The sequence below is a fragment of the Scyliorhinus torazame genome, chromosome 16, assembly GCF_047496885.1.
Source record: "Scyliorhinus torazame isolate Kashiwa2021f chromosome 16, sScyTor2.1, whole genome shotgun sequence".
Taxonomy (NCBI): domain Eukaryota; kingdom Metazoa; phylum Chordata; class Chondrichthyes; order Carcharhiniformes; family Scyliorhinidae; genus Scyliorhinus; species Scyliorhinus torazame.
This window is the reverse complement of record NC_092722.1, coordinates 57,034,486-57,178,664: the sequence shown is the minus strand read 5'-3', so window position 1 is coordinate 57,178,664 and position 144,179 is coordinate 57,034,486. Positions and strand designations below refer to the sequence as shown.

Here is a 144,179-nt window from a genome sequence, read left to right as displayed (position 1 = left end):
TAAGATAAAGATGCATGGCATTAAGGGGAAAGTAGTAGCATGGATAGAGGATTGGTTAATTAATAGAAAGCAAAGAGTGGGGATTAATGGGGGTTTCTCTGGTTGGCAATCAGTAGCTAGTGGTGTCCCTCAGGGATCAGTGTTGGGCCCACAACTGTTCACAATTTACATAGATGATTTGGAGTTGGGGACTAAGGGCAATGTGTCCAAGTTTGCAGACGACACTAAGATAGGTGGTAAAGCAAAAAGTGCAGAGGATACTGGAAGTCTGCAGAGGGATTTGGATAGGCTAAGTGAATGGGCTAGGGTCTGGCAGATGGAATACAATGTTGACAAATGTGAGGTTATCCATTTTGGTAGGAATAACAGCAAAAGAGATTATTATTTAAATGATAAAATATTAAAACATGCTGCTGTGCAGAGAGACCTGGGTGTGCTAGTGCATGAGTCGCAAAAAGTTGGTTTACAGGTGCAACAGGTGATTAAGAAGGCAAATGGAATGTTGTCCTTCATTGCTAGAGGGATGGAGTTTAAGACTAGGGAGGTTATGCTGCAATTGTATAAGGTGTTAGTGAGGCCACACCTGGAGTATTGTGTTCAGTTTTGGTCTCCTTACTTGAGAAAGGACGTACTGGCACTGGAGGGTGTGCAGAGGAGATTCACTAGGTTAATCCCAGAGCTGAAGGGGTTGGATTACGAGGAGAGGTTGAGTAGACTGGGACTGTACTCGTTCGAATTTAGAAGGATGAGGGGGGATCTTATAGAAACATATAAAATTATGAAGGGAATAGATAGGATAGATGCGGGCAGGTTGTTTCCACTGGCAGGCGAAAGCAGAACTAGGGGGCATAGCCTCAAAATAAGGGGAAGTAGATTTAGGACTGAGTTTAGGAGGAACTTCTTCACCCAAAGGGTTGTGAATCTATGGAATTCCTTGCCCAGTGAAGCAGTAGAGGCTCCTTCATTAAATGTTTTTAAGGTAAAGATCGATCGTTTTTTGAAGAATAAAGGGATTAAGGGTTATGGTGTTCGGGCCGGAAAGTGGAGCTGAGTCCACAAAAGATCAGCCATGATCTCATTGAATGGTGGAGGAGGCTCCAGGGGCCAGATGGCCTACTCCTGCTTCTAGTTCTTATGTTCTTATGTTCTTAAAGTTCCCACTTTTAATTTTAGGAAGCGGTCCTACGCAATCAATTAAGACCCTTGTAAAAGGTTCCTCAAATGCTGGAATGGGTATTAAGCGCGCTGGTTTTATCACTGCTTGAGGTTTCCCTATCACTTGATATATGTGACATGATCGACAAAATTTAACGACACCTTTATGTAGTCCATGCCAATAAAATAGTTTTTGTATTTTAGCTTGAGTTTTCCTTACTCCCAAATGACCTCCTATTGGTACCTGATATGCTACTCGCAACATTTCCTTTCTCTACCCTACCAGCAACGCCACTTGATGAACTTCTGCCCACTTTTCATCCACCTGCATATGTAAAGGTCTCCATCTTTCTGTTGTAACGCCGACAATTTTCTTGAACTAAAAATATCCGCCTCATCCTCCACCTGTTCTTGTTCTTTTCCAACCATCTGATCAAAAGTCTTTTTTGATAATTCAACTTCAACTTTATCTTTGCTCTTTGATTTCTCCACTTGTCTTAACCTGTGACTTTGTGACCTGGGGCGGGATTCTCCAGTATCCGGTGGGCAGGCCGTACTGCCAAAGAGTGGCGTGAACCACTCCAGCATCGGGCCGCCCAGAAGGTGTGGAATCCGCCACACCTTCGGGGCTAGGCCGGCGCTGGAGTGATTGGCGCCGCGCCAACCGGTGCTGAAGGGCCTCCGCCGGCCGGCGTGAGTTGGCGCATGCGCAGGTGCGCCAGCATGTTCCCAGAAATGCTGGCGTGAATCCTGCGCATGCGCAAGGGGTTTCTTCTCACCGCCGGCCATGGCGGAGCTTTACACAGGCCGGCGCGGAGGGAAATAGTGCCCCCGCAGCACAGGCCCACCCACAGATCGGTGGGCCCTGATCGCGGGCCAGGCCAACGTGGCCCCCCCTCCAGGGCTGAATCCCCCCGCGCCCCCCCGAGGACTCCGCAGGCCGCACTCAGAGCCAGGTCCGGCTGGTAAAGACCTTGTGTAATTCACGCTGGTGGGACTGGACGAAAACGGGCAGCCGCTCGGCCCATCGGGGACTGGGGAATCGCCAGGGGCTGCCACTGCCAATGGCTCCCGACCGGTATGGCGCGATCCCCGTTCCTGCCAAAAAAACAGCGCCAGAGAATTCGGTAGCCAGCGTCGTAGCGGGATTCACGCCGCCGCCCCCCCCCCCCCCCCCCCCCCCCCGGCGATCGGGTCGGAGAATCCTGCCCCTTGTCACTACACAATCAGGAAAAATCCCAGGTTATTCGTCCTTCAACAATTCAGTTGTTTGATTTTCCACTGGCTTATTACCCTGAACTCCACATATTATCACCTTTTCTGGCAATATTCCTCCTAAACTACATAAGTCCTCACCTCTTACCATCAAAGATTGACTAGCTCCCGTATCTCTTAAAATCCTGACTTCTTTACCGACTCCTCCTGGTACACATGAGTAAACTTTACCCCCACGAGTAAATCCTTTGAAGAGATCTGGCACCTTCTTATCAATCACCTCTTGATCAGGCTGTACATTCTTTTGCACCTCCTTCACTTCAATTGGGCTTTCCTTTGACACTTTAACAAACCCCACTGTCTTATCCTGTTTTCCACATCAGCCTTCCCAGTGCTTTTCTTCAAGCCCCAACACTGTGACTTTACATGGCCCAGTTATTACAGTAAAAACATCTGAAACTTTTCATTTCTCTTCCACCCTCCTGGATTTTAAAAAAATTCTGAGGTACACTCTCCTTATTACCTCCCATCAGATCACCTTTACCTTTACTACTTGAGTATTTCTCTTTTCCCCAGTTTCTATCTCTCAGAGGCTGAAACTGATGTTGGAAACTAAACTTTGATTTGTGAACTAATTCATAATCATCTGCCATTTTTGCTGCTAATCTCGCAGTTTTAACCCTCTGTTCTTCCACATGAGTTCTCACTAAGCCAGGAATTGAATTTTTAAACTCCTCCAAAATTATCGTTCCACTAAGAGCTTGATACGTTTGGTCTATTTTCAAAGCCCTTATCCACCTATCAAAAATACTCTGTTTGATCCTTTCAAACTCTATGTATGTTTCACCAGGTTCCTTCCTTAAATTTCTAAACCTTTGTCGGTAAGCTTCAGTCACTAGTTCATATGCACCTAAAATTGATTTTTTTCACCTCCTCATACGTCCCAAATACCTCTCTGATAGTGATGCAAACACTTCACTAGATTTACCTACAAACTTTGCTTGAATCAGTAATACCCACATGTCCTGTGGCCATTTCATTTGTTTAGCCATCTTCTCAAATGAAAAGAAAAAGGCTTATACACCCTTCTCATCAAACCTTGGTAATGCTTGGGCATATTTAAATAGATCCCCACCAAACCTTCGACTATGACGCTCTTACTCTTTCTCACTATTCTCATCACTATCCTCAGACTGTTAGTTTCTCTTTACTCCTATCAATTTTAACTGACGTTCATGTTTCATGGCCAGTTTCTGAAGTTCAAAATCTCTCTATTTTTCTTTTTCCACTCCCTCTTTTCCTTTTCCCTGGTCTGTACCTCCCTTTCTCTTGCTTTTTGTCCTGCTAGGGCTATTCATTCTTTTTCCCTTTCCTCTGTCTCCTTTTCCTTTTGTTCTGCTCAGGCTATTCTTTCTTTTTCCTTCATTTCGAATTCAAGCTCCTTTAATTCTTTTTCATGCTCAAGCTGCTTTATCCTTAATGAATTCTTGCCATTTCCAGAGATTCTGACTGTGCCTCAGGCAATTTTAAATGCTCAGCTACCACCGCAATTACCTCTTCTTTTCGTACTTTGTCAGGCAATGTTAACTGTAATGTTGTTGCCAAATCCAAAAGCTTTTTATTAGTCTCCATTTGTAAGGTACTGCGCGTGACTTTCTCCACCCCCAAAAACATTTGAGCCTTTGAAAGAGCCATTGTGCACAACACACACCCTATTTAAACTTGAATACAACGCCTGAAAAGCAAACACAAATGTGTTCACCCCTCACTGTCTATAACTTCACTTAGCCAACCACAATCACGAAAGATAGACTTTTATCCCTCAAGCCCCCAATTTTGTTATGGGCCAGGGCTTAGAAATTCCAACAATATTATGAAGTCCACCTGACCTACAACCTTTATGTTGAATTTGGCTAGGGTGAGCACAAGAGCCTTCCCTTCAGGTGTGATTCAACAGTCTTCCCAGACACTTTAATCAAAATAAGCTTTATTCTAAGAACTTACTAAACATATATAGGTCAACACACAGCTAGAATTTTTATAAATTACAAACATAAAGACACCCCACAGCTACAGTAATCTATGTATAACACTTAATGAATTCCCCCTTAACTGTTCCAATTCCAAAGCAAAATCCCTTAAACCAAAAAACCCTTTTCAAGGGCACGGCCCAGCACTCGCATTCTCACTTGAATAAGACTGGCTTTCCCTGAGATTCTGACCCCATCAAACCAGCAGCTTTAAACCCTTCCAGATTTTATCTAAGTAATGGTCTTGGGGAAGCAATGGCTCACCTTTCATTTTCTTTCCTTGAGGCGAGTATTGATAACTCCTACATGGTGCACAAACTTTCCTTGCATCCAGCACTAGTTCAGCTCCTGGCAACCTGGAACTGACAATGAATGACATCAGGGCATTGGCTGAAGCACTACTCAATCTGCTAAGTGACTCAGTCCATTTAAATGTTATCTGTCCATTATCCGGCAAAACTTTGTATCATTCAGAAGTGTAAACATTTTTCTTACCTTTGCCGAAGTCATTCATAAATGCTACCAGATCTGGGCTGGTTTAGCACAGGGTTGAATCGCTGGCTTTGAAAGCAGACCAAGGTAGGCCAGCAGCACGGTTCAATTCCCGTACCAACCTCCCTGAACAGGCGCCGGAATGTGGCGATTAGGGGCTTTTCACAGTAACTTCATTTGAAGCCTACTTGCGACAATAAGCGATTTTCATTTCATTTTTCATTTTCATGTGATGTTGCTCAGAGTTACTGCAAGCTCTGTGAAGGATTGTGATGATGTGGAGATGCCGGCGTTGGACTGGGGTGAGCACAGTAAGACGTCTTACAACACCAGGTTAAAGTCCAACAGGTTTGTTTCAAATCACCAGCTTTCGGAGCACTGCTCCTTCCTCAGGTGAACTCATAGTGCGACCTCAACCGGGACCTTGGATTCATGTCACATTACATTTCCCCCCCACCTGGGCTTGCGAAATCCTACCAACTGTCCTGGCTTGAGACAATTCACACCTCTTTAACCTGGGGTTACCCCTCTCTCTGGCTCTGTAAAGACTTGATTGCCTGCAAATGCTTCCATTCAAAGTATCGTCTTGCATCTTTGACTTTGTCTATATAAATGTTTCTGGAAACTACCTCTCCATTCACCTGAGGAAGGAGCAGTGCTCCGAAAGCTAGTGATTTGAAACAAACCTGTTGGACTTTAACCTGGTGTTGTAAGAATTCTTACAAGGATTGTGATATTTAATGGTTAACCTGGTCCATGTGACAATTCCAAGTGTAAGTGCTTGTCAATGTCAGGCTCCATGACTTGTTAAAATATTTTAACGTTTTGCCAATATTTAAGATTCTGGAGAGCAATGAATGCAGAAGATATATAAATTTACAAAATATATTACAAGTTTTGCGAATAACATGTATATCCTTTAAGAATCACACATACGCTTCCTATCACACATTAGCTGGCACACTTTAACGTATTCTTTGGTTGACAGTGAAAACCACCACTAAAGATCTGCTAATATATTATATACACATATAGCACATGTCCTGTAGTGTTCAGCAGTTTGTTTCATCGGTCTGATGATGCTAGTCTGGTAACTGTTCCTCGTACTAAAGCCTATGAGTGGAGCTAGTAAGTTAAGTACTGTCATCAAAGAGAAAATGCTGGAAAATCTCAGCATGTCTGGCAGCATCTGTAGGGAGAGAAAAGAGCTAACGTTTCGAGTCCAGATGACCCTTTGTCAAAGCTGCGTCATCACATGGGGAATGTTCCAGAATGCATATGGGCTCCTAGCTGTGAGCATATGTGTGTTGAAACTCATGTCAATTCTGAGATATTTTAAAGTTCTGTAAATATGTTGTTTGGATTTAGAACTAGAATAATCTCTGCGTTGCTCAGACATAAACAGCAACTTGGTGAAAATATATCAAACATTGTGTGAACAGGGATGGTTGAAAAAACTTTTAACTTTACCAGCTTCAGAACTATTTCTTTCATTGCCTGGAGATCCTGCCATATGCAGGAAGCAATGAATTTCAGAGTTCAAGACCTACCTGTTTATTGCATGGAAGGATAGTCCGGATATAGCAGCAGTCTACAAGAAAGCAATACTTGTATATTGTGCTAGAGCAGAAGGCCAGCGAATATTCAAGCAGCTCTCAGAAGATACGTCTAAGTTTGGTATGGCAGTAAGTGGTCTTGGGAAATACTTCAGGTCAATGAAAAGTGTGATGATAAAAAATAGACATTTTGTCAGAGATGCCAGGGAAATAGTGAACCCCTGAAACCAATATATCACATTGTTGTGGCAATTGGCTTCTACATGCAAATTTGGTATGCTAACCAATGAACTAATTTGTCACTAATTAATTAAAAAGACTTCAATTCTATGAATTGGGGAATACCTCCTCATGAAGGATGATGATTTAACATTGGAAAAACCACAACCGTGGCAGTCAAAATTGAATCTGCCATGTTAGAATCCAAGAGATTACACATGAATGTATCTTAGACACAGGGTTGCAGACAGACACAGTTTGTCCAACCAGCACAAGTGCATGGATTACAGAGAAGATCCTAGCAATCACATTATCATGTACCCCATCACAGTCAGATACCTTCAAAACGATGCCCAAATTGTGGAAATGTCTAGCCTGAGGGAAAAAGTGCAATCTTGCTAAGTTATGTAGGTCATCGAAGAAAGTACTACATGTATAAACCGTTACATTGGATCACTGGTGGGGCATCCTCTGATTTATTTGCCCTGCCATCACCTCAGTGCTTCAATAATCCAGGCACCATGTTTAAGGGCTGTCACTGCACACAGCACACTTCAGGACAGAGCAGGCTATTGGGAAATCATGACTGTCAAACCTAGGAAGAATATAGCCCTGAAGTTCTCACTGGACACAGTGGAGGCCTGCTGTGATGTTCCGTTCCCACCCTCTGGATAAAGACCCCCATCCAAGGTGACCAATTCAGCATGGGGGTACATGACAACGGTAACCAGTGTAAACCCCCTGCAGAAGTGGACAGCCATCCAGTGCCATCACAGGATGAATGATTTCCTCCGTTCTGCCAGGCTATGTTATTCTTCTCATCACTCACAATTCACACACTTATAAATCCATCACACATCTACAGGGATCTCACTCAATGCCAGATGGAGGGGAACCACCACTCGTCCTCCCACACACATCTTCATCTCCCCTGCGAATCCTGTCTTTATCACCTTCACCGTCCCACTCACCATCCACACATGCCAGGCGTCTTTGTCATCTGCCCTGGCACGCACTCTGCTTACACTCTGTCCATCTGTCTTCATGCAGGACAAACTGGCTCACAACAAAAGGAAGAGACCCCAGACCAGTGGAGGGGTGCCACAGATCAAAGTCCTCAACTGGCCGACGAGAATGTGGACTGCTCGTGTGCTGATGGTGAGATCGGCGGTGCTCAGCCGACTGAGGATCCAGCACTGCAACGTCCATCAGGTGAAGTATGCCATGAATGATGTCTCCTGTTTCTCAGGTCCCTGTCATACACTAATTTTTTTCTTTTAATTCATTATTCATGAATGGCATGGTGGCACAGTGGTTAGCACTGCTGCCTCACAACGGCAGGAACCTGGGTTCAATTCCGGCTTGGATCACTATCTGTGTGGAGTTTGTACGTTGTCCCCATGTCTGCGTGGGTTTCCTCCAGTTGCTCCGGTTTCCTCCCACAGTCCAAAGATGTGCAGATTAGGTGGATTGGCCATGCAAAATTGACCCTTGGTGTCCAGGGATGTGCAGCTTAGGTTATTGGGTTACGGGAATGGGCGGGAAGTGGGTATGGTAGAGTGCTCATTCAAAGGGTTGATGCAGACTCGATGGGCCAAATGGCCTTCTTCTGCACTGTAGGGATTCTATGATTCTTCTATGAGATGACAAACCTCTTGACTTGGTCATGCCTCAGTTACTGAGCTCCAAAGGCATGGTTGGGAAAATCAGGAAGGGATGTCAGCCGTACACAGATTGCAAATCTCGATGAAGGAGTCCATCTGTCTTCAGACTAACGTGGTAGCGGTGACATGCCAATGCACTGAAGTCAACACTGTTGCCATGGTGGCTGCCGTGGAGACCTTGGTCCAAGACATTTGTCCTGCACTGATGCGGGAACTGCAGTCAATGCCAGAGGCACTTGCTGACATCCATCAGTATCAATACCAGAGGGGGGTGGGCTTCTCGAGCAAGCTCCATTTGTCCCTCTCTCTCACGGAGGCAGTCAGGGCACCCCGGCACCTGTAGGGAGAAGGAGCAGCTGGTGTACACCCCGGGTCCATCCACCTATGTGTTCTGCGATTCCAATATCATCTTCCTGTGACCACTTCAGCTCCAGTTCCACAAGCTGAGGACGATGGAATGCCACACAGCAGGACCCTGAACGTAGGCCAGAGCCCCCCAGGTCTCGGCGCTCCAGAGGATGTCCACCAAGGTCATCACAGACAACGGGGCATAGCAGTCAACAGGTTACCTCCACCGCTGCTGTGGATGTTGGGGCTGCACCAAGATGTAACAACAGAGTACGGAAGGTCAAGAAATTGTAGTTGCACAACATGGGCACAGGTGTTAATCACTTTTACATGATGTTGACTACTGTAAATAAACTCCCGCTAATTTTACCCTTTCCATGGCTCCTTGTTATGATGAGCAGTATTCCTGTCATTCTGCAGTGAAAACTTGATTCCTGCAGAAGATAAAAGCAGCGTTGTCAGTCCTGGGTCTCCTCCCTGTACTTTGTTCAACTTTCTCAGCACATTGATGGCATTCTTTCACAGTGATGGAACACACCAGTCATGCCTGTATTCCAGAATGTACTGGGGTGCCATCACTGAATTCAGACGCTCTCCCTGTGTGCTCTCTGCACCTTTGAGGTGCGGGTGGCCCTCCATCTTCTGTCTCCAGTGACACTGTGGTCTTCAAGGGGTTAGCTCGCAAAGGATGCCATAGGAGCAGGAGTTAAACTTTCGCAAAACATCACCACGATGAATTTGATCATTGAGAGCAGATGAGCTGCCATCAGCCAGACAGGAGTCAGATATTCACATAAGTTCTATGAGGATCTATGGACTGTCCCTACTGTATATCATCGTCATCCTTTTGGAATGTAGGAACTATGGGCATCCGCTGCATCTCCATGACAGTGGCTTTATCACAGAGAGTATCTGTGCTTCCATCTGTCAGATGTGAGTCCAGTGCTCACGGGTGCCTTGTGAAGATTATGGGGTGTCCTCATTACCCTCCATGAATCTAGTGCATCCCAGGTGCATCTGCCTCATCTGGACATCACTACTGCCTCATAGATGATATCCTCTCCCTCAAGGATCTCCACTACCTCATCCCATTGATATCCTCATAAGAAGAGATGTGGCACATCCCCTTCTACTCCTCAGCAGTTCCTCCCCCAGTTGTAGTGTCAGGTTGTGTGTGGCGCAGCAGGCGATGGTGATGCGTGGAACCCTCTTTGGATTGTATTGCAGGTGTCCACCAGAATGGTTCAGGCACTGGAACGTCATCTTCAGCATTCATGTGGCTTCCTCCACTAAAGTGCAAGTTGCAGCATGAACCGCGTTGTAATTTGTCTCTGCTGCACTCTGTGGCCTCTGCATAGGCATCATCGGCCACATCATCAGTGGGTGGCCCTTGACCCCAAAGAGCCAACCCTTCAGCTTCTGACCACTCTGAAATACATAAGGGGCTGAATTCTCAACTGTTGGGATTCCCCGTTTTGCTGGCAGGCCAGGGATTTCCCATCGGCGCGGGGCTACCCCACAATGGGAAACCCCATTGTCCAGCCAGCAAAATGGAGAATCCCGACGGCGTGCCACACCAGAAATCTGGAAGGAGAAACCCACCCAAGGTATCGGAGAGCGGCACAGAATGTAGGAGTTGTGCATACTCCCTGGCAATCGAGCACAACCCTGCAGGATGCATTTGATATGGTTCCAGACCAGCTGAACATTCAGCGAGTGGAAGTCCTTGTGGTTTACATTGTTGACAGCTTGATGCCATAGCCCCCTTAGTGCTATGTAGGTGCAGTCGATGGCACCCTGCACCTGTGGAAAATCAGAGATCTGCGTAAATCCCAGTGCTCTTGTGTCTGTGACCCCCTGGATGCACTTGTGTTTAGAGGCTTGCAAGATGCTGCAGAGGTCACCTGTGGAGCCCTGGAAGGAGCCACTGGTGTAAAAATTGAGCAGCGTTGTAACTTTCAACAACACTGGGAGTGGATCCCCTCCAAGTCCCTATGGCAGCAAATTCTGCAGAAGGTGGCAGATATGACCAACCAGTTCCCTGGACATGTGCAAGCTTTGGAAACACTGGTTCTCGGTTATCTGCTGAAATTACATCTGCTGAAGGTCATTTGTGGGGTTCATCCTCTGCGTGTGGAGGAGGAGGCCCGATCACCCTTTGCTCTTGATGGTTCTGCCCCTGCCTTCGACAAGACCAGAATCACTGTTGAATTTTTCTTCTTCTTCTCTTGCCTAAATGCCCCATCTTCATGACGGTCTCCTCCATGCACTATCAAAGAGAGACACTTCACGGTCAGCATTTGTCTGCTAAGGATCACTCCATGTCTATTCATCGTCTGCAGCTGCCTTTCAAAGCCCATTGACTCATTTCCTGGCTACAACATTGATGCCCAGTTCTTAGTTTGCATGATGATTGAGCAAAACCCCACACCGCCCCTGCTCCACACCACATTACCAAGTGGTGACAGCTTTGGCCACTCGACTATATCCTGAGCTCTCATCTCAGGTGTATTGTCCTAACTTTCACTCCAAGGCCATACGCCCACTTATCAATAGGCAATTCAACGTAGCACAAATGATTATGAGTGCTATCCTCAGGCAATGTGCCATGGTCACCTTTTTAAGGGGTTATTCCAGCTTGCCCAGTCGGAAATGGTACTGCCACACCATAGCAGTCATTGAATTTGGAAGTCAGTACACCAAAGGTTAAAGACAGAGCAGCAATCATTGGCACTCTCACACATTATTGCTGCATGAGTGGACACAATTGCGTGACTGAACCACACCCTCTAGAGTTTAGAAGAATGAGGGGAGATCAAATTGAGGTATATAAGATGATAAAAGGTATTGACAAAGTAGACGTGGAGCGAATGCTTCCTCTTGTGGGGCATTCTGGAACAAGAGGTCATAGTCTCAGGGTAAGGGGTAGCAAATTTAAAACCGAGATGAGGAGAAACTACTTCTCCCAAAGGGTCGTGAGTCTGTGGAATTCGCTACACCAAAGTACAGTGGCTGCTGGGACAGTGAGTAAATTTAAGCAGGAGTTAGACAGATTTTGAATTAGTAATGGGTTGAAGGGTTACGGAGAATGGGTAGGACAGTGGAGATGAGACAATGATGAGATCAGCCATGATCATATGGAATGGTGGAGCAGGCCCGAGAGGCTAAATTGCCTACTCCTACTCCTAGTTCTTATGTTATCAGACATAAATATTCTGCCTACTTCCACCTTCCAGCTCGTGGTCTGTAGCCGTGTAGGATAAATCTGGTGTTCTTGATTAATATGGGGATTTATTGATTAATAAGGTGACCAGGGTTATGGGGAGAAGGCAGGAGAATGGGGATGATCGAATGGCGGAGCTGACTTAATGGGCGGAATGACCTAATTCTGCTCCTATATATTATGGTTTTATGGACTGGTCGGACTCCAAACATATCAATTGAGCTCAAGCTAAATGGTCTGAGCTGCAACAGAGCACTGATCCTTCACATGTTTTTCCGTTTGCCTTGCTCTCGTCTTCATCGCACCTCCATATGCACCTCCCCTCCTGTAATTTTGCAAAACCTTCAGTCCATGCTGACTCCATCATTTCCCACCCCTTTCCCCCACTGCACTGAAGCCCCTGCCCTGGGCTTCCCTTCCTTTCCCTTCTAGCTCTTTTGCCATTCACTGGCTTGTTCCCCAGCTTCCCTTCCCTCTCTTCGGCCCTTCACTGAAGCCCCTGCCCCAAGCTTCCCTTCCCTCTCTTCAGCCCTTCAATGAAGCCGGTGCCTTGACACCACAAGATAGCCAGGAGAAAACTGCTGTGCAGACTTGTCTGTGATCTTCTCCCCTCCCCACTGAAGTCGCGGAGTTGCTCCAGCTTGGCTGCACCATCGGAGTTCGGTTCACCAGGTGCACACCTTTTGGATCCAGTTGTATGTTGCACCATTCGGACATCACCGCCAAGGTATGATTCTAGTGTATCGGCACAATATTATGCAAATGTTTAATGACGTTCCTCATGTTGGATGGTGGGAAACGCCTGCCGCAACTTTTGGAGGCGGGGGTGGATCACAGCCTGTGTTTACCACATCCCGACCCCACACCTGCCGTGGCACTGAAGCCCAGGACCAGGGATACCCTTTCCTTTCCACTCTTAAGCCTTTTAATTAGGCCCATACGTGGTTTGCCACGCTTTGCGGTTTACTTAGATGATATGTTAGTCACAGAACAAGAATATTTGCAGAACCTCGAGGTGGTGTTGAAGCGGTTTTCCAAATATGGGGCCCGCCTGCACCGTGCAAAGTGCGTGTTTCACGTAAAAGAAGTGGTGTATTTGGAATATCGGGTGGCCAGAGACGGCCTGCACCCAGTCGCCGACAAGGTATATGCAATGAAAATGGCTCCCACTCCACGAGAAGCCACGGAACTACACTCTTTTCTTGGACTAGTAAATATTTATGGCCGATTTATTCTGAATTTGGCTACCGTCCTCCTCCCCTCTCCTCTTGTTCTTGAAGAAGTGCCAGCCTTGGGCTTGGGACAAGGCCAGGATGCGGCATTTATAAAGGTGAAACGGCGGCTGTCTTCTTCAGGGATGTCGACACATTTTGACTCTTTGAAACCGTTGTGCGCCACATGCAATGCTTCACTGTGTGGCACTGGGGCAGTTCTGTCCTATTGAATGGATGATGGCTGTGACCGTCTGATCGCGTTTGCCTTCTGTATGCTGGTTGCGGCAGAGAGAAAGTATGCCCAGATTGAAAAAGAAGGTCTGGCGGTTGTGCTCGGTGTAAAGGTATCAATACATCTATGGCCTCCATTTCTGTATCATCACTGATCGCTAGACCTCTTCGCAAAGATAAGATGAACCCACCGATAGCATCTGCGAGGATTCTGTTATTAGCTGCTTACAAATACTCTTTCAAGCATCACCCAGGGACCCAGGTTGCACATGCCAATGAAAAGAACTGTCTTCCCCTGCAGATCGAGTCTGTGAACCCTGCTATGGCGGCCAAAGTGATTGCTGTCCTGAATTTCATGGACTCCTTGCCCGTCACTGCTTGTGTGTTCGTGACTGGACACAAACCAACCTCTACTTGCCAAGGTACGTCATCTGTTGCTATACGGTGGGCAGCATTGCCAGCTACCAGGGGAGTTGAAGGCTTTCTCCTCAAAATTGTCTGAGCTGACTGTGGAGGATAGCAACCTCCTGGGGGACACCAGGGTTTTTGTCCTGCAGAAGGGACAGGCTGTTGTATTGAAGGTCCTTCACAACGGACATCCCGGAGTATTCAAAATGAAGATGCTGGTGGGAAACTACGTCTGGTGGCCAGGTTTGGATCATGGACTTTGAGATGTTGGCCCAGCAGTGCTCTATCTGCCAAGAGATCCAGACGTTCCCCACTCCTATACCTTTGGGAGTGGCCAGGGTGCCCTTGGGCCCTGGTACATGCTGATTCCGTCAGTCCCTTCTTGGGTTTGATGTTTCTCATCCTGGTGGACAGCCACTCAAAGTAGTTGGAGGTCCACAAGATGGTGCATCTCACTTCCCAGAATACCATCGAGCAATTGGGCATTTTTTTTCCCACCAACGGACTCTCTGAGATACTCTTAACCGATAACAGGACCATTTTCACGAGTGAGGAGTTTGCTGCCTTTGTGAAAAGCGAAGGGATCCGCCACTTCCGCACCACACCCTACCATCCGGCATCAAATGGTTTGGCAGAGAGGCTATGCAGACGGTTCAACGGGGGCTCAAGAAACATGTCCAACTCAATGGACACAGTAACTGGGGCAGCGAGGCATGCAGTAACTGAGGTAGCCCGCTGAGATGTTAACTGCCACAGGCTTCATATATGACTGAGTTTGATTCGACTGGGCATCAGCGCAAAAGTGGACCGTAACCAAGATTTGCAAGGGCGTTGCCAGTTTGGCGTCAATCTCTTTGCCGCTTCGCACCTGACGACGAGGTGTTCGTTCATAACTTCAACAATGGTGCTCGCTGATTCTCTGGGATTGTCGTCCGTCAAACGGAACCAGTCTCTTACCAAAATTGGGTCCGGGTGCAATTAAAGCACCCGAATTCACTCACAGAGGTTGCTCCCTCATGAAATTCCTTGAAAGCCTGTCCTGCACCCTCTGGCTCCATTGCCGAACCAGCCTGCTGTGATGTCTCCAGTCCCTCACGATGCCAACATGCCCGACATTGTGTCTTCCAACTGCAAAATGGAGACACAGACCTTGAAGGTCTTGGATATCGACACCGCTGTTGAGCCACCTCCTGATGATCATTCGACACGTCGTTCCTGCCGCAGACGGTGTTCACCAGAGAGGTATACGCTGACTGATCCGGCACATCAGCTCTATGCTGTGATATTGGAGACGGACACTTTAGGAACTTTCAAGCGGTTATTGGATAGGCACATGGAGCACACCAGAATGACAGGGAGTGGGATAGCTTGATCTTGGTTTCGGACAAAGCTCAGCACAAGGGCCGAGGGCCGATGGGCCTATTCTGTGCTATACTGTTCTATGATGACTTCTCGGATCCGAAGAGGCCCTTCCTTCTCTGCCTGCTCCTTCTTCTCCGCCTCATTGCTTGTCGAGGGTGTCTTCTGACTTTGGAGCGGAGGAATGTAATATCCTACACAGAACCTATGGGGTGGGAATGCTTGTCTTCCCCATGCTCCTTGCTGAATACGAGTTCCCCACTAGGGGCAGAGTATCTCAATTACCCAATGTATATAAGGTCGTCCAGTAAGGCACCGACCAGAGAGAAATCCGGTGCTAACCATTGTGCCACCGTGCTGCCCTCTATCTTTGATCTCTAACAATCAACCCACCCAGGCTTACTGTCAGGCAGACTTTAGAATAGGCCACATGACCCCCTTCATTTACCCTAAATTTAAAGCTACAGTCCTAAAATATAATAATCTTATAAACCTCATAATTGTGACAAAGTTCACATCAGATTCAATAATTTACTGGGATGATGGCTCTTGTCACTCAGCTTTTGCTTTAACTGGCCCCCTGTCAGGGTAGAATTTTTGTATCTGCGAGTTTCCCTGCCTACTGCCTTCGAGCTAATATTGGAGTGTCTTTGCACTTGTTCAATGTAATATCATTGATACGTTCATTTTTGCAATTCCCAGCATCCCTTTTGGTTGCAAAAATCTTGCTAATTAATTTTCAAAGCATCCCAGTGCTCTCTTGAGGCAAAAGTACAGCATCTGGATCCAAGTCTGGCATCTTGCCTTTGTCAAAATTGCTTGGCTAGATCATGGTTTGTTTGTTGAGGCAGTTTTGCCTGTCACCTTTCAAGTTTAACAGCTGTTGTTTATAATGCCTGAGTCTGTGATTGCGCTGAAGTGGATCATTTCCAAATACTGAACTGATTATTTATTGCAATTTTAATCTATCTTGATTTACTGTCAATCTACCTGAATGCTGTTAAAAAAACTCTTCTTCAGCATTGTTACCGTTGGTTTACTCACAGATTGTTTTTAAAAAATGTATACCAAGCATGTATCAAAAAAGGTTACAACAAATAAACACCCGGGGAACATACTTCCCAGCAATCAACTATACAGTGTATGTGTGGTGGTATGCATTAGGGGTAATACGGTACACCATGAATGCCGAGGAGCTATTCGAGGACAGATGCTGGGTCTCCATTGGATCTGCCGCCTACTGGGCTCCACCCAGATAGGCGGGGTATAAGAACCTGGGTTAATCCCCGCAGCTGCATTCTGTGACTGAGCTGCTGGGGAACAAGTCTGAACAAGTCTGCTCAATAAAGCCTCGATTGAAGTTCTTTACGTCTCGCCTCGTGCGTGAGCGATGGTGCTACAATTTATTGAGCAGACTTAAAAAGGAATATGGAGCTCCGGATCGCCCTGGAGTGCCTGCGAATCGGCCCCCAAGCAGCTAACGCAACATCGGCGTTTAAGCACTGGCTGGCGTGCTTTGAGGGATACCTCTGAATGGCACCCGGCAGACCAACAGAAGACCAGAAGATGCAGGTCCAGCATTCCAGGGTGAGTCCCGAAATCTACTCACTCATCGAGGGTGCGGAAGAATTCCCAGCGGCGATCAACTTGCTGAAGGAGATCTACATTAGGCCCGTCAACCAGGTCTACGCACGCTACCAGCTCGCGACGAAACGACAAATCCCCGGGGAATCGCTAGACGAATTCTTCAATGCTCTAATGATCCTGGGATGAAACTGCAACTGCCCAGCGGTTACGGCGAACGAACATACGGACCTCCTGATCAGAGACGCTTACGTAACAGGTTTGGCATCGTCGCAAATTCACCAGAGACTTTTAGAGAAAACTCTCTTGGACTCACAGAGGTACGGGCCCTTGCAGCCTCCCTCGATTTGGCCTCCCAAAACGCCTGCGCCTATGCCCCCGACCGCGCTGCAGCCCCTTGGGTTCCGTGGACACCCGCCATGACCGACCCCCTGGCACCACCCACCCCTCCGCAAGCGTGCGCAGCCAGAATCCCAGACCACCCGGGGGGGGCCCCGCTGCTATTTTTGCAGGCAGGCAAAACACCCCCGCCAGCGCTGCCCGGCCCGCTCGGCCACCTGCAAAAGTTGCAGTAAAAAGGGGCACTATGCAGCGGTGTGCCAGTCCCGTGGGGTCGCCGCTATCTCCGGGGAACAAACGGGACCACGGACTCAACCCCTCCAGCGACCCACGGGTGGCCAACGGGCGCCGCCATTTTGGGCCCCGGACACCACGAGTGGGGGACGGGCGCCGCCATCTTACTACCCACGGGCCGCGTGCGATCCATGGGAGCAGCCATTTTGTCCACCCCGGCCACGTGCGACCCATGGGAGCGGCCATTTTGTCCACCCCCGACCGCGTGTGATCCATGGACGCCGCCATCTTGGCTGACAGGCAAGGACCCCAGCGTGAATGGCTCCACACTGCCTGAAGACAACAATCTGATGCACCAACCACGTTTAGCATCGGTGACCCTCGACCAGTCGCGGCCCCGGACGCTCCAGACGACAACGACAAAGGTGCTGGTGAACAGGCACGAGACGCTGTGTTTGATCGACTCGGGGAGCACGGAGAGTTTTATTCACCCGGACACGGTAAGACACTGTTCCCTTGTAATTCGGCCAAGCACCCAAAAAGTTTTCCTGGCGGCGGGGTCCCACTCTGTTGCAATCAAAGGGTTCTGCATCGCAAACCTAACGGTGCAGGGTAGAGAGTTCAAAAATTACCGGCTGTCTGTCCTTCCCCACCTCTGCGCTCCCACCCTCCTGGGGTTGGACTTCCAATGCAACCTCCAGAGCTTAACATTCAATTTGGCGGCCCTATACCCCCACTATCTGCGGCCTCGCGACACTCAAGGTCGAAGGTCCTTGTTTGCGAACCTCATCCTGGTTTGCAAACCCGTCGCCACTAGGAGCAGACGGTACAGCACCCAGGACCGGACGTTTATCAGGTCCAAAGTCCAGCGGCTGCTGAAGGAAGGCATAATCCAGGCCAGCAATAGTCCCTGGAGAGCCCAGGTGGTAGTAGTGAAGACAGGGGAGAAGCAAAGGATGGTCGTAGACTACAGTCAGACCATCAACAGGTACACGCAGCTAGATGCGTACCCTCTTCCCCGCATATCCGACATGGTCAATCGGATTGCACAGTACAAGGTCTTCTCCACCATGGACCTTAAGTCCGCCTACCACCAGCTCCCCATTCGCCCCGGTGACCGCAAGTACACTGCCTTCGAAGCATACGGGCGGCTATACCACTTCTTAAGGGTTCCATTCGGCGTCACGAACGGAGTCTTGGTCTTCCAACGGGAGATGGACCGAATGGTCAACCAGCACAGTTTACGGGCCATGTTCCCGTACCTCGACAACGTCACCATCTGCGGCCACGACCAGCAGGACCACGACGCCAACCTCCGCAAATTCTTCCAGACCACTAACGCCCTCAACCTCACCTACAACGAGGAAAACTGCGTGTTTAGCACCGACTGTCTAGCCATCCTTGGCTACGTAGTGCGTAATGGAGTGATAGGCCCCGACCCCGAACGCAAGCGCCCCCTCATGGAGTTCCCTCTCCCCCACTGTGTTAAAGCCCTGAAACGCTGCCTGGGCTTCTTTTCTTATTACGCCCAGTGGGTTCCTCAATACGCAGACAAGGCCCGCCCACTAATCCAGTCCACTACTTTTCCCCTGTCGACAGAGGCCCGCCAGGCCTTCAGCCGCATCAAAGCGGATATCGCAAAGGCCACGATGCGCGCCATCGACGAGTCCCTCCCCTTCCAAGTCGAGAGCGACGCATCCGACGTAGCTCTGGCGGCCACGCTCAACCAAGCGGGCAGACCCGTGGCTTTTTTCTCTCGGACCCTCCATTCTTCAGAAATTCGCCACTCCTCAGTAGAAAAGGAGGCCCAAGCCATAGTGGAAGCTGTGCGACATTGGAGGCATTACCTGGCCGGTAGGAGATTCACTCTCCTCACTGACCAACGGTCGGTAGCCTTCATGTCCGATAATGCACAGCGGGGCAAGATAAAAAACGACAAGATCCTGCGGTGGAGGATCGAACTCTCCACCTACAATTATGAGATCTTGTATCGTCCCGGAAAGCTGAACGAGCCGTCCGATGCCCTATTTCGCGGCACTTGTGCCAACGCACAAGTGGACCATCTCCAAGCCCTCCACGAGGACCTCTGCCACCCGGGGGTCACTCGTTTCTACCATTTCATAAAGGCCCGCAACCTCCCGTACTCCGTCGAGGAGGTCCGTACAGTCACCAGGAACGGCCAAATCTGCGCAGAATGCAAACCGCATTTTTTCAGGCCAGATAGAGCGCATCTGATAAAGGCTTCCCGTCCCTTTGAACGCCTCAGTTTGGACTTCAAAGGCCCCCTCCCCTCCACCGATCGCAACACGTACTTTCTTAACGTCGTTGACGAATACTCCCGTTTCCCCTTCGCCATCCCCTGCCCCGACATGACCGCGGCCACGGTCATTAAAGCCCTATGCACCATCTTTACACTGTTCGGTTTCCCCGCCTACATCCATAGCGATAGGGGGTCCTCCTTCATGAGTGACGAGCTGCGTCAATTCCTGCTCAGTAAGGGCATAGCCTCGAGCAGGACGACCAGCTACAACCCCCGGGGGAACGGGCAGGTAGAGAGGGAGAATGGAACGGTCTGGAAGACCGTCCTACTGGCCCTACGGTCTAGGAGTCTCCCAACTTCCCGCTGGCAGGAAGTACTCCCGGATGCCCTTCATTCTATCCGGTCCCTGCTGTGCACCACCACGAACCAAATGCCGCACGAGCGCCTCCTTGTCTTCCCTAGGAGGTCCGCTTCTGGAACGTCACTTCCGACCTGGCTGGCAGCCCCAGGACCCATTCTGCTCCGGAAACATGTGCAGGCGCACAAATCAGACCCACTGGTGGAGAAGGTACATCTACTCCACGCAAACCCGCAGTACGCCTACGTGGCGTACCCAGACGGCCAACAGGACACGGTCTCTCTGCGGGACCTGGCGCCCGCGGGAGCTCCCCACACCCCCCAACACCAATCACCTCCCACTCACTCCCGCCGGTGCACCCCACAGCCACCCACTTCCCAGGGGGATTGGTTCTCCTCCCAGGCTGGTTCAGGAGTAAGGAAACAGAAGGGGACAGCGCGATGCTCCCAGAGTCAACCGGACACGAGCCAGCACCACCACCACCACCCGGGCTGAGACGATCGGAAAGGGCGACCAGAGCACCATCTTGACTCATCGAATCGACTTAAGATGTATATAATTCAGTGGCCCAGTAAAGCGGCATTGTTGTAAATAGTTAACGCTGCTAATCGGATAAAATGTGAATAATTCAGTGGCCCAGTAAAAGCGGCATGATTGTATATAGTTCAATGGTTAAGGCACCGACCCTGTAAACCCCTACCACCATACCACCCACCACCCCGCCGGGGTCTTTTTTAACAAGGGGAGAATGTGGTGGTATTAGGGGTAATACGGTACACCATGAATGCCGAGGAGCTATTGGAGGACAGATGCTGGGTCCCGATTGGATCTGCCGCCTACTGGGCTCCACCCAGATAGGCGGGGTATAAGAACCTGGGTTAATCCCCGCAGCTGCATTCTGTGACTGAGCTGCTGGGGAACAAGTCTGAACAAGTCTGCTCAATAAAGCCTCGATTGAAGTTCTTTACGTCTCGCCTCGTGCGTGATCGATGGTGCTACAGTGTGCAAATTTGTTCCCCTTTTTCACCCCCCCCCCAAACCCCGCCAAACAGCTCCTCAAACACAGCCACAAACATCCCCCACCTTTTCTCAAACCCCTCTGCAGAGCCCATTAACTCATACTTTATCTTCCCCAACCACAGGATATTGTATAGGTCACCCAACAAAGCCGCGACTCCTGGTGGCGATGCCGACCGCCACCCCAGTAAAATTTGCCACCGTGCAATCAGAGAAGTGAAGGCCATGACATCGGCCTTCCTCCTCTCCATGAGCTCTGACTTCTCTGAAACCCCAAATATCGCCACCAAAGAGTCCGGGTCCAGCTCCTCCTCCACTATCCTGGCTAAGGCCACGAACACTCCCGCCCAGAAACTTCCCAATTTTTCACAACCCCAAAACATGTGCGCGTGATTTGCACCCCCCCGCCCACATCTCTCACACTCATCTGCTACTCCCTGGAAGAACCCACTCATTCTCGCCCGAACCATATGCACCCTGTGCACCACCTTAAACTGTATCAGGCTCATCCTTGCACAAGAGGAGGCCCAATTTACCCTACACAGTGTTTCACTGCATACTCCCCAATTGATCTCCCCTCCCATTTCTCCTTGATCTTCACCACCCTGTCACTTCCCTGCTCCCCCAGCCACTTGTATATATCCCCAATTTGTCCCTCCCCTTCCATATCCGGAAGCAGCAGTTGCTCCAGCAGGGTGTATCCGGACAACCTAGGGAACCCTCTCCAGACTTTTGCGTAAAGTCCCTAACTTGCAACTACTTCTACTCACTTCCCCATGGCAGCTCTACCCTCTCCCAAAGCTCCTCCAGACTGGCGAACCCTTCCTCCAAATACAGATCCCTCACCTTGACCAGCTCACCATAAAGAAATGAATTGTGGAGTACACCTTGTACACGGGCGAGAAGAAGGAGTACTCCCTCTCCCCCGGGTTCCTAAGCCACTGGGCAGCACGGTAGCACAGTGGATAGTATTGTTGCTTCACAGCTCCAGGGTCCCAGGTTCGATTCCCGGCTTGGGTCACTGTCTGTGTTGAGTCTGCATGTTCTCCATGTGTCTGCATGGGTTTACTCCGGGTGCTCCGGTTTCCTCCCACAAGTCCCGAAAGATGTGCTGTTAGGTGAATTGGACATTCTTAATTCTCCCTCTGTGTACCTGAACAGGCGCCGGAATGTGGCGACTAGGGGCTTTTCACGGTAACTTCATTGCAGTGTTAATGTAGGCCAACTTGTGACAATAAATATTATTATTAAACCTCCACAGGTCCACCATTTCCATCCTTTCCATAAACCTTCCTAGCTCCTTCGCCTTCCTCGACCTTCCCATTGACTTGGAGCTCAACCTCATCACCCTTGACTTCAGTACGCAATTAAAATCCCCTCTCATGATCAACTGATGCGTGTCCAGGTCTGGAATAGCTTCCAACAACCCCTTCACAAACCCCACATTGTCCCAATTCGGTGCATAAACATTCGCTAGCACCACCGTTGTCCCCTCCAACACTCCGCTCACTATCACGTATCTCCTCCCTTGATCCCGCACTTCTTTGGCCCCTACAAACCCCGCCTTTTTACTGAACAGGATGCCACCCCCTGCGGATTTGAATCAAAGCCAGAGTGAAATACCTGACCCACCCATCCCTTTCTCAACCTAACCTGATCCTCACCCGGAGATGTGTCTCCCGCAGAAAGACCATCAATTGCCCCCTTACAAATTTATTACCCCTTATCGAACAATCGCAACAACAGAATCGCCCCACCCGAGAAGAAACCCCCCCCTCCACCCTCCAGCCCCCACACTATCCGCATCTTCCGAACTCCGCTGTTCCAACTTCTCCGTCTCCCATCAACGTTCAGTTCTCCCCCAGTTTCTGGTCTCTATTAAAATAATTGGCTTCCTCTGGGGTTTTAAATTGTACTCCCAGCCCTCAAACATCACCCACAGTTTTGCCGGCTGCAGCACCCCAAGCTTGATCTGCCTTCGGTAAAGAACCGCTTTGGCCCTGTTGAACCCGGTACGCCTTTTTGACAGCTCCACTCCAACGTCCTGGTATATCTTGACCCTGTTCCCCTTCCATTCACAGTTCTGCTACTCCCTGACCCACCGCAAGATCGTCTCCTTCTCCACAAACTTGTGGAGCCTCAAAATCACCGCCCGCGGCCACTCCCCAGCTCTCGGCTTCTGTGTTAGGGACCGGTGCGCTCCATCCACCTGTAGGGCCTTGTCCAGCACCCCCTCTTCCACCAGCCCGCCAGCATCCTCGAGATGTACCTCGTAGCACTTGTGCCTCCCACACCATCAAGTAAGCCAACGATAGGCAGGTTCTGCCTTCTAGATCTATTCTCCTGTTCCTCTACATTTGCCCTTAGCGACTTGCAAAGTCCCCCAGGAGCCCCACCTCCGCCTCCAATGCTACCACCTGATCACTGTGATTGGACATCACCGTCTCCATCTCACTGATCTGCTACCACTGTGTCTCCAAGCATTTCCCAACTCTCTCCATCGAGCCTTTCAAGGGTGCTACTGCTCCTTTGATGACCTTTGATAGATCATCCTGTATCACCTTTCGTTGTTGGCGGAACTCCTCTCTGATGAACGCTATCAACTGCTCCACCTGGGGTTTTCCAGCTTGCGACACCCTCCCCCTCCGCCATCTTTCCAATTGTTGCTGCGGCACAGGTCTCTTCCAATTCCTTGGCCAGGTTTTTAACCTTCTTCTGCCGGGCCTGATAAACAGCAGACATGCCACCCCCGGGGGGTGGAGGTGGGGGGGGGGGGGTATCTTCTCCTCCACACCTTCAGCTACACTTTCCTGTCAAAATTCCCCCGGTTTGGGGCAGCATGGTGGCACAGTGGATTAGCCCTGATGCCTCACGGCGCCGAGGTCCCAGGTTCGATCCTGGCTCTGAGTCTCTGTCTGTGTGGATTTTGCACATTTTCCCCGTGTTTGTGTGGGTTTCACCCCCACAACCCAAAGATGTGTAGGGTAGGTGAACTGGCCACACTAAATTGCCCCTTAATTGGAAAAAAATGAATTGGGTACTCAAAATTTGTGGGAAAAAAAAATTCCCCCGTTTTCGAGTAAAAAGAACTCAAATCAACACCTTCGGGCCAGAGCTGCCCTCATTCCATGGCCACCACCAGAAGTTGGAACTGTCCTGAATCTAACCCATATAGCACGATAGTATGCCACACAATACAATGGAATATATCCTTAGTGTGAAGATGGGACTTTGTTTCCATTAGGACTGTGCAGTGGTCACTTCTACCAATATTGTGTTGGACAAATGCATCTGCGCCAGGTAGATTGGTACAGGCAAGTTCAAGTGGGCTTTTCCCTCTTGTTGGTTATATCACTACGTGCCACAGACCCGGTCTGACAGATATGTCCTGGTCAGTAGTGTGCTCTTAATGATGGACATTGAAGACCCACCCGGAGTATATTCTGTGCTCTTGCTACTCTCAGTGCTTCTTCCAGATGGTATGCGATGGAATAGTACTGATTCATCAGCTGGTGGAGGATAGTAGATGGTAATCAGCAGGAGGTTTTACTGCCTATGTTTAACCTGATGCCATAAGACTTCATGGGGCCAGGAATCAATATTGAAGATTCCCAGGGACATTCCCACCCAACAGTATGCCTTGTCACTACCAGGACATAGCAGTGATGGAGGTGTCTGAGACATTGGCGGTAAGATGTGAGGTATAATGTTTATAAGACCTATTCTCAGAATTTATTTATTTTTTACTTACAATTGTTTGGTTCCTGGGGGAAAAAAAAAATTGGTTGGTCTGAAGATTCCCAGAGCCACACTTTTTGATTCCGGTCAATGCATTTTAATTACAGATCACCCATGATTTAATTGAATGATAGGACAGACTTGAGGGGCTTAACGGCCTGATCACTTGGTGGTCCTAAAACATACAGGTCATCCAAACCATATTTACTGTACGAGTAGAGATTTTGACTTACAGGGAAATCAAGGTTCTGGACACTACAAAAGTTGAAGGAGAGTTGAAATAAATGGAGATGGGGTGATTATGTGAGGTAAAGTCAGAGTTTTAAAGAATGTCATCTGTGAGGAAGGCAATTCAGCGAGAGGTTAACCCCCCCCCCCCCCCCCCAATTTTGAGGCATTTGGAAAGAATGAGTGAGAAGAGAGTGCGGGGTGATTTAATTGGAGGAAGTGGGGGTTGGAGGCAAAAGAGGACAAAAGTAAGTATGTTACTTAAAAAAGAGATACGGTCGTTTGCAATGGTGAGTTGGCGTAAAGAAGCAGTGTAGAACATTGTGAATGCAGAATATAAGGTAGCAACTACTTAAAAAGTAAAAATCCTTAAATTGTTGAAATTGGAAGACTAAGTACGGAACACATTCTTTTGAATGGAGCAGTGCCAAGTAAGCCTTTAAGAGAATTCTGGTAATGTTAGCTTGTTGCTGACAGACATTCCACAGAGTGGGCGAATTGTTACTTTTGTTTTTATAATGTTTGGAGTAACAATTCTCAGCAACGGGATGATCAAGTATCCTAGAACAGAAAACGAAACTTTATGCACCATGTCAGGGGTTGAAGCCAGGATCCAGCAGCTGTGAAGGGAGACGCCTCCTTAGCACTTCCACACTCCCCCCTCCTCCCACCTTTCGCTTGGATCTGCACGTTGGGAGCTGTGGGAATAACATTGGCACAACAGAGAACCATTTCCGGCACGGTACACACGCCTCTGTGAGCACTGGTGTCAACAGACACTTAGAGGGAGAGGAGGACCAGGTGAGGCTTTGCCCGTGGAAACCAATCCGGTGCTGGCATCGGGCTGCCCGTCCCCCGAAATCCTCTGGAGACCGGCGCTCATCCTCACACATCATCACCAATCCCCCGGAACCCAAACTTGCTCCAAGTTTAAGCCCGGGCTTTCCCGCACCATCACTGGACGCAGTGTCCCTTGGGCGCAGTGTCTGCCGCGATGGCCAAGAGCCGCTCTCCAGACAAAAAATCCAGAAGCAGGACCAAGTTCGTGGAGGTATGTACTGGCCAGTCACACCAGCGCCTACCTTAGCCTGAGCGGTGCACTTCAGCCGCTTTGTGTTGTTCCATGGTCGCGGTGCATCAGGCTAGTCAGCGCGGCAATGCAATAAGAAATATCGGCATGGATGTTCCACATTTTCATGTTTAATCTGCAACATGCTGTATTTTAACATGCAGGCAGCGACTACATTCGCTGCGAACTTGCAAAATGCATTTTTAAAAAACCTATATCTCCTGCTTAATAATTGCGGCGCCCGGGGGCAGGGGGGGGGGGGGGGGGTGCATACATTAGCCAAAGCAGGGAGGTGAGATTCCCCTCTTGCATTTCGGGTGGGGTTTGGGTGGATTTGTCAGTCTTTCTCTGGCGCATTATGTTTTTTTTCTCCCCTTGATCGTTTCTTTAAGTCGCGATATGTCATGAATGTTTCATGTCTTACAACATACCCTCCCCATTGCACGTTACTCACATCCTGCGGCTGAAAGGGATAGGCATGAACAGTTTTCCAGCTCTGAGCATCCAAAAGAATGACGTGTCCGTCATGGAAAACTATCAAGCTACCAAGAAAAATAGCGGATTGCTACTGGAAACTGTTCGGAAGGCTCTTTAAGACTAATCACATTTCCAGAGTCCAGTGCCCAGTTTGTTCTTGATGCCATGGGGACGGACACTGTACTCACTATTAGAGATGGGTTTCTTAATCCGTTTTATTAGTTCCTCTCCCCATCACACCAAATGGATTAGAATTGGACATTGGTTAACCTTTGACTCCATCTGGAATAAATAAAATCAGCATTTGCCAGCACAGGAGGCCATTCTCCCATTGCATTTAAATCTGCTATCCCATAAAGAGCCTCTATTCCCCCCCTCCCCGATTTTTTCCTATAGCCTTTTAAATTTTAATTATTGAATATTTATGCACTCCCTTTTTTAAAAGCTATTATGGAATCTGACGGGACAATCCGTATTGGCTAAAAGAATGATCTCTCATGATGTTGTTGGTCTTAAATTTATGCCCTCCAATCACCAATTTGTCAACTGTATTCTGAAATAACTTTTCAAAACCTTCCTCAATTTGGGCATCTCCATCAGATCACCAGCTTCTCAAGGGTGTCCTTGTAAATAATTGGCTGCATTGGTCAGAGATAAATAGGTTGAAAATTAGGATGCAATTCTCTTCCCGATCCGTGATGTATTATATCCTTCCCCACCTTCAAATGCTTCTTCAAAAACAAACCACCTTTATCTTCAGCGACTTCCTTTAACATTCTCCAGTTCCTGTTCCACACAAAGATAAACCCTATACACAGGCAATTAGTGACACCTCCAGTACCCTGCAATGGTTATAACACCCATTGTGTCTGTGCTTGCCCCCCCCCCTCCTCCCCCCACACACACACCTTTCCTTTGTAGACCTATAATTTGTTTTCCCCTTCAGGGGAAGCTATGATTGGATCTGCCTCTCGCACACTCTCAAGCAGTGCATTCCAAATCTTAACCACTCACTGCATTTAAAAAAATGTCTTCCGGTTTCTGTTGGTCCCTTTGCCATTCACCTTCAGTAAGTATCCTCTGGTTCTTGACTCTATTTACACTCCCAATGATTTTCACCACCTCTATTAAATCTCCTCTTAGTCTTCTCTTCAATGATGTGGAGACGCCAGCGTTGGACTGGGGTGGGCACAGCAAGAAGTCTTACAACATCAGGTTAAAGTCCAACAGGTTTCTTTGGAATCACTAGCTTTTGGAGCGTGGCTCCTTTACTCACTTGAGGAAAGAGCAGTGCTCCGAAAGCTAGTGATTCCAAAGAAACCTGTTGGACTTTAACCTGGTGTTGTAAGACTTCTTACTCTTCTCTTCAAGGCGAGGAACCCCAGCTTCTCCAACCTATCCATTTTCTTGCATCTTTCTCTGTTCTCCTTATCATCCTCCTCCTCATTCCTGATGAGTCTTCATTTGATCAAAATTAGAACGCTTCAACCCTCTAAGTTTGCTACACCTAGGAGACCAGTAACAGCTGCCCCCTGATTAGTTCATTAATGCTCAATCCTTAAGAGAAGATTTTCCCTATCCTTTAAGCTTAGGAAGAGCAGAATTTGAATCAGCTTTGTAGACAAGCCTGCGGTGAGGAAATAAACTGGGAAAGTCTTTGCAATCCACATCAAAGGGGCAGTATTCGATCCACAGACTTTGTCTTGGATACCCCTGTATTACAGCCACTAACCTTCCTTTCGGGAAATGTTACTTAGGTTCAATTCCAGATCTGTGCTGATCTTGGCCAGAACACCAGGAGGATTGATAAAACTGATCTCAGTGCCCTTGGGCCTCGAGGTCAATGATCAGTCAGGATTTCTCTTCCTAATTAGAAGGTCGTGGTTTTTCACACTGGAAGAAGGCTTGCAGTAGAGTTCCCAGAGGTTGGTGTTATGACCCCTTCTCTTTCTGAACCATATTAATGACATAAACTTTGGTGTACATGACACAATGTCAACATTTGTGGACACAGCTTGGGGGTGTGGTAAACGCTGAGAAGGATAGTGTTAAACTTCAAAAGGACATGGGCAGGTTGACAGAATGGACAGACAAGTGGCAGATGAAATTTAATGCAGAGAATTATGCAGTAATTCATTTTGGCAGGAAGAGTGCAGAGAGGCAACATAAAATAAAGAGTGAAACTCTAAGGAGAGTGCATGAGCAGTGGGACTTGGGGGTATATGTGTACATTGAAGGTGACAGGGCAGGTTGACAGTGCGGTTATTAAGTGTTACGGAATCCTGGGCATTATAAGCAGTGGTGTAACGTACAAGATGAAGGAAGTTATGGTAAACTTATATAAAGCATCGGCTTGGTCTCAATTGGAATATTGGGTCTAGTCTTGGACATCACTTTTTCGGAAGGATGTGAAGGTATTAGAGAGGATACGGAAAAGGTTCATGAGAATGGTTCCAGGAATGTGAGCATAAGTTATGTGGGTAGATTGGAGAAGCTGAGGTCGTTCCCCTTCCAGAAGAGAAGGTTGAGGGGATATTTGATACAGGTGTCCAAAATCATGAGGGGACATGAACAGTGTAGATAGGTAGAAACTGTTCCCATTGGTGGAATGATCAAGAATGAGAGGTCACAGATTTAAAGTAATTGGCAAAATAAAGGGGCTGGTTTAGCACAGTGGGCTAAACAGCTGGCTTGTAATGCAGAATAAGGCCCACAGCGCTGGTTCAATTCCCGTACCAGCCTCCCCGAACATGCGCCGGAATGAGGCGCCGGAACGGGCAGCACGGTAGCATTGTGGTTGGGCAGCACGGTAGCATTGTGGTTAGCACAATTGCTTCACAGCTCCAGGGTCCCAGGTTCAATTCCCGGCTTGGGTCACTGTCGGTGCGGAGTCTGCACGTTCTCCCCGTGTGTGCGTGGGTTTCCTCCGGGTGCTCCAGTTTCCTCCCACAGTCCAAAGATGTGCGGGTTAGGTGGATTGGCCATGATAAATTGTCTTTAGTGTCCAAAATTGCCCTTAGTGTTGGGTGGGGTTACTGGATAATGGGAATAAGGTGGAGGTGAAGGCTTGGGTAGGGTGCTCTTTCCAAGAGCCGGTGCAGACTCGATGGGCCAAATGGCCTCCTTCTGCACTGTAAATTCTATGATACTCTATGACTAGGGGCTTTTCACAATCACTCCATTTGAAGCCTACTTGTGACAATAATCGATTTTAATTTTAATTTAATTTCATTTCATTTTTCAAGCAATGCCGAAATGAAAAAAAACATCCTGGAATGCACTGCCTGGGAGTGTGGTGGAGGCAGGTTCAATCATGGCTTTCAAAAGGAAATGGATCATTATCTGAAAAGGGAAAATTTGCAGGGCGACAGTGATTAAATGAGCACTGGGGGAATTGCTCTTGCAGAGAGCCAGTATGGACATAACGGGCCGAATGGTCTCCTGTGCTGTAAACATCCCTTGTTTCCATGTTAATTGTGGTGCTGTGACTTCAGTTAGGGAGTATGGACATATGGTGAGAACAGGGCCAGCCCAGATTGTGATAGCCTATGGCCAAACAACCTGCTGATAATCACTGGGCTCACCCACAAACAAATGGTCAGTTCAGCAAAGTGTGGAGGTTGGATGGTATATGCATATCTGTACCCCAACGTGAGCCCATGCCTTCAGGAAGAAAGGAAATTAGTTCTTATATCATTATTTATGTAACTCACGAAGGAGTCTACGCCGAGTGGTTAGATGAAACAAAGTTTTATTACGATAAATTATTATTTACATCAACATGGAAGTTCCCTGCTGGGTCACTTCCCATTGGTACCCAAACTGGCCGACTTTATACAAGAGATAATTATACACGGTTTAGAGTTTCCCGCCCTCTTAACGGGGGAGCTGGTATTCGGTGAGGTTAACGGGGATTCTAATTGTTGCCGCCCGTAAGCCCTGTGCTGGTTATGACAACTATATTTGACTTTTTCTCCTAGTCTCTTGTATCAGTATTTCAATGGACTGAAAAAGTTACTGAGGGAAAAACATGACCTGTCTTTTATTTTTCCATCTGAATATTGAAATGGACAATCAGATGAATGAAATCTGACTCAATGAAACTGAACAACAATTCAGTATTTATAGGAATAATCTCTGCAGACTTTTTAAGTCGGGGGGACGACGACCATAATTTGGCTACTTTATGAGGAAGGTACGTTTGATCATGTTTTGTTTAAGTCTGGTAACTTGCAGTATGTTAATAATAAAAAGTGTTCACATTTCCAACCAACATTTTTTCTGATTTTGACATTTGATATGAAGAAGAATAACTCAGATAGCCTCTATTTAATGATTCACATGCATGTAATCCATTGCTCTGCCATGAAACAAGAAAACACCCTGCATCCTTGGCTGAGGTGCATTTAGGTCGGTTGAGATGTTCCAACTTTTATGAAGGGGCATCTGGGGACATGTCAGATTTATCCTAAGGGTAATATAATGAGAAAGACATTTGGAGTACCAGTGCACTTGAATAATAGGATGTGGGATTGTGTCTGTGATTCCAAGGTGGTGAACTCCTAATTTCAGTTGGCTTGCTGAACAGAGGTAAGAATAGCGGTTTAACTGTTTCTCCTTAGAAGGGTGAATGAGCCATGCCTTTCCTCAATACTTTGGCTAAGCAATTGGTTACACAGCAAAATTATCAGACAGCTGGGAATGTGCATCTGAGGAATTATGAGGCAAAACTGAACCTAATCTAAAAAATAATCACTGATCACTGGATCCACTTAGGGTTTTGGGAACAAATGTTAAGTAGTATTTCAAGGCTATGTTGTGAAAGCTGTGATTTATCTGTGGAATTATTCCCACAGTATGTAGGTTCCTTTACAGTGGAGGATCAAGATCTTGATGAGAAGACATGGCGGATCCATCAACAGCTTCATATTCTGAAGGTAAATGTTGTATCTAAGATTCATTGCTTCTCAGAAGCAGGATTGTCTTAATACTCATTTGCTGACGCATTAACAGGTGGACAAGTCCTAATAACTTAACCATGGAAGCAGGATAAAGTTCAAACTAGGAAAGGGAAAAGTTAAGACTGATGCTAGGATGTTCTCCTGCCTCACAGCGCCAGGGACCTGGGTTCAATTTCAGCCTTGGGTGACGATGTGGAGTTTGCACATTCTCCCCGTGTCTGTGTGAGTTTCCTCCGGGTGCTCTGGTTTCCTCCCACAGTCCAAAGATATGTGGGTTCGGTGGATTGGCCATGCTAAATTGGCCCGTAGTGTCCAAAAGGTTAGATGGGGTTAAAGGGATAGGACACGGGAGTGTGCTTAGGTAGGGTACTCTTTCAGAGGGTTGGTGCAGACCTGATGGGCCAAATGGCCCCTTTCTGCACCGTAGGGATTCTATGATAAAGAGTGAACGACATATATGCTACGGTTACAATGTTGCAGGGTTAAAAACTTCCAAAGTCATTTAATTAGCAGAATCCTGTGATTGGAGAGGGGCATAAGAAATGGTAGATCCTTTATGGATGGATGATCTTGAATTAATTGGTTAAATAGTCTTAAATAGTGAAATATGGAAAGCTAAGGGTGAAACCGCAGCTGGACTTATTCTGCTGCAATGGAGGGCTGCTGCTTCTTCGTTAGTTCTCTGCCTGAAAGCAGGTTCAAACCACAGCGCTGTAACCTCCACTACATGAGAGCAAGGAGACAGGTCCCAAATCCACCCCAGTCAGAAAAAGGATTGAACTCATGCTGTTGACCGAATATGATCAACACTGGCTGTCCAGCGAACTAAGCTAACTGCACCCCAACCGCCCCCCGGTCCCCCGGCAAGGAGTCCCTTTGGCAACATGCACTTTTATATGCATGTTGTAGTCCATCGCATTGCTTACCAGGAGTCTCTCCACTCTTACCAACTGTCATCGGCATATGTTGGAAGCATTTAAAGATTATTACTTGACCTGTTTGGCCATGTTGTGAACAAACCTGAGGGAAAATCTGGGAAACCTGAAATGAAGGGAAATCAGAAAACAACTAGCAATAATATAGATTCAATTGAAAAACATACTGCTGTGAGACAAATTTGACACATCTGGAGCTGGCAGAGGTAGTTAAACAAAGATCCATAGAAACCTATGCCCAGAACTTGGTACGCAAAATGAATAATAAATGTAACTTTTAATTAAAGACTATATGGAGACCAGTTCCAAGTGCTGGAAACCTTGAATTATCATAATATTAATTTCATCACGCGTTTAAGTTGCAGCATTTTCTTTCTAATCTACAAAATGGAATGAGTTGGGCCAAACAAATTTTCTCCGTCCACGATAGAATTGAATCAGAAAAGGTCATTTTAATTTTCTTTTGACCAGCTCAAGAAGTGGCAGTAGGAAACAATAAACATTTACTTTATTTAAAATTATATTGTAAAGGAAGTAACACATTTAAAAAAAATTGAAGTAATCATTTCCATGAATCTGGATTTTTCTATTCAGTTATGGTCTGTGGGTTTAATCACTGCAACGGAAACCATAGTTATGCTGCTGGAAAATATGCACATTTTGCCTCTTCTGTTTTGAGTATCTGCTGATTTCATTGTGGCCAAGTTTCCCAGTAAAATGATTCCAGGTGCCATGCTTGCTTTACAAAGTAGTGATCTCATGATCCAACAGGAATAACACTGATAATTTACTACTCTAGATAATGCAACTCAAAATGTTTGCTGTTGAAATTCTCCTTCATACTTCAAAGAATAATCAATCTATTTTTCAGTAGAATTTCAATCTGTTTCAATTTTTCACAGCCATTTGTGTTGTATCTCAGCTCTTCTGACATGTGCTTTATTTTCTCCTAGAACTTTCCTCGAAAAATGGCAGTAATACTGAAATTCTCATCACAAGGAATAAAGATGTATAATGAAAATAAAGAGGTATAGTGAATAGAACCATTTCTAATTGACTATGCCCTCATTCACCTTGTTCATGACTTGAAAGTTTGAAGTTATAATGGCCACTGAAATCAAATATAATGAATTACTTCATTTCAGGAATAGTATTTGATATCTTACTCTGTTAATGACAGTCTTAATAACTTTGAACATTTATCTTCTTTCCTCTTCCTCAGTCCATTTCTCCATCCTTCCCTCAATTTTCTGGCCTTCTCTCCTGAAAGCAGTAACTCATGTTGGGGTTTGGTTATACAAGTGATCATCTTATAAACAGCAAGCTTTCCAAAGAAGTAAGGTCGATATGGTCAGCTGTAGACAATGAAAATGTCTGGCAGTGATGAATGTTGACATGTATTAGAGACTGGAGCTAAAGGTTTCAGCACATTCAAGCCATGGGACATGTACTACCAATTATTGTCTCTGCCTCATTAGCTATGCCTTTCTATGACAGCACTGTACTTGTGATTTCAGTAATTACTTATGGCCTCTTGGTCCATAACCTCCTGATTCCCTTGTGTCGCATTTGAGGGTACCCAATGATGCGCTGGGGAATCCCTCTACTAAGTTCCCACACGAGAGATTACCCGGCAATTGTCCAGAAGGACTAACTTCCACTGCACAATTGCGCTGGGCTGAGACCAATCCAACAGACGTGATTTAAATTGCTAAGTTGGGACGGGTCTGCCAGTTTAACGCAGATAGTTACCCTGAAGGGAAAAAAAGCACTTTTTAAAAGAAATTTAGTGTACCCAATTCATTTTTTCCAATTAAGGGGCAATTTAGCGTGGTCAATCCACCTACCCTGCACATCTTTGGGTTGTGGGGGTGAAACCTACGCAAACACGGGGAGAATGTGCAAACTCCACACGGACAGTGACCCAGAGCCGGGATCGAACCTGGGACCTCGGCGCCGTGAGGTTGCAGGGCTAACCCCACTGGGCCACCGTGCTGCCCCTCATTTCTCATTCTCAGTTACAAATCACACACCAAACCCGTCAGCCTTCCACAATCAGTTTACTTGTCTTCAAGCACCTTAGCCCTTACTCTCTGAAGTGTTTTCCTTTTATCCCTCTTCCGTTCCACTTCTCACACTACCTTTAAAAGTGCTCTCAAAACCTATCTTTATAATCATGCTTTCAATCATCTCTACTAATTCTTCTATTACAGCGCAATGTCGATTTTCCCATGAATCGCCTCAGGATGTTTACTTTGTTAATAATGGCACTGTTCTGCAAACACAGTAAATTACTATTTTCTCCAACTGTTGCTTTTGTATCTGATCATCTTGATAAGCGAAATGTCATAAGATGAAACTTCATGTGTTACTGTTAACCTGTGTGGGTCATTGATTTAAAAACAAACCCTGGTTTCCTTGGTTGTGGAGTCATGCCATTGTTATTCATTTTGATAATCAAATCTAATTGCTCCGAGTTCAATGGACCAAGTCAACCTCAGCCAAATTAACTGAATATCTGCAGAATTTGCCTTGTTAAATTTCTGCAATGATGTTGTACAAGTTAGATAAGCATTGAACTTGAATGAATGTCTTGTGTTGACTATAACAATTAAACTGATGATATGTTGATGCTTTTCTAGTCTTAACAACAGGATTGTAATTATGTGTAATTAACAAAACAGGTTAACTCTGAGTGGCAAAGGTTCTTCGGAATTACACGGTTTTCTTGGCGTAACACGGTTGGGTGGAGTAGTAATTGGGTGGGAAGCCATTGTGCTATCTCCCTGCAGCCGATCGCTATTTTTATTTCTGCAAATACTTCCATTATCATGTTTTAGGACAATGTTTAGTTTTAAACTACAGCGTATTCATGCAAAAAGGTACGGAAGAAAGGAATATAAAATAATAATGTTAATGATAATGGTTTCGGAGCTATTTTCCTGAAGACTGTAAAAGAAAAGCAAATTGTTCGCTTATCCTAGTAATCACTAAACCTCTCATATCTATTTCTCTAGGAAAGACTCTTGGTCCAGCAGGAATTGTTTGACATAGGTTCTGAAAGCTGAGATAAAACATGCACGGGCGGCACTGTGTAGAGTTTTCACATTCTCCCGGTGTCTGCATGAGTTTCACCCCCCACAACCCAAAGGTGTGCAGTGTCGGTGGATTGGCCACGTTAAATTGCCCCTTAATTGGAAAAAAAGAATTGGGTACTCTAATTTTTGGAAAGAAATGCACAAGAAGTGTTACATTTTAAACGGGGCAATTACCAAACTCACAAAGTTAGAATGCATTGGTGTCATTAGAAATTATTTTATTTACGCAGGGTGACCCAATGATGTGGCTACAATATAGTTGTGGCAGGGTAACAGGGAGAGATTTAAAATTTAATTCCTCCCACCCAAGAGGGCGTTTTAGAGAGATATCCACTACTGTAGAGAACTAGCTATTCCGAAGCAAAGATTTCCCTTCCATTCCTCAATCAGGCTTGCTCACATTAATGGGAATCCTGCCAAATGTATATCAATGGGGTTGACCATGTATAACTTGAGGTGTCAGCAAGATATTTTTTGGGTAGAAGCAAGTCCCATCCTGCCACACCCAAGCCATCTCGTGGGCGAATCTTGGCCTCCATATATCCCTAAATTTGAAATGATGTGTAAATGAAGCTGGGGAAGGTGGGGAAAGGACAATAATTAGAATAATAGGTTAGAAAAATGTCTTGTGGGCAGCACGGTGGAGCAGTGGTCAGCACTACTGCCACACAGCACCTAGGTCCCAGGTTCGATCCCGGCTATGGGTCACTGTCCGTGTGGGGTTTGCACATTCTCCCCATGTTTGTGTGGGTATCGCCCCCACAACCAAAAGATGTGCAGGGCAGGTGGATTGGTCTCACTAAATTGCCCCTTAATTGGAAAAAATGAATTGGGTACTCTAAATTTAAAAAAAAAGAAAAATGTCTTGTCACATTTGGGGTATTCATTTACCAATCATTTTTGTGGCCATTCGTTGAGCTACTGCTAATCAATGTTGACGTGGGGTGTATTCTAAACAGCTTGATATTATAAACATCTTTCGCGCAGAATCGTAGGATAAATTCAACCAGTTTTGGCCATCCTATTTTATTTCCCCTGGGTTCACAGCATAAAATGTATGAAATGTAAAATTCAGGCTGTGCAATTAGCAGTGCTTTTCTTGAGGTTCAGAAACCTAGGGCGCGATCTGATGGAAAGGTTTCTAAGTTTTGTTGGTGGCGGGTTTTTCTTGGAGCTTCCCGCTGGCTCTGTCAGCGAGTTCCCCACCGCGATCGCTTTTTCAGACCCTGGGGAGTTTCTCCCTGGTCAAGCCCACACTTTGAATTATTTTCATCACTGCAGAGTTGAACTCGTCGGCCAGACCGGCTCCTCAGAGATTGGGCCACCGTTTTGAAAGGGTGCCCTGATCCATGAGAGTGCTTGTGAGTTCCCCACACCCTCACCCATGGGCAATATCACTCCTCACAGACATGGGCATTAACTCACCCCCCCATCCCCACTATGACACCCCACTATGAGGTCGCTCTGGGCTTCCCCCTTTTCAGACCTTCCCAAGCCCCCTTTCGGCTCCCCCCCCCCCCATTCTATGACCCCCATCCCTCACCCTTTCCCCAACCTTCCAGAGGCCGCTTTATATCCGCCCTGCATCCCCCACCCTTCATAGCCCCCTCCACCTTTTTTTCATGAGCATGAATCCCCCAGGCCCTGACCCTTGCAAGTGCCACCCTGGCACTGCCCCCTGACAATGCTCCTGCTGACTTTGCAGTGCCACCTGGGCACCTTGGCAGTGCGAGTGTGGAAGGGCCAAAGTGACAGACTGGTACCTTGGCACAGTGCCCATATTCCAGGGGGGTGTGCAGGGGGACACACCCTGCCCTGTCAATGACACCCAAGGGCCTCTGATGGCCCATGAGACTCCCCGGGTGCCGTTCTGCTTGGTCTATGTACATGCGCTCGGCTGGGAACTCTCTGGTCAGGCCATTAGATGCCGGGAGCCTGGTAAATCCTGGGCGAGCACACCTAAGTGGGTTAAACCTACTTAAGCGTGCGCGGCTTGGTCACGGCCATTGTGGGCGAGATCCTGATCGCAACGCAGACTGACTCCTGTTCGGGTGCAGCACGGCCGGCAAGTCGCACCCCCAGTTGTGGTAGCATAGAGAATGTTTAAAAAAAAAATAATTTCATTGAGGCATTTATACATTCACACAACAAACACAATCACAAAACAAAATGAGCCAACAGGGCAGTAAATAACAAACTCAACACAATACCTAACACCCCACCATCACGCCTCTCACTTCCCAGCTCCCCTGCCTCCCTATTTTAACCCGCCCACTGCTGACATCTTAACGTTCCTCAAAGAAGTCAATAAACGGCTGCCACCTCTGGGCAAACCCCTCTCATGGCAAACTTTATTTTTTCTAGTTGAGAAACTCTGTCAGGTCACTCACCCACACCCCCGATTTTGGAGTCCCTCCATTTGAACAATATCTGTCTCCGGGCTACCAGGGAGGCAAGGGCCAAGACATTAGCCTCTCTCGCTTCCTGGACTCCCGGGTCTTCTGACACTCCAAAGATCACCACTTCTGGACTAGGGACCACTTTCACCTTCAGGACCTCCGGCATAAGGTCGGCAAACCCCTGCCATAATCCCCAAGCTTCGGATATGCCCAAAACATGTGGACATGATTTGCGGGCCCACCCGCACACCACCCACACTTGTCTTCCACCCATTCAAAAAACCTGCTCATCCTGGTCACCGTCATATGTGCCCTGTGGACCACCTTAAACTGGAAAAGGCTAAGCCTAGCGCACGACAAGGATGCATTCACCCTCCTCAGGGCTTCCTCCCACAGCCCAGACTCCAACTCCCTACCCAATTCCTCCTTCCACTTCTGTTTCACTACCCCTATTGGGGCTCCCTCCCAATCCATCAGCTCCTTATAAATTTCTAACACCACTCCCCCCCGCCGCCGCCGCATAGAGAATGTTTTAATGTTTGGACTCAGTATTACTTGAACATTGAAAGTGGGTTAGTTTTATCAAGCAGTGACACTCCTCCCCCAGCTGATATCATAAATGAATAGAGTATCATTCACTTAATTAAATGTACTTAATGAGAAGGCCAGACAACCAAGTAATGCATTAACGGATCAATATGCTCTGTGTGGAATAGCACAGTATTGCATTGGAGTGCCAACTTAAATTTGTTCAAATTCTTGGTACTCTGAACCAAAAGAAACGCCCAATGGAACTGAGGGGTAATTTTCCATATATTGCATCCTCTGGGACGACCGATATTCCAACATGTCTTCCTGACATGCTGTGAGAAGAACAATTACCCTCTATTATTTCTCCTTTTTGCGTAGAAGTCTGGTTTGTACATTAATTCTTGTTGGTAGACTAGGAGGGTGGTGCATCAAATTACAGCTTTCTCGGTGCACTCTCTCTCTCTCTCTCTCTATATATATGTATATATATTCGAGTGATAGACACATTGAACATCAGCATTCTGCTGTTGTATTGCTAATCGTGCATAGTTGGCCTCCCAGCATAATGGCTGTTATTAATAAAGTTTGTGGTATGTGTTCAAATGATATCAATTATGCACTTTCTCTCTGTGTAGATGGCTCACCATAAACAAAGTGAATGTGGAAAATGGCTAGTCATGGAAATGGAACTAGAGACAAACCCAGCCTTTCTGTAAATTACAATACCATAAGAAACCACTGATTAATTGCTTCACCAGATGAGAAGACATTTCTTTCTGTCCACCCATCAAATCTATGCTGCTGAGGTTGCCTCCCCCTCCTGCAGCTTATTGGCAAATTTCCATTTTCTGACTGGATGAAAGCCTGAACCTCAGCCTCTACTCAAATGTCCAATTGCAGAATTTGTTGCTGCCTGTATGCCCACTCTTGATGTTCATCTGATGAGGAAAACCCCCTTGTACTGTTGTAGACATCTGTCATTAATTAGGTTCTACTATCAGATCGATTTGTTGCAGAAAAGAAGCATGTTTATCTCTCTGTGGCTGTCAGTCATCCCCACATTGGCCAAGTTCATGTTTTAGCTCGAAGTAAGAAATTGAGTAAAACAGAAAAAGCTCTCAGCATGTTCCCTTGTAAACTTCCAACTGCTTTAATTCAAGCACAATCACAAGATCTTAAAATAATCCTGATAATGCGGTGGTGTGATGCAGTCAAAAGCACTCCCAAATGTAAGTCACCTGCCCTGCCTATTCCTTTTTAGAGGAAATGCCTTTGGAATAATCACTCCTTGTAGATTCAGTCAGCCTGCAGGAGCCAGGAGACAAACCTGGAATGTAGAAGTGGGAGAGCAATGCAAAGTGCAAAGAGCTTCTATTGGGGTCACTCTCCAAGAGCCCAGACTACTCCAAGCCACTATGGCTTGGCACTTTACTTCCTTACCTGTGTTATCAGCTAGGATGTGATGGCTGAATTAAATGGAATATTCTTTTCAAAAAGGAACTGGGAAGCCAAAACAACAGCCATTGGCTGGATTCCAAAAGTTGAAAGTGTCATTTCTTTCATTTATGTTAAAGGAAATGCAATCACATGCAGCTCTCACCAGATCCTACTTTGGTTTGGAGAAAATCAGCTTGTGACAAACACAGCTATGGATGTTTGAGAATATTGCTGCTGTGATTTAATTAAGGAGTTTAGATAATAGTACAAAGCAGGAGTTAAGGGGCGAAATTCTCCGTTATCGGCGGAAACTCCGCAAAAAACGGCGCAAATCCGACTTGCGTCACGTCGGAAAAATGGGTTGAAAGTCTCCGGCCCGAAATGGGCTAGCAGCGACGTAACGGGATCCGCGCTTGCGCAGTGGTTCACGCCGTGCAGCGTCATACGCGCCGCACGGCGTGACGGCTCATAAGGCCGCGCTGCTCCCCCCACCCGACCGGAACACCCGACCGCAACACCCGACTGGATGGCTGGCCGCCGCTCAGCCCCGAGGTTCAAGTCACGGGATGTGGAGGCGCTCCTGGACGCGGTGGAGCAGAGGAGGGACGCCCTGTATCCCGGGCACGGCCTCAGAGTTGCCCCACGCCACAGCCGGCGTCTGTGGAGGGAAGTGGCAGAGGCCGTCACCGCTGCGGCCCTGACACCAAGGACAGGCACCCAGTGCCACAAGAAGGTGAACGACCTCGTCAGAGCAGGCAGGGTGAGCCTCCCCATATCCCCCCCTCCCCCATATCCCCCCTCCCCCCATATCCCCCCCTCCCCCATATCCCCCCTTCCCCCATATCCCCCCTCCCCCATATCTCCCCTCCCCCATATCTCCCCTCCCCCATATACCCCCTTCCCCCATATCCCCCCTTCCCCATATCCCCCTTCCCCCATATCCCCCCTCCCCCATATCCCCCTTCCCCATCACCATATCCCCCTTCCCCCATATCCCCCATCCCCATATCCCCCCTTCCCCATATCCCCCCTCCCCCATATCCCCCCTCCCCATATCCCCCTCCCCCTATCCCCCCTTCCCCCATATACCCCCTCCCCCATATCCCCCCTCCCCATATCCCCCCTTCCCCCATATCTCCCCTCCCCCCTTCCCTCCCCCCTTCCCCCATATCCCCCCTCCCCATATCCCCACTCCCCATATCCCCCCTCCCCCCATATCCCCCTCACCCATATCCCCCCTCACCCATATCCCCCCTCCCCATATCCCCCCTCCCCCCATATCACCCCCTCCCCCCATATCACCCCCTCCCCCATATCCACCCCTCCCCCCATATCCCCCCTTCCCCCATATCCCCCCTTCCCCCATATCCCCCCTTCCCCATATCCCCCCTTCCCCCATATCCCCCTTCCCCCATATCCCCCCTTCCCCCATATCCCCCCTCCCCCATATCCCCTTCCCCATATCCCCCTTCCCCCATATCCCCCCTCCCCCATATCCCCCCTCCCCCCATATCCCCCCTCCCCCATATCCCCCCTCCCCCATATCCCCCCTCCCCATATCCCCCCTCCCCCATATCCCCCCTTCCCCCATATCCCCCATATCCCCAAGTGAATCCAGCCCTAACCTTAACCTCTGCAATGCACGCGCAACCGATGGCGTGCATTCATATACCTGCCTAATCGTGTTGCCTTTTACCCCTGCCACCCCCCCCCCCACAGGATAGGCGCGCACACAACAATAGGGAGCATGTGAGGACTGGAGGAGGCCCCGCTGATGAGAGGCAACTGACCGAACACGAGGAAAGGGCCCTGGAACTGGCTGGCGGACCTGACGACTGGGAGGTTGCTGATGCAGAGGTCGGGGGCGTAGTAGCTAGTGAGACACCGACAGCCCGTCCCCATATCCCCCCTCCCCTATATCCCCCTCCCCCATATCACCTGATCACTGCCTGATGTCTAACCATGCATGCTTCATTGTGTATCGCAGGACCAAACGTCCAGGCACCCATCCCCGCAGATGCAGACCGCCCGCAGGATGCCCCTCGGAGGCCACGGGAGAGGGAGAGACACGAACACTCCAGCATGCGACGCCCGCAGGATGCCCCTCGGAGGCCACTGGAGACGGAGAGACCCGGACCCTCCAGCATGCGACGCCCGCAGGATGCCCCTCGGAGGCCACGGGAGACGGAGAGACCCGGACCCTCCAGCATGCGACGCCCGCAGGATGCCCCTCGGAGGCCACGGGAGACGGAGAGACCCGCACCCTCCAGCATGCGACGCCCGCAGGTTGCCCCTCGCACACCACGGGAGACGGAGAGACCTGGAGCAACAGGGCGACGACACCCCCGTCACGTGCGGGAGCGACCACCCAGCGACGAGGGGGGCAGCCACAGGCCCCCGTCACATCCGAGCCAGGACACCACTACCCAGGACACCACTACCCAGGACACCACTACCCGGGACACCACTACCCGGGACAGCACTGCCCAGGACACCCCTACCCGGGACAGCACTACCCAGGAAGACGAAATACCGGACAGTGACTCAGAGTGGATGGGTGGAGACGAACCCCCACCCCAAAGTGCCATGGACTCAGAGTGGGACGAAGAGCACGACACAACGCCACTGCTGTCACCAACACCCTCCACCATCGCAGAAACACTCACCTCGGTTGGGCACTTTAGTGATGAGGCGTCTGGTACACTCACTGGTGCGCACAACACAGCCGTCCCGGTACAGCAGGTGGATGTAGGAGCAGCAGAGGGGCCGGGCGGTCGGAGGGCAGCCCAGCCCAAGCGAACATCTGCCGCCCAGATGGATCCCGGGTTCCTGGAGTTACCACACCCACACATAGATCCGATGCAACCACCGACCCGGAGACGAGCGAAGAGGGTGACGGGCGGCTTGCGGCGGCTGCAGTCGCAGGTGGAGGAGTCCACCCGCGTCCAGGAGCTGGGAGTGGTGCCGGTCATGCGTGCCACCCAAGCTGACACCGCACGGGTGGCGTCCGCGGTGGAGGCAATGGGTGCGACGGTGTCAGACATGGGAACGGTTTGCGAGGCCTGGGGCTTTCCGTGCAGGCGGCGTCTGTGGCCCAGGAAATGGCTGCCCTCTCACAGGAGGCCATGAGCCAGTGCCAGCGCCAGATGGCAGAGGCGCTCAACGCCATAGCCCAGTCTCTGCAGGCCACGGCCCAGTCTCAGCAGGCCATGGCCCAGTCTCTGCAGGCCATCGCTGAGGGCATCGGCGCCAGTGGCCATGAGCGAGCCGGCGTCGCACTGTCACAGACAGGGTTTGCCAACCCCCTGGGCTCCATGGCTGCAAACCTGCAGACCCCTGTCGATACCAGCACGGGCCTCCAGGACTGGCAGCGCAGCACAGCGATCCCACTTCAGGGAACTACCGGGCTCACCATGCCTCATGAGATTTAATGCATTCTCACAAGACATCGTGATATAAATCCCACCCATTGTGGGCAGGATCACTTTCTGGCAGATCTGCATATTAGAGTGAGATTGCCATTCTCACTCTAATACCCGAGATCAAACCAAGACGTTGGGATCTAACTCCTTCACCCTGGAGGCCTTGGGTAGTCTCCACAAATGGGGACCTGACGGAACTGCACTCGTGAGGGTCTCCCAAGGGTTTGGAGGCCTCCAAGTGCATGCCCACTGGGCAAGGCTGTAACCTGGCACTGCTGTTGCCACCTGGGCACCCTGGCACTGCCATCCTGGCACCCTGGCAGTGCCAGCATGGCACCCTGGTACTGCCAGCCTGGCATCCTGGTAGTGCCAGCATGGCACCCTGGTAGTGCCAGCATGGCACCCTGCTAGAGCCAGTCTGACACCCTGGTGTTGCCAGCATGGCATCCTGGTAGTGCCAGCATGGCACCCTGGTAGTGCCAGCATGGCACCCTGCTAGAGCCAGTCTGACACCCTGGTAGTGCCAGCATGGCACCCTGCTAGAGCCAGTCTGACACCCTGGTAGTGCCAGCATGGCACCCTGGTAGTGCCAGCCTGACACTGCCAAGGTGCCCAGGTGGCACTGCCAGGCTGGTGATGCAAAACAACATTTTATACGTGGCCATAAACTGACTGGGGAATGCCCTGCGCGGGTGTGGGAGGGTGCTTGGGGCTCGGCCACCCTCTTAAAGTGAGTGGGGGCTTGGGGGGAGGGGGGGATTTGGGGTCGTGTTGGGGCTCGAAAGATCGGGGCGCCGTTTAAAAATGACAGTTTACCCTCAGAAGAGGTGGAAGGTGTTCCCTGCTTGCCTTCAGTGCTGCCCAGGCGAAATCTGGAAGAAATGAGCATCTCATCACTTTCTCAAATCTCACACCGTTGGCCAATGAACCCTCATCCAGTGGGCTTGAAAATTCTGTGCTTTGAGCCATTCCTGCCCTGGTCTTAAACCCTCTCTCCTGTCCATCATCCTCTGCCTGTGAGCATTTTCTTGAGTCCACAGTGGCTGCCTGAAGTCCAGCTTCTGTGCATTGAGCAGGTAGCGATTCCCATTAGTGGGTAGCCTTGCTGCAATACTATAAAGAAGTCTGGGAAGTTAAACCATGGCATTATCATGGGCGCATCCTGTATCTCTTGACACCAGTACTTGTATCCCGAGTAAAAACTGGGTCTGTTTAGTCCTTTTGATTACAAGTTCATTTTTCCTTTGATTCTATTGCTCATTACGAAGTCTTACAACACCAGGTTAAAGTCCAACAGGTTTGTTTCGATGTCACTAGCTTTCGGAGCGCTGCTCCTTCCTCAGGTGAATTGCTCATGATTGTGTACCTACTTTAAAAAAAATGTGTGGCCATTTTTGTTTTCTTTTTAGTATGTCTTATTTATTTTTGCTTTTTCAACGGGCCCTAGCATTACTGCTTCTCCAGCTCCAATTAGTCAAGAGTGCTGCAATTAGATTTCGCACTCCTGTACCCCTGTATTGATGAAGGAAAACTGAGCATGCCAAATCAATATCCATGAAAATTGTTGGGCAGGATTCTCTGTCCTGCCAGACCCATTTTGTGGCGCGGCGCGCCCCCACCGGCATTGGGATCCTCCGTCCTGGTAGCCGGTCAATGGGGTTTCTCATTGTGGCCACCCCCATGCCTTCGGGAAATCCACGGGTGTAAGTGCGCTGCTGGCAAAGTGGAGGATCCCGCCGACGGAGAATCCCATCCTTTGTTTTATAAGCCCCTTGAGAACCAAGAGGAAACCATCAATGATCTCTCTGTGAGACTCGTGGAGTACAAACTTTCCAGATAAGAGGCGGAGGCCACCCATTTGGGGCTCGTTGTGAATTAAGATAAAAACAGGCCCATAGCAGGGCCTGGTGAGTTTAGTCCTCTCAGCAAAGATTGTACTGGGAGTGACGTGCTGCTTTCAGCAGCCGTTGTAAATAATTAAATAAAGTTATGTTCATTTACCGCCAGTTTCCTCTGAGTTATTAAATCTTGTGAAAGCACGCAGGTGTGCTGGTTATCTAACCACAGGATTGGGCTTAGTTATTACCCTTCCAGTTGTCAAAGAGCTCCTTGTCAAGACTGACAGGCTAACAATAACGGTAAAAGTAAAGTGGCCATAGTCCCAGATGATCATAGACTGCTTTCCCCTTCGAGGAGGAGAGCTAACTGGTGCTGATTTAACCTGAGTATAACCACACCTCGGGCGAGGGGCAAGGTTGAGAAGGCAGGGCCACATGGCTAACCTTAGCTGGTACAAGAATTGAACCTGCGATGTTGGCCTCGCTCTGCATCACAATCAAGCTGTCCAGCCAACTGAACTGAACATAGAACATAGAACAATACAGCGCAGTACAGGCCCTTCGGCCCACGATGTTGCACCGAAACAAAAGCCATCTAACCTACACTATGCCATTATCATCCATATGTTTATCCAATAAACTTTTAAATGCCCTCAATGTTGGCGAGTTCACTACTGTAGCAGGTAGGGCATTCCACGGCCTCACTACTCTTTGCGTAAAGAACCTACCTCTGACCTCTGTCCTATATCTATTACCCCTCAGTTTAAAGTTATGTCCCCTCATGCCAGCCATTTCCATCCGCGGGAGAAGGCTCTCACTGTCCACCCTATCCAACCCCCTGATCATTTTGTATGCCTCTATTAAGTCTCCTCTTAACCTTCTTCTCTCCAACGAAAACAACCTCAAGTCCATCAGCCTTTCGTCATAAGATTTTCCCTCCATACCAGGCAACATCCTGGTAAATCTCCTCTGCACCCGCTCCAAAGCCTCCACGTCCTTCCTATAATGCGGTGACCAGAACTGTACGCAATACTCCAAATGCGGCCGTACCAGAGTTCTGTACAGCTGCAACATGACCTCCCGACTCCGGAACTCAATCCCTCTACCAATAAAGGCCAACACTTGCAGCCCTCTACCAACAATAACAATTTGGTAACTGAGTCTGCCCAACACCTTTGAAACTTTGCCCAGCACACAACCATTGGTCATTGAGAGGAGGGGTTTGTGTGTGTGGTGAGAGCGGATGGAGCTGGCAATGAATCAGTTAATGAGAAAGAAAAATAATCCAGGTGGAGGAATTAATCAAACTGATGGATTCTAAGATCCTACTCCAGAGGCAACTGATGGCATCTTGGTTCTCTTGGACTGAGCTTTGGAAGCAAAATTAATTTTCATTGCAGTTCGAAAAGGACAGAAGTCTGCAGCTCATGTTATGATTTTAATCAACTTGTAGTAATTCAACATTTCATCCTACTTTTGGTGATGCTACTTATCATGGGGTGCAGGATATCTTAGCAGGTGTACCCTTTCAAATCACACTGTGGAGGAAATGTACGTGTGTGACAGAAAACATTTCTAACCCTCATCCATATCATTCTTTAAAATTGAGAAGTCAAGGTGAAAGATCAGGCTCCAAAGTACAAAGCACCATTAAGGTTGAAATGAGTGGATGAGTTAAATCAAGAAGTAGTAGTTGGGTGGTCAACAAGCTGTGCTTTCACATGAGGAAGGGAGAAAAGGGTGGTAGCAGGTTCAGCAGATGAGAAAGAATAAGTGAGGGAAGACTACTACCTAACTGACTTCATATAATCCCGGCAGTGTAGAAGGAGGCCATTTGGCCATCAAGTCTGCACCAACCCTCTGAAAGAGCATCCTAGTTAGGTCCACTCCCCCACCCTATATCTAACCCCACCTAACCTGCAGATCTTTGGACTGTGGGAGGAAACCTGAGCACCCAGAGGAAACCCACGCAGACATGGGGAGAGCGTGCAAACTCCATGTACAGTCCACCTAAGATTGGAATTGAACCCGAGTCCCTGGGGCTGTGAGGCAGCAGTGCTAACCACTGTGCTGCCTGCTGTTCTCTGGTTACTCCTGCCCAACATTAACATCATGCAGTTTGGCAAGTGTTTGATTGTGAGACTAGCATTATCCTGCAGGATGTTGGTCGAGCTGCAACATGCTTCGTCATCTTGACTCAAAGAAAAGATTTGGTATCAAAAACTGAAATATTTGGTGTCTTTTTTTCAACTGAAGCTTTTGATACTGATTTTAAAAAATATTAAATGAAATACTGTACAAACAACATGGTTGTGCAGATGTAATTAATTCCTATGCTGGGTTTCGACTAGACGCTGTTGATGGCTCATGCCCTGCGGAGAATCTTGTACACAACGTGTCAACCGGCGGACTGTCAATTTGCATTTGTCACACGTAACCCCTACAGACCACCGAGTGAGCTCTTCTGCCATCTGTTTGTCACCACACAACCAAATGAGGTGGGTAGGTAATATTAAAAAGTCATTGTGAATCAGATGATAAAAATCATCCATTTGTCCAATCAGACGTTTTGAAAAAACATAAAACGTGCTTTATCTTCTGTACTAAAAATCCTCCAATTTATTTTGAACTTAAAAAATATGGCTGCCCAATGTCTCAGTACTGAAAACCTTCAAATGGGAGAAGGGTTGAATCCTGGACTGAGTGATCCCCATCATAATTTGCAAAAATCAGTAGAACCCCCCCCCAACACCTGCGCAGCCCCCTGCCCCCTCATCCTATAAATATCGCTGTTTGGCTGAGAACAGGTAACTCAGCAAAGAGCATGAAACAAACTTGGAACCTGCTTGCTCTGTATAATTTCAATTATCTTAACCGACTGCATGAATAGATAAGGTTGCTGCTGTGTTTCTAACACCCTGCTGTTTTTTCCCCATAAAATTCAATCACTGCTTGGGAAAAGAGGGGAAGAATGAGAATCACTTTCTCTTCCATGATCACACATTTTGTCAGTGTATGTTAGGTGTTCTGCAGTGGAGAGTAATTTTAAGGCAGACGTTTCTCATTGTATACAGTTGAGTTACAGCGGTAGGAAGATTTATGGAAATGAAAGCTGTTAGCTGACTACAGTGAATTGCTGCTTAGATCAGCCTCAGTGAGAGAAATGCACAAGAGCAAGATGTCTTGCTAAGACTGCCTGATGCAGTAATTCTGAAAATAGGATTTCTATTTCCATGATTGACAGAAGTTAGTTACATCTTATAATTAATTGGAATCCTGTGACCCAGTATTGGGGATTACACAGTTTGGCGTGTGAAAGTACTAGAGCAGTTTATAAGGTTTCTGGACAATAAGATTACACAAACAGCATTAAATTCTTACTGCATAGAAATTGTTTGCCAGTGTTGCAAACCAAATAATTATTATTTTTGCTGTTGGTGTTAAGTAGTTTGTTTCAACTGCCTTCCTGATTGGGCTATTATTCAGTAAAGTCAAAATCAACGGGAATAATTCTCCCATGCCCTTGCCGATGGGATCAATGGCAGATGGTGGGGGCAGAATTTGGTAGGAGACCCAAAAATCAGTTTCACCAAGGTGTGAAACTACAATAGGATCTTCCGATGCTGCCTGCCATGATGGATTGGGAATCCCACTGGAGGCTGGTGTAAAACTGATTTGCAGCCTGCTGAAGAGATGCAGATGAAGGCCCGACCAAAAGTATTCCCCCATGCCCAAATCTCCATGACACCAGCAGAAATGATGCTGTTCCAGAACACGTCAGGATCAACAGAAATGCAAAAGTCGGGATGTACGTGAATAAGGTCCAGAGCTGCCTCTGAAGTTTGGGATGGAGGCCGCCAGCAATCCTGGACCTGGACCACCACAGCAGTGGGTGGGGACAGCATCTATCAGGTGCATCTTCCAGCTTCAGTTTCATTGAGGAGGTCCATTTTCCAGCCTCAGAGTGTTCCTGGAAGTCACACTTTTTTCAGTAGGCCCATATTCTTTCTTCAAAGGTGGGTGAGTGATGTCACGTGTCTTTTAAATATGACACCCACACCTGCCACAGGAGGTGTCGTAAAACCCCCAGGGACAGAAGATATGGTCTGGTTTCCTGTCACCCTCCACAGCGGTAAACACTCACTGTCCCCGCAACCGGACTTAGCCAGGTGGGAGAATTCCACCCAATAAGTAAATGCCCCTTTCTAATTTTAGGTTGTGTGATATTCCCTATTCGTTTGCAGAATACTGCATTATGAAAGATTGTTACTCATGACTAAGAAGGTACAATTAAACACATTGGGCACCAGAGGACAGCCGGGAATAGTACAGCAGCAAATGACCACTTGGAAAAAGTGTAAGGATAGTTGCAGGAAGCCTTCAGTGGATCCCTTGAAAATCTCTAAACTTAGAAGCACTATCCTAGGACAATGACAAGGGCCTCAAATAGTTATCTTTGGCTGAAGGGAACTTTATTTCTTTGTCAGGTTGGCAGAAGTTTTCTTAAAATTTGTTTTTGGGAGAACTGATAAGTCAGTGGGCGAGATTCTCCACTCCCGCGGGGGTTGGGAGAATCGCCTGGGCTGCCAACATTTCCCGGGACGCCGGTCCGACGACCTCCCGCGATTCTCCCAAGCGGCGAGAACGGCCCCGTCGAGTTCTGCGGGCCGGAGAATCGCCGGAGACACCCAAAATGGCGATTCTCCGGCACCCCCGCTATTCTCAGGCCCGGATGGGCCGAGCGGCCAGGCCAAAACGGCGGGTTCCCCCCCGGCGCCGTCCACACCTGGTCGCTGCCATTGGGAACAGCGCGGGAACGCTGGGGGGCAGCCTGCGGGGGGGGGGGATCCTGCACCGGGGGTACCTCAAATGTGGCATGGCCCGCGATCGGTGCTGACCGATCGTCGGGCCGTCCTCTCTGAAGGAGGACCTCCTTCCTTCCGCGACCCCGCAAGATCCGTCCGCCATCTTCTTGCGGGGCGGACTCAGAGAGGACGGCAACCACGCATGCGCGGGTGACGCCAGTTATGCGGCGCTGGCTGTGTCATCTATGCGGCATCGCCTTTGCGCGGCGACAAGGCCTGGCGCGTGTAGATGACGCGGCCCCGATCCTAGCCCATTGTCGGGGCCTGAATCGGTCAGGATCGGGGCCGTTTCGCGCCGTCGTGAACCTCGACGGCGTTCACGACGGCGTGGGCACTTCGGCGCGGGAGTGGAGAATCCCGCCCAGTATGTTTTCAGTGCTTTAAGAGTCAATTACAAATTGGATGCAAGACCAGGTAGGGGTGGCAAGTTCCCTTTCCTGGAGGACATTTGTGAACAGGTTTTGTGTATATGACCATTGTTCAGCTTTTATGGTTCTTTTCCTGCTGCCAGCTCACCAATTATTAGATATATTGAATATAAACAGCGGTGGAGCTGGAGGTGGGGATGCTTCGAGAGCAGCAGAAAAGACTCTTGGAAAAGGTGGAAGACCTTGAGAACGGGTCCCGCCAACAGAATCTAAGAATCGTCGGGCTTCCTGAGGGAGCTGAGGGAGCAGATGCAGGAGCATACGTGGCGGGTATGTTCGAAAAGCTGCTGGAGGAGGAGGCATTCCCCCGACCGCTGGAGGTGGACAGGGCGTACTGGGCGCTTGCCAGGAAGCCAGGAAGCCGCGGGCGGGGGACCCTCCGAGGGTGATGGTGGTGAGATTCCACAGGTTCCTGGATAAGGAATGTATTCTGCGGTGGGCCAAGTGCACGCGAAGTTGCAAGTGGGAGAATAGCGGGTATACCAGGACCTGAGCGTGGAGGTGACGAGGAAGAAGGCAGGCTTCAACCAGGTCAAGGCGATCTTCTTTAAGAAGCAGGTGTAGTTCGGTGTGCTGCACCCGGCGCACTTGTGGGTCACGCATGAAGACCAACACCATTATTTTGAGTCGCCCAATGAGGTGCTGGACTATGCCAAAAGAAAAGGACTGGTGGGAGCTTGAGAACTTTTGGACTCAGTGACAATATGTTGGCCTATATTGGGCCCTTTTTCTTTTTCTGGGTTTTTTTTTGTTTATTTGTTTTTTCATCTCTCCCCCCTCTGATTGTCGGTGGGGCTGCGGTTGAGGGGGGGGGTGTTTTTTCCTCTTTTACTGTTGTTAAAATTGGCTATGTTTTTTCGTATTGCTTTGTATAAGTCTTCTCTTTGGAGCTCTGTTAAGGGGAGAGGGCAGTGGGGAGAGAGGGGGGGGGGAGAGAATCGATTTTTCGTTTTGTTTTTGTTTCTTTTCTGTTTGTGGGGTAGATGTTGGTAATTGTTCTTCTTGTGTTGTAGTTTGGGTAATTATACTCTTGTGCACTTTGGTGGGATGGAGACGTGCCTGTCTGGGTTTCGGTGGATGGTGCCTTTGATCTTTGTTTTAGCTTGCTGCTGGGTGTTGGGGGACGGCTGGATGAGGAAACTTGTTTGTAGGAGCGGGGGAAGGGGAGTGAGGGAACAATGGGTGGGAGACCTCTTGGCGCCCGAGGTGGGAGGACACCAAGCTAGCTAGATTAGTTTATTAGCTGGGTTGAGATTTATAGTAGTGTTGCTAGGGGAGGGGGGGGGTTGGGTTCTGCTGACGTGGGAGGGACTTCGATGGAAGGTCACTGAGGGGGTCGGAGGTGGGGGCCGCCCCATGGCAGGCCGGAGGAGATGCGGCGCACGGGCTAGAGGCGGGCCCAAGAAGTATGATGGCTGACCGGCGGGGTGGAGGGGCACTGGTGACGTCGCCCTGCCGTTCCCGCCGGCGCGTTACTCCACCAGTCCGGTGGTGGTGGCGACCCTGAGAATCTGGGGGCAGTGGAGGAGACATGTGGGGGCAGAGGAGGCATCGGTGGGGTCCCCAATCATAGGTTTGCCCCGGGGAGGATGGGTGGGGGGTTCCGTATTTGGCGGAGAGCGGGAATAGAGAGGATGGGGGACTTGTTCATAGAAGGAAGCTTCCCGAGTATGAGGGTGCTGGAGGAGAAGTTTGCGTTGGTTGGAGGGAATGATCTCCGTTATTTACATGTGCGGGACTTTTTACGGAGGCAGGTGCCAATCCTCCCACTCCTGCCATTAAGGGGGTTTCAGGATAGGGTGGTTTCTAGAGGATGGATAGGGGAGGGGAGGGTCTCAGATATATATATAAAGAGCTTATGAGGTCATAGGAGATGCAGACCTAGGAGCTGAAGCTTAAGTGGGAGGAGGAGGAGCTGGGGGGGTGAGATGGAGGAGGGCCTGTGGGCGGACACGCTAGGAAGGGTCAATGCTACCGCAACATGTGCCAGGCTTGGCCTGATCCAGTTTAAGGTTGTTCACCGGGCTCACATGACGGTGGCCCGGATGAGCAGATTCTTTGGGGTGGAGGACAGATGTGCGAAGTGTGCGGGGGGTGGCCAGTGAACCATGTCCACATGTTTTGGGTATGTCCAAAACTGAGGGGATTTTGGCAGGGGTTTGCTGACACCATGTCCACGGTATTAAATACGAGAGTGGCAATGAGTCTGGAAGTGGCGATTTTTGGTATCGCAGGACCCGGGAATCCAGGAGGTGAAAGAGGCAGATGTTCTGACCTTTGCTTCCCTGGTAGCCCGGAGGCACATATTACTAGCATGGAGGAACTCAAAGCCCCCGAAATCGGAGACCTGGCTTTCAGACATGGCAGGCTTCCTCTGCCTGGAGAAAATTAAGTTTGCCAGGAGAGGGTCTCTGTTAGGGTTCGCCCGGAGGTGGCAACCATTTGTCGACTTCCTCGCAGAGAATTGGACGTCAGCAGAAGGGGGTGGGTTAGGTTAGTGTAGCATAGGGGGGTAAGTTAGGTTAGTGTAGCGTAGGGGGGTAAGTAATGGCAGGACCTGCGGGAGAGAGTGGCGGAATTTGCACAATGTATATATATTTTTTTCTTTTCTTGTTATTTATATTGTGGATTTTGTTGCTGTTAAACTGCCAAAGAAAATACTTCAATAAAACGTTTCCTAAAAAAAAGGCAATGAAAAAGGCAATGAAGGGGCTGGTGAAGGGTTTGGAGTACACAGAACTCACATGAGTTTGGTCACCTGGATAAAGGTGCAGTGCCTCCTCACCTTTCTCTCGCAGGCCCACCTCACTCTCAGCACAGGCCCGCTCCTGCTCCTCCCCTACAAGCTCAGGGGCTCTCTCCTCAAAAGAAATTAGGATCCTCAGCCCGGGCTTCTCTCGCTTGCTGCAGTTGTGGGCAAGCTTATCCTGTAGGAATACAGATGGGGATGGTGTAGCTGGCCGCCTAGTGTGTCAGATATCAATGATACTGGGTATAGATATAGAACATTACAGCGCAGTACAGGCCCTTCGGCCCTCGATGTTGCGCCGACCTGTGAAACCACTCTAAAACCCATCTACTCTATTCCCTTATCGTCCATATGTCTATCCAATGACCATTTGAATGCCCTTAGTGTTGGCGAGTCCAGTACGTGTGGACACTGCTTGTTAGCAGGGAGGAGTTCTGATAAGGAGTGCTAGGGGGTGTCAAGAAACTTGTGGGAGGTCGGGTGCTACAGACCTGTGAGGTGGCAGGCTGCTGATGCACTATTACCATTAAATTCTCTGTCCCTACTTGTTCCACTCTGCTTGTCTTTACCCAAATCACTAACTGTTCTATTGTCTCGACTTCACCTGAAGCCTGTAATCAGAGTTCTTGACCCTTTAAAGAACTCGAATGCAGGATCAATCTGGCTGAATCATAGAATTTACAGTGCAGAAGGAGGCCACCTGGCCCAACGAGTCTGCACCAACCCTTGGAAAGAGCACTCTACTTAAGCTTAAGCCCGTGCCTACCCCCTAACTAACCTTTTGACACTAAGGGGCAATTTAGCATGGCCAATCCACCTAACCTGCACATCTTTGGACTGTGGGAGGAAACCGGAGCACACGGAGGAAACCCACGCAGACACGGGAAGAAAGTGCAAACGCCACACAGTCACCCGAAGAAGGAATTGAATCCGGGACTCCGGACCTGTGAGGCAGCAGTGCTAACTACTGTGCCACCATGATGCCCTACTTCATTCTTTTTTTTACTACTAAACAATACTAGATCTGTATTGCCCAAATTTGTGATCTTGACATCATATCAGCCAGTATGACATCAGAATAATGCCTGATCAATGAGTATTGGTGCACGGAGCAGGCCTCTGGTGCTGGCGACCATGGTGCAGCCTGACGCTGTTAAACACGGGTATGTCTTCATCGCACCATTAGAGGTAGTGCTACACTAATAGATTTTTCACCCACTGACTTACACAATGTGCAGACCTAAATAATGTCTGTGCATAACTTGAGGTTTACTATTTTAATTATTTTAACATTTAAAAAAAGGCTGGAAATAGAACATTTGAACTTAAGCTTTCTGTCAATAACACAAAGCTTATTTAAGAATATCAGAAGAACAGCACATCAACCCAGTAAACAACCACAACCCTCCAACCCCCCCCCCCCATCCGACACCAACCCCCCCAAAAAAAGCCCTGCCCTCCCCATTTTAACCCTCTTACCACCCCACCCCCTAAGAACCCCCCCTCCCCTCTCCCTGTCGCTGACCCCCCAATTCTCCTTGAAGAAACGGCTTCCACCTCCGGGCGAACCCCTAGCAGAGCGAATTAAACCTTTTCCAACCTCAGGAATTCTGTTGGATTGCGCACCCACACCCCTGCTTTCGGCAGCTCTGAGTCTCGTCACCCCAGCAAAATCCGTCTCCGGGTTATCAGGGAGGCAAAGGCAAATACATCGATCTCGCTCCCCTCCAGACTCCCGGGTCTTCTGACGCACAAAATATCACCATCTCCGGACTCAGGACCACCCCCACCCCCAGCACCTCAGACATCATGTCCGAGAACCCCTGCCAGAACTTCCTCAGTCTTGGACAAGCCCAGAACATGTAGACATGATTCGTGGCCCAACCCCTGCGCAATGCCCACATCTATCCTCCACCTCCACAAAGAACTTATTCATCCTCGCCACCATCACGTGGGCCCTATGCATCACTTTAAACTGGATGAGGCTGAACCTCGCACACGACGAGAACGCGTTCACCCTCCGCAAGGTCTCCACCCACGTCCCGGTCCCCACCTCTCCTCCCAGCTCCTCCTCCCATTTGCGCTTAATATCCTGCACCGGGCCACCCTCCCTCTCCATCAATGCCTTCTAAATAGCCAACACTTCCCCTCCCCTATTTTGTCCTCCGACAACAGCTTGTCTTGCAACACTGGAGGCGGCAGCTCCGGGAAGGTCGGCACCTCCCTTCTCACGAAATCCCGAACCTGCAGGTACCTAAAGCCATTCCCCTTCGGCAACTCATACAATTCCTCCAACTCTTACAGCCCCGCAAAGTTCCCCCCTATAAACGAGTCCCTGAAGTACTCAATCCCCACCTGCCGTCATCCCCGAAACACGCATCCAGCCCCGCAGGCACAAACATATGGTTGCAAATCGACGCCCACAACGACGCACCCTGCAACTCCCAAGTGCTGCCTACACTGCCCCCACACCCTTAAAGCTGACACCACCACTGAGCTTGTGGAGTACCTGGCTGGTGAGAACGGCAAAGGCTCCGACAACGCCCTCAAACTCGTTCCCCTACACGATGCCGCTTCCAGCCGTCCCCAGATCGACCTCTCCTCAACAGCCCATTTCCTCACCATTGCAATATTTGTCGCCCAATTCTTATCGAATTGTAGTCAGAAAATAACCTGTAAAAGCATCTCTTCCTGCTTCTATACCTTTAACTGGTGTCCCCCAAGGCTTTTCCAATGCCTTTTCTTATCCGATTTCTCTTTCACATGCTGCACCAGGGTAACGTCATCTGAAAAAAAGTCAGTTTTCACATGTACACTGACAACATCTAACTTTACTTCACCAAGACTTTTCTCAACTTCTGCAGTTTCCCACAGTTATCAGACTGCTTGTCTGACATCCAGTGCTGGATGAGAAGAAATTTTGTCAGCAATCATGATGTCATATTTGACCCGAAAGATAAGTTTCCAGCCCCATATCTTCACAATTATTGTGGTGATATGCATGTGCACATCAATGTATATAGTGATCTATCAACGTACATAGTTATCAGTATGACCTCTGACCAGTAGGTGACGATAGAGATCCACAATGTGACTGGAGAGATCAGGCAGTTGGTAGCAAGTCGTATATGAGGATAATCGCACTAGACGTAGCTCCAGGAGAATTCACTGAATTCCTTTATTCATTACTGTCTGAATCACAATTCTTTCCACGTGTTGATCTTGTTAATAAATCATCTTACTAGTCAAAGAACCAGATGTTCTGTGTACATCTGTACTGTGGCCATAACACAGAACATAACATGGTACCAATTGTTGAACAATTAAAGATAACAAAGGAGAAAATGGAATGAAGCAGGCTGAAGAAAGAAAAATAAAATTCTTCTGCCTACCTGGTAAACTACGAGCAGCTGAATTGCAACGCAAGTTAAGACTGTGAAGTTAGAGATGGAAGGTCTGAAGGCACCTCACCAGCTTCAAGTCACCGGTAATGTAACTGAGAATTGGCATGCTTTTAAGTAGCAATACGGATTCTATATTGTAACCCTTGGCCTGCAGACACAGCCTGACGAGAGGCGTATTGCGTTGCTGCTCATGGTAGCAGATCCTCAAGCAATTGACATTTATAATACCTTTGCGTTCGACAGCGAAGCGGAAAGCAAAAGCTTTGATGAAGTAATACAGTACTTTGATCGCTATTGCTCCTCAAAGAAAAATGAAACATTTGAGTGTTATCTCTTTCGCACGTGCATTCAGACGGCAGGCGAATTGTTCGATAATTTTCTAACCGACTTACGGTGAAGGCGCAGCCGTGCAACTTTAATACTCTAATGCTGTCGATGATCTGTGATCAGATAGTATTCAGGGTATCAAATAACAAGCACCCGAGAGACTGCTGTGGAACTTCAACTGTAAAACGCTGTCAATATTTATCGTGCCTGCGAGCTAGCTGCACAGCAGATTAGTGCACTCAATCTGAAACATTTTGGTACCAATGTGGCAGAAGACGCCAGCGCTATAAGCACTGTGACGCAGTCAAAAAAGAAATGTGGTCGCAGTGTGGGTGGCCATTTAATGTGGCCGACCGGATCTGCCATTTGTACCAGCAATGCGACAATCAACATTTGGTACGGTGGTGTCCAGCACTTGGGAAGTGTGGCAGAACAAATCAATTTGCGAGGCGATGTCTTTCACATCCAAGAGTTGACCAAATAGGACCAGTTCAAGAAATATGCATCGATGACCAAAGCTGCTAAGGACATGATTTTGGCTGAGGACACGAGTCATCCTTTTAAAAAAATTTCAGGCATCCAATTCATTTTTTCCACTTCAGGGGCAACTTAGCATGGCCAATCCACATACCCTGCACATCTTTGGGTTGTGGGGGCGAAACCCATGCAAACATGTGGAGAATGTGCAAATTTCACACAGACACTGACCCAGAGCCGGGATCAAACCTGGGACCTCGGCGGCGTGAGGCAGCAGTGCTAACCACTGTGCCACCGTGCTGCTCTGACACGATTAGTCCTAACAATCAATCTGGCAAATTTTTCCATAGTGATGTGGATGCGAATGCCATAGAAGATAGATGGACGATTGTTCTGATGGTTAATGGCACACTAATCAAATGTAAGTTCGACACAAGAGCAAGGGCCAACCTCATCACTTTGTCAGCGTTAAAAGCGCTAAAGATTAAATTAAACATGGTTCGTCGGTCAGTACTAATGAAGGACTATAATGGTCATCAGATCACATTATTAGCATGTGAGCACGCAATAACTGTTAAAGATAGAATGTGCATGATTACGTTTTCCATAGTGGAGACAGAGTGCGAATCGCTCATAGGAGTGGAAGCGTGTGAAGTGCTTGGGCTTGTTAAGCGGGTTTACACTGCAAAAAGCATGGCACCCCGCCAGCATGCATCCATAGAATCTATCATAAAGGGCTTTCAGGGGATCTTCCAGATTACCTTGTAAACCTGACAGATTGAATTTGTAGTGAACTGTGGACAGTACATGTCTAAAGTTATCATGCATATCATGTTTTGTAAAGTGCAGTTATATTTGTAAATGATAACACTTCCAAAGGAAGGGGGATGTGGTGATATGCATGTGTACATCATTGTATATAGTGATCTATCAATGTGTACAGTTATCAGTACAATAGGTGGCGATAGAGATCCACCATGGGACAGGAGAGATCCGACAGTTGGTAGTAAGTCATACATGAGGATAGTCCCACTGGAAGTAGCGCCAGGAGAATTCACTGAATTCCTTTATTCGTTACTGTCTGTATCACAATTCGTTAGTTATCTTTCCACGTGTTGATCTTGTTAATAAATCATCTTAATAGTTAAACAACTAGATTTTCTGTGTGCATCTGTACTACGGCCATAACACAAAACAAACACCACCTACTTCTACCTCCGCAATATCATCTGTCTGTCACTGCCACAACTCTGCTGCTGCTGAAACCCTTATTCATGCCCTTTTTTTTACCCCTAGACTTGACTGTTCCAACATACTCCTGGCTGGCTTCTCACATTCTTCCTTCCATTATAGTGAAGTCATCTAAAACTCTGCAGCTTGTTTCCTTTCTCAAACCAAGTCTTGTTCATCAGTAATCCCTTTCTGACCCACATTGATTTCGGATTAAATAATATCTTGATTCTACAATTCCCATCCTGTTTTCAAATCCCTCCCTTTCCAAACACTGTTATCTCCAATTCTGGCCACATGATCATCCCCAATTATAATCATACCACCATCGATGACCATGTCTTCAGCTATGGGATTCCCTCCCTAAACCTCTCTATCACTTTCCTCCCCTAAGACACTCCTGTCAAATCAAGCTTTTGGCTAGCTGTCCTAATGTCTCCTTATGTGGCTCGTTATCAAATGTTGTATCATAATGCTCCTGTAAAATGCCTTGATACTTTTTATTACATTAATGGAATTATATAAATACAAGTTGTTGCACTTGTCATGTGTAAAGATTAATAGTATATAGAAAATCCTGGCTATTTATTAAACAAGTTTAAAGGCCCAGGGCTAGGAGCAGTTTTATACCAGTCCAAGTGTAATTCAGTGCAATGTCTTATTAATGTCATTGAAGTAGGTTGTTTGGACCAGCAATTAATTCGATTAGTGCTTTGAATTTGAGTATTTATCTTCAATCTTCTGTCTAACAGAATTCTTTCCACTGTAGGCGACCATTCTGAATTTGCAGCTGTGTCGGTTGTTCCAGGTTGCTTCCTGTACGAAATACAAGAGAGAGCAACAGAGCAATGTGTCTGCCATTCACCACCCTAGTCAGAAAACACATCTAGAACCAGGTTCTCCAGTACCAACTGTTTCTACAAGACATGTGAGAGAGTGCTATGGAGAGATGGAGGTTTCCTTGAATGTCAGTGCCCTGGTGTCCTTCAAGAGACCGTCACGACAGGAGGAAACCAGACCATCAGAAGAAATAGTAAGGCAAAGTGATTGGATGTATAATAGATGTGCAACAGATTGATATTTTCACAGTGCTGTAGATGTCATTAACTTATCACAAAAAATCTGAAAAGTGTACAATAACAGCAAAAAGATAATGAAGTAACCTATTTCAAAGATAATGAAAATATGTTTAGATTTACAGCTATTACTAGTTTATATTCAACTGGAATACATGTGTTTAGAATGCCCACTAGAACAGATGATTAATTCCCAATTGCTCTCAGGCAGTTAGGCCCTCTTGGTTCCTAATATATAACAGGGCTGGATAAACAGAGGCTCACAATTTCATTCCTCCTGTGGAATAAGATAATTGCTCCAGAGGAGCACAACCCCTTAACAACAAATGTTGCAGTCATCCCACCTCCCGCACAGTCATTGAGAAATGATGCACATTTCCTGGTAAAGGTTTAAACTACCAAATGATCTACTACCTGCAGGATCCTAAAGAAACCATTAGAAGTGTAAAATATGGGTTCTGTACCAGTAAAGCACATGATTCCACAAGAGGTTTTAAGCTATGTGCCATAAAAGGTTGTGAATGTTTCACCTGAAGCTTGCCTTTTACAGATGACCCACTTGAAAGAGGCACCACAACCAAAACATTGCTTTCAGGCCATACATTTTTCTTTGTACTTTTTTAATATCAAATTTGCTTTCAGTAGCTACTAGTTCCTTCAGCATCTCTCATGAACATCTGACTTATTAATTAATGCATTTAATTGCGAGCAGTATGGGCAAATTATATTTTCCTATCCGGTCCTGCCAACTGATCTGGGAGGTGGTAGGATCCAGGAGGGCAGGATCAACTAAGTTTTAAAAAAATTGTTTTTATTCTCCTCCTTTTTCACATTTTCTTCAAAACCCACCAACAACCAATAAATGCTAACGAATACAGTGTTAATCCCCTTATCAACAACAACAATCCCATCCTCCCACCAACCCCAAACAACAGCCCACATGTCAACACAAACATCAAATTTAAAAAAGGAATCAGAAATCACCCATAGTCACCATCAACATACACAGTCTCCCCACCCCTCCAACAACCCCATCCACCTAATGTTCGATGTCATCCAATTCTTGAAAGTGCATAATGAGTAACGCCTCTGAATTGTAGAACCCCTCCATCCTTCCCCTCAGTTCAAACTTAACCTTCTCAAGAGTTACGAATTCCAGCAGATCCCCCCACCACGCCAGGGCACAGGGTGGAGAGGATGACTTCTACAACAGGATCCGCCTTCGGGCGATCAACGAGGCGAAGTCTACAACATCTGCCTCCGCACCCACTTCCAATCCCGGCTGATCCAACATCCCAAATATGGCCTCCCGAGGCCCTGGGTCAAGTTTCACATGCGCCACTTTATGTTTACCCTAAAAACCTCCTTCCAGTAATCCTCCAGCTTTGGACGGGACCAAAACATGTGAACATGGTTTGCGGGCCCCCCACCCCCCACAAACATTCACACACATCTTCTACCCCCTCAAAGAGCCGGCTCATCCTCACCCTTGTGAGGTGTGCTCTATATACTACCTTCAGCTGCATCTGCCCCAACCTCGCGCACGAGGTGGAGGCATTCACTCTTCGGAGCACCTCATACTAGAACCCCATCTCCATACCCTCTCCCAACTCTTCCCCCCACTTTGCTTTGATCCGTTCCAGCGGTGTCCTTTCCTCTTCCAAAATAGCCCCGTAAACCGCTGACACTACACCCCTTCTCCAGGGAGGTGCTCCCTGTCGCCAGCACCTCCTACAGCAATGTGCAGGCCGGATCTACCGGGAAGCTCTGTATCTCCTTCATGGCCATGTCTCGAACCTGCATGTATCTAAACATTTCCCCCTGCTCCAGTCCATACTTCGCTCCCAGCTACGTCAATCCTGCAAACCGACCCCCAAGAAACAAATCTTTAGTGCCCTAACTCCCTTCTCCTCGCATCTCCGAAATTCCCATCCCACTTCCTTGGCTCAAATCTATGGTTCCCCCAAATCGGCATTTCCCTTGACCCTGCCCCCAACCTGAAGTGCTGGCGAAACTGCCTCCAAATTCTAAACGTTGCTATAACTACCGGACTCCCTGAGTATTTCCCCGGAGCCAACGGGAGCGGCGCTGTTGCTTGCGTCTTCATTCCTGACCCCCTACACAAACTCTCCTCCATTCTGACCCACTGTGAATCCACCCCTCTGACCCAGCTCGGCACCTTCTCCACGTTCGCCGCCCAGTAATAATACATCAGGTCCGGAAGACCCAACCCCCCGACTGCCTTCCCCTCTGTAGCAGCACCTTTCTGACTCTTGCCACCTTCCCTCCCCATATGAAAGAGGTAATCATTCCTTCAATCTCTCTAAAAAAAGCCTTTGGCAGGAAGATTGGCAGGCATCAGAAAATAAACAAAAATCGCAGCAACACGTTCATTTTAATTGCCTGTACCCGACCCGCCAGCGACAGAGAGAGACCATCCCATCTTGCCAGATCAGCTTTACCCTCCCACCAAACTAGAAATGTTGTACCTACGGAGCCTCCCTCAATCCCGAGCAACCTGCACCCCCAGATTTCTAAAATGAATCCCTGTTCTACGGAATGGCAGCCCCCCCACCCCTGCCCTCACCCTGCGCCAAGACACTACAAAATACTCACTCTTGTCCAGATTTAATTTGTACCCCAAGAAAGACCTAAACACCCGAAGCAGCTCCAATGTTCCCCCTATTGACACGCTCGGTTCCGACACATATAACAGCAAGTCATCGGCATATAAGGACACCCTATGCTCTACCCACCCCCCCACCCACTAATGGATCAACTAAGTTCAAGTAAGTTCCAGAGGAATAAATCTCCAATGTGTCCTAACTTTTAGAATGTAAAGCACACTGCTCTTTATGATCATGGGTCATGCAGAGCCCCTAAAAAGACTCTCGTGATTCCCCCCACATCCGGGCTACAAGAAGAATATTCACATGGACAAAATGGGTTGCACTCAGGGTAATTTCAGCTAAACCTAATCTCTCTTGCAAACTCCTGGAGCATTGCAAGCGAATCTTGTTCTAATGTCGATCTTGCTTCTCTTCCACCCTTATTCTCCAGCCCCCTTTCCCCTCTTTTCTGTAAATGCTTTTGAAGAAGTCTTGGCATTTTAAGATGTCGGAAGTTGACTTGCCAAAGAAAATTAAAACTTGTTTCAAAATTTTTTAACAAGTTGACTGGAAGTTACAGAAAGATAACGAGGTTCATGTAACCTTTTTCCAGCACTGAATTCACACAGATTTGCATCAAGTCTGAGTGGTTGGAGACAAATGTGTTTTGCAGGATCCAGACTCTCTTCCCAATGAAGGGGGCTGAGCAATCCACAATCTGCATGCACAAACCAAATTCTGGGGCGTCATTCTCCGCCGGCGGGAGTCTCCGTTCTGCCGGCGCACGGGGGTTTCCCGACGGCGTGGGGGTGCCCCACAATGGGAAACCCCATTGACCGGCCGGTGTTACGGAGACTCCCGCCGGCTGGTCGGCGCAGAAATGTGGCGGGGCGGGTAGGAGAATTTCGCCCCTGATTTCAACTCCCTGTAGAAGTAAACAGGAAATTATTGTTAAAGATGGTTATTGGCAATAACTTGTGGATTCTCAGAAATGAATCGAAGTACAGATACCCAAATGAGGATGAATATCTCACTGTAAAGTTCCTCACCAGATTCATTCTTGCTCTAATCTATTAATCATGGTATCAAAATGTAGGAAGAAGGGATTCCTGGCATGACTACCACCATCCCCATCTAATGAAAAAATAATTGATTTAATGGCTACTTGCTTATATTTTTAGACCCAATCAAAAGAATTGGATCCATTTGAAAAATCACTAGAAGACTGTTCATTCTCTTCACTAACGTTAGTGCGAAAGAAAGCCATACGCAACAAAGGGATCAGGTCAGGAGCTTACAGGAGCTCTACTTTCAAGAGACAATTTCAACAAGCACTAGCAGATGGCTGTGAGTATGAAGCATTTGCATTTTACAAAAACTGGGTGTTGGACAGTTAAAGCTAGGACCATCTAGTAGGATTTTCATTATTTCTTAAGGACGCAATCTAATGGAAACGTTTCTAAGTGCGCAAATTAATGGTCACACTGCGCCCGAAAAACAGTTTGTCAATGCAACGTGGCCGATAGAAGACGGGAGACCCCTCTCACAGGATCTACGTGGCTCGCAACGCCTCGCGAGATCTAACACATTGCGAGGCGTTGCGATGTAAATTCTACCCATTTTGGGTGAGATCACTTTATAGCAAACTGCATATTAAAGCGAGACAGCTTGTCTCATTTTAATATGCAGATTCCTGAGTTACCTGAGGCGTGGGCTTAATCTCCCTCGTCTCAGAAACCTCTGGTGAGCGCCGTTCAGATCTCCAGAAACGGAGGCCAGACAAAAAATAAAGAACAATACAGCACAGGAACAGACCCTTTGGCCCTCCAAGCCTGTACCGGTCATGATACCACCCTTGGCCAAAACCCTCAGCACTTCTTTGTGCCATTACCCTCTACACCCATCCTATCCATGTATTTGTCAAGGTGCCTTTTGAACGCCATTAATGTATCTGCTTCCACAACCTCCCCTGGCAATGCGTTCCAGGCACCCACTGTGTAAAATACCTGCCTTGCACGTCTCCTCTAATCTTTGCCCCACGGACCTTAAACCTCTGCCCACTGGTGACTGACACCTCCACCCTAGGAAAGAATGCCTGCCCATCCACTCAATCTGTGCCCCTCATAAATCTTGTAGACCTCTATCAGGTCACCGCTCAACCTCCGTCGTTCTAATGAAAATAGTCCGAGTCTATTCAGCCTCTCTACATACCCTCCAGACCGGGCAACATCCTGATAAATCTCCTCTGCACACTCTCCAAAGCCTCCACATCCTTCTACTATTGTGGCAACCACATTGCCAGATGTGTGGATGGCGAACACATGGTGGTCAGAGCTGCCAGGACCGGCAGAAAGAAAAGCAAATTACTGTGGATGCTGGAATCTGAAACAAAAACAGAAAATACTGGATAATCTCAGCAGGTCTGACAGCATCTGTGGAGAGAAAAGGGAGCTAAAGTTTTGAGTCTGGATGACGCTTTGATAAAGAGTCCTCCAGACTCGAAACATTAGCTCCTTTTTCTCTCCATAGATGCTGTCAGACCTGCTGAGATTATCCAATATTTTCTGTTTTTGTTCCGGCAGAGAGAACTCACCAGGGCAGCCGATGAACTCACCACGAGCCATGGGCTTGCACATAGCCCCACCAAAAGAAGACAGTGTGATGCAGCTGAAGGCAGTATGATGTAGCTGAACTGTGTCACAGCCTCAAAGCTGCCAGGACCCTGTCTCAAAGGCGTCGAACCCAGTCACACTGCAAGTGAACGGGCATCTTCTGGTGATGGAGATGGACACAGGAGCTGCTGTCTCCATTGTGCACCAACAGATCTTTCACCAGCTACATACAGGGATCTTACTACCGACACTGTGAGACACCAAGGCCAGGTTGGTAACCTATACATATGATCTACTGAGTATCGTGGGGACCACCGTGACTCCGGTGACACATGGCAATCGGTCAGGCCACCTTAGTCGTGGTGCAGGGACTGGGACCCAATCTGCTGGGTCGAGACTTGTTACGAGTCCTCCATTTTGATTTGCAACAAATATTCCGGATGAGCTTGTACGAAGTCCTGGGCAAGTACCCTGAGGTATTTCAGGAGGGTCTGGGCAGAATAAAGGGGACCAAGGCTCGTATATACGTGGACCTAGAGGCTCAACCCAGATATTTTAGGGCAAGACCTGTTCCCCAAGCCTGACTCGCCAAGGCTGATACAGAGTTGCAGCGCCTACAGGATCTGCACATGGAGAACCTGGCGCTCAGACTGGTGAATTATTATGGGAAGTTCATCTCAAAGTTGGCCACCCTGTTGGCACCCCTCCACATACTGCCAAAGAAGAACTCCAAATGGGTTTGGGGTGCCTTACAGGAAGAAGCATTCGCCTGGGTGAAAAATCATCTATCACCATTGCAGCTCCTCACCTATTATGACCCAGCTCAACTGCTAGTCGCGACAAAGCTTTGACAAAGAATCATCCGGACTCGAAACGTTAGCTCCCTTCTCTCTCCACAGATGCTGTCAAACCTACTGCAATTGCCCAGTATTTTCTATTTTTTTTCAAATTCCAGTATCCGTAGTAATTTGCTTTTATCTTAAGAAGTGGGAGCCCGTGCTACATAACACCCAACCAGAGATGTTGATGCTTCTGCCTTACAGGAAACCCATCCGAAAGTGGCCCATCAACTGAACAAGCAGGAGGACAATGAGCACAGCTCAGATATGGACACAGAGGCATCTGCGCAGACGTACAATGTTGTGTCTGGAGCCGAGGTTCCAGCAATAGCCCTCCGGAGGTCGGCCAGAAAGAAGCGGTCGACCAACCGGTCGGTATACAGCACCTGACACAAACCCACTGCAGGCAGAAGCTCAGCCTCGGGCAAGCGCGCAGGAGGCCCCCACAGACGCTGGCAGAGGGGAAGCTTTCGGACTTTGGGAGCGAATGCTTCTTCCTGTAAGGCACCCAAAACCCACTTCTGGCGTAGTCCCATGAGGCCCATGGTGAAACCATTATCGATCTCCATGGGGCTCATGGAGTACAAGCTTCCCAGGAAGAGGGCAGAGTCCCGTCCAGATGGGGATTATTACAGCCAAGCATAAAAGCCAGCCCGAAGAGGGACCAACATGTTGGTTGACCCAATGGGGCTGTGATTGTAGATAGTTACTGCCATGGCTATATTATTGTTAAAAGTAAAATAAATCTTTTCCTTCCTACCACTTGCTTCCTTAAAGTCATTAAAGACACCATGGCACAGACAATGGTGGACCTCCAGGACTGGCAGCGCTAGGTAATGCAGAGGATTATGCAGCTCATTCCAGCTGCTCCTTATCCCCTGGAGCCCATCCTGGGGCCTTCCACCAAGGAAACTCTGGCAGTTTTCAGCCCTTCTGAATCCCCCCTTCCTGACACCGGCACATCTTGGAGCAACAAGCAGAACAGGGTGAAACTGCAACAACAGTGATACCCGAAAATCAGCAGGGTCACTCCAGATCCATGCCCACCAAAAGCATCTCAGGTTTCAGGATGCGGAAGGCATCAGGCCACCTCCATCACTGATGTGCATCTTGGGGACCCACCTAGACCTAGCAGTTGGCCTGGTAAGATTAAGGAGTTCTAGGTGAACAGAGTGGGCACAGGTGAAGTTAGGCACCAGTAGTTGGGGTTTACTTGATGATTCATTGTGTTCTCGCCCACTGTTCATGCGCAAAGCTCACATGTGTCCCATCGATGGAAGCAAATCCCACTGCCCTGTCATCCTGAGGGGTCGGGTTGAGGTCAAAGTTGATGTACTCAGTGAGTCGGGCATACAGAGCATCTGTGATCTTTTAGGTTGCACATGTGGGCTGATGATTGTAAGATCTCACATAGGTCACTGGTCGAACCCTGGAATGATCCCATGGCAAAAATGTTCAGGGCTGCCGTGACCTTCATGGCCCCAGGGAGCGGGTGCCCTCCTCCTCACCTTATGGGTGTCCTGCTCGTGAACCTGTCAAGCATCCCCCTGTTACCTGGCTCAGACTCCTCTCTGGGTTAGGCATCTCCGAGTCAGTGGTGTTTGTCTGCCTTCAGCACTGTGATGAGAATTATAGCCAATTCTACTGGCTCCATCCTGAAACAAATCGGTAATTTGGGAGAGATGAGAGAAAGACATAAAGTTAGGTGCTCCATCCTGTTACCCTCAACCCTCCCAACAACCCTTGTCCTCCTGTTCCAGGAAGCCGACTATCCTAACCAGTCTCTGGCAGCCAGCACTACCTCAATTCTCTGCTGTCCATGACACTTTCATCGATTGACTGGCCATGGTCATTGACCTCGTCCCTCAGAGTCGCTGGGGGCTTGGGTCTGGTTGTTCCCTCCTTTAATATCAGCAGCAACGGGGTTCATCATGTGTTGGGGCAAATGGCATCCATGTGAATCTTAAAAAAAAAATTTAGGGTAGCTGATTATTTTTTTTCCAATTAAGGGGCAATTTAGCGTGGCCAATCCATCTAACCAGCACATCTTTGGGTTGTGGGGGTGAAACCCACGCAGTCATGGGGAGAATGTGCAAACTCCACAAGGACAGTGACCCAAGGCCGGGATTCGAACACGGGTCCTCAGCGCTGCAGTGCCAGTGCTAACCACTGCGCCACATGGCTCCCTGCCCATGTGAATCTTGAGGGCTGTTGGATCCCCCAGGACATTCAGATGGCTGCGGTTGCGAGGCTCAACACTGTCATAGCATCATAGGATCCCTACTGAGCAGAAGGAGGCCATTTGGCTCATCGAGTCTGCACCGATCCTCCAAAAGAGCACCCCACCCAGGTCCACTGCCCACCCTATGCCCGCAATCCAACTTAACCTGCACATCTTTGGACTGTGGAAGGAAACCTGAGCAGCCGCGGGAAACCCATGCAAACAGGGAAAATTGTGCAAACTCCACACAGTCACCCAAGGCCAGAATTGAACCTGGGACCCTGATATTGTGATGCAGCAGTGCTAATCACTGTGCCACATATCCCTCCTGATGCCCTGCCATTTCTGGGCATGAACCGAATGACATCAGCGGGGAGGGTCCAGGAAGATCGCGTTCGGAGTTCTTGCCAGTGCAAATGTTGTTTTCGGCTTCTCGTGAGATTTAGAGTCCTTTTCGGGATTTGCACCCACGGCGTTTTGGCCCGGAATTCACAGTCATGATGACTGACTTAAAAGGCAAACAGCCTGCAAACTGTGCTTTAACCGAAAAAAGGGTGAAAGCTTGAGTCAGATTAGAAATTTAGAAGATGCTTTGGTATAGATTCCCTACAGTGCAAAAGGAGGCCATTCAGCCCATCAAAACTGCACCGACCCTCTGAAAAAACACCCTCACTGGACTAAAACCATTAGATCTCATTCAATTTCACCCTCATTTTACACCATCTTCTCCCTCAGTGTGAAAAAAAAAAGTTTGCCATGGAGTTGCAAGATATTTCACTTCCTTAAATACGACATTAATCAGGCAGGCTCTTGCCCTTCTGAACTCATATCAGTTTACTAGGTTACCTTCCAGGCAATTCAAGCCTTTGATAATCAATTTTAATATTTAACTTGAAAATTATGCCAAATGCCTCTATAGCTTCCAGTGTCTGACCTTCCAACATTATTTGAAGATGAGCATCATGTTAGCCTGTTTCAAATCTACCAGTTTACTTCCATAATGATTGTCAGCTTCTCACACCTCTCATCCCTTGTCTCTTCATAGCTGGACTGTTGATAGAATTAGTTAATTAGTCTACTAACTGGCCTAACTTCACTTACCATTTTAGTCCTATTAACATTTTTTTATGGTTCTCATTTCTGGTTTGTTTACTTTTACTGTTGTGTTTTGTCTATAAGTTATGCTTTTATTTCAGATCCCTCTTTACCCCTCTCTGATCATCTTTGAATGTGACATATCTTTCTATATTAAGTATCTCAAATTCAGCCAGTGGTCATAGACAGCAGGGTGTGACTGCAAGTGAGGCAGGTAGAGGGATCCTCAATTCACAAACAGAGGAGCCTCAGCTCTTGATCTTGTCCAACAGATACGAGATACTTGCTCCCTGTGTGGATGAGGAAAAGGGCTGTAGGGAGGATGAGCTAGCCGGCCACTGCACCGTGGTACAGGAAGCCATTCAAGCTGGGGGAGCAAAAAGACAAGCGGTAATTGTCGGGGATTCAATAATTAGGGGGACTGATAGCATCCTTAATAAGCAGGACCAAGAGTCCTGCATGACATGTTGCCTACCCGGTGTCAGGGTGAGGGACAATTCTAACCGGCTTGAAAGGATATTGGAGAGGGAGGGGGAGGATCCAATTGTTGAGGTCCACGTTGGGAAAACAACATAGGTACGACTAGGAAAGAGGACCTGTTTGGGGAATATCAAGAACTAGGAACAAAATTAAAGGACAGGTCCTTAAGGAGTATAATCTCTGAATTATTACCCAAGCCACGTGCACATTGGCATAGGGATGAGAAAATCGGGAAAGTAAACATGTAGTTAAAGGAGTGGTGTGGGAAAGAGGGGTTCCATTTCATGGGGCACTGGCAACAGTATTGGGACAGGAGGCATATGTATTGTTGGGACAGTCTCCACCTGAACCGATCTGGGGCCAGTGTTCGTGTGGAAAGGATAAACAGGGTGGTCACAAGAACTTTAACTAGCAAATGGAGTGGGGTGGGTCAGAAGTCAGTACTGTTCCAAAAACAAGTAACAGGGCAGTGAGTAACCAAAAGAGAAAAATAATAAACAAGCAAATAAAGCATCAGTGCTGAAGGACAAGTTCGGGGATACAGCCCAATTATGTGTTCTATATACTAATTAATACACAGAGTGTAAGAAATAAACTAGATGAACAAACTGCAGGTGCAAATGCAAATTGAAGATTATGATACAGTAGCTATCACGGAGACATGGCTACAGGATGGTCGGGTTGTAAATGCAGTATCAGTAACTATGAAATTAATGGGCAGCACGGTAGCACAGTGGTTAGCACAGTTGCCTCGCAGCTGCAGGGTCCCAGCTTCGATTCCTGGCTTGAGTTACTGTCTGTGTGGAGTCTGCACGTTCTCCCCGTGTCTGCGTGGGTTTCCTCCGGGTGCTCCGGTTTCCTCCCACAGTCCAAAGATGTGCAGGTTAGGTGGATTGGCCACGTTAAATTGCCCTTAGTGTCCAAAAAAGTTAGGTGGGGTTACTGGGTTAGGGTGAAGGTTTGGGGTGTTATTTCCAAGGATCGGTGCAGACTCGATGGGCCGAATGGCCTCCTTCTACACTGTAAATTCTATGTCTATTGGAATTAAAGAGTGACATATCACTAGGACCTGATGGTTTCCACCTGGGAGGGTTAAAGAAAGTAGGGGAGCACATTGTAGATGACCCAATTATAATCTTCCAGAGTTCCCTAGATTCAGGATTGGAAAATTGCACACATCACTCCACCTTTTAAGAAGGGGGGAAACCAAGGAACTACAGACCGGTTAGCCTAACATCTATGGTGGGGAAATTGCTGGAGTCTGCAATCAGGGATGGGGGTAACAGATCACCTCGAAAAATGTTGGCTGATCAGGGAGAGCCAGCATGGATTTGTGAAGGGAAGTTCATGCCTGATTAATCTTTTAAAAAATAAATTTAGAGTACCCAATTCATTTTTACTAATTAAGGGGCAATTTAGTGTGGCCAATCCACCTACTCTGCACATCTTTGGGTTGTGGGGGTGAAACCCTCGCAAATACGGGGAGAATGTACAAACACCACATGGACAGTGACCCAGGGCCGGGATCGAACTTGGGAACTCGGCGCCATGAGGCAGCAGTGCTAACCACTGTGTCACCGTGCTGCCCCCATGCCTGACTAATCTTATTGAATTTTTTTGAAGAGGTGACTAAATAGTAGAGAGTAAAAATAAATGGCTAGGGATGTTATTTATATGCACTTGGAAGGCATTTGATAAAGTCCCACATAAGAGACTGTTAACTAAGGTGGGAGCCCACACAGTTGAGGGCAAATTATTGACATGGTTAGGAAATTGGTTGAGTGGCAGGCAACAGAGATGGGGATAATGGGTAAATACTCTAATTGGCAGGAAATGACTAGCGGTGTACCACAGGGATTTGTGTTGGGGCTTCAATTACTCACAGTATTGGACTATGGCATAGAAAGTCATATATCTAAATTGGTGATGATACAAAATTAGGTGGCACTATAGTCCCGAATACAGTAACTTCATTGCAGTGTTAATGTAAGCCTACTTGTGACACTAATAAAGATTAATATTATTATAAAATATTATTATTATAGACAGCCGAGATGATAGCATAAAATTGCAAGGAGATATTGACAGGCTAGGTGAATGGGCAAATTTGTAGAAGATGGAATTCAATGTAAGCAAGTGTGAGGTTATCCATTTTGGACCAAAAAAGGATAGAGCAGAGTACTTTCTAAATGGAAAGAGGTTAGGTACAATAGATGTGTAAAGAGACGGGGGTTCAGGTGCATAGATCCTTAAAATGCCATGAGCAAGTGCAGAAAGTAATCAAAAAGGCTAATGGAATGCTAGTATTCATCTCTAGAGGTTTAGTGAGGGCCACGAAGAATCCAGCACGCGTTTTAAGGATAAAAAGTAATAACATTTATTTACAATAGCATATATACATAACAGCAGCAGCAACTTCCCTTGCTGCACACTTCCTTCCTGCTGGTTCCTAAACTGGCCAGCTTTATTTATACTCGGAGTTTACTAATGGTTTCTCCGCCCCCCCCTCATTGGGGAAGCTCATACTCCCACAGGATTGTGGGATTGTCATTAGTCCCCAGCCAATGGTAAGCAGGCAGGTTATAACATCCCTCTCCCCCAAAGTCCAAGGAATCCACCGAAGACCCTGGCGAAGGAGGGCGTCGGACTCGTTTTGCCGCAGGCCGGACACCATTTGCATGCGGCGCTGGATCAGGCGGCGTGTAACGAGACGGAGACCGGCGCTTCCGTGATGAACGGCGCAACGGTTGTACATCCATGGCCCGTGGACCCGAGGATGCCCCCTCTGATGCATCCTGTGTCTCCATCTCGGAGTCAGAGTCCGCTGCCTCCGTCATGTCAGCGTCTCTATCTCCATTCGGTTCTGTAACGACCTGCGCAGGCTTCGAGTGAGGCACCAGTGGAAGATTGTGAGGACCACCTTCCCTTGTCTCTGGTCTCTGCGGCTGTAGAAATGAGCTCCGGGGGCGGGGAATCTTTTGAGGGGATAGTCTTCTGGACCGAACGTGGTCTACTTGTTTGCGCTGGAGACGACCCTGGGCTTGCACCTGGTAAGATATAGGGCCCGTTTGGTGAAAGATTACACCAGGAACCCACTGGGCACCACCAGCAAAATTCCGAATGAACACTGGGTCACCGGGCGCAAACTGCCGAATCGGCCGATGCTGAGAAAATCCCTGTCCCTGCCGTTCTTGTGTGCGGCGTACTTTTGCGCCAATGTCCGGGAAAACCATACTAAGGCGGGTGCGAAGTCTCCGGCCCATTAGGAGTTCTGCGGGAGCTACCCCAGTCACCGCATGGGGGCTGGTCCTATACGTAAACAAAAAGCGAGCCAGTCTCATGTCCATTGATCCGGAAGACTGCTTCTTTAGGCCTCTTTTGAATGTCTGCACTGCGCGCTCTGCCAACCCATTTGAAGCTGGGTGGTAAGGGGCAGTGCGGATATGGCGTATGCCGTTCATCTTCGTGAACCTCGCAAACTCCTCACTCATGAATGGAGTGCCGTTATCCGTGACCAGCACCTCGGGGAGTCCATGCGTACTAAACGACAAACGCATCTTTTCAATTGTTGCGCAGGACGTTGTCCCCTGCATCTTATGCACCTCTAGCCATTTAGACTGGGCGTCAATTAATAGAAGGAACATGGATCCTTGAAAAGGGCCTGCGAAATCTGCATGCAAGTGTGCCCAAGGCCGCCCTGGCCATTCCCAGTGATGTAGGGGCGCGGCCGGCGGAAGCTTCTGATGCTCCTGGCAAATGGAGCAGTTTTGGGCCACCTTCTCAATGTCGGTGTCGAGGCCTGGCCACCAGACATAACTCACCTGGATGCCCATTATGCAAGTCTGTTAGTATCAGCTCCTGGCCTTTTACCGGGACAATCACACGCGTCCCCCACAAGAGGATGCCGTCTTCCACGCTGAATTCTGACAGCTTGGAGGAAAATGCCCGCAACCCGCCTGGGAGCTGTCTATGCTGCCCACCATACAGGACTATGTGCCGAACCTTTGACAGGACTGGCTCCGTCTGGGTCCACTCACGGATCTGTGATGCCGTGACAGGCAAGGTGTCCATAAAATTTAGGGTTGCAACCACCTCACTGGTCGTGGGGTCAACATGGGGCCGGTCGATAAAGGCAATCGGCTCAGTGCGTCAGCATTTGCTATCTGTGTACCTGCTTTGTGCTCCAGAGAATACTCGTATGCAGCAAGCAACAAAGCCCAGCGCTGGATCCGTGCGGGAGCAATGGGCGGTATTGGCTTATCCTCTCTGAAAATTCCCAGCAGGGGCTTATGATCAGTCACGATAGTGAAATGGCGGCCATACACGTACTGGTGGAAGCGTTTCACCGCAAAAACCACTGCCAGGCCCTCCTTCTCGATCTGCGCGTACTTTTTCTCCGCTGCTGTCAATGTGCGGGAGGCGAAAGCTATCGGTCGCTCGGCCCCGTTCTCCATCTTGTGGGACAAGACGGCCCCAATACCATACGGGGATGCATCACATGTGACGAGCAAAGGCTTTCCAGGATCATAGTGGGTTAGTAACCCAGACGACGACAATTGTTGCTTTACCCGCCGGAAAGTGGTTTCTTGCGGCTGACCCCAAACCCAGGTGTGATTTTTCTTTAGCAGAAGGTGCAAAGGGGCCAGCGTAGTTGCCAGATTGGGGAGGAACTTCCCGTAATAGTTTACGAGACCGAGAAAAGAACAAAGATGCGAAGTGTCAGTCGGGGCGGGGGCCTGTTGAATTGCACGGACCTTCTCTGCGACGGGGTGCAAACCTTCGCGTCCACCCGATAACCTAGGTAGACTACTTCCTTTGCCTGAAATACGCACTTTGTGCGACGTAAACGGACTCCAGCCTCCGAAAGGCGTCTAAGGACAGCCTCCAGATTTTACAAATGTTCCTGCTCCAACGTCCCTGTAATCAAAACGTCATCTAAGTATACAGCAACACGTGGTAAACCTCTCAAAATGCCCTCCATAACACGTTGAAAAATTGCGCAGGCAGAGGATACTCCAAAGGGCAACCGTGTATATTCATACAGGCCCCGGTGTGTATTAATCGTTACATATGGTCGGGTGGCAGGGTCCAGCTCCAACTGCAGGTAGGCGTGACTCATATCTAATTTTGTGAACGAGAGTCCACCTGCAAGCTTCGCGTAGAGATCCTCTATGCGAGGCATTGGATATCGGTCGAGTCGGGAAGCCGTATTCACTGTAAGTTTATAGTCGCCACACAAGCGAACTGTGGCATCTGGCTTCATTACAGGTACAATTGGTGCTGCCCAGTCAGCAAAACGGACGGGCCTGATAATACCCAAACTCTCCAAACGAGTGAGCTCCACTTCTACCTTCTCGAGCAAGGCGTAAGGCACCGGGCGCGCCCGGAAATAGCGCGGCGTGGCTCCTGGTTCGACTTGGATATGGGCTACAGCCCCTTTTATTTTCCCCAAACCAGGCTGGAATACATCTGAGTATCGTCCTAGCACCTCAGTCAACCCTTCAGAAACTGTCTGGAGGATGTGCTGCCATTGCAACTGCAAATGGCGGAACCAGTCCCCACCCAACAGGCTGGGCCCATGGCCGCGCACCACGATAAGTGGGAAACGCCCCTCCTGGCGTCCATAAACAACAGGGGTCATTGTAGTTCCTGCAATGTCCAGTGGTTCCCCCATGTAGGTGGCCAACCTGGCCTGTGAGTCGGTTAATGTAAGGGTCTGTATACCCTGCTTGATGCGGTCGAATGTCCTCTGGGCGATCACGGAGACCGCTGCGCCAGTGTCCAACTCCATCTCAAGCGGGTGGCCATAGACCCATACTGTCACCTTAATGGGGGCCACACGGGGAGCTGCCACACAATGCAACTGCAGGCAGTTGTCCTCCATCTCCACGTCCTCAGGAGTAGTCGCCGCAGGTTCATCCACATGGAAGGTACGGCCCCTGGGCTGGTCCCAGTTACGGCCCCTGGGCTGGTCCCAGTTTCGGTCGGAACGACGGCGCCTCTGGCGCCCCCAGGACCGCCGTCCGCGACGGGGTCGGTGCCTACAAGTCTGACACGGACATGGCTCCTCATCCATTGGTTCTGGAGAAGGCTCCCTTCGGGGAGGAATGTCCGACGGCCACTGGCGTCGGTCCGGACGTTGCCTCGCCCAAGGTACCGCAGGAGTGCGGGGGGATGTTTTCGTACGGAAGGGGTTGCGCCCCAAGGCATGCACTTCCATTCCCTGTAGCTCCTGCACTCCTTGTTCTGCGCTCTCTCGGGACAATACTATTTGAATGGCCTGTTGAAAAGTCAATGTTGGCTCAGCTAACAACTTTCTCTGGGTGGCCGCATTGTTAATACCGCAAACCAAACGGTCGCGTAACATTTCTGACAAGGTCTCACCATAGTCATAGTACTCCGCAATCCTGCGTAGCCTGGATAGAAAATCGGCAAGGGATTCTCCAGGGGTCCTCTCAGCGGTATTAAACCGGTAACACTGGACTATCGTGGACGGGGTTGGGTTAAAATGTTGCCCCGCTATATTCACAAATTCATCAAATGTTTTGATGTCCGCGCAGCTGGGTACGTAAGGCTCTTAATCACCCCAAACGTATGCGGACCGCAGGCGGTGAGCAATATGACCACCTGGCGCTCGTTTCCGGTGATATTGTTTGCCCGGAAATAGTAACGCATCCGTTGTGTGTTCTGGTTCCAGCTTTCCAGCGCAGCATCAAAAACATCCAAACGTCCGTACAGAGGCATGGTATAATAGAAGACAACTTCCAACCTGTATCCAACAAAAATCCAGTGAGGTGGCTTCAGCAGTGTAGACAGCTATTCACTTTAACCTTCGCGAATCCAGCACGAGTTTTAAGGATACAAAGTAAAAACATTTATTTACAATAGCATATATATATAACAGCAGCAGCAACTTCCCTTGCTGCACACTCCTTCCTGCTGGTTCCTAAACTGGCCAGCTTTATTTATACTAGGAGTTTACTAATGGTTTCTCTGCCCCCCCCTCATTGGGGAAGCTCATACTCCCACAGGATTGTGGGATTGTCATTAGTCCCCAGCCAATAGTAAGTAGGCAGGTTATAACAAGAGGATTAGAGTTTGAAGACATAGAGGTTAGGCTGTGGTTATACAAACCCTGGTTAAACCCCACTTGGAGCTGTGAGCAGTTATGGGCCCACATCTTAGGAAGGATATTTTGGCTTTGGCAGGAGTACAATGTAGGTTTACTAAAATGATACCCGGACATCTTAATTTACCATGGCGAATCCACCTAACCCGCACAGTTTTGGACTGTGGGAGGAAACCCACGCAGCCACGGGGAGAATGTGCAAACTCCACACAGAGTCACCAAGGCTGGAATTGAAGCCAGGTCCCTGGCACTGTGAGGCAGCATTGCTAACCGCTGTGCCACCGTGCTGGTCAGTACTAGCATTTTCCAATGAGCTCATCCTGGAGGAACTCAGAACTCCGAAGCAATATGTATCCAACCACAACTGAATGGATTGAGAGAAAATTCACAATGGGAAATCATTAACCAAAGTAAATCCAGGACCTCACCCGCAGAGGGCAGCACTTTTTTTTCTGAAGACACCACAAACCATTTTCCACTTCAGACTTGAGTCTTTGAAAATTAATTCCAGCTTTTGATGAGCCATCCCCCCTCCCTTCGCTTTTAAAAACTAATTTCTGCATGCTTTGTTTTTTCCCCACATTTTGGTTCATCGATTAACATTTTGAATCTTGGTCCTTGCAGGTATTTTTGTACTTTCCATTCATGATTTTCCTCCATTTGCTAATTTTTACAGTTTTTTGTTTTACATTTTGGTCCCTGTTTTCCCTTTTGGATTTAGTCCCTGAACATTATTTTCAACGTTTTGGTTCAGTATTTCCATCTTTTACTCATTTTTGTCAAAGATACATCCACAACTTGACAGAAATGTTACTCAGCACCAGCAACCATAATAAAAATCCTTCTTATTGTCACAAGTAGGCTTACATTAACACTGCAATGAGGTTACTGTGAAAACCCCCCAGTCGCCATATTCCGGCGCCTCTTCGGGTACACTGAGCGAGAATTCAGAATGTCCAATTCACCTAACAAGCATGTCTTTCGGGACTTGTGGGAGAAAACCGGAGCTGCCGGAGGAAACCCACGCAGACACAGACAGTATCCAAAGATATACCCCTTTGGATACTGTCGGGGGGGATAGCCTATCAGGGGAAAACAGCAGCAGCCAGAGCAGTGGCACCACGGCTGGCTCTGATGTTCAGAAGGGAGGGTCAAAGCGCAGTAGAGTAATAGTAATAGGGGACTCTATAGTCAGGGGCACAGATAGGCGCTTCTGTGGACGTGAAAGAGACTCCAGGATGGTATGTTGCCTCCCTGGTGCCAGGGTCCAGGATGTCTCCGAACGGGTAGAGGGAATCCTGAAGGGGGAGGGCAAACAGGCAGAGGTCGTTGTACATATTGGTACTAACGACATAGGCAGGAAGGGGCATGAGGTCCTGCAGCAGGAGTTCAGGGAGCTAGGCAGAAAGTTAAAAGACAGGACCTCAAGGGTTGTAATCTCGGGATTACTCCCTGTGCCACGTGCCAGTGAGGCTAGAAATAGGAAGATAGAGCAGACAAACACGTGGCTAAACAGCTGGTGTAGGAGGGAGGGTTTCCGTTATCTGGACCACTGGGAGCTCTTCCGGGGCAGGTGTGACCTGTATAAGATGGACGGGTTGCATCTAAACCTGAGAGGCATAAATATCCTGGCCGCGAGGTTTGCTAGTGTCACACGGGAGGGTTTAAACTAGTATGGCAGGGGGGTGGGCACGAGAGCAATAGGTCAGAAGGTGAGAGCATTGAGGGAGAACTAGGGAATAGGGACAGTGTGGCTCTGAGGCAGAGCAGACGGGGAGAAGTTGCTGAACACAGCGGGTCTGGTGGCCTGAAGTGCATATGTTTTAATGCAAGGAGCATTACGGGTAAGGCAGATGAACTTAGAGCTTGGATTACTACTTGGAACTATGATGTTGTTGCCATTACAGAGACCTGGTTGAGGGAAGGGCAGGATTGGCAGCTAAACGTTCCAGGATTTAGATGTTTCAGGCGGGATAGAGGGGGATGTAAAAGGGGAGGCGGAGTTGCGCTACTTGTTCGGGAGAATATCACAGCTATACTGCGAGAGGACACCTCAGAGGGCAGTGAGGCTATATGGGTAGAGATCAGGAATAAGAAGGGTGCAGTCACAATGTTGGGGGTATACTACAGGCCTCCCAACAGCCAGCGGGAGATAGAGGAGCAGATAGGTAGACAGATTTTGGAAAAGAGTAAAAACAACAGGGTTGTGGTGATGGGAGACTTCAACTTCCCCAATATTGACTGGGACTCACTTAGTGCCAGGGGCTTAGACGGGGCGGAGATTGTAAGGAGCATCCAGGAGGGCTTCTTAAAACAATATGTAAACAGTCCAACTAGGGAAGGGGCGGTACTGGACCTGGTATTGGGGAATGAGCCCGGCCAGGTGGTAGATGTTTCAGTAGGGGAGCATTTCGGTAACAGTGACCACAATTCAGTAAGTTTTAAAGTACTGGTGGACAAGGATAAGAGTGGTCCGAGGATGAATGTGCTAAATTGGGGGAAGGCTAATTATAACAATATTAGGCGGGAACTGAAGAACATAGATTGGGGGCGGATTTTGAGGGCAAATCAACATCTGACATGTGGGAGGCTTTCAAGTGTCAGTTGAAAGGAATACAGGACAGGCATGTTCCTGTGAGGAAGAAAGATAAATACGGCAATTTTCGGGAACCTTGGATGACGAGTGATATTGTAGGCCTCGTCAAAAAGAAGAAGGAGGCATTTGTCAGGGCTAAAAGGCTGGGAACAGACGAAGCCTGTGTGGCATATAAGGAAAGTAGGAAGGAACTTAAGCAAGGAGTCAGGAGGGCTAGAAGGGGTCATGAAAAGTCATTGGCAAATAGGGTTAAGGAAAATCCCAAGGCTTTTTACACGTACATAAAAAGCAAGAGGGTAGCCAGGGAAAGGGTTGGCCCACTGAAGGATAGGCAAGGGAATCTATGTGTGGAGCCAGATGAAATGGGCGAGGTACTAAATGAATACTTTGCATCAGTATTCACCAAAGAGAAGGAATTGGTAGATGTTGAGTCTGGAGAAGGGTGTGTAGATAGCCTGGGTCACATTGTGATCCAGCACGGTTTTGTGAAGGGGAGGTCATGTCTCACTAACTTGATAGAGTTTTTCGAGGAGGTCACTAAGATGATTGATGCAGGTAGGGCAGTAGATGTTGTCTATATGGACTTCAGTAAGGCCTTTGACAAGGTCCCTCATGGTAGTCTAGTACAAAAGGTGAAGTCACACGGGATCAGGGGTGAACTGGCAAGGTGGATACAGAACTGGCTAGGCCATAGAAGGCAGAGGGTAGCAATGGAGGGATGCTTTTCTAATTGGAGGGCTGTGACCAGTGGTGTTCCACAGGGATCAGTGCTGGGACCTTTGCTCTTTGTAGTATATATAAATGATTTGGAGGAAAATGTAACTGGTCTGATTAGTAAGTTTGCAGACGACACAAAGGTTGGTGGAATTGCGGATAGCGATGAGGACTGTCTGAGGATACAGCAGGATTTAGATTGTCTGGAGACTTGGGCGGAGAGATGGCAGATGGAGTTCAATCTGGACAAATGTGAGGTAATGCATTTTGGAAGGGCTAATGCAGGTAGGGAATATACAGTGAATGGTAGAACCCTCAAGAGTATTGAAAGTCAAAGAGATCTAGGAGTACAGGTCCACAGGTCATTGAAAGGGGCAACACAGGTGGAGAAGGTAGTCAAGAAGGCATACGGCATGCTTGCCTTCATTGGCCGGGGCATTGAGTATAAGAATTGGCAAGTCATGTTGCAGCTGTATAGAACCTTAGTCAGGCCACACTTGGAGTATAGTGTTCAATTCTGGTCGCCACACTACCAGAAGGATGTGGAGGCTTTAGAGAGGGTGCAGAAGAGATTTACCAGAATGTTGCCTGGTATGGAGGGCATTAGCTATGAGGAGAGGTTGAATAAACTCGGTTTGTTCTCACTGGAACGAAGGAGGTTGAGGGGCGACCTGATAGAGGTATACAAAATTATGAGGGGCATAGACAGAGTGGATAGTCAGAGGCTTTTCCCCAGGGTAGAGGGGTCAATTACTAGGGGGCATAGGTTTGAGGTGAGAGGGGCAAGGTTTAGAGTAGATGTACGAGGCAAGTTTTTTACGCAGAGGGTAGTGGGTGCCTGGAACTCACTACCGGAGGAAGTAGTGGAAGCAGGGACGATAGGGACATTTAAGGGGCATCTTGACAAATATATGAATAGGATGGGAATAGAAGGATACGGACCCAGGAAGTGTAGAAGATTGTAGTTTAGTCGGGCAGTATGGTCGGCACGGGCTTGGAGGGCCGAAGGGCCTGTTCCTGTGCTGTACATTTCTTTGTTCTTTGTTGTTTGACACGGGGAGAACATGCAGACGCCACACAGGCAGTGACAAGCCGGGAGTCGAACCCGTGTTCCTGGCGTTGTGAAGCAACAGTGCTAACCACTGTGCTACCGTGCCGCCCATAAGTTTAATTTAAGTGAATAAAACAAGAAAATCTATATATAAATGTTTCATTGCATAACTAATCTTTATCCAGAAAAATATGTGTCATGTGTTGCAGGATGTATCTGGAATTTTTGTAGCATTCAGAAATAAGTCTGAAAACCCCTGAACTAAATGGTGAATGTTAATAATATGATTGTCTTCTTAATGGGAAGGTCCTCCTTTGGTGTGTCCAAGTCTGCTGTGGAATGGTAGAGTATTGCTGATTTTTCAGATTTTTCAAATTCCTGTCTGTTTGCATGTTTGCATGTCATGGCAGAAATAGGAGGTCATGTGGAGCTCAGTACGTAACTTACATTCAGGGGCACTTAGTCAAAAGATTAGGGATAATTCTTGAATGGCAGTGTTAGGTGTATTATGAATCAGTGGGGCGAGATTCTCTGACCCCCCCCGCCGGGTCCTGGCGTGAATCCCGCCCCCGCCGGTTGCCGAATTCTCCACCACCGGATATTCGGCGGGGGCGGGAATCGCGCCGGGCCGGTTGGCGGCCCCCCCCCCGCGATTCTCCGGCCCGGATGGGCCGAAGTCCCGCCGCTAAAATGCCTGTCCCGCCGGCGTAGATTAAACCACCTACCTTACCGGCGGGACAAGGCGGTGCGGGCGGGCTCCGGGGTCCTGGGGGGGGGCGCGGGGCGATCTGGCCCTGGGGGGTGCCCACACGGTGGCCTGGCCCGCGATCGGGGCCCACCGATCCGCGGGCGGGCCTGTGCCGTGGGGGCACTCTTTCCCTTCCGCCTTCGCCACGGTCTCCACCATGGCGGAGGCGGAAGAGACTCCCTCCACTGCGCATGTGCGTGAATGCCGTCAGTGGCCGCTGACGCTCCCGGAAATTAGTCCGGCGCGGGCCTAGCCCCTTAAGGTTGGAGCATTCCGCACCTTTGGGGCGGCGCGATGCCCAACTGATTTGCGCCGTTTTGGGCGCCAGTCGGCGGACATCGTGCCGTTTCCGGAGAATTTCGCCCCAAGGATTGTACCATTACATATGCGTCTGTCAAAGCATATTCTCTGTAAATAAATTCATTTTGACACAAACAATATGATCTAACATTGGTTGATTTTGTCTTTTGAGTGTAGTGTTAACTAACACACTGATCTCCATTACGGAGAAATAATAATTACATGGGGCGGGATTCTCTGACCCCCGCCGGGTCGGAGAATCGCCGGGGCCGGCGTGAATCCCACCCCGCTGCTCCGACGCCGGCTGCCGAATTCTCCGGCACTGATTTTTTGGTGGGGATCACGCCACACTGGTCGGGGGCCATTGACAGTGGCCCCCCTGGCGATTCTCTGGTCCCCGATGGGCCGAGCGGCCTCCCGTTTTCGGTCAGTCCCGCCGGCGTGAATTACACAAGGTCTGAACCGGTGGGACCAGGCTCTGAGGGCGGCTTGCGGAGTCCTCGGGGGGGGGGGGGGATCCGGTCCCGGGGGGCCCCCCACAGGGGTCTGGCCTGCGATCAGGGCCCACCGATCTGCGGGCGGGCCTGTGCTGTGGGGACACTGTGTAAAGCTCTGCCATGGCTGGCGCGGAGAGGAAACCACCTGCGCACGCGCAGGAATTACGGCAGCGGTTCTGCGAACATTCTGGCACTCCTGCGCATGTGCCAACTCGCGCCAGCCACTGGAGGTCCTTCGGCGCCGGTTGGCACAGCGCCAATCCCTCCAGCGCCGGCCTAGCCCCCGAAGGTGCGGATTCCACACCTTCCGGGCAGCCCGACTCTGGAGTGGTTCACGCCACTCTTTGGCGCCAGTACGGCCCGCCCCGCCGGTTACCGGAGAATCCCAGCCATGGTCTTGTAGCAAGCTACCTCATTCACATATCACAGACATTTATATGTTTCAGGTCATAAGAGGCACAAATCTGCTTGTGGAAACTGTATTTTTATTGTGAACACAAACAGTCATTACAAAGAGCCTGAATTGTCAGGGCTAAAAATTGGTTCACTCCAGATAGAAATTCTCCATTTTGAGAGACTATATTCTCTTACCAACTTTTCCAGATGCACCATAGAAAGCATGCTATCTGGCTGCATCACAGCCGGGTATGGTAACTGCTCGGCCCAAGACCGTAAGAAATTGCGGAGAGTTGTGAACACAGCCCAGTCCATCACACGAACCCGCCTTCCATCCATTGACTCTGTCTACACATCCTGCTGCCTTGGGAAAGCAGGCAGCATAAACATAGACCCCTCCCACCCGGCTTATTCACTCTTCCAACTTGTTCCATCGGGAAGGAGATTCAAAAGTCTGAGAACACTCACTAACAGATTCAAAAATAGCTTCTTCCCTGCTGGCTCTGTTGGGTGGTCTATGTCCTCTTCTAGTGTTTTGGGATTATACACCAGCTCTTCTGCTGGACTCAGCACGAAAGGATGTTGCACTTCCAATAGCACTCTCCAATTCCTTCGCAAGATTGAACCATCCCCAGTAAGAACCAGAAACGAATGTGGACCTGTCTGTTGCAAAACCTTCTTGACCACCCATTTCCATCTCGAGTCTGACGGTATCACCTGGATGCAGTGGCTATAGCTTCCTTGTGGATCTGTCTTAGAAGCCTTTCTGCCTCCTCTTTTGAAAAAGCAGTTTCCGCTCCAGTCCTCGATTCACGGGGTGAGTTGCAATGCAAGGCAGGGTCTGCAGCTGTCTATTCATTAGCAGCTGTGCTGGCGACAGTCCATTGACAAGTGGTGCCGAGTCATGGTTTAGAAGCGCCAGATAGATATCTTCCTGGCTATCAATGGCCTTTTTAGCAGCTATTTTACAATTTGCACACCCTTTTCTGCCTTCCCGTTCTACTGGGGATATAAAGTACTTGAGGTGATGTGCCTAAAAGCATTGTGACGGGCAAATTCAGTCCACTCATAATTTAAAAAAATTAGTAAATTTAGAGTACCCAATTCCTTTTTTTTCCAAATAAGGGGCGATTTAGCGTGGCCAATCCACCTACCCTGCAGTCTGCCGGTGCAGACTCAAAGGGCCGAATGGCCTCCTTCTGTAAATTCAATGATAATCTATGATAAATCTAGGACAAAGGTTCGGCACAACATCGTGGGCCGAAGGGCCTGTTCTGTGCTGTATTTTCTATGTTCTATGTTCTATGTACCCTGCACATCTTTGGATGTAGGGTGAGACCCACGCAGACACGGGAGGAATGTACAAACTCCACCCAGACAGTGACCCAGAGCTGGGATCGAACCTGGGACCTCAGCGCCGTGAGGCAGCATTGCTAACCACTGCACCACCGTGCCGCCCCCACACATAATTTTTGAAACAAGGACCAAGAAACAATGCTTGGTATGCCATGCCATCAAAAATCGCTTTAGCATGTTGTATGACACACCGAGCCGTCAAGTTTGTCAACTGTGCTACCTCTGGATAATTCAAGTAGTCAATAACTACAAGGTAATCTTTCCAATTGAAGTGGAAAATATCTACGCTCACTTTCTGCCACGGACTTGCGATGATTTCATCCACGTGCACCGGCTATTTGCTTTGCTTGCAGCGGAATTTCTGACACATGTCACAGTGGTCGACATGCCTGCAATGTCTTGGGTGATCCCTGGCCAATAAATTGTATCCCTGGCCCTGCGATTCTCAATGCCCAGGTGCTTCTCAATGCCCAGGTGCCCTTCATGGAGCTTCTAGGGCCTCAAGGAATGCGGAATCACAATCCTATGCTGTCGCAGATGACGGCCATTTGCCTCACTCGATTGGTTTGTAGTTGCCTCACTCGATTGATTTGTAGTTGCACATTCTCTTCAACCAGGTGTACATCTTTGATGCCCATGGCTCATAAAAGCGTGTCAGCAATAGTAAGGCACTGGTGTATAGATGAGGTCAAAATCGTAGCGCTGGAACTTCATCATTAGGCGCTGGATTCACGGGGACATTTGGCACAAATTCTTCTGCACAACGGATACAAGTGGCCTGTGGTCAGTCTCTACCTGAAACGTCGGAGGTCCATACACATAATCATGGAATTTTTCCAAACCCGTGACTTTAAAAAAAAATTTAGAGTACCCAATTCATTTTTTCCAATTAAGGGGCAATTTAGCATGGCCAATCCACCCACCCTGTGCATCTTTGGGTTGTGGGGGTGAAACCCACGCAAACACAGGGAGAATGTGCAAACTCTACACGGACAGTGACCCAGGGCTGGGATCGAACCTGGGACCTCGACGCATTGAGGCAGCAGTGCTAACCACTGCACCACCGTGCTGCCTATCAACCCGTGACTAACCCAAGGCATTGAAATCTACGCATACATGCGCTCTGTTTCGGACAGTCAGCTGTCGTCTGCACCCTGCTGCAGCAATACCGCTCCGAGGCCAACCTGAGACGCATCGGTCAAAATTTTTGTCTTTTTCGCCGGGTCAAAGAACGCGGGGACTGGCGTTGTCATCAGCGAGATACTCAATGCTTGCCATCCCTGCTCATGTTTGGGAGACCATTGAAACACTGCATCCTTTTTCATCGAGACTTGTAATTGAGATGTTTTGGAGGCCAGGTTGGGAATAAACTTGCCAGCAAAGTTGATCATCCCTAGTATGCTAAGAAGTCTTTTTTGTCTGTGGGTCGCGGCATCGAAATGGTCTTTATCTTTTCGTTATCCGGCTGCACACCTTGTGCCGAGAGCCTATCCCCTAAAAAGGTGATGGTATCAACCCCGATTTGACATTTTGTTTTATTGAACTCGAGGCCATTTTTTTAAACCCGTTGTAGGACTCTGAGAAGCCTTCTACCATGCTCCTCATGTGTGGACCCCCAGATTATGATATCATCGACATAAACGCGGACGCCTGGTAACCCTTCAACTACGTGCTCCATGACATGATGGAAAATTTCAGATGCCGAAATTATGCCGAACGGCATTCTCAGGAAGCAGTAGCACCTGGAGGGTGTGAAAAAGTGCACAACCTTGTGCTCGCTTTGTCCAGTGGTGGTAGCCATGCTTAAGATATGGAGGCAATTTCGGCAACACTCAAGTTGGGGCGGGGTCGAAGCTGATGCCGGTTCAGGAGAATCATGTGTTTAAGCCAGCGAGACTGGATGCTAGGTTTCAGGGAAGGGAGGAGTGGGGGGGGTGATAGAAATGAAGGATCTTTGTTTGGGAGGGCAGTTTGCGAATTTGGAGGAGTTGACGGAGAAGTTTTGGATTTCGCAGAGGGAGGCCTTTAGGTATGTGCAGGTGCGGGACTCTGCATGGAAGGTTTTCCTGATGTTTCCAGTGATACCACACTCCTTGTTGGAGGGGATGTTGTCGATGCGGGGTTGGAGGGGAGGGTCATCTCGGCGATTTATGGGAAAATTTTGGAGGAGAATATGGCGCCACTGGAGGGGGTTAAGGCCAAGTGGGAGGAGGAGCTGGAGGTGGCATTGGAGGAGGGGTTGTGGCTTGAGGTGTTGTGGAGGGTGAACTCCCCAACCTTGCGTGCAAAGCTGGGGCTAATACAGGTAAAGGTGGTGCACAGGGCGCACCTGACGAGGTCAAGGATGAGCTGGTTGTTTGAGGGTGTGGAGGGCACTAGTGGGCGATGTGGGAGAGGTCCGGCAAACCATGTACATATGTTCTGGTCCTAACTGAAGTTGGAAAAATTTTGGGGGTTGTTTTCCAGCACCATGTCGCCGATGTTGCAGTTGGATTTGGAACCCAGTCCCTGGAGGCCATATTTGGGGTGTCGGGCTTGCCGGAGCTACATTTGGGAGTCGGGGCAGACCTTTTAGCCTTCGCCTCTCTGATTGCTCGCAAGTGGGTCCTTTTGGGTGGATGTCAGCCTTAATGCCAAGTGCCTCAGTATGGCTTAGGGACCTGATGGAGTTTCTGTATTTGGAGAAGGTTAAGTGTACCTTGAGGGGGGCAATTGAGGGGTTCCACAAGAATTGGGTGTTTATTCTTCATTTTAAAGAGTTGGTTACTGTCAGCTACTCGGGGATGGGGTTGGGGAGCCTAGGAACGGGAGGGGTGGAGGGGATTGGGGTGTTGGTTGTTAGAGTTGGGGGGGTTCTGTTGTTCTTTTTGTTTTTTATGTATAAAATGTTAAAAAACAAATAGAAATATTTTTTTAAAACGATATAATTCCGAACCACCCCTTCTTTAACTCACCCCACCCTCTACACACACATACACAAGACAGACAAACAGAGAGGGGAGGGAGCAGCACGATGGTGCAGAGGTTAGCACTGCTACCTCACAGTGCAGAAGACCTGTGTTTGATCCCAGCCCCGGGTCACTGTCTGTGTGGAGTTTGCACATTGTCCCCATGTTTGCGTGGGTCTCACACCCACAACCTAAAGATGTGCAGGGAAGGTGGATTGGCCACGCTATTTTGCCCCTTAATAAGAAAAAAAGAATTGGATACTTTAAATTTTAAAAAATCAATAAAATTAAATATAACACAGAGGGGAAAGAGGGGTGTAAAAAAAGAATAATACAAAAAGTAAAAGGATAAAAGTCTAATTTTGAGATGGGCATCTTCCAGTTACATACTTTTAGTCTCGGCCTTTAGTTGGGCGTTCTTTCTTTCAGCATGGAATGGTTTTCACTTAAATTCATTAGATCTTAATACTTCTCTGCAGCCTCAGGAACAGCAAGAGTGAGGGAGAAAGTGTGGAAGAGAGAGTAACTCGTAGCTTCTTCTCTCAGCATCCAGTTTTCTCCCTGGGTTCCCTGAAAACCTGGCTGAACCCAATCATTGCCTGTTGCTGGGCAGGATTTAGTCCTTAGCCAATCTATTGACTTCCAACCAATCAATCAAACCAAATCTCTCCGATCTCTCAGCTGCCAGAACATCTGAGTTCTTCTGTTCAAAATCTAAATCTTCATAGCTCAGTGTACTATTTTGAAACTTTTGAGTTCCTCACTTCCTCTGCTCAACTTAAAGGTATATGTCCATCAATTATCCATGGATCAAAAATGATAAGATAAAGTAAGAGAAGTGGGAAATAAAGGAAACAACAGGAAGGGCTGTTACATAATTGCCACCTGTCCAGCCACAACAGCCCAGGAGCATGAGGAAAAAGTAACATGACATCACTGAAGAAGAAGCAATGTCAGTTCACCAGACACTCAGCTCAGGTACTCTGATCTTAAAGGTCATACAGAGTTGAGATTAGCAAATGTACAAGTGGGCTGCAGCCAGGACAGCAAACAAAGAACAAAGAACAAAGAAATGTACAGCACAGGAACAGGCCCTTCGGCCCTCCAAGCCCGTGCCGACCATGCTGCCCGACTAAACTACAATCTTCTACACTTCCTGGGTCCGTATCCCTCTATTCCCATCCTATTCATGTATTTGTCAAGATGCTCCTTAAATGTCACTATCGTCCCTGCTTCCACCACCTCCTCTGGTAGCGAGTTCCAGGCACCCACTACCCTCTGCGTAAAAAACTTGCCTCGTACATCTACTCTAAACCTTGCCCCTCTCACCTTAAACCTATGCCCCCTAGTAATTGACCCCTCTACCCTGGGGAAAAGCCTCTGACTATCCACTCTGTCTATGCCCCTCATAATTTTGTAGACCTCTATCAGGTCTCCCCTCAACCTCCTTTGTTCCAGTGAGAACAAACCGAGTTTATTTAACTGCTCCTCATAGCTAATGCCCTCCATACCAGGCAACATTCTGGTAAATCTCTTCTGCACCCTCTCTAAAGCCTCCACATCCTTCTGGTAGTGTGGCGACCAGAATTGAACACTATACTCCAAGTGTGGCCTAACTAAGGTTCTATACAGCTGCAACATGACTTGCCAATTCTTATACTCAATGCCCCGGCCAATGAAGGCAAGCATGCCGTATGCCTTCTTGACTACCTTCTCCACCTGTGTTGCCCCTTTCAATGACCTGTGGACCTGTACTCCTAGATCTCTTTGACTTTCAATACTCTTGAGGGTTCTACCATTCACTGTATATTCCCTACCTGCATTAGCCCTTCCAAAATGCATTACCTCACATTTGTCCGGATTAAACTCCATCTGCCATCTCTCCGCCCAAGTCTCCAAACAATCTAAATCCTGCTGTATCCTCTGACAGTCCTCATCGCTATCCGCAATTCCACCAACCTTTGTGTCGTCTGCAAACTTACTTATCAGACCAGTTACATTTTCCTCCAAATCATTTATATATACTACAAAGAGCAAAGGACCCAGCACTGATCCCTGTGGAACACCACTGGTCACAGCCCTCCAATTAGAAAAGCATCCTTCCATTGCTACTCTCTGCCTTCTATGACCTAGCCAGTTCTTAATCCACCTTGCCAGCTCACCCCTGATCCCGTGTGACTTCACCTTTTGTACTAGTCTACCATGAGGGACCTTGTCAAAGGCCTTACTGAAGTCCATATAGACAACATCCACTGCCCTACCTGCATCAATCATCTTAGTGACCTCCTCAAAAAACTCTATCAAGTTAGTGAGACACGACCTCCCCTTCAGAAAACCATGCCCACTGAAGTAAGGCTCACCGGCCTGTAGTTCCCGGGATTATCCTTGCTACCCTTCTTAAACAGAGGAACAACATTGGCTATTCTCCAGTCCTCCGGGACATCACCTAAAGACAGTGAGGATCCAAAGATTTCTGTCAAGGCCTCAGCAATTTCCTCTCCAGCCTCCTTCAGTATTCTGGGGTAGATCCCATCAGGCCCTGGGGACTTATCTACCTTCATATTTTTTAAGACACCCAACACCTCGTCTTTTTGGATCTCAATGTGACCCAGGCTAACTACACACCCTTCTCCAGACTCAACATCTACCAATTTCTTCTCTTTGGTGAATACTGATGCAAAGTATTCATTTAGTACCTCGCCCATTTCCTCTGGCTCCACACATAGATTCCCTTGCCTATCCTTCAGTGGGCCAACCCTTTCCCTGGCTACCCTCTTGCTTTTTACGTACGTGTAAAAAGCCTTGGGATTTTCCTTAACCCTATTTGCCAATGACTTTTCGTGACCCCTTCTAGCCCTCCTGACTCCTTGCTTAAGTTCCTTCCTACTTTCCTTATATTCCACGCAGGCTTCGTCTGTTCCCAGCCTTTTAGCCCTGACAAATGGCTCCTTTTTCTTTTTGACGAGGCCTACAATATCTCTCGTTATCCAAGGTTCCCGAAAATTGCCGTATTTATACTTCTTCCTCACAGGAACATGCCGGTCCTGAATTCCTTTCAACTGACACTTGAAAGCCTCCCACATGTCAGATATTGATTTGCCCTCAAACATCCGCCCCCAATCTATGTTCTTCAGTTCCCGCCTAATATTGTTATAATTCGCCTTCCCCCAATTTACACATTCATCCTAGGACCACTCTTATCCTTGTCCACCAGTACTTTAAAACTTACTGAATTGTGGTCACTGTTACCGAAATGCTCCCCTACTGAAACATCTACCACCTGGCCGGGCTCATTCCCTAATACCAGGTCCTGTACCGCCCCTTCCCTAGTTGGACTGTCTACATATTGTTTTAAGAAGCCCTCCTGGAAGCTCCTTACAAACTCCGCCCCATCTAAGCCCCTGGCACTAAGTGAGTCCCAGTCAATATTGGGGAAGTTGAAGTCTCCCATCACCACAACCCTGTTGTTTTTACTCTTTTCCAAAATCTGCCTACCTATCTGCTCCTCTATCTCCCGCTGGCTGTTGGGAGGCCTGTAGTAAACCCCCAACATTGTGACTGCACCCTTCTTATTCCTGATCTCTACCCATATAGCCTCACTGCCCTCTGAGGTGTCCTCCCGCAGTACAGCTGTGATACTCTCCCGAACCAGTAGCGCAACTCCGCCTCCCCTTTTACATCCCCCTCTATCCCGCCTGAAACATCTAAATCCTGGAACGTTTAGCTGCCAATCCTGCCCTTCCCTCAACCAGGTCTCTGTAATGGCAACAACATCATAGTTCCAAGTACTAATCCAAGCTCTAAGTTCATCTGCCTTACCCGTAATAGTTCTTGCATTAAAACATATGCACTTCAGGCCACCAGACCCGCTGTGTTCAGCAACTTCTCCCTGTCTGCTCTGCCTCAGAGCCCCACTGTCCCTATTCCCTAGTTCTCCCTCAATGCTCTCACCTTCTGACCTATTGCTCCCGTGCCCACCCCCCTGCCATACTAGTTTAAACCCTCCCGTGTGACACTAGCAAACCTCGCTAGTTCGGTGTCTGCCCCTTAAAATAACACAAATGCTGAGTTCCTCGTGAATTTGAGTGCTTGCTCTTTGGTGACATGAAAGTTGTTGAATGGAGCTACAAACTTAGTGAACAGCTGGTAGGGTTGTTTTACATCAAATAGAATGCATTCAGTTGCTTCCGGCACATGCAGAGAATCCACGAGAAGCACCATGAGGCGGTGTCCCATGCGGGTTACACGAGAATTGAGTGGTTGTCAGGAGGACGATCAGCTTCAGTTAACAGTGCTACTGATCAGATTTTGTGCTCTAAATCTCTCTAATTCAGCACTTAAACAGTTTATTTGAAACAGTGGCAGTATAGGAATGAAATCGACAGAATCTAATATAGAATTCCTACAGTTCAGAAGGAGGCCACTCCGAGTCTGCACTGACCCTTAAAAAGAGCAACTTAGGCCCAAGCCTTCACCCCATCCCCATAACCCAGTAACCACACCCAACCTTTTTGGACACTGTGGGCAATTTATCATGGCCAATCCACCTAACCTGTACATCTACCCGGAGGAAGCCCACACAGACACAGGGAGAAAGTGCAAACTCCAAACAGACAGTCACCTGAGGCTGGAATTGAACCTGAGTCCCTGGCACTGTGAGGCAGCAGTGCTAACCATTGTGCCACTGTGCCCCCACATCCTGCAACATGGCTGATTCAAATAAAGTGGCTTAGCACAAAGTCGAGTTAACATGACTTAAGCACTCTCCATTCTAGTTCAGTTTGGTGTCCTCCCAACTTGTGCTTGTTTGAATAATTGATTAAAAATTGATGGGTGGCACAGTAGCACAGTGTTTAGCACTGTTGCTTCACAGCGTGAGGGTCCTAGTTCGATTCCCGGCTTGGGTCACTGTCTGTGCGGAGTCTGCACGTTCTCCTTGTGTCTGCATGGGTTTCCCCCGGGTGCTCAGGTTTCCTCCCAGAAGTCCTGAAAGACGTGCTGTTAGGTGAATTGAACATTCTGAATTCCCCTTCAGTGTACCCGAAGGCGCTGAAGTGTGGTGACTAGGGGATTTTCACAGTAACTTCATTGCAGTGTTAATGTAAGCCTACTTGCGACAATAAAGATTATTATTATTAAAAGGATAGTTGAAGACATCATTTTTAAAATAAAGACGAATTGAAAAAAGGGTTAAATAGTTCAACCAATGTCAGCACCATACGTATCTGAAATACTGTTATATTTTCCATAGACAGTTGCAGTTTGGGGGATGAACTCATGGAATCCTGGAGAGCACTAGCTCCACTGCAGCATGATGAAATATTAATGGACACAGTCTGGGCCAGTGCTGGGATGTCCAGGTTAGTATGTCAATAACTGTGTAATGGTAATTCTTCAAAAGATGAACTTTTTAAAAAGAAGGCTGTGGTACCTCTTCCTCAGATGCTTAAGTAGCTATAACATCTATGCAGTCATCATAAAAAACAGTTGCAAAAATTATCTCAATACAATTCATGGCAAAATGAAAATACCAGTACAAAATCTCTTTGATACAATATAAACATGCCAATATTATTCATGTATTCTGTTCAGGCATTTAAGAATGCTGTGAGGTGAATGAAAATGTAATTAGGTGAAGAGGGAGCAGACACTTTTATAATTGGAGCCAGTTGTTTAGTTACATATCAATGAGGAAGGCATGGCTGGAGTGGGGAATGTAATTGACAATTTTAACTAAGTTGCAGTTTTATGTTACACTGGTATAATTCAGTTAGACTATGTTTTGGTAACACTAGTCAATCTCTAGTGGCACTAACCATGATAAGTTGATGGAAATGGTTGACAAATTTGTGCTTCCCTATTTTATGAATGGGTGGGGCTGCAGGAATTGATTAATCTGACTGAATGGATAGACCTGTGATATAGGGCTCGGAATTCATTATCATGGAGCTAGCAAGCCTTAATTGGACTCCATGAAAATGGCAGAGGAGTAATTGCGGGCGATTCCCGCCCCTGCCGAATCTCCAGTGCCGGAGAATTTGGCAACCGGCGGGGGCGGGATTCACGCCAGCCCCCGGCGATTCTCCGACCTGGCGGGGGGTCGGCGAATCTCAACCCAGGTTTGGAACTGTAAACACAGTTCACTTATTATTAACAGTAACTGTAATTAAATAGGCAAAGATACACGGGTAACTGCTATTTAACCTCGAACCTCCCCGCCCCACTTTTAACTGGCCCAACCCTCTACACACACACACCCAGACAAACAAACACAGAGGGGAAAGATGGGTGTAAAATAGTGATGAAAGTAAAACGATAAGAGTCTTTGTTTCAGATGGACATGAGTTCATGAGTCACAGAAAACTAGCATGCAGGAACAACAGATAGTGAAGACAGTGAATGGAATGTTGGCATTTATAGCTAAAGGAATAGAGTATAAAGATAAGGGGCGGGATTCTCCCATGCCACGCCTTATGGGAGAATCGCCGTTGGCGCCATTTTTACCTGCGGTGCGAGACCGACGCTGTTCCGCCATTCTCCCAAACGGCGAGAACGGCTTCATCGAGGTCGGCGCCGCGCCTGCCGGAGAATCGCCCGAGGTACTAAGGACGGCGATTCTTCGGGCCCCCCGCTATTCAGCGGCCCAGATGGGCCGAAGTCCTGACGGCGTGAACCCAGGTCATGCCGTTCACCCCTGGTAAATAAATTTGTCAGCCAGTCGTGCTGGATGATGATGTGGAGGAAGGAAGTGAGTGGCCGGCCTCACCGTAGGCAGTGGGAGGTGGCGTCCACGGCCGGTGCTGGGGGGCGGTGGGAAGGTGCTCGGAGAAAGACGCCGCAATGCCCGGGGAGGGTGGGGGGGGGGGGGGGATTCTCAGAGAGGGATGCCGCAATGCCCAGGGGGGGGGGGGGTAGAAGAAGGGGCTGGAGGAAGGCGTGGGGGACGGAGCAGGGGTTGTGGAAAGGAGGAGGGGGTGGAGGAAGGAGGAGGAGGTGGAGGAAGGAGCAGGGGGTGGGGAAAGGAGGAGGGGGTGGGGGAAATGATGCCGCCGTGCTGTTGGGGGGGGGGGCGGGCAAGGTTGCCCACGGGAGCCACATGCCAGCCGGCCTGCCATGGCAGGACGGTGGCGATGACACGCTTCCAAGTGCAGGTGATGCTGATGGGCCGAGGCAAGTGGCGCCGCAATGAGGAGGGACGGGGTGAAGATGGATACTGTGGGCAGGGCGGAGGTTGCATGCGTGTCTGCAGCGGAACAAGGCAGCCGGGGCACCCATGTATCCCATGCGCCCTGGCTGTCGAGGTGTCAAAGCGCCATCGTTAAACATGTTGTTGTCTCTCCTTCTGAAACCACCCCCCCTTCGTGTAGTTCGTCATGTTTGCGCACCAGCCAGCTATGTTTGCCGCCGTGGCGGGGGCAGCTGCCCTGTAGGTAGCCATTCGGCACCGCTGCAAGGCGGCTCAATGCAGCTGCTGGAGCGGCGGCTGCAGCTTAGGGACTGGTTGCAGAGGGCCCAGTGCGAAGCTCATGCTGCAGGCCCTCCCGCCCGACAGGTGCATGAGGAGGCGGAGGGTGACAATGACCACCACATCTTCGGGCAAGCGGAGGAAGAGGATTCGGATCCTGATGGGGCGCAAGGGGAGGAGCAGGAGCAGGTGATGGTGCCAAGGCCCCGGAGGCGCCCCATGCGCCCTTGAGCATTTCGGGACCGTATGTCGTTCCAGGAGCTTCCGGATACGGCATGCAGGAGGAGACTCCGATTGAGTTTGGAGACCGTGGCACATAAATGCCACCTCATGGCGCACCTGGCACCACGTAGAACGGGGTGGGTGGGAAGGACATGCTATCCCGGTGACCGTCAAGGTCACGGTTGCCCTCAATTTCTTCGCCACACGGTCCTTCCAGGCGCCGAGCGGGGACCTGTCTGAAATCTCACAGGCATCAGTGCATCCGGACCGTCACCGGCGTCCTGTATGACATTGCCGACAGACACATAAATTTTCCAGAGGACCGCGATAATCAGACTGACCGGGCAGCGGGTTTCGCCTCCGTGGCCGGGATGCCGATGGTCCGGGGGTGATTGATGGGGTGCACGTCGGCATGCGTCCACCCTCGGATAACAGGGACATTTTCCTGAACAGGAAGGGGAACTACTCTATGAATATTCAGGTGGTCTGCGACCATCGCATGAAGATAATGCATGTGTGCGCCCAGTACCCTGGCAGCTTGCGTGATGCTTTCATACTGGCTCATTCTTTCATCCCTGCTATTTTCGAGGGACACCGCCCTGAGGGGCAGGTTGCTGGGCGACAGGGGATACCCGTTGCGGTCGTGGCTGATGACACCTATACCGAGGCCACTGACCAATGCGGAGATCCGCTATAATGAGGCACATGCAGCGACCAGGGATGTTGTGGAGAGGTGCTTTGGCCTCCTGAAGATGAGATTCCGGTGCCTGGACCGCTCTGGAGGGGCCCTGCAGTACCCCCCCGACAGGGTCGGGCACATAGTTGTGGTCTGCTGTGTGTTGCACAACATTGCCCAACAGGGGGGCGATGTCCTGGACGAGGATGCACAGGGTGAGTCCGATGAGGGCGACGCCTCTGCACATGAGGAGGAGGAGGAGGATGCGTAGGGAGAGGGGGGGGGGGACAGACACGACCTGGGGGCGAGATAACGCCGGGAGGCTGCACGATGACACCGGCTAGGAGAGCGAGCACGCGAGGCGTTGATCCGCCACATGTTTCACTAACTAGGGGGAGGGCGTCGCTGAGCTAGGCACTTGCACCACGGTTCGCGCACAACCGCACCACCCAGCACCCCCCACTTCGCGCACCATCGCACAACCCTACCGCCCACACCACCACTTTCACACCACCTTACACCTGCGGCACATCGTGAATGTTTTAACACAGTTGCTTGTGTCAGAGGTGCGATCAGTGCCATGTTGAATGATGACAACCCGCTCTGCGATGAGTTGTGAGCTCCGGATCGCTAGACAATGTCTGACTCATGGTCATAGCTAAACCCTCCACCTCGGCGGTCCCTGTATGCGTCACGGACAACCCACCACATGGCCAGGTGGGACAGCTGGCGTTGGTATGCTGAGGGCGACGGGGTGTTGCGGGGGGGGGGGGGGTGGGGGGGAACAAACACACACCCAGCCTCACCGTTGTACAGAACTTCGACCCCCAGCATCACTCGGTCCCCCTCACGACCCCTCAAGCACCGTACATAGCACAGAGGCATCTTGGTTTCGTGTAACAGTGAATTTAATCATGACATTCACATACAAGTGCCCTAGCCCCTACACCTAAGCTGTGTCCTGCACCCGTCTCAATTTACTACGTGTCTAACTTCTTGGCCTTAGGGGCCCTACCACTACGTCTTGGTGTTTCCCCAGACGGTACAGCAGGAGTGGAGGCGGACTGCTGAGACTCCTGCCCTGCGACGTTGCTCCCTTTCGGTGCACATTTCCTGGGGCGACCCGGCTTGGATGGACCAGGCTGCTCGGTGGGCATGCTTGATGGCGTGGTGCCACCCTGCTCTGCCCGCTGCCCACCAGATGCTCCAGGGACGGAATGGGGGGAGTTTGAGTGATCCTGGACCTCCATTGCTTGAGTAAACGGGACGAGCACCAGAACCGCCTCCTCCCTCGGGGAGCCCGGTGGCCCCCCGGGCCTCATTGTGGGACATTGGTGCCCATGGAGACATGCGCCGTGGCACCACCGACACCTGCCGCTGCCAGTCCTGGAGGCCCGCTGTGGAATCGACCAGGGTCTCAACGTTCCCAGCGATGGAGCTCAGGGAGTGCGCAATCCCTGTCGGGGACTGCGCAACCTCCCGCTGGGATTCTGCGACGCCATCCAGCACGTGGGCAAGGCCGCCGATGCTCTCAGCGATAGCCTGCTGGGACAGGGCCATGGCCTGCTGAGACTGGGCCAGACCCCGGAGCGCGGCGGCAATGTCCAGTTGGCTCTGGCGCATGGCTGCCTGTGAGAGGGCAGCCCTGTCATGGGCCATGGATGATGCGTACACATCAAGCCCCACGCCTTGCAGAACCCGACCCATGGCCGAAATCTTTGCCCCCATTGCCTCCACCGCGGACGGCACCCGTGCGGTGTCGGCCTGGGTGGCAGCCATGACCGGCACCACTCCCTGCTCCTGGACGCGGATGGACTCCTCCAACTGCGTCTGCAGATGCTGGAAGACGGCAGTCATCCCGTTGTCCACTCCCTGGGTTTCCAATTCCATCGGGTCTGTGGGTGGGTCTAGTAAGTCCAGAAAGCCGGGAACTGTCTGGGCGGCAGCTGGGTGCTGGGCCTGGGCTGCCCTCTGACCGTCCAGCCCCTCGGCTGCTCCTACCTCCACCTGCTGTACCGTCGGCTGTGTGGTGTGCACCAGTCAGTGACCCCGAAGCCCCATCACTTATGTGCCCAACCGAGGTGAGTGTATCTGCGATGGTGCATGTTGCGGTACTGCCCCCAAGCAGTGCCGCAAACTCGAACTCCTCATCTGTCCCCAGGTCTGGGGTCTCCTGGATCGATCCTTGGATAGACGCAATTAGTCCGCGACCCACGTTAGGTGCCATGTCCGTTGTGTTCGTCGACTGTCTGGCCGTCCTCAGTGCGTCACTGTCCAGAATCCCCGTCCTCTCTCCGTCACTGTCCTGGTTCGCAGCCCTTTCCTCGTCTGACTCACGGCCATCAGTGTCCTCACTGTCCGTCCTGTGTTCGTCCCTGTCGTGTCAGTCCGTCCTCTGTGCGTCCTCCTCCAGTGCCATGGCCTCAGAGGAGGGCCCTCCTGTCAGTCTTCCTTCCCCCGTCCACGGTGCGTCCGTGGGGGCGGATGTATTTGCAGCTGAATGACAGAGGCTTCTCCGCGACGTCCCTGGACGATTGGCTCCTGGCCCTGGGGGGGACAATGCGGCATGTATCGTTAGACACTCGGAGTCGGGTGTGAGGGGGTGGAGGGGGCATTGGGAGGGGGTGAAGTGTCGGGGGCATTGTGAGGGGGTGGCGTGTCGGAGATCGGGGGGTATGTGTCACGGGGTGGGTTGAAAGGGGCTTGAGGGCAGTGGTATGGGCTGCAGTGTGAGGGGGGTGGGGGATGTGACGGACTGAGGGGGTGCAGCCAGGCAGGGGAGTCTCACTTGGTCCTGCGTCTCCGACCTGGTATGGCGCTACCGACCGGGGTGGCGGCTCCCCCAGTGAGGTCCAGAGCCCTCTGCTCATGGACGGTGAGGGGGTGCAGCACAGGTGATCCCCCTGCGGTTCTTGAACGCTCACGAAGGTTGTGAGCAGCCTTGTCCTGCCCCGGGTGGGGGGGGAGCGAGCATTAGAGTTAGGCAGTCAGCAACAAGACGAGCAGATGTTGTCAACATTACCTGAGGAAGGAGCAGCGCTCTGGAAAGCTAGTGACATCGAGACAAACCTGTTGGACTTTAACCTGGTGTTGTAAAACTTCTTACTGTAACATTATGAATGGGTGAGGGACCCTGGGCACCACGCCGTGGCCGCTCTCAGGGGGGGGGGGTGTTGACCATGTGGGCTGGGTACAACATGGTGTCCCCCACGCCCCCTGCGAGACATGGGGGGGAGGGGGGTATGGCCCGGGGGAACCCTCGGGGTACTTATCCTGGCAGCCCTCGTGAGGTCCTGGAGCTTCTTGCAGCACTGGTCTCTAGACCGGGGGGGGTGTGCCCCACAGTGCTAACCGCGGTGCCCACCTCACGTCAGCCACGCCTCACAGTGCTGGCTGGTTGCCAGTGCCCACGTCTTGGGCACAAGATGGCCCTGCACTCTTCTGTGGCGTTCAGCAGCGTCTCGAGATCACTGTCCCGGTACCTGGGAGCAGCACAGCGGGGCTTAGCCATCTCGATCGTTTGGGTCCTGTGTGCGGATCGTGCACTTTAAATGACACGGTGCGTGTCAGCCGGGCGTCGCGCGATGACGCCGCCGCTCTTGTGCCACGCCCACCGCGTTTCTCGTGGCCCCGCTGCTGGCCCCTTTTCGGAGCCTGAATCGATCGTGCCCGCGGCCAATTTCGCCGTCGTGAAATACGACGGCTTTCACGACGGCGCGGACACTCTGCCTCATTTCCGGAGAATCCCACCCCAGAAGTGTTGTTGCAACTATACAAGGCGTAGGTGAGATCACACCTGGAATATTGTGTACAGTTTTGGCTCCCTTATTTGAGGAAAGATGTAGTGGCATTGGAGGCAGTCCAGAGGAGGTTCACTCGGTTAATTCCAGAGATGAGGAGCTGAATTCTCCGCCGTCGGGATTCTCCGTTCTGCCGGAGAATCTGACGGGACGGAGAATCCCGTCACATGGGTTTATCGTACGAAGAGAAACTGAACAGTTTCAGCCTATACGCTAAAGAGTGCAGAAGAATGAGGGGAGATCAAATTGAGGTATACAAGATGATATAACGTACGGATAAAGTAGATGTGGAATGGATGCTTCCTCTTGTGGGGCACTCTAGAACGAGAGGTCATAGTCTCAGGGCAAGGGGTAGCAAATTTAAAACAGAGTTAAGGAGAAACTACTTCTCCCAAAAGGTCGTGAATCTGTGGAATTCACTACCCCCCAGGGTGCGGTGGATGCTGGGATAATGAGTAAATTTAAGGAGGAATTAGATGGATTTTTAATTGGTAATGGGTTGAAGGGTTATGGAGAATGGGCAGGACAGTGGAGTTAAGGCCAGGATGAGATCAGCCGTGACCGAATGGTGGAGCAGACTCTTTTTTAAAAAATATATATTTATTGAAGTTTTTTAACACAATTTTTCACTCTTACAAACAAAAGCCCCACCCGCCCTCGTAACAAAATAGAAAGAAAACACACATAGCAAGATATAAACATGGTAAAACGATATGTTACAGAGCTTTGTACACTGAATTCCTCCCGTCCATGCCAGTTTTTCAGATCTTTCATGTGTTCTCTTGTTCAAATACCCCCCAGGCAGACCCCCCTTCCCGAGACATCCCCCCCCCCCCCCCCCCCCCCCCCCCGGGTTGCTGCTGCTGCTGACCGACCTTCATCTAACGCTCCGCGAGATAGTCTAGGAACGGTTGCCAGCGCCTGTAGAACCCCTGCGCAGACCCTCTCAAGGCAAACTTTATCCTCTCCAGCTTAATGAACCCAGCCATGTCATTTATCCAGGCCTCCACGCTGGGGGGCTTCGCCTCCTTCCACATTAGCAAGATCCTTCGCCGGGCTACTAGGGACGCAAAGGCCAGAATGCCGGCCTCTTTCGCCTCCTGCACTCCCGGCTCATTCACTGCTCCAAATATTGCTAGCCCTCAGCTTGGCTTGACCCGGGCTTTCACCACCTTAGATATTGTTCCCGCCACTCCCCCCCAGTGCCGGGCATGACCAAAACATATGGACATGGTTCGCCGGACTTCCTGAGCACCTCCCACATCTGTCCTCTACCCCAAAGAACCTACTCAGCCTCGCCCCCGTCATGTGCGCTCTGTGAACCACCTTAAATTGTATCAGGCTAAGCCTGACACACGAGGAGGAGGAATTAACCCTCCCTAGGGCATCAGCCCATAGCCCCTCCTCAATCTCCTCCCCCAGCTCCTCCTCCCATTTACCCTTCAGCTCCTCTACCAACGCCTCCCCCTCTTTCATCTCCTGGTATATTGCCGACACCTTGCCCTCTCCCACCCATACGCCCGAGATCACCCTGTCTTGAATTTCCTGTGCCGGGAGCAACGGGAATTCCCTCACCTGCCGCCTCACAAATACCCTCACCTGCATGTATCTGAAAGCATTTCCCGGGGGTATCCCAAACTTCTCCTCTAGTGCCCCTAGGCTCGCAAACGTCCCGTCAATGAACAGGTCACCCATTCTTCTAATCCCCGCCAGATGCCAGCTCTGAAACCCCCGTCCATCCTCCCCGGGACAAACCGATGGTTACCCCTGATCGGGGACCACACCGAGGCTCCCATTGCACCCCTGTGCCGTCTCCACTGGCCTCAAATCTTTAGCATTGCCACCACCACCGGACTCGTGGTGTACCTTGACGGCGAGAGCGGCAGCGGTGCCGTCACCAGCGCCCCCAGACTCGTTCCTTTCCAGGACGCCATCTCCAACCTCTTCCATGCCGCCCCCTCTCCCTCCATCACCCACTTACGGATCATCGCCACATTTGGTGCCCAGTAGTAGCTCCCCAAAAATCGGTAGCGCCAACCCTCCTCGGTCCCTACTGCGCTCCAAAAACCCTCTCCTTACCCTCGGGGTCTTATTCGCCCACACAAACCCCATAATGCTCCTGCCTACCCTCTTAAAAAAGGCCTTGGTGATCACGATGGGAAGGCACTGAAACACAAAGAGAAACCTTGGAAGGACCACCATTTTGACCGACTGCACTCTACCCGCTAGCGAGAGCGGTAACATGTCCCATCTTTTGAAGTCCTCCTCCATCTTCTCCACCAGTCTCATCAGATTCAGTTTAGGTAGGGCCCCCCAACTCTTGGCTATCTGGATCCCCAGGTACCGAAAACTCCCCTCCGCCCTCCTCAGCAGTAGATCGCCTATCCCCCTTTCTTGGTCCCTTGCCTGTACTACAAAAAGCTCACTCTTCCCTACATTAAGCTTATAGCCCGAAAAATCCCCAAACTCCCGTAGAGTCTGCATGACCTCCACCATCCCCTCCACCGGATCCGCCACATACAGCAACAGGTCATCTGCATAAAGCGACACTCGATGCTCCTCTCCCCCTCGGACCACCCCCCTCCATTTCCTAGACTCCCTTAATGATATGGCCAAGGGTTCAATTGCTAATGCAAACAACAGGGGGGACAGGGGGCACCCCTGTCTCGTCCCACGGTACAGACGAAAATACTCCGACCTCCGCCGATTCGTAACCACACTCGCCACCGGGGCTCTGTAAAGGAGCTTAACCCAGCTAATAAACCCTCCCCCGAACCCAAAGCTACGCAGCACTTCCTAGAGGTACTCCCACTCAACTCAGTCAAAGGCCTTCTCCGCGTCCATAGCTGCCACTATCTCCGCCTCTCCCTCCACCGCTGGCATCATTATCACGTTTAAGAGCCGCCGCACATTGGTGTTTAGTTGCCTGCCCTTTACAAATCCCGTCTGGTCCTCGTGAATCACCCCCGGGACACAGTCCTCGATCCTCGTAGCCAGCACTTTTGCCAGCAACTTAGCATCCACGTTGAGGAGCGAGATCGGCCTGTACGATCCACATTGCAGTGGGTCCTTGTCCCGCTTTAGGATCAAAGATGGTGGAGCAGACTCAATGGGCCAAATAGCCTAATTCTGCCCCTACAGTTGATGATTTATGAACTTATAGTAATAATAATGATAATCTAATCTTTATTAGTGTCACAAGTATGCTTACATTAACACCGTAATGGAGTTACTGTGAAAATCCCTTTATGACATCTTGCTGTTAAATTTCTTTCTTCAATCTAGGCTTTCAGATGGATGTTATCTTTTCTTTCAGTTAGTAATGGTTTTCACTGTAGATACACAGAAATAGCAGGTAGCCAGCATTCAAGAGTGACAGCTTCTCTTTCAGGGTCTAGAATCTTCTGCCTTCAGACAGTAGGCAGCAGAGCAGAGATAGAGAGATGCTTCCACCTTGAAAGTCCAGTGGCTTCTTCCGAGGTCTCTCCGAAAAACCCAATCTGACAGGAAATATCGCTGTTGGTTGTCGGGAAGAATACTGTCTCTGACCAATCTATTGGCCACCAGGCAACCAATCAAAGTGAACCCCTCCAATCTCTTGGGTGCCAAAAGCCCAGGAGCAGGAGTAGGCTATTCAGTGAGATCATGGCTGATCTGTGGCATAACATCATGTACCTGCCTTTGGCCCATATCCCTTAATACCCTTGCTTAACAAATAATTATTTATCTGGCCCATATCCCTTAATACCCTCACTTAACAAATCTATCTTAGATTTAAAATTTAAAACTGATCTTGTATCAGTTGCCATTTGGGGAAGAGACGTCCAAAGTCTACCACCCTTTGTGTGTAGAAGTGCTTCCTAACATCTCTCCTGAATGATCTGGCCCTAATTTTAGACTATGCCTCCTATTTATAGAATCTCCAACCAATGGACGCAGTTTATCTACCCTGTCTTTTATTGTTAATATATTGAAGACTTTGTTCAGATCACCCCATAACCGTCTAAATTTTAACGAAAACAAGCCTAACTTGTATAATCTTTCCTCATAACTTAACCCCTGAAGTCCAGTATTATTCTTGTAAATCTACTTTGCACTCCCTCCAAGGCCAAAATATCCTTCCTAAGGTATGGTGCACAGATCTGCTCACAGTACTCCAAGTGGGGTCTAACCAGGGTTTTATAAAGCTGCAGCATAACTACGGTGTCCTTATATTCCAGTCCTCTGGATATAAAGGCCAACATTCTGTAAGTCTCCTTGATTATTTTCTGTACTTGTTTGTGGCATTTTAAAGATCTATGCATCTGAACCGTCAGATCTCTTTTGACCTCCACTGAATTTAGTTTCATATCATCTGGAAACTACCCAGATCTATCTTTTTTTGGTCCAAAATGGATAACCTCACACTTGCTTACATTGAAATCCAGCTGCCACAATTTTCCCCATTCACCTAATCTACATTGAAATCCATCTGCCACAGTTTTGCCCATTCACCTAATCTATCAATATCCCTTTGTAATTTTATGCTGTCATCAACATTGTCTACAATGCCACCCAACTTTGTGTCACCAGCAAATTTGGATATATGACTTTCTATGCCATTTCCAAGTTAATGATTGTGAACAATTGAGGCCGTAACACAGAACCCTGTGGGACACCACTAGTCACATCCTGCCAATTTGAGTACCTAACCATTATCCCTACTTTCTGTTGCCTGCCACTCAACCAATTTCTCCGCACTGGCTCTCTGGAAGGTTTTCTTCAGCAATGTATGTACAAGCCTGTTCAAAAGTATCCTAGCCAGCATCTTCCCAGCAATAGAAAGGAGCGGTGATCCCACGGTTGGAGTAGTCTGACTTTTCTCCCTTTTTTGTAGTAAAGGAGTATTGGCGGCATTACAAGGATCCTTGGGATTCTGCCCGGTTCCCTGTGCATAACTCATGGAACTTGGTATACAGGGCAGGGTGGCCCTGCCTAAATATATAAAACATTAGGGCCTCCTTCACCTCCTTCAAAGTCTCACCCTGCGCTTTAACCACATTCGGAGTCTTCACCGAATCGGCCTAAAGTTTCCTCGACAGTGGCTTTAAAGGATTCTTTTATCTCCTTGCCCTGCCGCTCAAACTGCCAATCCATTTGCTTGCCAAAGTTCTTCAGCTCCTGCACCATCATTACCGCCAACGTGGCTAAAGTAATGGACGCGGTGGCAATCTTCCCTCCTTCACCTACCTTCGATGGGCTACCCCCTGAGCTTTCTTCAAGACGAGCTTCTTTGGTGACATTTTCGACATGACTTATCAAGGAGCAATTTCTAAACCCACAACAGGCGAAAAAATGAGTAAAAGACATCAAAAACAAAGACCCAACCGGGAGCCACCTTTTGTGTGTCTTGCCCCTACATGACATCACCAGAAGTCTAGATATTTTGCTTTTATCCAGATCCATAGATATATCAAATTTCGTATCTGAATTTTCAAAAGGGTTAAGTGCCCAAGCTCCCCAATTCTTCAGTTTAGAAATGTATTTCATGCTTTGCCCTGAACCATACAAATAAGCAATGGGAAGACAGAATTGAGCTTCGTTGTGAAGCTCTTTGTGGTGGAATTTGGGGAGGCACAGTGGTTAGCACTGCTGCCTCACAGTGCCAGGGACCCAGATTCAATTCTGGACTTGGATGACTATCTGTGTGGAGTTTGCACAATCTCTCCGTGTTTGCGTGGGCCATGCTAATTTTCCCTTACTGTGCAAAGATGTGCAGGCTAGGTTATGGCGATAGGGCGGGGGAATGGGGCTAGGTAGGGTCCTCTTTTGAGGGCCAGTGTAGACTAGATGGGCTGAATAGCCTCTTTCTGCCTTGTAGGGATTCTATGGAATAGCCGCTAACATTCACTGCCAACACTTGGTCCAGATCGTGGAGCTGTTGTCCTATGGGGTGTGCCATAGCAATAGGAGTGGAAAGGAGGGTGGAGATATCAGTATGGATCCATTTGATATTTGGCAGCGTGAGGTAATTCTTCATGCAATGACTGATTTAAAATTACCAGGAAGCAGGGACATGAAATGCTTCTGAACTGGGTTCGGAGGGATTAATTCATCATTAAGCTGTAAACTGATCTGTTTGTGTATTTTGGAAAAATGTCAGTGTTGAGTGTTTTGTAAGAAGCATAAAGGAATGCAGCACAAAGTATGGAAAAAGCACAGTAACAGAGTTTTGGGCCATTTATTTCTCCGCATGATCACCAGTCCTGGCTTGGCACCTTTTCGCTGGGTGAGGGGGAAAAAATGAGATGAAGGACCCTGGTCTGATTGCATTAACCTCCAGTGTTAAGATCAAGGATCAATTTGTTGAAATTCTGAGGGTAGCTTACCTGCACTCTGTCTCTGCTGATAAATGTGCAGGGGAGGGAAAAAAGATTAAACATACATGTGACTGAAAATGGAATCATTCAGTTTGACATTAAAATAGTTTTATCTTTAAACTAATGGGTGGAACATTCTAACTAATACGATCCAGCTATTTTCCTTTACTTCGGGTTGCCATTTGACCAGTAGCCAGATATGTACAGAACATTGGCTGAGATGAATGTCCTTTAGATTTTTAGTACACAAAATCCAAGGTGAATTTTTTTTCTACTCCGTGATTCTGGACAACCTTCAATTTTGTTATCTAAGATAAGGAAGAAGGAAACAAGAATAGGCTGTTCTGCCCCTTATACCAATTCCAGCCACAGTGTAGGCACACATTTCCCTCTCATGGAATTTATCCTACCGACCTACCAGTCATGGTAAACATCTTAGAAGAAAATTATCTGTAGAACATCTCCCTAACTCCAACGTAATTCAACAAAACTCGAAAATAACTGAATATAACAACTTACAATCTACTGTATGTCATTGAACAACAGCTTACTTTTGATAGTGAAAAGAATTGTGGGTTTGTGTTGAAAGTTTTAAATGGAGCTTAATGCGTGATTGAAATAAAACCTTAAAAGAGGAAAATGTTACCAAGTGTAATGACCTTAGCTATAAGGCATTTGTAACAATGCTTCAAAGAGTTTCATTAGAATTAGAATTCAATGATGGAGGATGTGGAATTCTTTCTTCCTAATTTTTGGACATTGGGGCTAAATGCAGTTTGTGTCATACCCACACCTGATTAGATCAAAGTGGGTGAGACACAAAATGAATCTCTCCATCTCATCTGAATGATTGTGGTAAAAATTTCCTGCACCTCCAGGGCCAGTCTCCCTTTTTGAATGCTGCTGGTGAGCTCTGCCCAGGAGATGCCAACAGCATTGCCACACGCCAAGTGGCACATCCAGCTTGCTTTTGCTTAAAGACAAAGTGGAGAAAAGGCTACTGCAATGGAGATTCTTACAAATTGAACTCCAGGGCACAAAGAGGGATCCAGACTGATGGATGCAGCAATGGAGGAATGGGTTGAGCAGGCCGGCTGGAAGAAAGACACTGTTCCATGAGGGTGGGGAGGAGTGCAGGAGACCTGTGAGCTCCACCCTCAGAAGGAGGTGGTAGCAAGTGTCCAGGATCATAAGCTCTCAGAGTCTGGACCAGTGGACCTTGCAGCAGTCCCACAAGAAGTCTACTGCCCTAATGTAGGTGGTCAACACCATTGAATGCATCTTCATAGATCATAGAATTTACAGTGCAGATCTTTACCAGACATCTCCTGCTCACTGCTCCACCTTAGTCTCTTGTGCTGCTCAATGCACCACACTCCTATCAGCACTCAGCAGCACTCCCTGGCACTCAGGACTCATGCCTAATATCCAAATATAACCGTACCCTCACATACCTAGCAAGGTTTCCGGCCTCACATTCATCTATCACTGCCTCCATAGACCTCCAGCTCGGGCAGGCACATCACCCAAACACAGAGCTTCACAACTACTGACATTCAGTCCTCACTCTTGCAGGACAAGGTAGCACATAACAGAAGGGAGCAGGGGACAAGGATGCCTGCATCTCCTGAACCCTCCAGAGGAAATGGTTCTCTACAAAATAGTACTGGTTGTGATAGGGCCCACATAAAATGATATTGCTGAGAGCATTATGGTATGTTGTTGATTAATGCTCCTTCTCAATTCCCAGAATATCCTTAACCTGCTATCTGGCTGCTGTGCTGTGACCATTGACCTCTTGCTTCACATCCCAGCCCCTTCCCTCACAACATCTTTGTCCTTCTGATCTTCTGCTATCAGATATTCAAAAATTGCTAGAATAGAAACAGAAAATGCTGGAAATACTCAGCAGATCAGCTGAATCGGATCATTGCACGAAGAGTCATCATCAACCTGGGCGCGCTCTAACGGAAAAATTTCCAAGGGCTCGATTCATTTAAATGGGAATAAAGTCTCATAGCGAGCGTGTTTAGCCACGTGTTGCCAAGGCTGCACATAGCTCCATTCTGTACACTGCTCCGCTCGCCAGAACTCCCCAGTATAGCAAGAGTCAAATGGCGCCCCAATCGCTGTGGCCCAACGCATCCCCAACTCCCCCCCAGCCTGTATGCACTATGAGAGGATGGCACAGCCAGGGTACTAGGTGGGCACTGCCATCATGCCCAGATGGCACCAGCAGTGCCAGGGCACCACCCTGTCTGAAGAGCATGCAGTTGCGGTCTCTGATACCCTGGAGACCCCAACGAGTGCTGATCCATCTGGTCCACATTTGTGGGGATCAGTGCTGAACAGCGCTCACCCTAGGTGTCCAAGGCAAAGGGGAAGAATCCCTAAGCCTCAAGTGCCTCAGGAATCTGCACATTAGAGTGAGACTAACTATCTCACTCTAATATGCAGATTTGCCAAATGTGATCCCGCCCACAATCGGGTGCAGCTTGGCTGTTGGATCGTGCCCTAAGTGACATCTGTGGCAGATTTTGCTGGAAGTTCCCCACCGCTATTCAATGAAACGTAGTCACTTTTTTGGGCCCTGGCGAGTTTCTCACCGGTTTAGCCCACACTTCGAATTATTTTCGTCGCTGGGGAGCTAGAGTCAGAGATTGGGCTGCCATTTTGAAATGCCCCGATTTCTAAGTGAGCTACACCCCTCATCCATGGGCAAAGTCACCCCACACACATGGGCATTACCCCACCCTACCCCCCAAGTGAGGACACCCCGCTATGGGGTCCTTGGTGGCCCCCTCTTCTGGCCCCCCCAAGCCTCCTTAGAGGCCCCCCTTCCAGGATCTCCGTCACCCCCAACCTTTTTACCTGCCCTGCACCCCCTGAACCCTTCATATCCCACTCCACCCTCCTTTCATGGGCATGACCCTCCTTGGGCCCTGACCCTTAGCAGTACCACCCTGGCACCTTGCACTGCCACCCTGGCAGTGCCCTGCCAGCTTGACAGTGCCACCTGGTCACCTTGGCCTTGCTAGGGTGGCAGTGCCAGGGTACCAGCCAGGCAGTGCCAAGGTAGTGCCACATTCCGGGAGGGGGGGGGCCACCCTGCACTATTCCTGGCCACCCAGGGGCCCCCAATACCTGGGAGGCATTGTTCTGCCTGGATCCAGTACTGAACAATATCCGGCTGGGGACCCTCCTGGGGAGGCCTTCAGATATCGGGAGGTCGGTAGATCGCAGGTAGGTAGGCCTTATTAGGTTTAAGGCCTAATTAAGAGAGTGCGACTTGGTCCCACCCATTGTGGGTGGATTCTTGATCCCGGCGCTCCCGTTCGAGCATGGCTAGGCCTGTGGATCTTGCCGTCTGTTGCTCTCCACAGATTCCTGTCCTGCTGAGATGTAAAGATATTAGTGTCACAAGTAGGCTTACATTAACACTGCAATGAAGTTACTGTGAAAATTCCCTAGTTGCCACACTACGGCGTCTGTTCGGCTACACTGAGGGAGAATTCAGAATGTCCACTTCATCTAACAAGCACATCTTTCGGAACTTGTGGGAGGAAACTGGAGCACCTCGAGGAAACCCACACAGACATGGGGAGGAAGTGCAGACACCGCCCAGACAGTGACCCAAGTCCAGCATGTTCTGCTTTTATTTCAGATTTCCAGCCTCTGTAGTACTTTTATAGTAGACGCAAACACTGGTGCCAGCACAGTCGCAGTAGCCCAAGCATGAAGGCACAGAACAATAGCACAGCAGAGATAATCTGCAGCCTCCAGCTCAGACACTAACACCGCATCTGTATTGGATTCTTGTAAAGAGTTGGGATCTGCACCCAGTGAGTTGCAAGCAGTTGGGGTAAAGGATGGTTTGCTTGTGAGCATTCCTGTGGGCAAATAACAGACAAACATTGCTGCAGAGAACTCTGATGAGGGCCTCGATGGGATGGCATGCAGGGATACGCTGACTGAGCATACACACCGAAATGCTGGGTTCATTGGTCGGCTGTCAGACAGCCACTTGTCAATGTCAAGGAGTAGGAAGGAGTCTGGCCCCAACTTGGAAGAAATGGCGTGAAGTTTGCCCTCTCCACTGACTTGGCTATATCTGTCATTGTTGCAAACCCAGAGGCATTGTCACTGCTGTCCCATACCTGTTGCAACCTTTGTATGGACAGGTGACTAGTTTTTCTGCCCTCCCTGTGAGAATGTGGCATTACTCGCTGCTAAATGGAGAAAAACACCTCCAAAAACATCTGAGCGTACTTGCAGACACTTTCCAATATAAAAAGTTCCATAAATTTACTTACCTATAATAAAGATGGGGCTGGTTTAGCACAGGGCTAAATCGCTGGCTTTGAAAGCAGACCAAGGCAGGCCAGCAGCACGGTTCAATTCCCGTACCAGCCTCCCCGAACAGGCGCCGGAATGTGGCGACTAGGGGCTTTTCACAGTAACTTCATTTGAAGCCCACTTGTGACAATAAGCAATTTTCATTTCATTTTCATTTTCATTTAAAGATGTCTGGCTCTTTAAATAAGTCTGCTTCAGGGCCCATGATGCAGGAGTGCCCAAACATTTATGGGCTTTTAAGTGGAACCTTAACGTTATCAGATGTCTAAAACAGCCCAGTACCTGCACAGAGAATTAGGGACCTGTGTAACCAAGCTGAGTCATTTCATCTCTTCAATGAAGCAGATTGGCACATCCTCACCTAGAGACTGTGGTAGTACCAGGTATTGCGCATCAGAGACACAGGATGTAATTTAATGCCTTCTCTGAGGTGAGTTTGAGGTTGGGTTTGTAATAAGATAGGAAGGTGTCAGGTGGATTAAGTCAGGGGTGGGAAGACACATTGATGCCCTGCCTACCCTGCCACCATTTGGCCCTTAAATGGTCAGTTAATCTCCGTTTAAGAGCCTCATCCTATCGTCGCTGATATCAACCAGCAGCGGGCAGGGCAGCCACCATGCCGGAAACATGGTTGGGGCTTTTTGCAGGCTCCTTTGGAGCACTTGGTGCCTGTTTGAGTGACCTAGCACTTGGCAGGGGAAAGCCACTGAGAGCTACCCCCTGCCCTTGTCGCCAATCCCCAGAGGAGGCCAATGACTTTATCAGAAACTATAAGCTGAGGGAAAACTGAATGTAGATGAGAGATGGAGGAGCTGAAACAACAGAGATCACAAGATGCGAGTATTGGGGGGCCGGTGTGGGATTTTTCACGGGCGGGGTGATTTTGTCGTTGTGATTGTTGGGTAAGGGGCAATAGGTCGTAAGTGGGCAACTCTCACCCTCATAATAATCTTAACAATCTTTCTTATTGTCACAAGTAGGCTTACATTAACACTGCAATGAAGTTACTGTGAAAAACCCCTAGTCGCCACACTCCGGCACCTGTTCGGGTACACAGAGGGAGAATTCAGAATGTCCAATTCACCTAACAAGCATGTCTTTCGGGATTTGTGGGAGGAAACCGGAGCACCTGGAGGAAACCCATGCAGACAAAGAACAAAGAAGAACAAAGAAAAATTACAGCACAGGAACAGGCCTTTCGGCGCTCCAAGCCTGCACCGATCCAGATCCTCTATCTAAAACTGTCACCTATTTTCTAAGGATCTGTATCCCTCTACTCCCTGTCCATTCATGTATCTGTCTAGATACATCTTAAATAACGCTATCGTGCCCGCCTCTACCACCTCCGCCAGCAATGCGTTCCAGGCACCCACCACCCAGCGCATATCTCCCTTAAACTTTTCCCCTCTCACTTTGAACTCGTGACCCCTAGTAATTGAGTCCCCCACTCTGGAAAAAGCTTCTTGCTATCCACCCTGTCTATAGCTCTCATGATTTCGAAGACCTCAATGAGGTCCCCCCTCAACCTCCGTCTTTCTAATGAAAATAATCCTAATCTACTCAACCTCTCTTCATAGCTAGCGCCCTCCATACCAGGCAACATCCTGGTGAACCACCTCTGCACATTCTCCAAAGCATCCACATCCTTTTGGTAATGTGGTGACCAGAACTGTACGCAGTATTCCAAATGTGGCCGAACCAAAGTCTTATACAACTGTAACATGACCTGCCAACTCTTGTACTCAATACCCCTTCCGGTGATGGAAAGCATGCCGTATGCCTTCTTGACCACTCTATCAACCTGCGCAGCCACCTTCAGGGTACAATGGACCTGAACACCCAGATCTCTCTGTACATCAATTTTCCCCAGGGCTTTTTCATTTACCGTATAGTTCATTCTTGAATTGGATTTTCCAAAATGCATCACCTCGCATTTGCCCGGATTGAACTCCATCTGCCATTTCTCCGCCCAACTCTCCAATCTATCTATATTCTGCTGTATTCTCTGACAGTCCCCTTCACTATCTGCTACTCCACCAATCTTAGTGTCATCTGCAAACTTGCTAATCAGACCACCTATACCTTCGTCCATATCATTTATGTATATCCCAAACAACAGTGGTCCCAGCACGGATCCCTGTGGAACACCATTGGTCACAGTTCTCCATTTTGAGAAACTCTCTTCCACTATTACTCTCTGTCTTCTGTTGCCCAGCCAGTTCTTTTTCCATCTAGCTCGTACACCCTGGACCCCATGAGACTTCACTTTCTCCATCAGCCTACCATGGGGAACCTTATCAAATGCCTTACTGAAGTCCATTACATCTACAGCCCTTCCCTCATCAATCAACTTTGTCACTTCCTCAAAGAATTCTATTAAGTTGGTAAGACATGACCTTCCCTGCACAAATCCATGTTGCCTATCACTGATAAGCCCATTTTCTTCCAAATGGGAATAGATCCTATCCCTCAGTATCTTCTCCAGCAGCTTCCCTACCACTGATGTCAGGCTCACCGGTCTACAATTACCTGGATTATCCCTGCTACTTTTCTTAAACACGGGGACAATATTAACAATTCTCCAGTCCTCCGGTACCTCACCCGTGTTCAAGGATGCTGCAAAGATATCTGTTAAGGCCCCAGCTATTTCCTCTCTCACTTCCCTCAGTAACCTGGGATAGATCCCATCCGGACCTGGGGACTTGTCCACCTTAATGCCTTTTAAAATACCCAACGCATCCGCCCTCCTTATGCCGACTTGACCTAGAGTAATCAAACAACTATCCCTAACGTCAACCTCCGTCATGTCCCTCTCCTTGGTGAATACTGATGCAAAGTACTTGTTAAGAATCTCACCCATTTTCTCTGACTCCACGCATAACTTTCCTCCTTTGTCCTTGAGTGGGCCAACCCTTTCTCTAGTTACCCTCTTGCTCGTTATATATGAATAAAAGGCTTTGGGATTTTCCATAACCCTGTTTCCTAAAGATAATTCATGACCTCTTTTAGCCCTCTTGATTCCTCGTTTCAGATTGGTCCTACATTCCCGATATTCTTCCAAGCTTCGTCTGTCTTCAGTCGCCTATGTATGCTTCCTTTTTCCTCTTAGCTAGGCTCACAATTTCACCTGTCATCCATGGTTCCCTAATCTTGCCATTTCTATCCCTCATTTTCACAGGGACATGTCTGTCCTGCACTCTAATCAACCTCTCTTTAAAAGCCTCCCACATATCAAATGTGGATTTACCTTCAAACAGCTGCTCCCAATCCACATTCCCCAGCTCCTGCCGAATTTTGGTATAGTTGGCCTTCCCCCAATTTAGCAGTCTTCCTTTAGGACCACTCTCGTCTTTGTCCATGAGTATTCTAAAACTTCCGGAATTGTGATCACTATTCCCAAAGTAATCCCCGACTGAAACTTCAACCACCTGGCCAGGCTCATTCCCCAACACCAGGTCCAGTATGGCCCCTTCCCGAGTTGGACTATTTACATACTATAGAAAGCCCTCCTGGATGCTCCTTACAAATTCTGCTCCATCTAGACCTCTGAACCTAAGTGTATCCCAGTCAATGTTGGGAAAATTAAAATCCCCTATCACCACCACCCTGTTGCTCCTATATCTTTCCATAATCTGTTTACATATTTGTACCTCTATCTCACGCTCGCTGTTGGGAGGTCTGTAGTGCAGCCCCAACATTGTTACCGCAGCCTTCCTATTTCTGAGCTCTGCACATATTGCCTCACTGCTCGAGTCCGCCATAGTGCCCTCCTTCAGCACAGCTGTGATATCCTCTCTGACTAGTAATGCAACTCCTCCACCCCTTTTACCTCCCTCTCTATCCCGCCTGAAGCATCGATATCCTGGGATACTTAGTTGCCAATCATGCCCTTCCCTCAACCAAGTCTCAGTAATAGCCTACTGCACCTGGTATTCCCAGGCGGTCTCCCATCCAAGTACTAACCAGGCCTGAGTCTGCTTAGCTTCCGAGATCAGACGAGATCGGGCGTTTTCAGACTAGTATGGCCTTAGGCAAGTCTCAGTAATAGCAATAACATCAAACTCCAAGTACTAATCCAAGCCCTAAGTTCATCTGCCTTACCTACTACACTTCTTGCATTAAAACAAATGCACCTCAGACCACCAGTCCCTTTGCGTTCATCATCTGCTCCCTGCCTACTCTTCCCCTTAGTCACGCTGACTTCATGATCTCGTTCCTTACAGGCTTTAGTTACTACCTCCTTACTGTCCACTAACCTCCTCATTTGGTTCCGAACCCTCTGCCACATTAGTTTAAACCCTCCCCAACAGCATTCGCAAAAGCACCCCCAAGGACATTGGTTCCAGTCCGGCCCAGGTGTAGACTGTCCAATTTGTAGTAGTCCCACCTCCCTCCGAACTGGTCCCAATGTCCCAAAAATCTGAACCCCTCCCTCCTGCACCATCTCTCAAGCCACGCATTCATCCTGCCTATTCTTTCATTTCTACTCTGACTACCACGTGGCACTGGTAGCAATCATGAGATTACTACCTCTGAGGTCCGACTTTTTAACTTGGCTCCTAACTCCCTAAACTCTGCTTGTAGGACCTCATCCCATTTTTTACCTATATCATTGGTGCCTATATGCTCGACGACAACTGGCTGTTCACCCTCCCCCTTCAGAATGTTCTGCAGCTGATCTGAGACATCCCTGCCCAGTGCACCTGGGAGGCAACATACCATTCGGGAGTCTCGTTTTCAACCACAGAACCGCCTATCTACTCCCCTTACAATTGAATCCCCTATGACTATAGCCCTTCCACTCTTTTTCCCGCTCTTCTGTGCAGCAGAACCAGCCACGGTGCCATGAACCTGGTTACTGGTGCCTTTCCCTGGTGAGCCATCTCCCCCAACAGTATCCAAAACGGTATACCTGTTTTGGAGGGAGATGACCGCAGGGGATACCTGCACTGCCTTCCTGCTTTTTCTCTGCCTTTTGGTCACCCATTCCCTTTCTTCCTCAGCAATTCTAATCTGTGGTGTGACCAGTTCGCTAAACATGCTATCCACGACATCTTCAGCATCGCCGATGTTCCAAAGTGAGTCCATCCGCAGCTCCAGAGCCGTCATGCGGTCTAACAAGAGCTGCAGCTGGACACACTTCCCGCACGTGAAGGAGCCAGGGACATCAGCCACATCCCTGAGCTCCCACATTGTGCAAGAGGAGCTTAACACGGGTCTGAGATCTCCTGCCATTTTTAATCTTAAGCTTAACTTAGTCCAACTATAATTTCAAATAATAGATAAATGAACAAGGAAAAAGAAAAAGAAAAATTGTTACCAATCATGCGATAAAAAAAAATAGAAATAGAAAACCTTACCTTATCAACACACCTCAGGGAAAAGAAAAAAACCCATAAAACTGCTTACCAGTCACCAACCAAACACTTACCTGCTGGCTGTGATGTCACGGTTCAACTTCTTTCTACTTCTACCTGCCCTTGAGTCTCCCTCTTGATCTTTACTCGGCTGCGATCCTTACAGTGATTGTTTTTTTTTTGGTTAGAGGAGGAGGTAGGGAGGGAAACGCTGAAGAAGTGTTTGATGTTTAATTGTCACTTGACAACAGCTCCTCCACAAACCACCTTCTGGATACAGGGACCACAATGCACTGATGCAAATTTTCCCCGCTCTGCTGCCCTCTGCTGGAGACACAGGGAGAACATGCAGACTCAGCACGGACAGTGACCCAAGCCGGGATTCGAACCAGGGATCCTAGTGCTGTGAAGCAACAATTCTAACCACTGCTACCATGCCGCCCCCCCCCCCCCTGCTGTGTGTGATGTTTTTCTTTTTGGAGTGGGTGACTTGTGGTTTTCGATCTGTCTTTGTTTGTGTGAGGGAGGGTGGGGTCCACAGGGAGCTGTTTGTACAGACCATGAAGGAAAGGGCAGCGGAGGGGTAGATATGAGAGGCCTTCGGGCAGGAGCTGCCAGGCTGGCAGGTAATGCTGGTGAACAACAGAAGTGAGGTGCAGGGATCGGGCAAAGCCAGGGTGGAGGAGGGTTGTCTGGGGTTGCGACGTGGCAGTGTGAGAGACTGAGCGTGGTCATGGGCGGATAAGGGGGCCATCTTGAATGGGCCCGGTTCAGGGCAAAATGAAAGAAGATAGAATTGGAGGGGAACGATGACGGAGGGTAGAGGGGAGTGGAGTCGGAAGCCTATGATAAGATTCGTAACACAGAATGTACGGGGACTGAACGGGCTGGTGAAGAGGTCTCGGGTCTTTGCGCACATGAGGAGCTTGAAGGCGGGAGTGGTCATTCTGCAGGAGACGCATCTCCAGGTGAAGGGTCAGGTCAGGTGAGAAAGGGATGGGTAGGTCAGGCATTTCACTCGGCTTTGATTCAAAGTCGCGGGGTGTGGCCATCTTGCTGAGCAAAAAGACGGGTCCAAGGAAGTGCGGGACCCAGGTGGGAGGTATGTGATAGTGAGTGGAGTGTTGTAGGGGATGCCAGTGGTGCTAGTGTCATGAGAATGTCGCTTTAAAAAATGGCTAGCTGCTCATGTTACTGCGGTGATGTCAGAGTGTGGGTGGAGCTGAGCTCTGGTTCTGTTTTTTAGTTTCACTTTGAGAAAAGCTTGGGTGTGTCTGTGTCTTTTGCTTTCGTGTTTCAGTGTGTGTTGCAGCTGAAGTCAGGCAAAGCAGCTGTACTGCTGATCTCTCTGCCATCCAAAGACTACCTCTAGATCATTAGGTGAATTCAGAAGAATTATAAATGTTTTCAGTAGTGACTGTAAACTCTGATGTGCTTATGTTTAAAGGTTTGTCAAGTCTTCTGGGTGTTAAAAGAACAGCATACAGATTACTTAGTGTGTATTCGTTGGGTGGTGTGTTTGATTTACTGATTGCTAAGATATTCACTGTTTGTTTCAAAAAGGTTAACTTGAGTTCATAGAATAAACATTGTTTTGCTTTAAAAAAATAACTTTTCCATTTCTGAAGTACCACACTTGTAGAGTGGGCCGTGTGCTCCCCATACCACAATCTATTAAAAGTTGTGGGTCAGGTGAACTTCACGATACACTGTGGGATTTTCTAAACCCTGACTCATAACAAATTGGGAACTCGAGGGGGATAAAAGTCTTATCTATTGGATTGGCTTAGTGAACTTAAAGACAGTGAGGGGTGAGCATATTGTGGTTGCTTTTCAGGTGTGGTATTCTAGTTTAAGTAGGGTGTGTGTTGTGGACAATGGCTCTTTCAGAGGCTCTGAAGTTTTTGGAGGTGGAGACGGTCACACGCAGTACCTTACGGACAGAGACTAAAAGCAGACTGTTAGATTTGGCAAAAACATTGCAGTTAACATTACTGGACAAAATGCGTAAAGATTAGATAATTATGGCGGTGACTAAGCATTTAAAGTTGCCCGAGATACAGTTTGACTCATTGGAAATGGCAAAAATTCAGTTGCAAATTAAACAAATGGAACATGAGAAAGAATTAAAGCAGCTTGAATACGAAAGAGATAGAGAGGAAAAAGAAAGAGAAAGGGAGATACAAATCAGCGAAAAAGATAAAGAGAGAGAGTTTGAACTTCAGAAAATGGCCATGAAACATAAGTCAGTTAAAATTGGCAGGCATAAAGGGAATCGTACAGTTGGATGAAAGTGATGAGGATAGTGAGAAAGAGCTTCTAAGTCGAAGGCGTGGTGGGGATCTATTTAAATATGCCCAAGCATTGCCAAGGTTTGACGAGAAGGAGGTAGAAGCTTTTTTCATTTCATTTGAGAAGGTAGCGAAACAAATGAAATGGCCACAGGACATGTGGGTTTTACTGATTCAAACAAAGCTGGTAGATAGGGCTAGTGAAGTGTTTGCCTCACTATCAGAGGAGGTATCCGAGTCATATGAGGAGGTGGAAAAATCCATCTTAGGTGTTTATGAACTAGTGCCTGAAGCCGACAGACAAAGGTTTAGAAATTTAAGGAAAGAATTTGGTCAAACATATATGGAGTTTGAAAGGCTCAAACAGAATAATTTTGATAGGTGGATAAGGGCTTTGAAAATGGACCAAACGTATGAAGCTCTCAGAGACATTATACTTTGGAGGAGCTTAAAAATTCAATTCCTGATGTAGCGAGAACTCATGTGGAAGAAAAGAGGGCTAAAACTGCGAGATTAGCAGCAGAAATGGCAGATGATTATGAATTAGTTCATAAATCAAAGTTTGGTTTCCAACATCAGTTTCAGCCTATGAGGGATAGAAACTGGGGATATGAGTAATACAAGTGGTAACGGTAAAGGTGATCTGATGGGAGATAATAAGGAGAGTGTACCTCAGACTCAGTTTATCTTGGGTAATGATGTAGCTGGATCTCAGGACATCATGGGAGTGGTGCCTACTGTGGTTGATAAGCCAGTGGAAAATCAGACAACTGAAGTGTTGAAGGACGAATATCCTGGGATTTTTCCAGATTGTGTAGTAACAAGGTCGCAAAGTCACAGGTTAAGACAAGAGGAGAAATCAAAGCGTGAAGATGAAGTTGAAGTACAATTAAATGAAACGATTTTTGATCAGATGGTTGAAAAAGATCAAGAACAGTTGGAGGATGAGGCAGATATTTTTAGTTCAGGAAAATTGGCGGAGTTACAACAGAAAGATGTAGAAATAAAACGGATGTATCAGAAAGCATACATGGAAGAGGAATCTGAGTGCATACCAGAGTGTTAGTTGTTGCTAACTTTTGGTTGTCCCACCAGAGTGGTTAGTAAACGTTGCTCGTTGTGTCTTTACTTAATTTGCTCTGTTTCTATAACCTTTGCTCTAGAATCACCAGGTATCTTTATGATACCACCACGAGGTTCAAGTTTAAGTGCTGATCAATAACTCAATACATCAGTTAGTAAGTTTCAAATCAAACCACATTTATTATACACAGTCAATCACTACTCATGTATAAAACTCTACTTACTAGACTATCTCTAACACTAGAAGGCCTATACTTAGCTTTGGAACTGGCCCACCAGGTCAGGGGAACAAATGGCCTTTCGTCCGATTCTGAGTCTGCAGGCTTCAAAGCTGGTATAGACTGGTAGCTAGGAGCGCCTATCTCGTAGCGTGCGTTGACTGGAGACTCACTTGGTTGGTGCAGCTGCTAGGCGGGTCACGGTCAAGGGTTGTTTCGAGCTGCTGCGAGACCCTGCCAAGAAGGCCGAATTGAACTTGGGGACTCTATTTTATAGTTCCCAGGGGCTTTGTGCCCTTTTGGGCGGACCCCATACCTGGTTCCAAGTGATTGGACTAGGTTCTGATCACTTGGATCGATTTCTCCAATACTGGAGCTGTTCCCTGATCGCTGGGCGGTTCCTAAGTATCCGTTGGCCTTCCTTTGTCTTGGCTCCTGCTGGCGCCGAGGAGTCTGGCTTGGCTTTGTTTACCTTAACTGTTTCCAATTGTTCCCGGGGATCGCTCATCAATATGTAGATGGTTGTTAGTTTCAGTGCTGTCTGGGTTCCTGCAAGTTCTGATATACAGGAAACTTTGCACCTGCTTGTTTTTCCTGCATTTGACTGAATTTCCCTGCATTCTTAGCGGATCTCCATTTTAAAGTCGGGAAGTGGCCAACCCAGGTGGCTACACACCCTCCTTGTGATCCCTAACGCGAAGCGTGAAGGATCACATAATGGTGTGGTCTTCACTCCCTGACCCAGCGAGCACTCTTCCATGGTCTCTACACTGACCATAACTATGCAAGAAAATTTTAACTGACAATTCTAAGTGGCGCTATGTCACAACAGGGACATGCAGTACAACATATAAAAAAACGGTACCTCTAACTATCTTCCATAAACTACACTCACTTAAACATCCAATCATACTAACTTCCTAACAATACAAAAATAATAGCAGCATTCACATTTTCCTCTGGCTTGGCGGTCAAACACAGAGTTGTACAATCGTTCAGTTGCAAATGAGACATGTTTCTTTATTCACAAATGACGCAAAACGAATGTCCTTTATTGCAGATCAAGGGGTTTGGGGGCCTGGTGAAAACCGAAAATAGGGGATCTTATCCTGTATACCGGGGTGCGAGAGCGGTAGGCTCTCCTTCGCCATTTTCTCATGCGGATAGTCTGCACGATGCTGCAGAATATCGCCAATGCTAAAAGGGATTCAATTACATATGAAAGGGAGTACCACGTTATAAACCTATCACACCATGATGGTGTGTTGTTACTTGTCACTGGGCGCTATGGGGAAGTGAATCATTGACGGCCGGGGGGGTTGGATTCAGGGGGTTCGCGTTCACGCGTAACCGAATACAAATTCTAATGATAACTAAAAACAAGTATGCTGTCTTCATTGTTCTCTTCTTTCTTCTCTTCCTTTTCGTCTTCCGCATCTGGCCTCTACCCTAAAGAACCTACTCAACCTCGCCCCCGTCAGGTGCGCTCTGTGAACCACCTTAAATTGTATCAGGCTGAGCCTGGCACATGAGGAGGAGGAATTAACCCTACCCAGGGCGTCAGCCCACAAACCTTCCTCGATCTCCTCCCCCAGCTCCTCCTCCCATTTACCCTTCAACTCTTCTGCTAGCGCTTCCCCCTCTTCTTTCATCTCTTGGTGTATTGCCGAAACCTTGCCCTCCCCGACCCATACACCCGAGATCACCCTGTCTTGAATTTCCTGTGTCGGGAGCAGCGGGAATTCCCTGACCTGTCGCCTCACAAAGGCCCTCATCTGCATATATCTGAATGCATTTCCCGGGGGTAGCTCAAACTTCTCCTCCAGTGCCCCTAGGGTCGCAAATGTCCCATCGATGAACAGGTCCCCCATTCTTCTAATCCCCGCCCGGTGCCAGCCCTGGAACCCCCCGTCCAGCTTCCCCGGGACAAACCGGTGGTTACCCCTGACCGGGGACCACACCGAGGCTCCCACTGCACCCCTATGCCGTCTCCACTGGCTCCAGATCCTTAACGTTGCCGCCACCACCGGGCTTGTGGTGTACTTTGATGGCGAGAGCGGCAGCGGTGCCGTCACCAGCGCCCCCAAGCTCGTTCCTTTGCAGGACGCCATCTCCATCCTCTTCCACGCCGCCCCCTCTCCCTCCATAACCCACTTATGGATCATCGCCATGTATGCTGCCCAGTCGTAGCTCCCTAGGTTTGGCAGCACCAGCCCTCCTCGGTCCCTACTGCGCTCCAGGAACCCTCTCCTTACCCTCGGGGTTTTGTTCGCCCACACAAACCCCATAATACTCCTACCTAATCTCTTGAAAAAGCCCTTGGTAATCACGATGGGGAGGCACTGGAACACAAACAAAAACCTCGGAAGGACCACCATTTTTACCGACTGCACTCTACCCGCCAACGAGAGCGGCAACATGTCCCATCTTTTGAAGTCCACCTCCATTTGGTCCACCAACCTCGTCAGATTCAATTTGTGTAGGGCCCCCCAGCTCCTGGCTATCTGGATCCCTAGATACCGAAAACTCCCCTCCGCCCTCCTCAGCGGTAGGTCCCCTTTCCCTCTTTCTTGATCCCCTGCCTGTAGTACAAAAAGCTCGCTCTTCCCTACATTGAGATTATAGCCCGAGAACTCCCCAAACTCCCTCAAAGTCTGCATGACCTCCACCATCCCCTCCATTGGGTCCGCCACATACAGCAGCAGGTCGTCCGCGTATAGCGACACCCGATGCTCTTCTCCCCCGCGGACCACCCCCCTCCATTTATTAGACTCCCTCAGTGATGTGGCCAAGGGTTCGATCGCCAATGCAAACAACAGGGCGGACAGAGGGCACCCCTGCCTTGTTCCTCGGTACAGCCGAAAGTACTCCGACCTCCGCCGGTTCGTCACCACACTTGCCACCGGGACGTTGTAAAGGAGCTTAACCCAGCTGATAAACCCTCCTCCGAACCCAAACCTACGCAACACCTCCCAGAGGTACTCCCACTCTACTCGGTCAAAGGTCTTTTCCGCGTCCATGGCTGCCACTATCTCCGCCTCTCCATCCTCCGATGGCATCATTATCACGTTTAAGAGCCGCCGCACATTCGTATTTAATTGCCTGCCCATTACAAATCCCGTCTGGTCCTCATGTATCACCCCCAGGAAACAGTCCTCAATCCTCGTGGCCAGCACTTTTGCCAATAGCTTAGCGTCCACATTAAGGAGCGAAATCGGCCTGTACGATCCACATTGCAGTGGGTCCCTGTCTCGCTTCAGAATCAAGGAAATTGTCGGCTCCGACATTGTCGGGGGCAGGGTCCCCTCCTCTCTTGCCTCGTTAAAGGTCCTCACTAGTAGCGGGGCCAACAGGTCCGCATACTTTCTATAGAACTCCACCGGGAACCCGTCCGGCCCCGGGGCCTTCCCCGCCTGCATGCTCCCCAAACCCTTACTCAGCTCCTCCAACACGATTGGTGCCCCCAAACCAGCCACCTCTTGCTCCTCCACCCTCGGGAACCGCAGTTGGTCCAGGAATCTTCTCATCCCCTCTTCCCCCCCTGGGGGCTGGGATCTGTACAGCTCTTCGTAGAAGGCCTTGAATACCTTGTTTATTTCCGTTGCACTCTGGGCCATGGCTCCCCCACCATCTTTGACTCCCCCTATTTCCCTCGCCGCCGCCCTCTTACGGAGCTGGTGTGCCAGCATCCGACTGGCCTTTTCCCCGTACTCGGTCGCCCCCTGCGCCTTCCTCCACTGTGCCTCCACCTTCCCCATGGTCAACAGGTCAAACTCCGTCAGGAGCCGTTGCCTTTCCCCAAGTAATCTTTCCTCCGGGGCCTCTGCGTATCTTCTGTCCACTCGCAAAATCTCCCCCACTAACCTCTCCCTTTCCCTGCCCTCTGTCTTCTCCCTATGAGCCCTGATGGAGATGAGCTCTCCCCTGATCACCGCCTTCAAGCCTCCCATACCACCCCACACTGGGCTAAATCGCTGGCTTTTAAAGCAAACCAAGGCAGGCCAGCAGCACGGTTCAATTCCCATACCAGCCTCCCCGAACAGGCGCCGGAATGTGGCGACTAGGGACTTTTCACAGTAACTTCATTGAAGCCTACTTGTGACAATAAGCGATTTTCATTTCATTTTTCATTCACTCGCACCTCCCCGTTGTCGTTGGCCTCCAGGTACCTTTCAATACACCCCCTTACCTTCCCACACACCACCTCATCTGCCAGCAGTCTCACATCCAACCGCCACAGCGGGTGTTGGTCCCTCTCCTCTCCCAGCCCCACTTCCACCCAGTGCGGGGCATGGTCCGAAACGGCTATGGCCGAATATTCCGTCCCCTCCACCCTCGGGATGAGCGCCCTGCCCAGCACAAAGAAGTCTATCCGGGAGTATGCCTTGTGCACGTGGGAGAAGAAAGAAAATTTCCAGGCCTGCGGTCTTGCAAACCTCCATGGGTCCACTCCCCCCATCTGGTCCATAAACCCCCTGAGCACCCTGGCCGTCGCCGGCCTCCTTCCCGTCCTTGATCTGGAGGGGTCTAGTGCTGGATCCTGCACTGTATTAAAGTCCCCTCCCATTATCAGTCCTCCTACCTCCAGGTCCGGGATGCGCCCCAACATGTGCTTCATGAATCCAGCATCATCCCAGTTCGGGGCATATACATTTACCAACACCACCCACGTCCCTTGCAACCTACCACTCACCATCACATATCTCCCTCCATTGTCCGCTACGATAGTCTTGGCCTCAAATGACACATGTTTTCCCACCAGAATTGCTGCCCCTCTATTTTTCGCGTCCAGTCCCGAGTGAAATACCTGTCCTACCCATCCCCTTCTTAACCTAACCTGGTCCGCCACCTTCAGGTGTGTCTCTTGGAGCATAGCCACGCCTACCTTCAGTCCCTTCAAGTGCGCGAACACTCGAGCCCTCTTCACCGGTCCGTTCAGGCCCCTCACGTTCCACGTTATCAGCTGGACTGGAGGTCCCCCCCCCCCCCGCCGACTAGCCATCTCCTTTTCTGGGCCAGTCCCGTGTCCGCGTCTCCCTCACCCTTCAGGCCCCCAACCGGGGGACCTCCGTCCCGGCCACCTCTTCTGTATCCCATTCCCTTTTGGCCAGTGCAGCAGCGACCCTGTTTCCCCCCCCTTCCCTCCCCCCGCTAGATCCCTGTCTAGCTTTTTTGCTCCCCCATATCACTCCCGTAAGTCAGCTGACGCCTGCTGACCCCGGCTTCCCCCGCCATCCCTTTGACCACCCCGTGTGGGAATCTCCCCATCAGTAGACGTTCCTACGTTCCTCCTCCCACCTTTCTTCCCGCGCGCGGGAGAAAAACCCCGCCCCCCCTGACGCAGCTTCTGTTGCGGCCTTGTCTCTCGTCCCCAGCCCATATAACATTCCCTGCGCGTGCTTGCCCCCCTATATACAACCACCATCATACTTCAACCCTCAAATACCCCCCACCCTCACAAACCCTCAATTAGAGTCCAACTTTTCAGTTAGTATAAAGGTCCACGCCTCTTCGGGCGTTTCGAAGTAGTGGTGTTGGCCGTTATATATGACCCACAGTCCCATGCGGGGTTCTGGTGCGCTTTAACTGCTTGAATATCTGCCTCTGCCTGCTGTTCTTCGGGTTTTCTAATCGCGGGTTTGTTGTGGACAGATTGCTCCCAGGAGCGGGACAACCTTTTTAAAACCCACTTTTCGTTGTGCGTTTCTTCCGAGGGGTCATAATTAGTACAAGCTTTTTGTCCTGCCTCTGTGGCATGGGAGATAAGGGTGCGGGTCTATTTGGCCATGCTGTCTGGGGACAAATGGGCGCGGTCTAAGTTTCCGAAAACGGCTGTAAAATGGATCCACAGGCGTCCAGCAAACGCTGTTGGGTGTTCTGTTTTCATCTGCCTGCACTTATTCAGGCCTTCTACTGGGCCACCTCTGTTATAACCGATCGCGTCTAGGATCGCCGTGTGCATCTCTGCAAGGGTGCCTCCTCCTACATTCTGTGGGTCGGGAAAGAATGCTACAACAGAAGGGTCTAAGCTTAAAACTGTGAGCTTCACTTGCTCACGCTCATCCAGGCCGTACATGGTCGCCTGCTGATCCACTCTAGCAATGATGTGGAGATGCCGGCGTTGGACTGGGGTGAGCACAGTAAAACGTCTTACAACACCAGGTTAAAGTCCCAACAGGTTTGTTTCGATGTCACTAGCTTTCGGGGCACTGCTCCTTCCTCGGGTGAATGAAGAGGTATGTTCCAGAAACATATATATAGACAGATTCAAAGTTGCCAGACAATGCTTGGAATACGAGCATCAGCAGGTGATTAAATCTTTCCAGATCCAGAGATGGGGTAACCCCAGGTTAAAGAGGTGTGAATTGTGTCAAGCCAGGACAGTTGGTAGGATTTCGCAGGCCAGATGGTGGGGGATGAATGTAATGCGACATGAATCTCAGATCCCGGTTGAGGCCGCACTCATGTGTGCGGAACTTGGCTATAAGTTTCTGCTCGGCGATTCTGCATCGTTGCGCGTCCTGAAGGCCGCCTTGGAGAACGCTTACCCGGAGATCAGAGGCTGAATGCCCTTGTCTGCTGAAGTGTTCCCCGACTGGAAGGGAACATTCCTGCCTGGTGATTGTCGCGGATGTCCGTTCATTCATTGTCGCAGCGTCTGCATGGTCTCGCCAATGTACCACGCTTCGGGACATCCTTTCCTGCAGCGTATGAGGTAGACAACGTTGGCCGAGTGGCACGAGTATGTACCGCGTGCCTGGTGGGTGGTGTTCTCACGTGTAATGGTGGTATCCATGTCGATGATCTGGCACGTCTTGCAGAGATTGCCATGGCAGGGTTCCATGGTGTCGTGGTCACTGTTCTGAAGACTGGGTAGTTTGCTGCAAACAATGGTTTGTTTGAGGTTGCGCGGTTGTTTGAAGGCAAGTAGTGGGGGTGTGGGGATGACCTTGGCAAGACCATCTTCATCGATGACGTGTTGAAGGCTGTGAAGAAGATGTCGTAGTTTCTCCGCTCAGAGGAAGTACTGGACGACGAAGGGTATTCTGTCGGTTGTGTCCCATGTTTGTCTTCTGAGGAGGTCGGTGCGGTTTTTTGCTGTGGCGCGTTAGAACTGTCGATCGATGAGTCGAGCGCCATTTCCCATTCGTACGAGGGCATCTTTCAACGTCTGTAGATGTCTGTTACGCTCCTCCTCGTCTGAGCAGATCCTGTGTATACGGAGAGCTTGTCCATAGGGGATGGCTTCTTTAATGTGTTTAGGGTGGAAGCTGGAGAAGTGGAGCATCGTGAGGTAATCCGTGGGTTTGCGGTAAAGCGAAGATCATCGACATGGATACCACCATTACACGTGAGAACACCACCCACCAGGTATGCGGTACATACTCGTGCGACTAGGCCAACATTGTCTACCTCATACGCTGCAGGAAAGGATGTCCCGAAGCGTGGTACATTGGCGAGACCATGCAGACGCTGCGACAACGAATGAACGGACATCGCGCGACAATCACCAGGCAGGAATGTTCCCTTCCAGTCGGGGAACACTTCAGCAGTCAAGGGCATTCAGCCTCTGATCTCTGGGTAAGCGTTCTCCAAGGCGGCCTTCAGGATGCGCGACAACGCAGAATCGCCGAGTAGAAACTTATAGCCAAGTTCCGCACACAAGGTCAAGGGTTGTTTCGAGCTGCTGAGAGACCCTGCCAAGAAGGACGAATTGAACTTGGGGACTCTATTTTATCGTTCCCAGGGGCTTTGCGCCCTTTTGGGCGGACCCCGTACCTGGTTCCAAGTGATTGGACTAAGTTCTGATCACTTGGATCGATTTCTCCAATACTGGAGCTGTTCCCTGATTGCTGGGTGGTTCCTAAGTGTCCGTTGGCCTTCCTTTGTCTTGGCTCCTGCTGGCGCCGAGGAATCTGGCTTGGCCTTGTTTACCGTAACTGTTTCCAATTGTTCCCGGGATGGCTCATCAGTATGTAGATGGTTGTTAGTTTCAGTGCTGTCTGGGTTCCTGCAAGTTCTGAGATACAGGAAACTTTGCACCTGCTTGTTTTTCCTGCGTTTGACTGAATTTCCCTGCATTCTTAGCGGATCTCCATTTTAAAGTCGGGAAGTGGCAAACCCAGGTGGCTACATAGTACCGTAAAGGTGGTGTCTTGATGAGATAATGGAGACCTTTACATATGCAGGCGGATGAAAAGTGGGCAGATGTTCATCAAGTAGTATTGCCGGTAGGTTGAGAGTTGCACATGAGGTACCAGTGGGAGGTCATTTGGGAATAAGGAAAACTCAAGCTAAAATCCAAAAACATTTTTATCAGCCTGGACTACATAAAGATGTAGTTAAATTTTGTCAATCACGTCACACATGTCAAGTGATAGGGAAACCTCAAGCAGTGATAAAACCAGCTCCCTTAATACCCATTCCAGCATTTGAGGAACCTTTTATAAGGGTCCTAATTGATTGCGTAGGATCGCTTCCTAAAACAAAAAGTGGGAATCAATATCTTTTGACTATAATGGATGTGTCTACTATGTTTCCAGAGGCCATTCCAGTATGTAATATTACAGCTAAAAAGATAGTGGAGGAGTTACTTAAATCCTTTACTAATTATGGAGTACCCACAGAAATACAATCGGATCAAGGATAACATTTTACCTCAAGGTTATTCAAAGAGGTTCTGGATAGCTTAGGAATAAAACAATTTAAATCAACTGCGTACCATCCAGAATCGCAGGGAGCGTTAGAAAGGTGGCATCAGACATTAATGACAACGTTGAGGGCTTATTGTCAACATTATCCAGAGGATTGGGATGAAGGAATTCCATTCGTACTGTTTGCAATTAGGGATGCACCTAATGAGTCAACCAAATTTAGTCCTTTTGAACTAATTTTTGGTCATGAGGTAAGAGGACCACTTAACTTGATTGAGGAAAAATTGGTGAGTGAGAAATTGGAAATTACATTATTGGATTACATGCCAAATTTTAGGGAACGATTAAATAGAGGTGAATTGGCTAGGCAACATTTGAAAGTTGCACAAAATGTGATGAAACCGGTCGCGGACAAGAAATCCAAAGTTTGTAGTTTTGCCAGTGGAGATAAAGTTTTAGTGTTGTTACCAGTGGTAGGTGAGTCTTCAAAAGCTAGGTTTTGTGGACCCTATCAGATTGAAAGGAAATTAAGTGTGGTGAATTATGTGGTAAAAACACCAGATAGAAGGAAGAATCACCGAGTGTGTCATGTGAATATGCTTAAAAGGTACTTTAAAAGGGAAGGAGGACTTCCGGGTGCGGCGATGACCAGCTGAGTTGCACGTTTCGACAGCTCCCTGTGAAACGGACTTTTGGGCTCTTGATAGGAGCCCCAACGGCAATTTTGACGGCTAAAAACACTGTGCGGTAAACCAGAAGGGAATCCCCCCTGGATACGGATGGAAAAAGGAGGAGAGAGTGGCCGGATTGCAGTGGATCCTTTAGAACAGCGGCAAGGAAGGCAAGCAAAAACCAAGATGGCGTCGGAAGGTGGCAGTTTAACATGGGGCCCTGAACAACAAGAGTTCTTGAAATGCTGTGTGGAAGAGATCAAAAAGGAAATGAAGAAAGAGCTGTTGGCCCCGATACTACAGGCGATCGAAGGGCTAAAGGAGGAACAAAAGACCCAGGAGCGGGAGCTTCGGGTCGTGAAGGCAAAGGCAGCCGAGAATGAGGACGATATACAGGGCCTGGTGGTGAAGACGGAGACGCAGGAGGCACATCAGAAACGATGTGTGGAAAGGTTGGAGGCACTGGAAAACAACGCAAGGAGGAACAACCTGAGGATTCTTGGTCTTCCTGAAGGTGTGGAGGGAGCGGACGTCGGGGCATATGTGAGCACGATGCTGCACTCGTTAATGGGAGCGGAGGCCCCGGCGGGTCCGTTGGAGGTGGAGGGAGCATACCGAGTGATGGCGCGAGGACCGAGAGCAGGAGAAATTCCCAGAGCCATAGTGGTGAGATTCCTCCGTTTTAAGGATAGAGAAATGGTCCTTAGATGGGCGAAGAAAACTCGGAGCAGTAAATGGGAGAACGCGGTGATCCGCGTTTATCAAGACTGGAGTGCGGAGGTGGCGAGAAGGAGGGCGAGCTTTAATCGGGCCAAGGCGGTGCTTCATAAAAAGAAGATAAAATTTGGAATGCTGCAACCGGCAAGACTGTGGGTCACATATCGAGGGAGGCACCACTACTTTGAGACGGCGGATGAAGCGTGGACTTTTATTGTGGAAGAAAAACTGGAATGAGCGGGTTATTAAAAAGAACGTTCGAACAAAGTGGTGGGGCGAATGTGGGGGGCAAAGAGGGATTTTATGTACTAATCCTGCGATGTGGTAACTTTTCTCTCTCCCACAGGTGGTGATGGGGGAGGAGGGGAGGTGGAGGAGATGGGGCGTTGGCCATTGGGGGCGGGGCCAAGGGAGAAGCGCGGGCTTGGTTCCCGCGCTATGATAATCATGGCGGGAATAGAGAAGCAGGAAGGAGGGGGCGTCGCACGGTGCGAGCCGAGGTCACGGGGGGAAGCCGAGGTCAGCCAGAGTTTGCTGACTTCTGGGAGCAACATGGGGGAGTAATTACGCTAGCGGGGGATCTAGCGGGGGGGGTGGGAGGGGGGAATTACTGGGTTGCTGCTGCTGGGGAGAGGGGGGAGCTGGTATGGGAGAGGATGGGCGGGGGGGCACCGCCTGGGGGAGATACAGCTGCGTGGGAACTGGGTGAGGAGCTGGAAAAAGGTGATGGCTAATCGACAAGGGGGGGGGTAGGAAGCCCCCCAACGCGGCTGATCACGTGGAACGTGAGAGGGCTGAACGGGCCGATAAAGAGGGCACGGGTACTCGCACACCTTAAGAAACTTAAGGCAGATGTGGTTATGTTACAGGAAACGCACCTGAAACTGATAGACCAGGTTAGGCTACGCAAAGGATGGGTGGGGCAGGTGTTCCATTCGGGGCTAGATGCGAAAAACAGGGGGGTGGCTATATTAGTGGGGAAGCGGGTAATGTTCGAGGCAAAGACTATAGTGGCGGATAACGGGGGTAGATACGTGATGGTGAGTGGCAAACTACAGGGGGAGACGGTGGTTTTGGTAAACGTATATGCCCCGAACTGGGATGATGCCAATTTTATGAGGCGGATGCTAGGACGCATTCCGGACCTAGAGATGGGAAAGCTGATAATGGGGGGAGATTTTAATACGGTGTTGGAACCAGGGCTGGATAGGTCGAAGTCCAGGACTGGAAGGAGGCCGGCAGCAGCCAAGGTGCTTAAAGATTTTATGGAGCAGATGGGAGGTGTAGACCCGTGGAGATTTAGCAGACCTAGGAGTAAGGAGTTCTCGTTTTTCTCCTCTGTCCATAAAGTCTACTCGCGAATAGACTTTTTTGTGCTGGGTAGGGCATTGATCCCGAAGGTGAGGGGAACGGAGTATACGGCTATAGCCATTTCGGATCACGCTCCACACTGGGTGGACTTGGAGATAGGGGAGGAAACAGGAGGGCGCCCACCCTGGAGAATGGACATGGGACTAATGGCAGATGAGGGGGTGTGTCTAAGGGTGAGGGGGTGCATTGAAAAGTACTTGGAACTCAATGATAATGGGGAGGTCCAGGTGGGAGTGGTCTGGGAGGCGTTGAAGGCGGTGGTTAGAGGGGAGCTGATATCAATAAGGGCACATAAAGGGAAGCAGGAGAGTAAGGAACGGGAGCGGTTGCTGCAAGAACTTTTGAGGGTGGACAGACAATATGCGGAAGCACCGGAGGAGGGACTGTACAGGGAAAGGCAAAGGCTACATGTAGAATTTGACTTGCTGACTACAGGCACTGCAGAGGCACAATGGAGGAAGGCACAGGGTGTACAGTACGAATATGGGGAGAAGGCGAGCAGGTTGCTGGCACACCAATTGAGGAAAAGGGGAGCAGCGAGGGAAATAGGGGGAGTGAGGGATGAGGAAGGAGAGATGGAGCGGGGAGCGGAGAGAGTGAATGGAGTGTTCAAGACATTTTATAAAAAATTATATGAAGCTCAACCCCCGGATGGGAGGGAGAGAATGATGGGCTTCTTGGATCGGCTGAAATTTCCCAAGGTGGAAGAGCAGGAAAGGGTGGGACTGGGAGCACAGATCGAGGTAGAAGACGTGGTGAAAGGAATTAGGAGCATGCAGGCGGGAAAGGCCCCGGGACCGGATGGATTCCCAGTCGAATTCTATAGAAAATATGTGGACTTGCTCGCCCCGGTACTGACGAGGACCTTTAATGAGGCAAAGGAAAGGGGACAACTGCCCCCGACTATGTCTGAAGCAACGATATCGCTTCTCTTCAAGAAGGAAAAGGACCCGCTACAATGCGGGTCCTATAGACCTATTTCCCTCCTAAATGTAGATGCCAAGGTCCTGGCCAAGGTAATGGCAATGAGAATAGAGGAATGTGTCCCGGGGGTGGTCCACGAGGACCAAACTGGGTTTGTGAAGGGGAGACAGCTGAACACGAATATACGGAGGTTGTTAGGGGTAATGATGATGGCCCCACCAGAGGGAGAAACGGAGATAGTAGTGGCGATGGATGCCGAGAAAGTATTTGATAGAGTGGAGTGGGATTATTTGTGGGAGGTGTTGAGGAGATTTGGTTTTGGAGAGGGGTATGTTAGATGGGTGCAGCTGTTGTATAGGGCCCCAGTGGCGAGCGTGGTCACGAATGGACGGGGATCTGCATATTTTCGGCTCCATAGAGGGACAAGGCAGGGATGCCCTCTGTCCCCATTATTGTTTGCACTGGCGATTGAGCCCCTGGCGATAGCGTTGAGGGGTTCCAAGAAGTGGAGGGGAGTACTTAGGGGAGGAGAAGAGCACCGGGTATCTTTGTATGCGGACGATTTGCTACTATACGTGGCGGACCCGGCGGAGGGGATGCCAGAAATAATGCGGATACTTGGGGAGTTTGGGGATTTTTCAGGGTATAAATTGAACATGGGGAAAAGTGAGTTGTTTGTGGTGCATCCAGGGGAGCAGAGTAGAGAAATAGAGGACCTACCATTGAGGAAGGTAACAAGGGACTTTCGTTACCTGGGGATCCAGATAGCTAAGAATTGGGGCACATTGCATAGGTTAAATTTAACGCGGTTGGTGGAACAAATGGAGGAGGATTTCAAGAGATGGGATATGGTATCCCTGTCAATGGCAGGGAGGGTGCAGGCGGTTAAGATGGTGGTCCTCCCGAGATTCCTCTTTGTGTTTCAGTGCCTCCCGGTGGTGATCACGAAGGCTTTTTTAAAAAGGATTGAAAAGAGCATCATGGGTTTTGTGTGGGCCGGGAAGACCCCGAGAGTGAGGAAGGGATTCTTACAGCGTAGCAGGGATAGGGGGGGGGCTGGCACTACCGAGCCTAAGTGAGTATTATTGGGCCGCTAATATTTCAATGGTGAGTAAGTGGATGGGAGAGGAGGAGGGAGCGGCGTGGAAGAGATTAGAGAGGGCGTCCTGTAGGGGGACTAGCCTACAGGCTATGGTGACAGCCCCATTGCCGTTCTCACCGAGGAACTACACCACAAGCCCGGTGGTGGTGGCTACACTGAAGATTTGGGGACAGTGGAGACGGCATAGGGGAAAGACTGGAGCCTTGGGGGGGTCCCCGATAAGAAACAACCATAGGTTTGCCCCGGGGGGAATGGATGGGGGATATGGAATGTGGCAAAGAGCAGGAATAACGCAACTGAAAGATCTGTTTGTGGATGGGAAGTTTGCGAGTCTGGGAGCGCTGACCGAGAAATATGGGTTGCCCCAAGGGAATGCATTCAGGTATATGCAACTGAGGGCTTTTGCGAGGCAACAGGTGAGGGAATTCCCGCAGCTCCCGACACAAGAGGTGCAGGACAGAGTGATCTCAAAGACATGGGTGGGGGATGGTAAGGTGTCAGATACATATAGGGAAATGAGGGACGAAGGGGAGACTATGGTAGATGAACTAAAAGGGAAATGGGAAGAAGAGCTGGGGGAGGAGATCGAGGAGGGGCTGTGGGCAGATGCCCTAAGCAGGGTAAACCCGTCGTCCTCGTGTGCCAGGCTAAGCCTGATTCAGTTTAAGGTATTACACAGGGCACATATGACTGGAGCACGGCTCAGTAAATTTTTTTGGGTGGAGGATAGATGTGCGAGGTGCTCGAGAAGCCCAGCGAATCATACCCATATGTTTTGGTCATGCCCGGCACTACAGAGGTTTTGGATGGGGGGTGACAAAGGTGCTTTCAAAAGTAGTAGGAGTCCGGGTCGAACCAAGCTGGGGGTTGGCTATATTTGGGGTTGCACAAGAGCCGGGAGTGCAGGAGGCGAGAGAGGCCGATGTTTTGGCCTTTGCGTCCCTAGTAGCCCGGCGCAGGATATTGCTAATGTGGAAAGAAGCCAAGCCCCGGGGGTGGAGACCTGGATAAATGACATGGCGGGGTTTATAAAGCTAGAGCGGATTAAGTTCGTCCTAAGGGGGTCGGCTCAAGGGTTCACCAGGCGGTGGCAACCGTTCGTTGAATACCTCGCAGAAAGATAGACGGAATGGGAAAAAGAAGGCAGCAGCAGCAGCCCAGGATCGGGGGGGGGGGGGGGGGGGGGGGTTGGGGGGGGGGGGGGAGGAGGAGGAACCAGAAGGACTGTCAGGGTTGTTAATATATACTGTATAGTATGTATAGGTCATTGCTACAGATAATTATATATTGGACTGTTAAATTATATTTTTGGAGAGTGTTACTTGTGACAAGGCAGTTGCCAATTAGGGCTAGTTTTCATTTTTGTTATTTATTATTTATTCATTTTTTGTTCATAAAATAGGTCATTGTTATTTGTGTTGTTATAATATTGTGTAAAGGATGCACAATGTACTGTGTTGGTTGACCAAAAATTTTCAATAAAATATTTAATAAAAAAAAAGGGAAGGAGAGAAAAAGGAGGAGGTTTTAATGATTCTAACTCAAAGTGATGAACCAAATCCAGATGACTGTGAATTTGACATACCTCAAATTAAACTGGAAAACGAGGATTTTCTTAAAAATTGGGATAAATTGTTGAGTTACCTTCCAGAGGAAAACCGGACTGACCTGAAAGAGTTATTGATATCACGTGAGCAAATTTGTAGAGATAAATTGGGAAGTACTAAAATGGCTATACATGATGTAGATGTGGGAAATGCTGTCCCAATCAAACAACATCCATACAGACTTAACCCTTTAAAATTGGCACAGGTTAACAAAGACATTGAGAGTATGCTTAAAAATGGCATAATTGAAGTGGGTTGCAGCCAATGGAGCTCACCCATAGTGATGGTACCTAAACCAGACGGTAGCCAACGGTTGTGTGTGGACTGTAGAAAGTTTAATGCAGTTACAAGAACGGACTCTTATCCTATCCCACGTTTGGAGGATTGCATTGAGAAAGTGGGACAATCAGCTTTTATTTCCAAATTAGATTTACTTAAAGTTTACTGGCAGGTACCTTTATCCGAAAGGGCGAAGGAGATTTCAGCTTTTGTGACTCCAGATGGTATATACCAATTCAAAGTTATGCCATTTGGCATGAAAAACGCCCGAGCCACATTTCAACAGTTAACTAACAAAGTTGTTTCAGGATTACCCAATTGTGCGGTATACATCGACGATCTGGTAATTTTCAGCCAGACATGGACAGAACATTTGAAACATCTGATGGGAGTTATTCGATCGACTTCAGGTGGTGGGTTTGGTGATAAACCTAGCCAAAAGTGAATTTGGAAAAGCCCAAGTCACTTGAGAAGGTTTTGATACCCTTGAGACAAAGGGAAATAATGCGATTTCTTGGCATGAGTGGATTTGATCGAACATTTGTGCAAAAGTTTTGTAGCGTGATTGCTCCACTGATGGACTTGCTTAAGAAACGTCGAAAATTTCAATGGACGGCAGACTTTCGACAGGCATTTGACTGCCTAAAAGCTGTGATAACCAATGCTCCTATGTTGGAGAATTACAAGGGACTCTGTGTTCAGATTGAACTAAAGTATCTGACTTTAAAGAAAAATGCCGAGGCATAGAGGAATGGATGGATCGTGCAGAGACTTTCTTGTTCAAAGAGACTGTCAATCGAGAAGAATTTCAGTTGGAGGAAGAACGAAAAAAAATGGACTATATTATTATACCTGTTTGCGTGTGTTGTTTTTATGAAACAATAAAGTATATTTACTGTGTGCATTTCTTAAAGGATGGTGAAAAGGTGAAAAATGAAACCATCTTGAAATTGATGGGGGGGTTTTTCTTGCGGGGAGGTGTCATGAGAATGTCGCTTTAAGAAATGGTTAGCTGCTCATGTTACTGCAGTAATGTCAGAGTGTGGGTGGAGCTGAGCTCTGGTTCTGCTTTTTAGTTTCACTTTGAGAAAAGGTTGGGTGTGTCTGTGTCTTTTGCTTTCCTGTTTCAGTGTGTGTTACAGCTGAAGTCAAGCAAAGCAGCTGTACTGCTGATCTCTCTGCCATCTATCTCTGGATCATTTGGTGAATTCAGAAGAATTATAAATGTTTTCAGTAGTGACTGTAAACTCTGATGTGCTTATGTTTAAAGGTTTGTTAAGTCTTCTGGGTGTTAAAAGAACAGCATACAGATTACTTCGTGTTGTATCCTTTGGGTGGTGTATTTGATTTACTGGTTGCTAAGATATTCACTGTTTGTTTTTAAAAGGTTAACTTGAGTTCATAGAATAAACATTGTTTTGCTTTAAAAAAATAACTTTTCCACTTCTGAAGTACCACACTTGTAGAATGGGCCATGTGCTCCCCATACCACAATCTATTAAAAGTTGTGGGTCAGGTGAACTCCATGACACACTTTGGGATTCTCTAAACCCTGACCCATAACACGAGTGAATGTTTACGCACCAAACTGGGACAATGTGTGGTTTGTGAAGGGGTTGCTAGGAAAGATTCTGGACCTAGTAGAGGACCAAACAGATTTTGTAAAGGGCAGGCAGCTTTCCAGTAATATTAGGCGGTTACTGAACATGATCATGGCCCCATCGAAGGGGCAGGTGTCGTAGGTGGTGGTCTCTATGGACGTGGAGAAGGCTTTCGACTGGTTGGAGTGATGGTACCTGTTTTGAGATTCTGGGAAGGTTTAGGTTTGGCCCGATGTTTGTGGCATGGGTATATCTGTTGTATGTGGCCCCGATAGCGAGTATACAGACAAAAAAATGAGATGAGTTCACAGAGATTCGGTTTGCACAGGGGAACGAGGCAGGAGTGTCCGCTGTTGTTCATGCTGGTGATAGAACCCTTGGCGATGGCCCTTAGGGGTTCAGTAGAGTGGCAGAGGATTGTGAGGGCGGGGGGGGGGAGGGAGGGTAGGGAGCACCGGGTGTCGCTGCACGCAGACAACCTTGTTGTTCGTGTCAGAGCCATTGGAGAGTATGGTGAGAATTATGGGCATATTAGAGAGGCTCGGGGTCTTCTCGGGCTATAAGATTGTTGGAAAGAGTGAGATCTTTCCGGTGAATGCGGCGGATCAGGGAGCCAATCTTGGGGCGTTGCCATTTAGGGTAGCAAGGGACAGGTTCAGGTATTTAGGGGTTCAGGTGATGGGGGAGTGGCCGACGTACACAAATGGAACCTGACAACGTTGGCGGAGGAGGTTAGGGGGACTTTAGGAGATGAGATACGCTACACCTGATGTTGGTGGGGAGGGTCCAGGTGGTAAAAATACATGTTCTGCCAAGGATCCTGTTTGTAATACAGACCCTCCTGATCTTCAACCCAAAGACCTTTTTCCAGAAACTAGATGCAGCGATTTCGGAGTTCATATGGGCAGGGAAGGCATCTAGGGTAAAGAGGGCTGTGTTGCAGAGGCAGAAAGGGAGGTTGGCGCTACCAAAACTGTTGCAATATTACTGGGTGGAGAATGCGGAGAAGGTGAGGAGGTGGTGGGAAGGAGAGGGGTTCGAGTGGGTTAGGATGAAGGAGGAGTGCTGTAGAAGGTCCAGCCTGAGGGCTATGGTGACAGCGTCGCTTCCGCTGGCACCAAGGAGGTGCAGTCCATGCTTAAGGTATGGAATCAGTTGAGGAGATACTTCGGGATGGAGGGAATGTTGTCGCTGACACCGTTGTGTGGGAACCATGGGTTTAAGCCGGGGGAGATGGATGGCATGTATAGGAAGTGGAGGGAGGTGGGGTTGATGAGGGCGAGGGATCTATATTTAGTGGAGGGGTTTGAGGTCTGGAAGAGCTGCGGGAGAGGGTGGAGCTGCCGAAGGGAAGCGAGTTCAGGTATATGCAAATGAGGGACTTTGCGCAGAAGGAATGGAGAGGGTTCCACAAGCTGCCGGAGTATGTCCTGTTGGAGCGGTTGCTGCTCCCAGATGTGGAAGGGGAGGGGAGGATTGGTGATATATACGGGTGGTTGGGGGAGCAGGGGGCAGCGCAGGTAGTGAGGATTAAGGAGAAATGGGAGGAGGAGCTGGAGGGGTATATAGGATGGGGATTGTGGAGTGAAGCGATGCGCAGGATAAATTCGACCTCCTCGTGTGCAAGGATGAGTTTGATTCAATTTAAGGTGGTGCATGGGTTCATATGGCTCGGGCAAGAATGAGTGGGTTCTTCCAGGCGGTGGCAGATGAGTGCAAGAAGTCATAGATTATCATAGAATTTACAGTGCAGAAGGAGGCCATTCGGCCCATGAGTCTGCACCGGCTCTTGGAAAGAGCACCCTATCCAATGTCAACACCTCCACCCTATCCCCATAACCCTGTAACCCCACCCAACACTAAGGGCAATTTTGGACACTAAGGGCAATTTATTATGGCCAATCCACCTAACCTGCACATCTTTGGACTGTGGGAGGAAACCGGAGCACCCGGAGGAAACCCACGCACACACGGAGAGGATGTGCAGACTCCGCACAGACAGTGACCCAAGCCGGAATCGAACCTGGGACCCTGGAGCTGTGAAGCAATTATGCTACCCACAATGCTACCGTGCTGCCAGAAAGTGTGGGTGAGGACCAGCAAATCACGCCATATGTTCTGGGGCTGCTCGAAGTTGGAGAGGTACTGGGAGGGGGTGTTCAGGACGCTATCAAAGATTGTGGGGATAAAGGCAGGGCTGGACCCCATGGTGGTAATTTTGGGGGTTTCGGAAATGCTGGAGCAGATGGAGGAGAGGAGGGCCGATGTTGTAACCTTCGCCTCTCTTGTTGCCCGGCAAAGGATTTTGCTGGAATAGCAGTCAACAACGCCGTCGGGGATGGCGGCCTGGCTGTGGGTCCAGTACGACTTTCTCCAGCTGGAGAAGATTAAGTTTGAATTGAGGGGATCAGCGGTGGGCATTGAGACACGGTGGGTACTGTTCACGATCATGTTTGAGGAATTGTTCATCACAAGGGGGTTGGGGGGGAAGGAGCGAGGGAGTGGGGGAAGAGGGTGAAAAGGGGGAAAAGCTTGCACAAACTGTGAACTTTGAGGTGTCGACAATGTTTTTTGATTTATATCTTTGTACTTTTGAATTTGTTTGGAATAAAATAATTTTTTTTTTTAATGTATTGAATTGTAATGAAATTAGTTTCCTGTCCTTTCTGGATGGGTATCTTATCACGCTATCTCGCTGGCAAGAACCGCTTTTCTCGAGTCTTGCGATATTTTGCGGTCGTGCCACAGTTTTCACTGACATCTAATGTGGGCACAAAATACTCCCAATGTCTCCAGTCTGTACACATGATTGAAGACCCTCATCCCTGGGACCATTCTTGTAAATCTTTTCTGAACCTCCCTAAAAGCCTTCATATCTTTCCTGAAGTGTGGGGCTCAGAAGTGTCATAATAATCCAGTTGAGGTCAAACTATTGTTTTATCAAGGCTCACCATAAACTCCTCCCTTCTGTCCTCCCTATTCTTTTAACCACTTTCTCAACCTAACCTTTAATCTTTCAGTGACTTCTGTACATATACCTCCAGGTCTCTCTGTCCCTACACCCCTTTAGAATTGTGCCCTTTAGTTTATATTCTCTATCCTCATTCTTCCCACCAAAATGCTCTTTTGAAGTCTATCACTGTCCTCCTCACATTTCACAATTCTTGAAATTTTGTGTCATCTGCATATTTTGAAATGGTGCCCTCTAGGCTAATTAGGTACCCAAATCTAGGCTATTAATATATATCAAGAAGAGTGAGCCTAGTGCTGATCCCTCGGGGACACATTGTATACCCACCTCCAGTCTAATTCTCCTGGCAACTAATATTGACTGCTTGAAAAGCATAACTTTTAACAATGCTAAGATGCATGTTAAAAATAGTTTTTCCATTCACAAGCATCTGATATTATGCAAACCTTTTCAACTGAGTTCATTCCTCGCATATCTTATTATTTTTTGTAAAGGGATTACGCCACAACACTTTTAAAACATGATGTTATGGGATCTTTCTTACTGTGGGTGAATCCCGGCCCCCTGCAGTGCTGGACACTGATGATGCGGACCCCCTTTGGTGTGATAAACTACCTGATCTGTAAAAATGATGACGGCAAATATTATCTGCAGGTATGATTACAAAACCTTTTAAAATTCCAAAATGCTTTTTTTCTAATGGTGGTTTTTAACATTTAAAATGTTTATTTGTTCTCTTCCAGCAACTGAATACACTAATGTTCCCCAGCATAAAAGCCATGGTTGATCATTACACAACAAATGAAGATGGTCTCTTTTGTTGCCTAAGTGTTTCAAGGGTAAATCATTGCTATGAAGAACAAGATGCTACAGAATGCTATGGTTTGGACCCAGTCCAAACCAAACCCGGGGACAGGCAGATTGCTTCAGATTAGTGAAGAGGAATTTGCAAAAACTGAAAAGGTTGCTTCTTGCAGGTCATACCAAGAGACTAGCTGCAAATTGTGATGTGCTGTGTGATTTAGGAAAATTGAATGCAGCAAATTTCAATCTGCCACAGGTACCTTCTGAGGTTCAGTGGCATCAGACACTACTGCAGCGGTCTGAAAGTCTAATTGTTATGAGAGTTTATTCACATTATACAATAGCATGGCTCGGAAGTTGTATAATAATATTGTTTTGTGAGTCAAACAAGACATTTGTGTCTTCCGCATGCGGGTTTCTTCAATCTCTTCAAAAGCAGACCAAGCTAATATTTGGCGAGTTGAGGCTTGATACAAATCATTAAGCTGTTCTATTTCACAGCAAATGAACATACAGAACAACAGTTATGATCATATTAGAATAGTTCAATTATTACGATCTATCATTGCATAATGTTGCAAATAGAAACACACTAGAGAAGGTTTTAATTAACGTAAGAGCTTCCATCCTCCAGTATTTTAACCTATTTGGCTCAGTTAACAAACCTGACTGCCTTTCTATTTAAAGAAAGCCCATCATTGTGTGTGCTTGTATCTCTTGGTTTGTGACGAGGCAGATGTAAAAAGAGATCAGAGATTTCAAACATAGTTTAAAGTGTCCTTTGATTAGCCAGACAGGCTAACAAATTGCTTGTTTAGTTTCTATTTACCATGTGAATAACCTTTCATCTAGTGCCTATTTAAATAATTCATGATTATGCACATAGCTTTTAAAACAGTATTACAATAACTTATTTTCAGACCTTAGTTTTTAAAACAGTATTAAAATAACTTATTGGTTATGGAAAAATTGTCAAAAACACCAAAACATGTCAGCAATCCATGCAAACCGTGCAAGAATAGTAGTTAAATTAAAGATAGAACCTAAGTAAGGGACATTGTATAAGTATATGGGTTTGGGAATATATTTTGAGAGAATTAGGAAATGTAAGAGTTAAATCACCCTCTACATTTTTCTAGAGCTACTGTTCTGCACAAATACATTTTAGACTGTCCACTGACTTCATTCAGGCAGATGCAGTGTCCTAGGTGGTCTTGTTGCACAAATTAATTACTATTGCGAGAAGAGAGGGAAAAGAATAGGGTGAGATGTAGAACTGTCTACAGCCATATCTCTTATCTGTTGGACTGTGCAAACTTCAGCAGATTGTTGAAATATAATCAAATATAATATTCGTTTACTGCTTTTCACCATTAAGATTTGATGGACTACAGTTTAATAATAAGGTTGCTAGTCTGTATGTTTATTGCTTTGGATTTATTTCTCATCTGTTGGTATTAAGGAAAACAATGTTACAAAATAGGTTTCATTTACAATTAGAACATTTGTCCTCAAGGACCTGGATAGCATCATCAAAAATGAAAACAGAAAATAAGTCCTGAAAAAGCCTATGCTTAGGCTAAAAGACAGATAAGGGAGGCCAAGGCCTGTATCTGAACCTGCTGTGCCTATGATTCAATAGATTACTCCGCAGTTTTATTTTTCTGGAGTATATCCTGGTAGGTCGGTACATTCTCAAGCTAGAAGGACCAGGATGGACACCAAACAGTTGTCTGGCGTATGTGAATATTTAAAAAAATAAATTTGGAGTACCCAATTCATTTTTTCCAATTAAGGGGCAATTTAGCGTGTTCAATCCACCTACTTTGTACATCTTTGGGTTGTGGGGGCGAAACCCACGCAAACACGGGGAGAATGTGCAAACTCCACACGGGCAGTGACCCAGAGCCGGGATCGAACCTGGGACCTCGGCGCCGTGAGACTGCAGTGCTACCACTGCGCCACCATGCTGCCTGGCGTATGTGAATATTGGGGACAGATCAAAACTTCTACTTAAAGGCCAAACACGGGTAATATTTTTAAAAATTATACTTTGTATACTGCTAAAATATTGTACTGCATTAAGTCTCACTTGAATAAAAATCGTAACCAAAGTGGAGACAACTTCAAACCATTGAACAAACAGTCCAATGAAACTTTAAGTTTATTACAGCTGACCAGCTTTAACAAGCATGGGTACAAAGAACCAGAGTTGTCCTTAACAAAGATTGCATACATAGTGGAATTTGAAAAATCTCTGATCCCTACCTTGCACGTAGACATACTCTTTTGTAGCTTTATGTAGATTATGGCACCAACCATGATCTATTCTGTTTCTGTCTGTGTAAAAAAAATCTAATGAATTACTGTATTTGAATTGTCCTTGCTTGATTTAATATGATTATCTTGAAATCACATTGTATTGGAATGAAAATCTCGAAGGGGATGAAGCTGGTGCAAGGCAATGAGTAATTTTAACAAGTTTGCATTTGTTCCATTAAAATCATGAAGGTAATGTAAGGTCATCTTTATTATAAGTGAAAGCAAGCAATTTGTTTATATTCTGTACATTTATATCATACATAATTCCTAATCTAAATACAAAATAAGTATTTCCAGTGATGCATTTTAAAAATGTGGTTTTAAAGATTCAGGTTCTCGTGGACTAATGCATTCTCACTATATTGTCTTGTCTTATGATCTCTCAGAAGACAAAACAAATCTGACAGAAATATCTAAATCCCTATATTGTGCTTATTGACTTTGAATGTGCATCCTTGTGTTATAACTATATATATATTTGTTTTAAGTTGCTGATGTTTTAATATCATTCATTGCAGAAATTCTGTAATAGGGAGCATGTGAACAGTGACTTTTTTCTGGGAGTGAAGAGTATTGAGATCGGTGCATGAGTCAAATCCGCTTTGGTCGTGCCCAAGCAAACCACCTTCAGTATGCGGCACGGCCCAGGCAGCTGACTATATTACCTTTGAACTGAATCAAGCACATCAAGATGCCTGGGCAGAAGGATTCTCTGCCATCGCCAGGATGCCCCAAGACCAGGGGGTAATAGATGACATGCATGATGCCTTGCTTGCACTGGGGCATCAGGGAGTGCCCTTCTTAAGGTACCCACTGAGGTACTGGCTGATGGCGCCAGTGTGGAGGCCGGTGTCTGAGGTGGAGACCTGATATACTGAGGCCCATGCTGCCATCGTGCTGTCATTGAGCAGTGCACCAGACTGTTCAAAATGCGGTTTCCGATGTCTGGACTGCTCAGGTGGTGCACTGATGTACACCCTCCAGAGGGTCTCCCACTTTGTGGTTGTCTGCTGTGCCCTCAACAACCTGGCACAGCAGGGCTGGAGGAGGAGGGACATGCAGCCTCATCTGAGGAGGGGCCAGGAGGGACAGGTTACAAAACAGGTTACAAGCCCAGGGAGGACCCATGGGAGCAGCCGGAGGATGGAGGACAGGCAGTGGCGTGTGTCTGGTATGCCCGGAGGGCCAGGGAGGCCCTCATCCTCGTCCGCTGCTCATAGGATGAGACTATGTCGGTCAGCTCACCCCCTATCCCCCAACTCCCCCTAATCACCCCCTTCCCCTATTGACCACCCCACCCCATTCTCCTTCCCCTGCCACATTCTGACCCTCCCACACCCCCCTGCCTCTTCCCAACTACCCTGTTCCACCCTCCCAGAGTCAGTGTAAAATCACTCCAGGGTGATTGGTCTGTGTCGGCGGTACTGTCAGTGGATCACCATACAAGGCAGGAGGGTTATAACCTACTATGATGTAAGCTCTGGTACTTCTCAGTTTATGCCAGAGTTGTCTTTCTGCTGACACCATGCTCACACCCATCACCTGCACGCGGTTTGCAGGCCGAAAGACGTGCTGTTAGGTGAATCGGATGTTCTGAATTTTCCCTCAGTATATCCGATCAGGTGCCAGAGTGTGGTGACTGGGGGAATTTCACAGTACTTCATTGTAGTGTTAATGTAAGCCTACTTGTGACAATAATAAAGATTATAATTCCAGCAACTGCAAAACTACAGCGAGACCTGCCGCCTATTAATTACATCAAAGAACAAAGAACAAAGAAACGTACAGCACAGGAACAGGCCTCCAAGCCCGTGCCGCACATGCTGCCCGACTAAACTACAATCCTCTACACTTCCTGGGTCCGTATCCCTCTATTCCCATCCTATTCATGTATTGGTCAAGATGCCCCTTAAATGTCACTATCGTCCCTGCTTCCACCACCTCCTCCGGCAGCAGGTTCCAGGCACCCACTACCCTCTGTGTAAAAAACTTGCCTCGTACATCTACTCTAAACCTTGCCCCTCGCACCTTAAATCTATGCCCCCCTAGTAATTGACCCCTCTACCCTGGGGAAAAGCCTCTGACTATCCACTCTGTCTATACCCCTCATAATTTTGTAGACCTCTATCAGGTCGCCCCTCAA

The 144,179-nt window shown here is 48.7% G+C and overlaps 1 protein-coding gene and 1 non-coding gene across 3 annotated transcripts; one reads left to right on the top strand and one right to left on the bottom strand.

The window, feature by feature from the left end:
* The first annotated feature begins 25,566 nt into the window (after window positions 1-25,566).
* sh2d5 (SH2 domain containing 5) lies at window positions 25,567-143,746 on the top strand. Of its 2 annotated transcripts, none has more exons than XM_072478511.1 (9): window positions 25,567-25,923; window positions 31,275-31,355; window positions 33,268-33,342; window positions 47,391-47,537; window positions 59,328-59,552; window positions 63,386-63,551; window positions 92,438-92,546; window positions 139,405-139,564; window positions 139,654-143,746. In XM_072478511.1, exons 1-9 carry the CDS (start codon window positions 25,867-25,869, stop codon window positions 139,843-139,845), a joined length of 1,212 nt encoding a protein of 403 aa, XP_072334612.1. In that variant the 5' UTR covers window positions 25,567-25,866; the 3' UTR covers window positions 139,846-143,746. The 2 variants fall into 2 exon arrangements, with proteins under 2 accessions (XP_072334612.1, XP_072334610.1); XM_072478509.1 differs by having other exon boundaries at window positions 59,289-59,552.
* On the bottom strand, window positions 113,979-114,097 carry LOC140393389 (5S ribosomal RNA). The gene has a single exon (XR_011935585.1). It is a non-coding gene; the product is annotated as a 5S ribosomal RNA (ribosomal RNA).
* Window positions 143,747-144,179: the final 433 nt, after the last annotated feature.

Excerpts from the sequence above, each read along its gene's own strand:
- sh2d5 (XM_072478509.1), top strand. The coding sequence starts at position 25,867 with ATGGCCAAGAGCCGCTCTCCAGACAAAAAATCCAGAAGCAGGACCAAG. Across the intron at positions 63,552-92,437 it reads ACAAGCACTAGCAGATGGCT|ACAGTTGCAGTTTGGGGGAT; the intron begins GTGAGTATGAAG and ends TATTTTCCATAG. Across the intron at positions 92,547-139,404 it reads GCCAGTGCTGGGATGTCCAG|GGATTACGCCACAACACTTT; the intron begins GTTAGTATGTCA and ends TTTTTTGTAAAG.